The sequence below is a fragment of the Tachypleus tridentatus genome, chromosome 8 (genome assembly GCF_004210375.1).
Source record: "Tachypleus tridentatus isolate NWPU-2018 chromosome 8, ASM421037v1, whole genome shotgun sequence".
Classification (NCBI taxonomy): Eukaryota; Metazoa; Arthropoda; class Merostomata; order Xiphosura; family Limulidae; genus Tachypleus; species Tachypleus tridentatus.
This window is the reverse complement of record NC_134832.1, coordinates 88,037,093-88,181,271: the sequence shown is the minus strand read 5'-3', so window position 1 is coordinate 88,181,271 and position 144,179 is coordinate 88,037,093. Positions and strand designations below refer to the sequence as shown.

Genomic DNA, 144,179 nt, shown 5'->3' with positions numbered 1-144,179 from the left:
GTTCGAGAACACACTGGTGATGGCAAGAACTCTGTTAATCTAGATCCCATAAAAATTATTAAAACTGTTCAGGGAAAGAAAAAAACTACCACAACACATTTTGTAGAATCTGTTTCATTCTGTAAACTATAGAATTAAAATATGTGTAATTTAAAAATATTTTTACATGAAACAAATTGAGAGGAATTGTTACCGAGAGAGTTGTACAGGAAACATCGTGCTATATTCTTTCTATTCTCCGATAGATCATCACCACGGTGCTCAGCGGGTTTCAGTATCTTTTGTGACAAAAATCCGTAGCAAATGTTTTTTTAATTCAAGAAACCAGAAAAAACTCTATTATGTGACATCTATGGCCATTTTAGCTCATAAATTCATATATCTATATAAGGTATATCTCAAATGGTACTGTACTTTTCACAGTATATCACACTACACCGAAAGTGAAGAACCCTTCAACACTGACTGAAATTAAAAGCAGAATAGCCTCGACCTACTATGTCAGATAGAATGAAAAACCGTAAAATATTATTACATGAATATTTAGAAATTAAACAAAACCAGTAATAGTAAAATCAGGCTTATTTCCTGACACATTTAAAAGTTTCGACTGTTTAAAAGATTTGGATGATAGAAGAATGGATGATTGTTAACTAACAACCACATTGTCATGGATGACTGAAAAATGGCTGGTTGTTAAGTAACAATTACAGTACCGTGGATGATAGAAGAATGGCTGGTTTTTAACAAAATACTACAATGTCACGGATGATAGAAGAATGGTTGGTTGTTAACTAACAACCACAGTGTTACAAATAATAAAGAATGGCTGGTTGTTAACTTACAACCACAGTGTAATAGATGACTAAAGAATATCTGGTTGTTAAGTAACAATTACCCTGTCATGGATGATAGAAGAATGGCTGTTTGCTAATTTACAACCACAGTGTCATGGATGATAGAAGAATGGCTGGTTGTTAAGTAACAATTTCAGTTTGAAAAATGATAGAAGAATGGCTGGTTGTAAACTGACAATTACAGTGCCATGGATGATGGAAGAATGGCTGGATGTTAACTAACAACCAAAATGTCACAAATGATAGAAGAATGGCTGATTGTAAACTAAAAATTACAGTGTCATGGATGATAGAAAAATGGCTGGTTGGTAACGATGAACCACAGTGTCATGGATGATAGAAGAATGGGTGGTTGTTAACAAACAACCACAATGTCATGGATGATAGAGGAATGGTTGGTTGTTAACTAACAACCACAATGTCATGGATGAGAGAAGAATCGCTGGTTGTTCACAAAATACTACAATGTCACGAATGATAGAAGAATGGTTGGTTCTTAACGAAAAACCACAGTGTCATGGATGATAGAAGAATAGCTAGTTGTTAATTAACAACCGCAGTGTCATAGATGATAGAACGATGGATAGATGTTAACTAACAACCATAATGTCATGACTAAATGAAGAATGGCTGGTTGTTAACTTACAACCACAGTGTAATAGATGATAGAAGAATGGCTGGTTGTTAACTAACAACCACAATGTCATGGATGATAGAGGAATGGTTGGTTGTTAACTAACAACCACAGTGTTACAAATGATAAAGAATGGCTGGTTGTTAACTTACAACCACAGTGTAATAAATGACTGAAGAATGGCTGGTTGTTAAGTAACAACCTCAATGTCATGGATGATAGAGGAATGGTTGGTTGTTAACTAACAACCACAGAGTCATGGAAGATAGAAGAAAGGCTGGTTGTTAAGTAACAACCACAGTGTCATGGATGACTAAAGAAGGGCTGATTGTTAAGTAACAATTACAGTGTCATAAATGCTGGAAGAATGGCTGGTTGTTAACTAACAACCACAGTGTCATGTATGACTGAAGAATGCTTGGTTCTTAAGTAATAATCACAGTGTCATAGATAACTAAAAAGTGGCTCGTTGATAAGTAACAATTACAGTGACATGGATAATAAAAGAATGGCTGGTTGTTAATAAACAATCTCAGTGTCATGGATGAGAGATGGATGGATGGATGTTAACAAACAACCAAAATGTCATGAATGAATGAAGAATGGCTGGTTGTTAACTTACAACCTCAGTGTCAAGGATGATAGAAGAATGGCTGGTTTTAACTAACAACCGCAGTATCATGGATGATAGAAGAATAGCTGGATGTAAACTAACAACTAAAATGTCAGGGATGATAGAAGAATAGTTGGTTGTTAACTAACAACCATAACGTAATGGATGACTGAAGAATGGCTGGTTGTTAAGTCACAGTTACAGTGTCATGGATAACTGAATAATGGCTGGTTGTTAAGTAACAATTACCCTATCATGGATGATAGAAGAATGACTGTTTGTTAATTAACAACCACAGTGTCATGGATGATAGAAGAATGGCTCGTTGTTAAGTAACAATTACAGTTTCAAAAATGATAGAAGAATGGCTGGTTGTAAACTGACAATTACAGTGCCATGGATGATAGAAGAATGGCTGGTTGTTAACTAACAACCACAATGTTATTGATGATAGAGAAATGGTTGGTTGTTAAGTAACAACCACAGTGTCATGGATGATTGAAAGATGGATGGTGGTTAACTAACAACCACAGTGTCATGGATGATAAAGGAATGGTTGGTTGTTATCTAACGACCACAGTGTTATGGATAATAGAAGAATGGTTGGTTGTAAGGTAAAAATTAGAGTGTCATGGATGATAGAAGAATGGCTATTTATTAAATAACAACCACAGTGTCATCGATGATATAAGAATGGCTGGTTTTTAACTAACAACCCCAGTGTCATGGATGATAGAAGAATGGCTGGTTGTTAACTTACAACCACAATGTCATGGATGATAGAGGAATGGTTGGTTCTTAACAAACAACCACAGTGTTATGGATAATAGAAGAATGGTTGGTTGTAAGGTAACAATTACAGTGTCATGGATGATAGAAGAATGTCTTTTGTTAAATAACAACCACAGTGTCATCGATGATAGAAGAATGGCTGGTTGTTAACTAACCACCTCACTGTCCTGGATGATACAAGAATTGCTGGTTGATAACTAACAAACTCAGTGTCATGGATGATAAAAGAATGGCTTCTTGGTAACTTATACCAGCAGTGTCATGGATGATAGAAAAATGGCTGGTTGTTACCTAACAACCACTATGTTATTGATGATAGAGAAATCGTTGGTTGTTAAGTAACAACCACAGTGTCATGGATGATAGAAGGATGGATGGTGGTTAACTAACAACCACAATTTCATGAATGACTAAAGAATCGCTGGTTGTAAACTAACAACCTCAGTGTCATGGATGATAGAAGAATGGCTGGTTGTTAACTAACAACCACAATGTCATGTATGACTGAAGAATGCTTGGTTCTTAAGTAATAATCACAGTGTCATAGATAACTAAAGAGTGGCTCGTTGATAAGTAACAATTACAGTGTCATGGATAATAAAAGAATGGCTGGTTGTTAATAAACAATCTCAGTGTCATGGATGAGAGATGGATGGATGGATGCTAACAAACAACCAAAATGTCATGAATGAATGAAGAATGGCTGGTTGTTAACTTACAACCTCAGTGTCAAGGATGATAGAAGAATGGCTGGTTTTAACTAACAACCGAAGTATCATGGATGATAAAAGAATAGCTGGATGTAAACTAACAACCAAAATGTCAGGGATGATAGAAGAATAGTTGGTTGTTAACTAACAACCATAACGTAATGGATGACTGAAGAATGGCTGGTTGTTAAGTCACAGTTACAGTGTCATGGATAACTGAATAATGGCTGGTTGTTAAGTAACAATTACCCTATCATGGATGATAGAAGAATGACTGTTTGTTAATTAACAACCACAGTGTCATGGATGATAGAAGAATGGCTCGTTGTTAAGTAACAATTTCAGTTTCAAAAATGATAGAAGAATGGCTGGTTGTAAACTGACAATTACAGTGCCATGGATGATAGAAGAATGGCTGGTTGTTAACTAACAACCACAATGTTATTGATGATAGAGAAATGGTTGGTTGTTAAGTAACAACCACAGTGTCATGGATGATTGAAGGATGGATGGTGGTTAACTAACAACCACAGTGTCATGGATGATAGAGGAATGGTTGGTTAATATCTAACAACCACAGTGTTATGGATAATAGAAGAATGGTTGGTTGTAAGGTAACAATTACAGTGTCATGGATGATAGAAGAATGGCTTTTGTTAAATAACAACCACAGTGTCATCGATGATAGAAGAATGGCTGGTTGTTAACTAACCACCTCATTGTCCTGGATGATACAAGAATTGCTGGTTGATAACTAACAAACTCTGTGTCATGGATGATAAAAGAATGGCTTCTTGGTAACTTATACCAGCAGTGTCATGGATGATAGAAAAATGGCTGGTTGTTAACTAACAACCACTATGTTATTGATGATAGAGAAATCGTTGGTTGTTAAGTAACAACCACAGTGTCATGGATGATAGAAGGATGGATGGTGGTTAACTAACAACCACAATTTCATGAATGACTGAAGAATCGCTGGTTGTAAACTAACAACCTCAGTGTCATGGATGATAGAAGAATGGCTGGTTGTTAAGTAACAATTATAGTACCGTGGATGATAGAAGAATGGCTGGATTTTAACAAAATACTACAATGTCACGGATGATAGAAGAATGGTTGGTTGTTAACTAACAACCACAGTGTTACAAATGATAAATAATGGCTGGTTGTTAACTTACAACCACAGTGTAATAGATGACTGAAGAATATCTGGTTGTTAAGTAACAATTACCCTGTCATGGATGATAGAAGAATGGCTGTTTGCTAATTTACAACCACAGTGTCATGGATGATAGAAGAATGGCTGGTTGTTAACTAACAATTTCAGTTTGAAAAATGATAGAAGAATGGCTGGTTGTAAACTGACAATTACAGTGCCATGGATGATGGAAGAATGGCTGGATGTTAAATAACAACCAAAATGTCACAAATGATAGAAGAATGGCTGATTGTAAACTAAAAATTACAGTGTCATGGATGATAGAAAAATGGCTGGTTGGCAACGATGAACCACAGTGTATTGGATGATAGAAGAATGGGTGGTTGTTAACAAACAACCACAATGTCATGGATGATAGAGGAATGGTTGGTTGTTAACTAACAACCACAATGTCATGGATGAGAGAAGAATCGCTGGTTGTTCACAAAATACTACAATGTCACGAATGATAGAAGAATGGTTGGTTCTTAACGAAAAACCACAGTGTCATGGATGATAGAAGAATATCTAGTTGTTAATTAACAACCGCAGTGTCATAGATGATAGAACGATGGATAGATGTTAACTAACAACCATAATGTCATGACTAAATGAAGAATTGCTGGTTGTTAACTTACAACCACAGTGTAATAGATGATAGAAGAATGGCTGGTTGTTAACTAACAACCACAATGTCATGGATGATAGAGGAATGGTTGGTTGTTAACTAACAACCACAGTGTTACAAATGATAAAGAATGGCTGGTTCTTAACTTACAACCACAGTGTAATAAATGACTGAAGAATGGCTGGTTGTTAAGTAACAACCTCAATGTCATAGATGATAGAGGAATGGTTGGTTGTTAACTAACAACCACAGTGTCATGGATGATAGAAGAAAGGCTGGTTGTTAAGTAACAACCACAGTGTCATGGATGACTAAAGAAGGGCTGATTGTTAAGTAACAATTACAGTGTCATAAATGCTGGAAGAATGGCTGGTTGTTAACTAACAACCACAGTGTCATGGATGATAGAGGAATGGCTGGTTGTTAACTAACAACGACAGTATCATGGATGATAAAAGAATGTCTGGTTGTTAACTAACAATCTCAGTGTCATGGATGATAGAAAAATGGTTGGTTGTTAACTAACAACAGCAGTGTCATGGATGATAAAGGAATGGTTGGTTGTTAACTAACAACCACAGTGTTATGGATGATAGAAGAATGGCTGGTTGTTAACTAACAACCACAGTGTCATGTATGACTGAAGAATGCTTGGTTCTTAAGTAATAATCACAGTGTCATAGATAACTAAAGAGTGGCTCGTTGATAAGTAACAATTACAGTGTCATGAATAATAAAAGAATGGCTGGTTGTTAATAAACAATCTCAGTGTCATGGATGAGAGATGGATGGATGGATGTTAACAAACAACCAAAATGTCATGAATGAATGAAGAATGGCTGGTTGTTAACTTACAACCTCAGTGTCAAGGATGATAGAAGAATGGCTGGTTTTAACTAACAACCGCAGTATCATGGATGATAGAAGAATAGCTGGATGTAAACTAACAACCAAAATGTCAGGGATGATAGAAGAATAGTTGGTTGTTAACTAACAACCATAACGTAATGGATGACTGAAGAATGGCTGGTTGTTAAGTCACAGTTACAGTGTCATGGATAACTGAATAATGGCTGGTTGTTAAGTAACAATTACCCTATCATGGATGATAGAAGAATGACTGTTTGTTAATTAACAACCACAGTGTCATGGATGATAGAAGAATGGCTCGTTGTTAAGTAACAATTTCAGTTTCAAAAATGATAGAAGAATGGCTGGTTGTAAACTGACAATTACAGTGCCATGGATGATAGAAGAATGGCTGGTTGTTAACTAACAACCACAATGTTATTGATGATAGAGAAATGGTTGGTTGTTAAGTAACAACCACAGAGTCATGGATGATTGAAAGATGGATGGTGGTTAACTAACAACCACAGTGTCATGGATGATAGAGGAATGGTTGGTTGTTATCTAACAACCACAGTGTTATGGATAATAGAAGAATGGTTAGTTGTAAGGTAAAAATCAGAGTGTCATGGATGATAGAAGAATGGCTATTTATTAAATAACAACCACAGTGTCATCGATGATATAAGAATGGCTGGTTTTTAACTAACAACCTCAGTGTCATGGATGATAGAAGAATGGCTGGTTGTTAACTAACAACCACAATGTCATGGATGATAGAGGAATGGTTGGTTGTTAACAAACAACCACAGTGTTATGGATAATAGAAGAATGGTTGGTTGTAAGGTAACAATTACAGTGTCATGGATGATAGAAGAATGGCTTTTGTTAAATAACAACCCCAGTGTCATCGATGATAGAAGAATGGCTGGTTGTTAACTAACCACCTCACTGTACTGGATGATACAAGAATTGCTTGTTGATAACTAACAAACTCAGTGTCATGGATGATAAAAGAATGGCTTCTTGGTAACTTATACCAGCAGTGTCATGGATGATAGAAAAATATCTGGTTGTTAACTAACAATCACTATGTTATTGATGATAGAGAAATCGTTGGTTGTTAAGTAAAAACCACAGTGTCATGGATGATAAAAGGATGGATGGTGGTTAACCACAGTGTTATGGATTATAGAAGAATGACTGGTTGTTAAGTAACAATTACAGTGTTATGGATTATAGAAGAATGGCTGGTTGTTAACTAAAAACCACAGTGTCATAGATGATAGAAGAATGGCTGGTTGTTAACTAACCACCTCAGGGTCACGGATCATACAAGAATTGCTGGTTGTTAACTAACAAGCTCAGTGTCATGGATGATAAAAGAATGGCTTCTTGTTAACTTATAACCGCAGTGTCATGGATGATAGAAAAATGGCTGGTTGTTAACTAAAAACCACAATATTATTGGATAGAGAAATGGTTGGTTTTTAAGTAACAACCACAGTGTCATGGATGATAGAAGGATAGAAGGTGGTTAACTAACAACCACAGTGTCATGGATAATAGAAGAATGGATGGTGGTTAACTAACAACCACAATGTCATGAATGACTGAAGAATAGCTGATTCTAAACTAACAATTCCAGTGTCATGGGTGATGGAAGAATGGCTGGTTTTTACCTAACAACCACAATGTCATGGATGAAAGAGGAATGGTTGGTTGTTAACTAACAACCATAGTGTTATGGATAATAGAAGATTGGTTGGTTGAAAGGTAAGAATTACAGTGTCAAGAATGATAGAAGAATGGCTATTTGTTAAATAACAACCACAGTGTCTTCGATGATATAAAAATGGCTAGTTGTCAACTAAAAACCATATTGTCATCAATGACTGAAGAATGGCTGGTTGTTAACTAACAATTACAGTGTCATGGATGAAAGAAGAATATCTGGTTCTTAACTAACAACCACAATGTCATGGATGACTGAAGAATGGCTGGTTGTAACCTATCAATTACAGTGTCATGGATGATTTAAGAATGTCTGGTTATTAAGTAACAATTACAGTGTCATGGATGATAGAAATATGGTTGGTTGTTAATTAACATTCACAATGTCATAAATGACTAAAGAATGGGATATGGGACTAAAGAATGTTAAGTGATAATTACAGTGTCATGGATTAAATTATAATGGCTGGTTTGTAACTAACAACCACAGTGTCATGGAAGATAGAAGAATAACTGGTTGTAGTTAACAACCATAGTATCATGGATGACAGAAGAATGGCTGGATGTCAACTAACAACCACAGTGTCATGGATGATATAGGAATGGTTGGTTGTAAACTAACAATTACAGTGTCATGGGTGATGGAAGAATGGCTGGTTGTTAACTAACAACCTCAGTGTCATGGATGATAGAAGAATAACTGGTTGTTAACTAACAACCACAATGTTATTGATGATAGAGAAATGGTTGGTTCTTAAGTAACAACCACATTGTCATGGATGACAGATGGATGGATAGTAGTTAACTAACAACCACAATGTCATGAATAACTCAAGAATGGCTGGTTGTAAACTAAGAATTACAGTGTCATGGGTGATGGAAGAATGGTTTGTTTTAACTAACAACCTCAGTGTCATGGATGATAGAAGAATGGCTCGTTGTTAAGTAACAATTTCAGTTTCAAAAATGATACAAGAATGGCTGGTTGTTAACTAACCACCTCATTGTCCTGGATGATACAAGAATTGCTGGTTGATAACTAACAAACTCAGTGTCATGGATGATAAAAGAATGGCTTCTTGGTAACTTATACCAGCAGTGTCATGGATGATAGAAAAATGGCTGGTTGTTAACTAACGACCACTATGTTATTGATGATAGAGAAATCGTTGGTTGTTAAGTAACAACCATAGTGTCATGGATGATAGAAGGATAAATGGTTGTTAACTAACAATCACAATGTCATGAATGACTGAAGAATGGCTGGTTGTTAAGTAATAATTACAGTTTCATGGATTAGAATATAATGGATGGTTGTTAGTTAACAACCATAGTATCATGGATGACAGATGAATGGCTGGATGTCAACTAACAACCACAGTGTCATGGAGGATAGAAGGTTTGATGGTTGTTAACCAACAATCAAAATGTTATGAATGACTGAAGAATCTCTAATTTTTAATTAACAACCGAGTGTCATGGATAATAGAAGAATGGTTGGTTGTTAATTAACAACAACAATGTCATGGATGATAAAGGAATGGTTGGTTGTTAACTAACAACCACAGTGTCACCGATGATTGAAGAATGGTTGGTTGTTCGGTAACAATTACATTGTCATGGATGATAGAAGAATGGTAGTTGTTAAGTAATAACCACATTGTCATGGATGATAGAAAAATGGCTAGTTGTTAAGTAACAACGAGAGTGTCAGAGATGATAGAATGATGGATGGTTGTTAACTAACAAACACAGTGTAATAGATGATAGAAGAATGGCTTTTTGTTAACTTATAACAGTAGTGTCATGGATGATAGAAAAATTGCTGGTTGTTAACTAACAACCATAATGTTATTGATGATAGAGAAATGGTTGGTTGTTAAGTAACAACCACAGTGTCATGGATGATAGAAGGATGCATGGTTGTTAACTAACAACCACAATGTGATGAATGACTGATTAATGGCGGTTTGTAAACTAACAACAACAGTGTCATGGATCATAGTAGAATGGCTGGTTGTTAACTAAGAACCACAATGTCATGGATGATAGAGAAATGGTTGGTTGTTAATTAATAACCACAGTGTCATGAATGATTAAAGAATGGCTGGTTCTAAAGTAACAATTACAGTGTCATGGGTGATGGAGAATGGCACGTTGTTAACTAACAACCCCAATGTCATGGATGATAGAAGAATGGTTGGTTGTTAACTAACAACCACAATGTCTTGGATGATAGAGGAATGGTTTGTTCTTAACTAACAACTACAGAGTTATGGATAATAGAAGAATGCTAACTAACAACCACAATGTCTATGATGATAGAGGAACGGTTGGTTCTTAACTAGCAACCACAGTGATATGGATAATAGAAGAATGGTTGGTTGTTAGATAACGATTACAAAGTCATGGATGAGAGAAGAATGGCTGTTTGTTAAATAACAACCACAGTGTCATGGATGATAGAAGGATGCATGGTTGTTAACTAACAACCACAATGTGATGAATGACTGATTAATGGCTGTTTGCAAACTAACAACCTCAGTGTCATGGATGATAGAAGAATGGCTGGTTGTTAACTAACAACCACAATGTCATTAATGATTGAAGAATGGCTGGTTCTAAACTAACAATTACAGTGTCTTGGGTGATGTAAGAATGGCACGTTGTTAACTAACAACCCCAATGTCATGAATGATTGAAGAATGGCTGGTTGATAAGTAACAATTACAGTGTCATGGTTTATAGAAGAATTGCTGGTTGTTAACTAACAACCACAGTGTCATGGATGATAAAAGAATGGCTGATTGTTAACTAACAAACTCAGTGTCATGGATGACAGAAGAATGGCTTGTTGTTATCTAACAACCGCAATGTTATGGATCATAGAGAAATGGTTAGTTGTTAAGTAATAACCACAGTGTCATGGATAATAGATTGATGTATGTTTGTTAACTAAGAACCACAATGTCATGTATGACTGATTAATGGCTATTTGTAAACTAACAACCATAATATCATGGATTATAGAGAAATTGTTGGGTGTTAAGTAACAACCACAGTGTCATGGATGATAGAAGAATGGATGGTTGATAACTAATAACCACAATGTCATGAATGACTGAAGAATGGCTGGTTCTAAACTAACAATTACAGTGTCATGGATGATAGAGGAATGGTTGGTTTTTAAATACCCTCAGTGACATGGATGATAGAAGAATGGCTGGTTCTTAACTAACAACTGTAATGTCATGGATGATAGAAGAATGGTAGGTTTTTAACTAACAACCACAGTGTTATAGATGTTAGAAGAATGGCTGGATGTTAACTAACAACCACATTGTCATGGATGATAGAAGGATAAATGGTTGTTAACTAACAATCACAATGTCATGAATAACTGAAAAATGGCTGGTTGTTAAATAACAACCACAGTGTCATGGGTGATGGAACAATGGCTGGTTGTTAACTAACAACCTCAGTGTCATGGATGATAGAATAATGCCTGGTTTGTAACTAACAACAACAGTGTCATGGATGATAGAAGAATGGCTGGTTGTAAGTTAACAACCATAGTATCATGGATCATAGAAGAATGGTTGGATGTTAACTAACAACCACAATGTCATGAATGATAGAAGAATGGCTAGTTGTTAAGTAACAACCACAGTGTCATGGATGATAGAAAAATGAATGGTTGTTAACTAACAAAAAAAAGGAAATCAATGATTGAAGAATGGCTGGTTTTTTATTAACAACCACAATGTCATGGATGATAGAGGAATGGTTGGTTGTTAACTAAGAACCACAATGTCATGGATGTTAGAAGAATGGCTGGTTCTTAACTAACAACCACAGTGTCACGGATGATCGAAGAATGGTTGGTTGTTCGGTTACAGTGTCATGGATGATAGCAAAATGGCTGGTTGTTAACTAACAACCACATTGTCACGGATGATTGAAGAAGGTTGGTTGTTCGGTAACAATTACAGTGTCATGGATGATAGAAGAATAACTAGTTGTCAAATAACAACCACAGTGTCATGGATGATAGAAAAATCGCTGGTTGTTCAGTCACAACGAGAGTGTCATAGATCATAGAGGGATGGATGGTTGTTAACTAACAACCACAGTGTCAGAGATGATAGAAGAATGGCTGGTTGTAAACTAACAACCACAATGCCTTGGATGATAGAGGAATGGTTGGTTGTTAACTAACAACCACAGTGTTATGGACAATAGAAGAATGGTTGGTTGTTAGGTAACAATTACAGTGTCATGGATGATAAAAGAATGGCTGGTTGTCAAATAACAATCACAGTGTCATCGATGCTATAAGAATGGCTAGTTGTCAACTAAAAACCATATTGTCATGAATGACAGAAGAATGGCTGGTTCTTAAGTAACAATTACAGTGTCATGGATGAAAGAAGAATATCTGGTTCTTAACTAACAACCACAATGTCATGGATGACTGAAGAATGGCTTGTTGTAACCTAACAATTACAGTGTCATGGATGATTTAAGAATGGCTGGTTGTTAAGTAACAACTACAGTGTTATGGATGATAGAAAAATGGTTGGTTGTTAATTAACAATCACAATGTCATGAATGACTGAAAAATGGCTGGTTGTTAAGTGATAATGACAGTGTTATGGATTAGAGTATAATGGCTGGTTTGTAACTAGCAACCACAATGTCATGGATGATAGAAGAATGGCTGGTTGTTAGTTAACAACCATAGTACCATGGATGACAGAAGAATGGCTGGATGTCAACTAACCACCTCACTGTCGTGGATGATACAAGAATTGATGGTTGTTAACTAACAAACTGAGTGTCATTGATGATAAAAGAATGGCTTCTTGTTAACTTATAACCGCAGAGTAATGGATGATAGAAGAATTGCTAGTGTTTAAGTAACAACCACATTCTCATGGATGATAGAAGAATGGCTGGATGTCAACAGACAACCACAGTGTCATGGATGATAGAAGAATGGCTAGTTGTTAGGTACCAACCACAGTATCATGGATGATAGAAGGATGGATGGTTGTTAACTAACAACCAAAATGTCATAAATTACTAAAGAATGGCTTGTTTTTAATTACAACTTCAGTGTCATGGATAATAGAAGAATAGCTGGTTGTTAACTAATAACCAAAGTGTCACGGATGATTGAAGAATAGTTGGTTGTTCGGTAACAATTACAGTGCCATGGATGATAGAAGAATGGCTCGATGTTAACTAACAACCACAGTGTCATAGATGATAGAAAAATGACTATTTGTTAAGTAACAACCAGAGTGTCAGTGATGAATGAAAGAATGATGGTTGTTAACTAACAACCACAATGCCATGAATGACTAAAGAATGGCTGGTTGTTTAGTAACAATTACAGTGTCATAGATTATAGAAAAAAGGCTGGTTGTTAACTAACAACCACAGTGTCATGGATGACAGAAAAATGGCTGGTTGTTAACTAAACACCTCAATGTCATGGAGAATAGAAGGATGGATGTTTGTTAACTAACATCCACAATGTCATGGATGACTGAAGAATGGCTGGTTGTTAACTACAATCTATGTGTCATGGATTATAGAAGAATTTCTGGTTATTAACCAACCACCTCAGTGTTATGGATGATAGAAGAATTGCTGGTTGTTAACTAACAAACTTAGTGTCATGGATGATAAAAGAATTGCTTCTTGTTAACTTATAACAGCAGTGTCATAGATGATAGAAAAATGGCTGGTTTTTAACTAATAACCATAATGTTATTGATGATAGAGAAATGGTTGGTTGTTAAGTAACAACCACAGTGTCACGGATGATAGAAGGATGCATGGTTGTTAAATAACAAACCACAATGTGATAAATGACTGATTAATGGCGGTTTGTAAACTAACAACCTCAGTGTCATGGATGATAGAAGAATGGCTGGTTGTTAATTAATAACCACAATGTCATGAATGATTGAAAAATGTCTGGTTCTAAACTAACAATTACAGTGGCATGGGTGATGGAAGAATGGCACGTTGTTAACTAACAACCCCAATGTCATGGATGATAGAAGAATGGCTTGTTGTTAACTAACAACCACAATGTCTTGGATTATAGAGGAATGGTTTGTTCTTAAATAACAACTACAGTGTTATGGATAATAGAAGAATGGTTGGTTGTTATGTAACAATTACAGTGTCATGGATGATATAAGAATGGCTGGTTGTCTACTTAAAACCACACTGTCATGAATGACTGAAGAATGGCTGGTTGTTAAGTAACAATTACAGTGTCATGAATGAAAGAAGAATCGCTGGTTCTTAACTAACAACCACAATGTTCTGGATGATAAAAAAATGGTTAGTTGTTAATTAACAACCACAGTGTCATGGATGGCTTAAGAATGGCTGGTTGTTAAGTAACAATTAGAGTGTCATGGATGATAGAAGAATGGCTGGACGTCAACTAACAACCACAGTGTCAGAGATGATAGGAGAATGGCTAGTTGTTAAGTAACAACCACAGTGTCATGGATTATAAAAAGGATGGATGGTTGTAAACTAACAACCAAAATAAAACAAATGACTGAAGAATCGTTGGTTTTTAATTAACAACCACAGTGTCATGGATAATAGAAGAATGGCTTGTTGTTAACTAACAACCACAATGTTATGGATTATAGAAGGATGGATTGTTGTTAACTAACAACCAAAATGAAATAAATGACTGAAGATTCGCTAGTTTTTAATTAACAACTTCAGTGTCATGGATAATAGAAGAATGGCTGGTTGTTAAGTAACAACCACAATGTTATGGATGATAGAGGAATGGTTGGTTGTTAATTAACAATCACAATGTCATGAATGACTGAAGAATGGCTGGTTGTTAAGTGATAATTACAGTGTCATGGATTAGAGTATAATGGCTGGTTTGTAACTAACAACCACAGTGTCATGGATGATAGAAGAATGGCTCTTTCTTAACTAAAACCACATTGTCAGTGATGACTTAAAATGGCTGGTTGTTAAATAACAATTACAGTGTAATGGATGATAGAAGAATGGATGGTTGTTAGTTAACAACCATAGTACCATGGATGACAGAAGAATGGCTGGATGTCAACTAAACACCTCACTGTCGTGGATGATACAAGAATTGCTGGTTGTTAACTAACAAACTCAGTGTCATTGATGATAAAAGAATGGCTTCTTGTTAACTTATAACCGCAGAGTCACGGATGATAGAAGAATTGCTAGTGTTTAAGTAACAACCACATTCTCATGGATGATAGAAGAATGGATGGATATCAACAACAACCACAGTGTCATGGATGATAGAAGAATGGCTAGTTGTTAGGTACCAACCACAGTGTCATGGATGATAGAAGGATGGATGGTTGTTAACTAACAACCAAAATGTTATAAATTACTAAAGAATGGCTGGTTTTAATTACAACTTCAGTGTTACGGATGATTGAAGAATAGTTGGTTGTTCGGTAACAATTACAGTGCCATGGATGACAGAAGAATGGCTGGATGTCAACTAAACACCTCACTGTCGTGGATGATACAAGAATTGCTTATTGTTAACTAACAAACTCAGTGTCATTGATGATAAAAGAATGGCTTCTTGTTAACTTATAACCGCAGAGTCATGGATGATAGAAGAATTGCTAGTGTTTAAGTAACAACCACATTCTCATGGATGATAGAAGAATGGCTGGATGTCAAAAGACAACCACAGTGTCATGGATGATAGAAAAATGGCTAGTTGTTAAGTGACAACCAGAGTGTCAGTGATGAATGAAAGAATGATGGTTGTTAACTAACAACCACAATGCCATGAATGACTAAAGAATGGCTGGTTGTTTAGTAACAATTACAGTGTCATGGATTATAGAAAAAAGGCTGGTTATTAACCAACCACCTCAGTGTCATGGATGATAGAAGAATTGCTGGTTGTTAACTAACAAACTCAGTGCCATGGATGATAAAAGAATTGCTTCTTGTTAACTTATAACAGCAGTGTCATAGATGATAGAAAAATGGCTGGTTTTTAACTAACAACCATAATGTTATTGATGATAGAGAAATGGTTGGTTGATAAGTAACAACCACAGTGTCATGGATGATAGAAGGATGCATGGTTGTTAAATAACAATCCACAATGTGATGAATGACTGTATAATAGCGGTTTGTAAACTAACATCCTCAGTGTCATGGATGATAGAAGAATGGATGGTTGTTAACTAACAACCACAATGTCATGAATGATTGAAGAATGGCTTGTTCTAAACTAACAATTGCAGTGTCATGGGTGATGGAAGAATGGCACGTTGTTAACTAACAACCCCAATGTCATGGATGATAGAAGAATGGCTTGTTGTTAACTAACAACCACAATGTCTTGGATAATAGAGGAATAGTTTGTTCTTAAATAACAACTACAGTGTTATGAATAATAGAAGAATGGTTGGTTGTTAGGTAACAATTACAGTGTCATGGATGATACAAGAATGGCTGGTTGTTAAATAACAACCACAGTTTCATGAATGATATAAGAATGGCTGGTTGTCTACTTAAAACCACACTGTCATGAATGAATGAAAAATGGCTGGTTGTTAAGTAACAATTACAGTGTCATGGATGAAAGAAGAATCGCTGGTTCTTAACTCACAACCACAATGTTCTGGATGATAGAAAAATGGTTAGTTGTTAATTAACAACCACAGTGTCATGGATGGCTTAAGAATGGCTGGTTGTTAAGTAACAATTAGAGTGTCATGGATGATAGAACAATGGCTGGACGTCAACTAACAACCACAGTGTCAGAGATGATAGGAGAATGGGTAGTTGTTAAGTAACACCACAGTGTCATGGATGATAGAAGGTTGGATGGTTGTTGACTAACAAGCACAATGTCATGAATAACTGAAGAATGGCTAATTGTTAGTTATCAACCATAGTATCATGGATGATAGAAGAATGGCTGGATGTTAACTAAGAACCACAGTGTTATGGATGTTAGAAGAAACGCTGGTTGTTAACTAACAAACACAGTGTCACGGATGATTGAAGAATGGTGGGTTGTTCGGTTACAGTGTCATGGATGCTAGAAGAAAGGCTGGTTGTTAAATAACAACCACAATGTCAGGGATGATACAAGGTTGGATGATTTTTTACTAACAACCACACTGTCATGAATGACTGAAGAAAAGCTGTTTGTTAAGAAACAATTAAAGTGTCTTGGCTAACAGAAGGATGGATGGTTTTTAACTAACAACCAAAATGAAATAAATGAATAAAGAATGGCTTGTGTTTAACTAACAACCACAATGTCATGGATGATAAAGGAATGGTTGGTTTTCAACTAACAACCATAGTGTTATAGATGATAGAAGAATGGCTGGATGTCAACTAACAACCATAGTGTCATGAATTATAGAAGAATGGCTAGTGGTTAAGTAACAACCACAGTGTCATGGATGATAGAAGGATAAATGGTTGTTAACTAACAATCACAATGTCATGAATGAAAGAAGAATGGCTGGTTGTTAAGTAATAATTACAGTGTCAGAACTTAGAGTATAATGGCTAGTTTGTAACTAACAACAACAGTGTCATGGTTGATAGAAAAATGGCTGGTTGTTAGTTAACAACCATTGTATCATGGATGACAGATGAATGGCTTGATGTCAACTAACAACCACAGTGTCATAGACGATAGAGGAATGGCTAGTTGTTAACTAACAACCACAGTGTCATGGATGATAGAAGGATGGATGGTTGTTAACTAACAACCAAAATGTTATGAAAGACTGAAGAATCTCTAATTTTTAATTAACAACCTAGTGTCATGGATAATAGAAGAATGGCTGGTTATTAATTAACAACCACAATGTCATAGATGATAGAGGAATGGTTGGTTGTTAACTAACAACCACAGTGTTATGGAAGTCAGAAGAATGGCTGGTTGTTTGTTAACAACCACAGTGTTACGGATGATTGAAGAATGGTTGGTTGTTCGGTAATAATTACAATGTCATGTACGATAGAAGAATGGCTGGTTGTTAAATAAGAACCACAGTGTCATGGATGATAGAAGAATGGCTGGTTGTTAACTAACAACCACATTGTCATGGATGACTGAAAAGTTGCTGGTTGTTCAGTAACAATTACAGTGCCATGGATGATAGAAGAATGGATGGATGTTAACTAACAACCACAGAGTCATAGATGATAGAACAATGGCGAGTTGTTAAGTAACAACCAGAGTGTCAGAGATGAAAGAGGGATGGATAGTTGTTAACTAACAACCACAATATCCTGAATGACTGAAGAATGGCTGGATGATAAGTAACAATTACAGTGTCATGGTTTATAGAAGAGTGGTTGGTTGTTAACTAACAACCACAGTGTCATGGATGACAGAAGAATGGCTTGTTGTTATCTAACAATCGCAATGTTATGGATGATAGAGAAATTGTTGGTTGTCAAGTAATAACCACAGTGTCATGGATAATAGAATGATGTATGTTTGTTAACTAACAACAACAATGTCATGGATGATAGAGGAATGGTTGGTTGTTAACTAAGAACCACACTGCTATGGATGTTAGAAGAATGGCTGGTTGTTAACTAACAAACACAGTGTCACGGATGATTGAAGAATGGTTGATTGTTCAGTTACATTCTCATGGATGATAGAATAAAGGCTGGTTGTTAAATAACAACCACAGTGTCATGGATGATAGAAGAATGGCTGTTTCTTAACTAAAAACCACATTGTCAAGGATGAATGAAGAATGGCTGGTTGTAATCTAACAATTACAGTGTCATGGGTGACAGAAGAATGGATGGTTGTTATCTAACAACCTCAGTGTCATGAATGATAGAAGATTGTTCGGTTGTTAACAAACAAACATAATGTTATGGACGAAAGAAAAATGGTTGGTTGTTAACTAACAACCACAGTGTTATGGATAATATATATATGGTTGGTTGTAAGGTAACAATTACAGTTTCATGGATGATAGAATAATAGCATATTTGTTAAATTACAACCATAGTGTCATCGATGATATAAGAATGGCTGGTTGTCAATTAAAAACCATACTGTCATGAATGACTGAAGAATGGCTGTTTCTTAAGTAACAATTACAGTGTCATGGATGAAAGAAGAATATCTGGTTCTTAACTAACAACCACAATGTCATGGATGACTGAAGAATGGCTTGTTGTAACCTAACAATTACAGTGTCATGGATGATTTAAGAATGGCTGGTTGTTAAGTAACAATAACAGTGTTATGGATGATAGAAAAATGGTTGGTTGTTAATTAACAATCACAATGTCATGAATGACTGAAGAATGGCTGGTTGTTAAGTGATAATTACAGTGTTATGGATTAGAGTATAATGGCTTGTTTGTAACTAGCAACCACAGTGTCATGGATGATAGAAGAATGGCTGGTTGTTAGTTAACAACCATAGTATCATGGATGACAGAAGAATGGCTGGATGTCAACTAACCACCTCACTGTCGTCAATGATACAAGAATTGTTGGTTGTTAACTAACAAATTCAGTGTCATTGATGATAGAAGAATGGCTAGTTGTTAAGTACCAAACACAGTGTCATGGATGATAGAAGGATGGATGGTTGTTAACTAACAACCAAAATGTTATGAATTACTAAAGAATGGCTGGTTTTTAATTACAACCTCAGTGTCATGGTAATAGAGGAATGGCTGGTTGTTAACAAACAACCACAGTGTCACGGATGATTGAATAATAGTTGGTTGTTCGGTAACAATTACAGTGTCATGGATGATAGAAGAATGGCTGGTTGTTAACTAATAACCACATTGTCATAGATGACTGAAAAATGGTTGGTTTTAAGTAACAACCAGAGGGTCTGGGATGAATGAAAGATGGATGGTTGTTAACTAACAACCACAATGTCATGAATGACTAAAGAATGGCTGGTTGTTTAGTAACAATTACAGTGTCATGGATTATAAAAGAATGGCTGGTTGTTAACTAACAACCACAGTGTCATGGATGACAGAAGAATGGCTGGTTGTTAACTAAACACCTCAATGTCATGGATAATAGAAAGATGGATGGTTTTTAACTAACAACCACAGTGTCATGAATGACTAAAGAATGGCTGGTTATCTAGTAACAATTACGGTGTCATGGATGATAGAAGAATTGCTGGTTGTTAACTAACAAACTCAGTGTCATGGATGATAAAAGAATGGCTTCTAGTTAACTTATAACAGCAGTGTCATGGATGATAGAAAAATGACTGGTTGTTAAATAACAACGATAATGTGTTGGATGATAGAGGAATGGTTTGTTCTTAACTAACAACTACAGTGTCACGGATGATTGAGGAATGGTTGGTTGTTCGGTAACAATTACAGTGTCATGGTTTATAGAAGAGTGGTTGGTTGTTAACTAACAACCACAGTGTCATGGATGATAGAAGAATGGCTGATTGTTCAATAACAAACACAGTGTCATGGATGAAAGAAGAATGGCTTGTTGATATCTAACAATCGTAATGTTATGGATGATAGAGAAATTGTTGAATGTTAAGTAATAACCACAGTGTCATGGATAATAGAATGATGTATGTTTGTCAACTAACAACCACAATGTCATGGATGATAGAGGAATGGTTGGTTGTTAACTAAGAACCACAGTGCTATGGATGTTAGAAGAATGGCTGTTTGTTAACTAACAAACACAGTGTCACGGATGATTGAAGAATGGTTGATTGTTCAGTTACAGTGTCATGGATGATAGAATAAAGGCTGGTTGTCAAATAACAACCACAGTGTCATGGATGATAGAACAATGGCTGTTTTTTAACTAAAAACCACATTGTCAAGGATGAATGAAGAATGGCTGGTTGTTAAGTAAAATTACAGTGTCATGAATGATGGAAGAATGTTCGGTTGTTAACTAACAACCACAATGTTATGGACGACAGAAAAATGGTTGGTTGTTAACTAACAACCACAGTGTTATGGATAATATATATATGGTTGGTTGTAAGGTAACAATTACAGTGTCATGGATGATAGAAGAATGGCATATTTGTTAAATAACAACCATAATGTCATCGATGATATAAGAATGACTGGTTGTCAATTAAAAACCATATTGTCATGAAAGACTGAAGAATGGCTGGTTGTTATATAACAAATACGGTGTCATGGATGAAAGAAGAATAGCTTGTTCTTAACTAACAACCACAATGTCATGAATGACTGAAGAATGGCTGGTTGTTAAGTAACAAAGACAATGTCATGGATGATAGAAAAATGGTTGGTTGTTAATTAACAATCATAATGTCATGAATGACTGAAAAATGGCTGGTTGTAAAGTCATAATTACAGTGTCATGGATTAGAGTATAATGGCTGGTTTCTAACTAATAACCACAGTGTTATGGATCATAGAAGAATGGCTGGGTGTTAGTTAACAACCATAGTATCATGGATGACAGAAGAATGGCTGGATGTCAACTAACAACCACGGTGTCATGGATGATAGAAGAATGGCTTGTTGTTAAGTAACAACCACAGTGTCATGGATGATACAAGGATGGATGGTTGTTAACTAACAACCACAATGTCATGGATGATAGAGGAATGGTTGGTTTTTAACTAACAATAATAGTGTTATAGATGTTAGAAGAATGGCTGGTTGTTAACTAACAACCACAGTGTCACGGATGATTGAAGAATGGTTGTTTGTTCGGTAACAAATACAGTGTAATGGATGATAAATGAATGGCTAGTTGTTAACTAACAACCACAATGTCATGGATGATAGAAGGATGGATGGTTGTTAACTAACAATCAAAATGTTATGAATGACTGAAGAATCCCTAATTGTTTATTAACAACCTAGTGTCATGGATGATAGAGGAAAGGTTGGTTGTTAATTAACAACCACAGTTTCATGGATGGCTTAAGAATGGCTGGTTGTTAAGTAACAATTAGAGTGTCATGGATGATAGAAGAATGGCTGGACGTCAATTAACAACCACAGTCTCAGAGATGATAGAAGAATGGCTAGTTGTTAAGTAACAACCACAGTGTCAATGGATGATAGAAGGTTGGAAGGATGTTGACTAACAACCACAATGTCATGGATGTTAGATGAATGGTTGGTTGTTAACTAAGAACCACAATGTTATGGATGTTAGAAGAAACGCTGGATGTTAACTAACAACCACAGTGTCATGGATGATAGAAGAATGGCTGGTTGTTAACTAAACACCTCAATGTCATGGATAATAGAAAGATGGATGGTTTTTAACTAACAACCACAGTGTCATGAATGACTAAAGAATGGCTGGTTATCTAGTAACAATTACGGTGTCATGGATTATAAAAGAATGGCTGGTTTTTAATTAACAATCTAAGTGTCATGGATTATTAAAGAATGACTGGTTATTAACCAACCACCTCAGTGTCATGGATGATAGAAGAATTGCTGGTTGTTAACTAACAAACTCAGTGTCATGGATGATAAAAGAATGGCTTCTTGTTAACTTATAACAGCAGTGTCATGGATGAAAGAAAAATGACTGGTTGTTAAATAACAACGATAATGATATTGATGATAGAGAAATGGTTGGTTGTTAACTAACAACCACAATGTGTTGGATGATAGAGGAATGGTTTGTTCTTAACTAACAACTACAGTGTCACGGATGATTGAAGAATGGTTGGTTGTTAACTAACAACCACAATGTGTTGGATGATAGAAGAAAGGCTGGTTGTTAACTAACAACCACAATGTCTTGGATGATAGAGGAATGGTTTGTTCTAAACTAACACTTACAGTGTCATGGGTGATGGAAGTATGGCACGTTGTTAACTAACAACCACAATGTCATGGATGATAGAAGAAAGGCTGGTTGTTAACTAACAACCACAATGTGTTGGATGATAGAGGAATGGTTTGTTCTTAACTAACAACTACAGTGTCACGGATGATTGAGGAATGGTTGGTTGTTCGGTAACAATTACAGTGTCATGGTTTATAGAAGAGTGGTTGGTTGTTAACTAACAACCACAGTGTCATGGATGATAGAAGAATGGCTGATTGTTAAATAACAAACTCAGTGTCATGGATGAAAGAAGAATGGCTTGTTGATATCTAACCATCGTAATGTTATGGATGATAGAAAAATGGTTGGTTGTAAACTAAGAACCACAGTGCTATGGATGTTAGAAGAATGGCTGGTTGTTAACTAACAAACACAGTGTCACGGATGATTGAAGAATGGTTTGTTTTTTTTTCAGTTACAGTGTCATGGATATTAGAATAAAGGCTGGTTGTCAAATAACAACCACAGTGTCATGGATGATAGAACAATGGCTGTTTCTTAACTAAAAACCACATTGTCATGGATGAATGAAGAATGGCTGGTTGTTAAGTAAAATTACAGTGTCATGAATGATAGAAGAATGTTCGGTTGTTAACTAACAACCACAATGTTATGGACGAAAGAAAAATGGTTGGTTGTTAACTAACAACCACAGTGTTATGGATAATATATATATGGTTGGTTGTAAGGTAACAATTACAGTGTCATGGATGATAGAAGAATGGCATATTTGTTAAATAACAACCATTATGTCATCGATGATATAAGAATGACTGGTTGTCAATTAAAAACCATATTGTCATGAAAGACTGAAGAATGGCTGCTTGTTATATAACAAATACGGTGTCATGGATGAAAGAAGAATAGCTGGTTCTTAACTAACAACCACAATGTCATGAATGACTGAAGAATGGCTGGTTGTTAAGTAACAAAGACAATGTCATGGATGATAGAAAAATGGTTGGTTGTTAATTAACAATAATAATGTCATGAATGACTGGAAAATGGCTGGTTGTAAAGTCATAATTACAGTGTCATGGTTTAGAGTATAATGGCTGGTTTCTAACTAATAACCACAGTGTTATGGATCATAGAAGAATGGCTGGGTGTTAGTTAACAACCATAGTATCATGGATGACAGAAGAATGGCTGGATGTCAACTAACAACCACGGTGTCATGGATGATAGAAGAATGGCTTGTTGTTAAGTAACAACCACAGTGTCATGGATGATACAAGGATGGATGGTTGTTAACTAACAACCACAATGTCATGGATGATAGAGGAATGGTTGGTTTTTAACTAACAATCATAGTGTTATAGATGTTAGAAGAATGGCTGGATGTTAACTAACAACCACAGTGTCATGGATGATAGAGGAATGGCTAGTGGTTAAGTAACAACCACAGTGTCATAAATGACTGAAGAATGGCTGGTTCTTAAGTAATAATTACAGTGTCATGGATTAGAGTATAATGGCTGGTTTCTAACTAACAACCACAGTGTCATGGATGATAGAAGAATGGCTGGTTGTTAGTTAACAACCATAGTATCATGGATGACAGATGAATAGCTGAATGTCAACTAACAACCACAGTGTAATGGATGATAAAAGAATGGCTAGTTGTTAACTAACAACCAAATGTCATGGATGATAGAAGGATGGAGGGTTGTTAACTAACAATCAAAATGTTATGAATGACTGAAGAATCTCTAATTGTTTATTAACAACCTAGTGTCATGGATGATAGAGGAAAGGTTGGTTGTTAACTGACAACAACAGTGTTATGGATGTCAGAAGAATGGCTGGTTGTTAATTAAAATCATATTGTCATGAATGACTGAAGAATGGCTGGTTGTTATGTAACAAATACGGGGTCATGGATGAAAGAAGAATAGCTGGTTCTTAACTAACAACCACAATGTCATGAATGACTGAAAAATGGCTGGTTGTTAAGTAACAAATACAATGTCATGGATGATAAAAAAATGGTTGGTTGTTAATTAACAACCACGGTGTCATGGATGATAGAAGAATGGCTTGTTGTTAAGTAACAACCACAGTGTCATGGATGATACAAGGATAGATGGATGTTAACTAACAACCACAATATCATGGATGATAGAGGAATGGTTGGTTTTTAACTATCAACCATTGTGTTATAGATGTAAGAAGAATGGCTGGATGTTAACTAACAACCACAGTGTCATGGATGATAGAAGAATGGCTAGTGGTTAAGTAACAACCACAGTGTCATGGATGATAGAAGGATAAATGGTTGTTAACTAACAATCACAATGTCATAAATGACTGAAGAATGGCTGGTTCTTAAGTAATAATTACAGTGTCATGGATTAGAGTATAATGGCTGGTTTCTAACTAACAACTACAGTGTCATGGATGATAGAAGAATGGCTGGTTGTTAGTTAACAATCATAGTATCATGGATGACAAAAGAATAGTTGGATATCAACTAACAACCAAAGTGTCATGGATGATAGAAGAATGGCTAGTTGTTATATAATAACCACAGTGTCATGGATGATAGAAGAATGGCTGGATGTCATCTAACAACCACAGTGTCATGGATGATAGAAGAATGGCTAGTTGTTATATAATAACCACAGTGTCATGGATGACAGAAGAATGGCTAGTTGTTAAGTAACAACCACAGTGTCATGGATTATAGAAGGATGGATGGTTGTTAACTAACATTCACAATGTTATGGATGTTAGAAGAATGGCTGGTTGATAACTAATAACCACAGTGTCACGGATTTTTAAGAATGGCTGATTGTTCGGTAACAATTACAGTGTCATGGATGATAGAAGAAAGGCTGATTGTTAAATAACAACAACAGTGTCATGGATGATAGAAAAATGGCTGTTTGTTAACTAACAACCACAATGTCATGAATGACTGAAGAATGGCTTGTTGTTAATTAAAAATTACAGTGTCTTGGATTATAGAAGAATGGCTGGTTGTTAACTAACAAACTCAGTTTCATGGATGATAAAAGAATGGCTTCTTGTTAACTTATAACCGCAGTGTCATGGATGATAGAAAATGCTGGTTCTAAACTAACAATTACAGTGTCATGGGTGATGGAAGAATGGCTGTTTGTTATCTAACAACCTCAGGGTCATGGATGATAGAACAGTGGCTAGTTGTTAACTAACAACCACAATGCCATGAAGGACTGAAGAATGGCTAGTTGTTATTTAACAATTACAGTGTCATGTATTATAGAAGAATGGCTGGTTCTTAACTAACAACCACAATGTCATGGATCATAGAGGAATGGTTGGTTGTTAACTAACAACCACAGTGTTATGGAAGTCAGAAGAATGGCTGGTAGTTAACTAACAACCACAGTGTCACGGATGATTGAAGAATGGTTGGTTGTTCGGTAACAATTACAGTGTCATGGATGATAGAAGAATGGCTCTTTATTAACTAACCACCTCAGTGTCATGGATGATAGAAGAATGGCTGGTTGTTAACTAACAACCACATTATCATGCATGACTGAAAAATGGTTGGTTGTTCAGTAACAATTACAGTGCCATGGATGATAGAAGAATGGCTGGATGTTAACTAACAACCACAGTGTCATAGATGATAGAAGAATGGCTAGTTGTTAGGTAAAAGCAAGAGTGTCAGAGATGATAGAAAGATGGATGGTTGTTAATTAACAACTAGCTATTCTTCTATCATCTATGACACTGTGGTTGATAGTTAACATCCAGCCATTCTTCTATCATCTATGGCACTGTAATTGTTACTGAACAACCAGCCATTTTTCAGTCATCCATGACAATGTGGTTCTTAGTTAACAACCAGCCATTCACAATGTTATTTATGATAGAGAAATGGTTGGTTGTTAAGTTACAACCACAGTGTCAAGGATGATAGAAGGATGGATGGTTGTTAACTAACAACCAGAATGTGATGAATAACTGAGTAATGGCTGTTTGTAAACTGACAACCACAATGTCATGGATTATAGATAAATGGTTCGTTGTTAAGTTATAACAACAGTGTCATGGATGATAGAAGAATAGCTTGTTTTAAACTAATAATTACAGTGTCATGGGTGATGGAAGAATGGCTGGTTGTAAACTAACAACCTCAGTGTCATGGATGATAGAAGAATGGCTGGTTGTTAACTAACAACAACAATGTCATGGATGATAGATAAATGGTTGGATGTTATCTAACAACCACAGTCTTATGGATAATAGAAGAATGGTTGGTTGTTAAATAACAACCACAGTGTCATGGATGATATAAGAATGGAGGGTTGTCAACTAAAAACCACAATGTCATGGATGATAAAAAATGGTTGGTTGTTGATTAACAACCACAGTGTCATGGATGGTTTAAGAATGGCTGGTTTTAAGTAACAATTAGAGTGTCATGGATTATTGAAGAATGGCTGGTTGTTAACTAACAACCACAGTGTCATGGATGATAGAAGAATGGCTAGTTGTTAGTTAACAACCATAGTATCATGGATGACAGAAGAATGGCTGGACGTCAACTAACAACCACAGTGTCATGGATGATAGAAGAATGGCTAGTGTTTAAGTAACAACCACAGTGTCATGGATGATAGAAGGATGGATGGTTGTTAACTAACAACCACAGAGTCACGGATGACTGAAAAATGGCTGGTTGTTCAGTAACAATTACAGTGCCATGGATGATAGAAGAATGTCTGGTTGTTAACTAACAACCTCAATGTCATGGATGATATAAGTATGGCTGGTTGTCAACTGAAAGCCACATTGTCATGAATGACTGAATAATGGCTGGTTCTTAAGTAACAATGACAGTATCATGGATGAAAGAAGAATGGCTAATTGTTAAGTAACAACCACAGTGTCATGGATTATAGAAGGATGGATGGTTGTTAATTAACAAACAAAATGAAATGAATGACTGAAGAATGGCTGGTTTTTAATTAACATCCTCATTGTCATGGATAATTGAAGAATGGATGGTTCTTAACTAACATTCACAGTGTTATGGATGTTAGAAGAATGGCTGGTTGTTAACTAACAACCACAGTGTCACGGATTTTTAAGAATGGCTGGTTGTTCGGTAACAATTACAGTGTCATGGATGATAGAAGAAAGGCTGATTGTTGAATAACAACAACAGTGTCATGGATGATAGACGAATGGCTGTTTGTTAACTAAAATCCACATTGTCATGGATGACTGAAAAATGGCTGGTTGTTGAGTAACAATTACAGTATCATGGATGATAGAAGAATGGATGGATGTTAACTAACAACCACAATGTCATGAATGACTGAAGAATGGCTGGTTCTAAACTAACAATTACAGTGTCATGGGTGATTGAAGAATGGCTGTTTGTTATCTAACAACCTCATTGTCATGGATGATAGAACAGTGGCTAGTTGTTAACTATCAACCACAATGTCATGGATAATAGAAGAATGGTTGGTTGTTAGGTAACAATTACAGTGTCATGGATGATAGAAGAATGGCTGGTTGTTAAATAACAACCACAGTGTCATGGATGATGTAAGAATGGCTGGTTGTCAACTAAAAACCACATTGTCATGAATGATTGAAGAATGGCTGGTTGTTGAGTAACAATTACAGTATCACGGATGAAAGAAGAATGGCTGGTTCTTAACTAATAACAACAATGTCATATATGATAAAAAACGGTTGGTTGTTAATTAACAACCACAGTGTCATGGATGGCTTAAGAATGGCTGGTTGTTAAGTAACAATTAGAGTGTCATGGATGATAGAAGAAAGGCTGATTGTTGAATAACAACAACAGTGTCATGGATGATAGACGAATGGCTGTTTGTTAACTAAAATCCACATTGTCATGGATGACTGAAAAATGGCTGGTTGTTGAGTAACAATTACAGTATCATGGATGATAGAAGAATGGATGGATGTTAACTAACAACCACAATGTCATGAATGACTGAAGAATGGCTGGTTCTAAACTAACAATTACAGTGTCATGGGTGATTGAAGAATGGCTGTTTGTTATCTAACAACCTCATTGTCATGGATGATAGAACAGTGGCTAGTTGTTAACTATCAACCACAATGTCATGGATAATAGAAGAATGGTTGGTTGTTAGGTAACAATTACAGTGTCATGGATGATAGAAGAATGGCTGGTTGTTAAATAACAACCACAGTGTCATGGATGATGTAAGAATGGCTGGTTGTCAACTAAAAACCACATTGTCATGAATGATTGAAGAATGGCTGGTTGTTGAGTAACAATTACAGTATCACGGATGAAAGAAGAATGGCTGGTTCTTAACTAATAACAACAATGTCATATATGATAAAAAACGGTTGGTTGTTAATTAACAACCACAGTGTCATGGATGGCTTAAGAATGGCTGGTTGTTAAGTAACAATTAGAGTGTCATGGATGATAGAATAATGGCAGGACGTTAACTAACAATCACCGTGTCAGAGATGATAAAAGAATGGCTAGTTGTTAAGTAACAACCACAGTGTCATTGATGATAGAAGGTTGAATGGTTGCTAACTAACAACCACAATGTCATGAATGACTGAAGAATGGCTGGTTGTTAAGTAGCAATTACAGTGTCATGGATGACAGAAGAAAGGCTGGTTGTTAAATAACAACCACAGTGTCATGGATGATAGAAGACTGGCTGTTTGTTAACTAAAATCCACATTGTCATGGATGACTGAAGAATGGCTGGTTGTTAAGTAACAATTACAGTGTTATGGATGATAGAAGAATGGATGGATGTTAACTAACTACCAAAATGTCATGAATGACTGAAAAATGGCTGGTTCTAAACTAACAATTACAGTGTCATGGGTGATGGAAGAATGGCTGGTTGTTAACTAACATTCACAGTGTTATGGATGTTAGAAGAATGGTTGGTTGTTAACTTACAACCACAGTGTCACGGATGATTTAAGAATGGCTGGTTGTTCGGTAACAATTACAGTGTCATGGATGCTAGAAGAAAGGCTGGTTGTTTAATAACAACCACAGTGTCATGAATGATAGAAGAATGGCTAGTTGTTAAGTAACAACCACAGTGTCATGGATGATAGAAGAATGGATGGATGTTTACTAACTACCACAATGTCATGAATGACTGAAGAATGGCTGGTTCTAAACTAACAATTACAGTGTCATGGGTGATGGAAGAATGGCTGGTTGTTAACTAACAACCTCAGTGTCATGGATGATAGAGGAATGGTTGTTTGTTAACTAACAACCACAGTGTTTTGGATAATAGAAGAATGGTTGGTTGTTAGGTAACAATTACAGTGTCATGGATGATAGAAGAATGGCTGGTTGTCAACTAAAAACCACATTGTCATGAATGACTGAAGAATGGCTGGTTGTTAAGTAACAATTACAGTATCATGGATGAAAGAAGAATGGCTGGTTCTTAACTGACAACCACAATGTCATGGATGATAAAAAAATGGTTGGTTGTTAATTAACAACCACAGTATCATGGATGGCTTAAGAATGGCTGGTTGTTAAGTAACAACCACAGTGTCATTGATGATAGAAGGTTGGATGGTTGTTAACTAACAACCACAATGTCATGAATGACTGAAGAATGGCTGGTTGTTCGGTAACAATTACAGTGTCATGGATGATAGAAGAAAGGCTGGTTGTTAAATAACAACCACAGTGTCATGAATGATAGAAGAATGGCTGTTTGTTAACTAAATTCTACATTTTCATGGATGACTGAAGAATGGCTGGTTGTTAAGTAACAATTACAGTGTCATAGTTGATAGAAGAATCTCTGGTTGTTAAATAACAACCACAGTGTCTTGTATGATATAAGAATGGCTGGTTGTCATCTAAAAACCCCATTGTCATGAATGACTGAAGAATGGCTGGTTGTTAAGTAACAATTACAATATCATGGATGAAAGAAGAATGGCTGGTTCATAACTAACAACCACAATGTCAGTGATGATAGAAGAATGGCTAGTTGTTATGTAACAACCACAGTGTCATGGATGATAGAAGGTTGTATGGTTGTTAACTAACAACTACAATGTCATGGATGATAGAAGAATGACTGGTTGTTAACTAACAACCACAGTGTCATGGATGATAGAAGAATGGCTGGTTATTAACTAACCACCTCGGTGTCATGGATGATAGAAGAATTGCTGGTTGTTAACTAACAAACTCAGTTTCATGGATGATAAAAGAATGGCTTCTTGTTAACTTATAACCGCAGTGTCATGGATGATAGAAAATGCTGGTTGTTAACTAACAACCACAATGTCATGAATGACTGAAGAACGGCTGGTTGTTAAGTAACAATTACAGTGTCATGGATTATAGAAGAATGTCTGGTTGTTAACTAACCACCTCAATGTCATGGATGTTAGAAGAATGGCTAGTTGTTAAGTAACAACCACAGTGTCATGGGTGATAGAAGAATGGATGGTTGTTAACTAACAACCAAAATGAAATGAATGACTGAAGAATGGCTGGTTTTTAATTAACAATCTCAGTGTCATGGGTAATAGAAGAATGGTTGGTTGTTAACTAACATTCACAGTGTCATGAATGATAGAAGAATGGCTGGTTTTTTATTAACAACCTCAGTGTCATGGATAATAGAAGAATGGCTGGTTGTTTACTAACAACCTCACTGTCATGGATGATAGAAGAATGGCTGTTTGTTAACTAACAACCACAATGTCATGGATGATGGAGGAATGGTTGGTTGTTAACTAACAACCACAGTGTTATGGATAATAGAAGAATGGTTGGTTGTAAGGTAACAATTACAGTGTCATGGATGATAGAAGAATCTCTGGTTGTTAAATAACAACCACAGTGTCATGGATTATATAAGAATGGCTGGTTGTCAACTAAAAACCACATTGTCATGAATGACTGAAGAATGGCTGGTGGTTAAGTAACAATTACAGTGTCATGGATTATAGAAGAATGGCTGGTTGTTAACTAACAACCACAGTGTCATGGATGATAGAAGAATGGCTAGTTGTTAGTTAACAACCATAGTATCATGGAGAATAGAAGAATGGATGGTTGTTAACTAACAACCAAAATGAAATGAATGACTGAAGAATGGCTGGTTTTTAATTAACAACCTCAGTGTCATGGATAATAGAAGAATGGTTGGTTGTTAACTAACATTCACAGTGTTATGGATGTTAGAAGAATGGCTGGTTGTTAACTAACAACCACAGTGTCACGGATGATTTAAGAATAGCTGGTTGTTTGGTAACAATTACAGTGTCATGGATGACAGAAGAAAGGCTGGTTGTTAAATAACAACCACAGTGTCATGGATGATAGTAGAATGGCTGGTTGTTAACTAACTACCACAATGTCATGAATGACTGAAGAATGGCTGGTTCTAAACTAACAATTACAGTGTCATGGGTGATGGAAGAATGGCTGGTTGTTAACTTACAACCTCAGTGTCATGGATGATAGAGGAATGGTTGTTTGTTAACTAACAACCACAGTGTTATGGATAATAGAAGAATGGTTGGTTGTTAGGTAACAATTACAGTGTCATGGATGATAGAAGAATGGCTGGTTGTTAAATAATAACCACAGTGTCATGGATGATATAAGAATGGCTGGTTGTCAACTAAAAACCACAATGTCATGGATGATAAAAAAATGGTTGGTTGTTAATTAACAACCACAGTATCATGGATGGCTTAAGAATGGCTATTTTTTAAGTAACAATTAGAGTGTCATGGATTATAGAAGTGTGGCTGGACGTTAACTAACAACCACAATGTCATGAATGAATGAAGAATGGCTGGTTGTTAAGTAACAATTACAGTGTCATGGATGATAGAAGAATGGCTAGTTGTTAAGTAACAACCACAGTGTCATGGATGATAGAAGGATGGATGGTTGTTAACTAACAACCAAAATGAAATGAATGACTGAAGAATGGCTGGTTTTTAATTAACAACCTCAGTGTCATGGATAATAGAAGAATGGTTGGTTGTTAACTAACATTCACAGTGTTATGGATGTTAGAAGAATGGCTGGTTGTTAACTAACAACCACAGTGTCACGGATGATTTAAGAATGGCTGGTTGTTCGGTAACAATTACAGTGTCATGGATGATAGAAGAAAGGCTGGTTGTTAAATAACAACCACAGTGTCATGGATGATAGAAGAATGGCTGTTTGTTAACTAAAATCTATATTGTCATGGATGACTGAAGAATGGCTGGTTGTTAAGTAACAATTACAGTGTCATGGATGATAGAAGAATAGATCTATGTTAACTAACAACCACAGTGTCATGGATGAGGGAAGAATGGCTGGTTCTTAACTAACAACCACAATGTCATGGATGACTGAAGAATGGCTGGTTGTAAACTAATAATTACAGTGTCATAGATGATAGAAGAATGGCTGGTTGTTAACTAACACCCACAGTGCCATTCTCCTCGGAACCAGAGAGGATGAACAAAGCACAGAAACCGCAAAATCTCGTTTATTGTTCTAGAATCTCTGCTCAACCAGTTCTTTTCTTCTCTACTTACTGTATCATTCTGATCCAGACAACATTGCAGTAAATCTATGTGAGGTGTCATATAAATATTAATAATAGCTATTTAATAAAATATCTTTTTTTGAATAGTAGTAGAAAAGTACGGAAATGTTGTTAGACATATCAGTTAACTCTATGTAGCAATGATAGAAAGCAAAGTATTTCCATTTATCTCTCAGTTTATTTTAAATCATTATACCTTTGTACTTGTTATCACCGTTTTAAAAAATTCTCTGATTATTCTATTACTGCTGAGAAAATTAAATAAGAAGTCTACAATAGTCAACGAAAAAGAAGCTTAGTTAATATTCTTCTGTCACTGACGTTTCTGTCACACCACCTTGCGCGAAAGAATCAGAAATGTGAGGAGCAGTAGAAGGGGCGTTGAAAATTCGCATTAACTGCTCTTTCCCCAGCAAAACTCTGGTCCATTCTTTCTCATTATAGGTGGTTTGACACACTTTGCTCTTGAGCTACTCTTTTACCAACGAATAGTGGGATTGACAATCACAGTTGAAAGGGCGTGCATGGTTGGTGCGACGGGGATTCGAGCCCGTGACTTTCAGATTACGAGTCAAGTGCCTTAACCACCTAAATATGCCGGGCCCGAACATATACGTAAACTACGCAGTACGACTGTTAAACAATGTTCAGTCTGTCGTGATGTTCAAACCCTGTTTTATTCCTAAGTTTCATTAGGCCTGATTTTACCCACAAGCTATTAAACTGTATATGAACATTTCTCTCTAACTAAATATTGTGAAATATGTAACACTCTTATTATACTTTGACAAATGGTTTTCTAAATAAATGATTTACTACAGAACAAATCGAATCTTACATCTGAACTTTCTATATAAACTAGGGAAAAAGAAAATAGCGATACATACCATTTTATGCTTTGTCAAAAAGTAACATCTGATCGGAGTTTACATCTGTTTTGTTTTTTTTAAATCACTTTGAACTATAACGGACTTTACCAGAGTGCTTAAACATCTGGCCAGTATAGCTTTTGTGTTAAAGCCCCTCCAGTGGCTCAGCAGTATGTCTACAGACTTAGAACGTTATAAATCGAGTTTCGATACCCACGGTGGACAGAGTACAGGTAGCTCATTGTGTTACTTTGTTCTTCACTTCACCACAACAACAGCTTGTGTTAAAACACAGAGAATCATACCACAGATGTAAAATTTGCCAAGCTTCACAATTTTTCAGTGAAATACTTTTGATGTAATCTAACAAAAAATACGTACCAACCAAGATTCGGAATAGTACCTGTGGTACCGGGTTTCCGATGCCGATAGTGGTATTCAAGCATTTCCGTATATTCTCCCAGAAATTATTTTTTTATATCAAACCAAACTGTCAATTATTTAAGTTCACGTAGTACGAGGACTAGATAATGAATCAGATGAAGTCTGGGCTTTTTATTGGCTGTAAATTTATGAGAATTCGGAGTCAGAAAAATATATTAGTAATCCGCAAACCAGATCATGTCAAAGGTAGGCGTAAAACATGGAATCCGAATTTAATTAATTGCTCTTTAGCCCCATAATTTTGAATAATATAAAAATATTGCTTCAAAATATCGATAACGAAATTATGGAAAATATTTTACGTTATATATTATAGTTTTATAGGGAATAGATAAATAAATGCAATAGATAAAACAGCTCAAAGACAAATATCCAAATTCTAACACTAGAGGAACTTAGAATATGCATAATATTAACACTTCGTTTGTTAAGTATGGTTTGATGTGAAGGTTTTTTTTATTATATCACAATAATTAAGTAGTGTAATTAAAATTTGAATGTAACTCATCTAAACGTCGTGACATGTCCAGTTCGATCTGCCTGCATACTAAGGATTAATCACAAACATACCTACCTAGTGAGCAATCAGTCATGCAGGCGTTTGCGTTCTCTCCCAGAGCGTGGGAGCCAACAGTTTCCAATATTTCATGCTACTGGTGATTTTTACAATGAGATTCGCTTTTCGACTAAAGTGTGAACTTAAAACTACCACATTAAACATTTATAATTCTGTTAAAAGTGATGACGAGGTACCGGAGGAGACATTCGGTCAAAACTCCAACGAAGGAACATGCGGTAACAGTTTGTTTGCTTGTTTTTTGAATTTCGCGCATAGCTACACGAGGGCTATCTGCGCTAGCCCTCCCTAATTTTGCAGTGTAAAACTAGAGGAAAGCCAGCTAGTAATCACCACCCACTCCCAACTCTTGGGCTACTCTTTTACCAACGAATAGTGAGATTTACCGTCACATTATAACGTCCCCCCGATTGAAAGGACAAGCATATTTGATGCGACGGGGATTCGAACCCGCGACCCTCAGATGATGAGTAGAACGCTTTAACCCACCTGGCCATGCCTGGCCATTGTGGTAAAAGATATTATTCTCAATATATGATATACTATAAACGCCAGTACTAGATGCTTTATACCAGTACCGTCTGCAAACTCTAGTATCGAAAGAAGAACTACTTGTTATGAGTTTACAATTTACTAATAATTAAAGGTCATTTACATTGTCATGCAGGATGTATGACTGTATTTTAAATTTTATAGCATATTTCATGGACATCGGCTCATCAGATTAAGAAGTGTATTTTGTTTGGATTTTACACAAAACTACCCAACAGTTATATTCACTAACTGTCACAATTTCAAAAGTAATAGACTAAAGAGAAAGCAGCTGATCATCATCATCTCTGGTCCTAATATAACTAGATTGTGATAATGACTGAAAGGGCAGGCATAGTAAGTGACAAATTTGATCCTGAAACCAATATTTTACGAACTTAGTGCTCAAGGCCTAGGATGGCCATGTGGTTAATGCACTCGACTCACAATCTGATGGTTGCTGCTTCAAATCCCCGTTCCAACAAACACGTTCGTTCTTAAAACCATATTATTATGTTGCGGTCACCCCTACTATTCGTTGATAAAAGAGTAGCCCAAAAGGTGGTAGTGGGTAGTGATGACTAGCTGTCCTTTACTTCTAAGCCCCCAGTGGCACAGCGGTATGTGTCTGCAGATTCACGCTGCTATAAACAGGGTTTTGATACCCGTGGTGGGCAGAACACAGATAGCCCATTGTGTAGCTTTATGCTTAATCCTAAACAAATCAAAATCAAACCAAACTTTCACTTCTAAATTAGGGATGGCTATCACAGATAGTCCTCGTGTAGCTTTGCGCAAAATTCAAAACAAACCTGACCATGCCAGGCCTAAGAAAGATGCTTAAGTTCCTTCTAGTATGTTATATTTGTCGTAGACATTTTGCGTATAAACATATTCTACATAGTAATTCTGTATTAGTCTATACCGAGTGTATGGTTTAAAATATATGGATAACCATGTGTGCAAACTATGAATGACACTTTACAAATCGCAAAACTGTAATGCATTAATCATTAACTACTGATTTTATGTTATCAAATACTTTGTTTATTAGTGAATAAATGGGTATTGAAGTGAAACTACAAAGTAAAAGGTTGGCCAAAATGATAAACAGAATTAATGGGATGACTGAAAGTATGTGCAATCGAGTTCAAACAGAGTTAATTATGATGTAAATACAGAGTAAGATGCATTGACATCAGCCAGTTAAAATGCCGTAGGTGCACAGCCCTCCGGCCCAACAATGTAAAGCTATGATGTCACCACTAGCTTCAAAGGATGCTTCTTACCTTTCTCCAACATGGCCTCTCCACCAACAAAAGAATTATTCTAGATGACTGCACCCTCTGATGGTCGCCGTCTTGGTGGTGTGGTGTCAAGAGTCAAAACCTTCCATCTTGGTGGCTGTGATGTAGATGGTTGGCGACTGCCATTTGACAATGTGCTACACTAAAACGTTTATACCAAAAGACATGTTAGGAAAGAAATATATTCTAAAATATGTGATTATTGTGGATTAGGACAGTGGTATGTCTTTCGATACTCGTGGTGGGCAGAACACAGACGCTCCTTTGTGTAGCTTTGTGGTTAATAAAACAAACAACCATAATAAAACAATCTCTAAGATTTCTAACTGATGTTCACTAAATTATTGAAAAGTTCGATTTGAATAAGTTACGTTAAATGAATATACCTCATGAGACTACTTTTATATCATAGTTCGTGAAACTAATTGTATAGGCTATGTTCCTTAAAGTAACTTTGCTATTCAAAATGAAGTTTTGGGAGCAAATGAGAGAATACTACTAAAATGCTTGTATTTTTGAAAATAAAACAATTTAGTTTTAATCATATTGTTATTTAATACTGATATCTCCAGCCAGATTTTCTGAGGCAATGTCTTTTTTAGAAACACGTTATATGTTGAGGTAAGTGTCGAAATATAATGCGATATATCTCCTGATTTTTCACTCAGAATGTTTTAATTCTATAATTAAACGAGATCCAGAGGACCCACAAGTAAGTTTGTTTTTTTGGAATTTCGCACAAAGCTACTCGAGGGCTATCTGTGCTAGCCGCCCCTAATTTAGCAGTGTAAGACTAGAGGGAAGGCAGCTAGTCATCACCACCCACCGCCAACTCTTGGGCTACTCTTTTACCAACGAAAAGTGGGATTGACCGTCACATATATAACGCCTCCACGGCTGGGAGGGCGAGCATGTTTGGCGCGAGTCGGGCGCGAACCCGCGACCCTCAGATTACGAAGCGCACGCCTTAACGCGCTAGGCCATGCCAGGCCTACCACGAGTAAGACTTGTTTGTTTTAAATATTCGTTGAAATTACTAATTTTTGTTTTTGTTTAAGAGAGCAACGGTTGAATGTTGAATCCATTCATTTTAACGTATAGATAATACTCGATTTATTGGAGAGGAAAAATTAAATTGGTTTTGCAAAATTAATTCGTTCAATTTTTTTTAAATACAAAATGATCAAATAAAAGTTCTGAAATTAATATATGTAATTTTTTTATATATATTTAATGTACTAAACACAAAACAAACCTTTGAAAGGTAATCTTACATCATGAAATTACATTTTATATTGTAAATTGAATTAACTATTATCATTAAAAATTTTTACCTTCGTAGCTGTTACCTTGTACTCATCTATTACATCATGCATCAAATAAAAATACAGTGTAACAGTGTATCACTGTGCTCTTCCGGTTTGTGTTGTCAGTTTAAAGGTTTTTACGGGCACAAAAAATGTACTACAGCACTGTATCTGGTTCGTTTACTTTTATTATTTTACACATTTAATTTTAAACTTTAAAACTAATGTTGACTATAGGACAAGGAAAATAGGATATGGTATTTGAGAAATTATCATGTTTTTTTTACCTCTAGTTCGTTGAAAATATAAAAAATTAGTGTAGCATGAAATAACCAAAAAGCTGGGACTTACACAATTTTGAAGCATGTGTTAGCTTTCAAATGTAGGAAATTAGGTTCTTTTGAATCGTATGTCTCAAATAGACATCTTTTGAGATTTTTTTTCACGTAAAACATTGAACCAGTTGTGAGCATGTATCTGCAGTTTCAGTAACATTGCTGTGTATAAGTAAAGTCACTCTCACTTATCGGATGAACAGTGTTGTAAGTCATGCACGTGCTTTTGGGGGAGTTGATTCTTTTTTTTTAAATACAATGATTGTTTCTCTTTGTCTAGGTTAGAATATCTTTAGATTTTTCACCAGAATAAATAGAAAATTTACATATTGTTTTTCTTATTCTTATCCATAAGCACAGTGCATTGTTTCCTGAGTTAATCAGTTTGATTTTCTTGTATGATAAATAAATATTTATTTTACTCTGATTCCCATTGTATCCAACCCCAGAGAGACGATATTGTACACGTAGTCATTGTATTCTTTCAGTTTTATTTAGCCTTTCCGGAATAAAGAGCTCTTTCCATTAAGAGAACAGTGCTGTGTTGTGTTTAACAAAATCGGCAATACCAGTACTTCTGCATTAAATATTCATTTTCACTTTGTTTTACATTGTGTCTGGTATTTAAAATTAGAAATTCAGTCAAAGTTACAATCATATTCTCTGCCTTTCGGCCGTTTGTCTACCTATATCTATAAGAGCATCAGTAAACCCGAAGTTATTACACCTTTAAGAACAAGTTTATATGGACTGTTTCGTGTATCAAGGTGTTAACCTGTGCTTTTTTGCAAATAAACTATTTCTCTGGAGCTTTAAAAGTGGTTCAAAGTTACTGTAATTAAATATATTGAAATATAATATCCATTTTATTCAATACCTATATATAATGCATGTTAATATAAATAAATACAATAAATAAATAAATACAATAAATAACTAAGTACATTGTGAATTAAGACGTTGTGAAAATATAACACTAAAGTTAAGACTTCGTATTTTTACAATAAAGGGATACGAATGGGACAAGTTTCAAAGAAACATTTTGAAACTATTTTGGCTATTTAATAAAAATAACTGGTTAAACCAGATATCTGTAGATTTTCTCACAATTGATTATTTTGTCAATGTATGTTTATATAAAAAAAAAACATAATGTTTACTTCACGTTTAATTTGTAGTCCAGAAACTTGTTACACCAATCATAAACATCCTTTTTTCCATCGCAACACTGAATATATACTTTAGGGTTGTCAACAGTTTTGGCACACCGCTCACAGAAGTCGCGGTAGTCACTTCCTTTAGTACACGTACTTCCACGGTGATTGTAGGGTTTCGTAGCAGTGATTTCTTTATAAGTATAATCCATTGTATCTAAACTAGGCCGAGTTTCAGATATCGACAGAGTTAACATTAATATCAAAAGACACAGTAGACAAATTGTCGGGATCCTCATTTTGGGTATCTTTGAAATAGAATAAAATAATCTTACATACAATACACACAAGTAAGAACATGAACTATTTGTATTGATCACTTTATATGATTTTATGTTAAAAATAAATATACAACTGGTTAAAAATAATAACTAATTAAAAAAATGAAAACTGACGACTTCCAACTGATAATACAAATAAGCTATCGGTCACCAAGATATAGTGTTTGAACCAGACGCTAACACAATTATCAAACCTTGTAAAGTTTAGTTCATATATAATAATGTTGTAAAACTGACAATATTTAGTATGTATTTATATATAAATCTCTCTCTCTCTCTTTTTGTAAACAATAACATGGTGTTCTTTATTTCGGCTAAGTGAGTTCAGGTGACACTACGTGTCAGTTGGTGTTTTTTTGTTACTTGAGTCAACTCAGTTCTTGAACCTGAGCTATAATAATACTTTCTCTGAAAGAAAACAAGTATAATCTTTGGGTGTCTTATGCTTCTTTCTTTACCAACTCGGGTCTGGCATTATCTGGTGATTAGGAAGCTCGACTCGCAATTTGAGAATCACCGTAAGAGAGTTATGGTGTTTACGATCAATCTCATTATTCGTTTGTGAAAGAGTATCACTGTTAATTAGAGACGGACAGCGCAGATAGCCTGCGTATAGCTTCGAGTGAAGTACAAAACAAACTAAAATTGTCCAAATCTAGCACGAAGGAGGAAGAGTTGGAATATAAAACGTAAAACTGCCATAGCCCGATAAAGTGTGTGTTTTTCTTATAGCAAAGCCACATTGGGCTATCTGCTGAGCCCACCGAGGTGAAATGAACCCCTGATTTTAGCGTTGTAAATTCGTAGACATACCGCTGTACTAGTGTGGGCCCCCCGAGAAATTCTAGCGTAATTAGATATTGGTAAAGCAAAGGCGAATGAACGCAGGCGTGCTATGACAGCCCTATATACTTATAAACAACTTAATCAACCCAGATGAACATTTTAGAACTAGCTACTTCTTTCAGAGTATATAAATATTGATATAGGTTGTTTTTCAGTCCTATCTGCATGCTTTATTCGCGGGGAATTGAACTTCGGATTTTACTGTTGTAAGTCTGTTAACTTACCACTGACCCACCGGAAGACATAGATAGAGAAAGGAAGCTTAAACATGTCTGTTCCCTGCAAGTAAATTATTAATTAGACACTTCATTCTCGCAGGCTTACTGTTTCCCAACGTAAAACAGTACAGACAAAGAGTTTGTTTGTTTTTTGGAATTTCGCAAAAAGCTACTCGAGGGCTATCTGTGCTAGCCGTCCCTAATTTAGCAGTGTAAGACAAGAGGGAAGGCAGCTAGTCATCACCACCCACCGCCAACTCTTGGGCTACTCTTTTACCAGCGAATAGTGGGATTGACCGTCACATTATAACGCCCCCACGGCTGAAAGGCCAAACAGATTACGAGTCGCACGCCTTAACACACTTGGCCATGCCGGGCCTACAGACAAAGAGATATACACTTACTTGTTATCCATAACAGATTCAACCGTTTAAATGATACATATTTATATATGCTTTTGAAATTTCGAAGCTTGCCTTTTGCAAGTACTTAATAGTTAACTCTAAGTAGCTGGTGTTTTTCTCTTTAGAAAACACATACACTTATCAGGTTTTAACAACCAAGTGTTTGACATACACATAATTACCTAAGTTGTCTCACTAATTCCTTTGTCAGACATAGTCCGAATAATATGAAACTACAACTTACTTTGATTTCCGAGATGTTGCGATTCTGTGACGAAAGGAACAAAGATCAGTACTCTATCAAGCATACGATCTTTATATCCTAGTAACTATTTCTAGGTTCATTATACGGTCTCTATATCCTAACAACTGTTTCTAGGTTAATTATATGCTTTGTATAACCTAGCAACTGTTTCTAGGTCAAAATACCTAACCAAGGTTTCATGACTTTGTTGTCAACCGTTCAAGAGGAAATAAAAAAAAATCGTTTCTATGTTGTTTGTATTTTATCTCATCTTTACGCCAATTTTATTTTTGCACGGAATTTTTTTCATTTGTTGTAGACATATAAATATACTGGTATGGTAAAATACAAAGAAATAAAAACATGAAACAGTATTATGTGCAAAAAAATCGTAATATGTTTTAAGTAGTTATGAGATAAGTGCTAAATTTCCATTTCGAAAAACTTACGAAAAAACTATTATAGAAAAGATGTTTAAATATGATACTAACAAACATTGTTGCAAATAATATTAACATGTTTGTTCCTTAAGTGTTTCGAGCCGTTGGAATAAGAAATTATTTTGAAAGTAGACATGTATAGAGTAAATACTGAGAATAATTAATTCGCATTATGTTTTTCAGTTATTATTAAAACTTAAGTGCTTTCTACAAAAATGATGCTAGATATTCAACGTATATCCTGTGTTATTTAAAGGTTAGTTCAAACTTTGGCAACGCCTTACATGTAGGGCGGCTTCCAACTAGATTAATGTAGACGAAAATTCTGTCAGAAAATCACACGTTGTGATAAGAAAGGAAACATTATTATGGAGAAGAAACCTTCAAAACTCATAAATCTCATGAAGCACATAATGCGAACACAGATGAGAAACCATACATCGATGGAAACCTTAAACTAACGTATATGTCACGTACCTTGGTAATATCTGGTACTTTATCCTCACTTGGAATATGAACTACTAGATAAAGGCGTTACCAAATGAGTTAAATGAATAGCCTTATAGCGATTACTAGTAATTCATTTTTAAAAGATAAAATTAGCACAGAGATTTAAAAATACTAATACGTTTGTTTTTTATGCAGTTGTTTATTACGCCTCATATGTTCCACCCAGAAAAAATATATAGAACAGTTAGGTGTCACCTACTTTTCAATGTTATGCACAAATTTTACCAATCTCAGCTCTTTCTTCCTTAGAAACATTCCAGCATTACAGGAGTGAAGTAAAAGAAATAAACTGATAGGCACACATAAGTGGAAATTCTAATCCAATCCAGTCTTGGTTCTTACTTCTAACAAGATACATGTTTAAAATGTGCCTTAATGATTTAATAAATGAGAACTGATGTACCAGTTAATAGATGTACATTTGTCTGCTTTAAGCAGAATCGTGAATTTGAATTCTTTCTAGTTCTAATGTATTCTTTATTTATTTTGGTAGATATCACCAGATGCCCATTCAGAATATTGATGCAATACATTATGAGCTATTAGTTTATCCAATGAAACATTCTTAAACAGCAGACAGAGAGTTTGGATAGAGTTAATTCCTTAAGTTCTCACTAAAGACCTCCAGTTATAGAATTGTTCTTTATACTAACATTTATTTACTTCTTACATCCTACGCAACTTACAATTATCTGAGGGTTTTAAAAGGGTGGACTAATTCGTTTAAACTAACATTTATAAACTCTTTTTTAATTACTAAAATTAATTTATAATAATAATTAATAACTGACTTTATTAAAATATCAATTAACAACCTTTCATTCTCATAAAACGTTTCTAAAAAAATATTGGCAACCCTTTTTCAACAAATATTTAACATTTTAACTGACAGAACAAAGATGCTGAAAGTAATGAAATTCTTTCTTTTTAAATTATTTTTATTTTAGATTGGTTCACATAGTTTTGACGTTTAAGTTTTGTACAGACAATAATATTGTCCCACTATTACCAAATTAACTTTTTTTACTAACATTTTTTCATTTACACGGTAGTTTTTACGGACAAGGTATAGTTTTGTCGATATTTCTTCGAAGATTTGCTCTGTTTGGACGCATAAGTTTTGAATATAATTCACTCGTGTTCTTGTGTTTGAAGTTAAGTACAAAGCTACTCAATGGGCTATTTGTGCTCTACCTATCACGGGTATCGAAATCTGATTTGTAGCTATGTAAGTCCGCAGACAGCTGTGGCACTGGTAAGGCATTGTCTTTGTGAAAAGTAGCTCTAAATCAGTTAACTCCAACTTTATTTAACATCAAGACCCAGTGAAAAATATATCCATTAACGTTATTTTCGTAAGTATTACAACGTGTTCCAGTTTCTGTAACATCAGCACTATTAATATCTATATTATCTTTTAAATTAAGTATTTAGTTACAATTTATAATGATTTATTTAAAGAAACACTCACCACAGTAGATGTCCAGGAAACAGCTCAGAAGAGATTATTCACTTCCTTTTGATCTAGTAAAAACAGCAAAACTAATTAAGTATAAAACTTTTGAGAATGGTGTAAAAATGTGCTTCTGCTCAAGAATGCTTTCTAAAAGATTTATCGCATTTATATAGCAGTGGCTTCAAACATTACACGGAAATATTTCGTTATGTGGGTTACTTATACAATTTGTTCGACGAGAAGGTGTTAAAAGAGAAATTGGGATTTCCTCGAACTATATATAATTATACACTTGCTTCTCATATGACGTAATTTTGTAGGCGGGATGTAAAGCAACGCTTACTTTATAGATTGTAGCCTGAACACCATGATGGTGAACATTTACACCTAGTATCCCATGAATCATTAGCCATTCAAAATGGGATCCATGAGGGTAAAGTTCGAGTTTTCATGTCATATTTCTTTAAAACAATTGTTATTAGGCTGGATTAAATAAAAATCACTATTAATTTAGAAATGGCATTAAACTACTTACATTTATTTGTGTCAGTGTGTTTTTATAGGTGTTTTTTGTTGTTGATTTTGCAGATAGACTTCTCAGAGTGGGGAAATTTCCAAGATTGTTATTTGTTCGTGAATAGGTGCAGGCATAAGGATAAATATGTTGAGTTTGTTTTTCTGTTATAGCAAAATCACATTGCTGCATCAACCTGGGAAGTCGAATTTTACTATTACAAATCTATAGAGCTACTGCTGTTCCAATGGAGGACAAAATGTTGAGAACCGTCTAACATGTTGTGTGACTTGAACTAATCTTAGATGCGACCGAATTTTTTGTTTGTTTTCCTTATACTTTCTTTTACCGCCAAATCGTATTAGCATAATGTTTAGTGCATAACACGTGTCAATTTTAACGACAATATTTCTCATAGTGAACTGAGTATCTATTAATCTTCCTTACAACAAGTAACTCAACCTCTGAGCAAGCTTTCTTTTGTATTTATTTTATCTTTTAAATATATAATTATCAGTAATAAATATTTCTTTCTTGAAATGAGTCAGAAAAACACTTATAGTTTCTAGTTGTCACAAAAACGAGATTAAGGTAAAAAAAGTCTTGCTGAAGTGAGGAAGCAAACGATAACATGTTTTTCCTTTAAAGTTTTAGATGTTACTATAAATGGTTGGTAACCTTCAGCTTCATTTCTCTAGCCATAAATGCAGTTTACATATTTTATGACGAGGCTACTTTGTAGTAATTGTCCTATAAGGTTATGTTGTTAACATGGTTGGAAGTCTGCTGGTTCAAGACTTATTCGTGACGTGTAGTTGTCTCATTGAGTAAATTATTTTGCCCCAGTTGTTTCAATCAACACGCCTGTATAAGGGGTGTCAACTGGCATCTAGGGTTTAACCTACTATAAACTGATATCTCAGCTAGGAAGAATATGTCACTATTCTCATCCGCTTGTGCCATTAAAACAGAAGTAACTCTGTGTAGTCAAAGGATAGATTGACTTTATTTCATTTCAAGCAACTCTCTGTGCTTGTTTGTAGGACCGCTTGTACGACAGATTATTTTGCAGAACGATATTTATCTGCGCATATTTTGTTGTTTACCTTAATAACTTTTTTTTTGGCACTTACTCTGTTATTTAAATATCCGACAATCAATGGCATTTAATCTGGAGTTGTTTTCATGAGCGTTCTATTGATACATTTAATTTGGTGTTTCAATAAAATATGTGTAGAGAAGTTTTTTATGAAGGTTGATTGAGATATTTTAATAAAAAGCGAATGCAGAGAAGAAATAAAATACTGCAGTTATAAAGCAAAAGAAAAAAGTACGTTGATGAAAACCCATGCTATATACGAATAACACAAATATAGTGTATTAAGTATAATTCATCTATTTGATTATAGAAAATGTTATTAACAGACATTAAAATACATGTTTTCTAAAATCCATTTAATTACTTCCGTCATGGCAGGAGACTTGCGTCATCAATAAGCACGCGCCAAAACCTTTTCGGTGCAAGAAAAACCCACAGCCCAATTTTTTAACCGAAATTTAGGCTGGTTAAAATACCTCGAATTATTGGCGTAAGAACATTTCACACCTAACAGGAACAAACAATTATACCTAGTATAATACACATATAACCCTCGCAGTGTCAGTAACTTAATATCTTGAGGTTTCTCTAGATATAAATAATAGTTATAAGTACAGGTGACAGAAATACATTAATCATTATGAGGACTTTACTATAATGTAAAATGGAAATGATTCTTCACGCCTTTGTTAAAGTTGACAACTCCTATGATCTTGTTTTATATAACTCAGAAAAATAAATATGCACGATATTATAGCCTAATTACTAGTATATGTTGATGTTACACGCACGGTTTGTTTAACACATGTAGATTAACAGGCTTGTTTTTTCATCGCTTGTGTATAAACAACATTCACCATGTAATCATGAACAACAACGAATTTTAAATTTTTGAGCGTTGCTTATTTCAATATTGAAGACCTTTTCATTAGATTCTATAGTAAAACATCGAGAGAAAATATGTAAGTCGAATGTTTTTACATATTTCTAATTACAGAGTTAAAAGAAAACCACCAGCTGTACTTCAGTTCTTTCTTGGCAGCAGCCAGATTAAAAAAATCACATCTTATATAAAAAGTATTCAAAAATTTAAGTATTATAGACTTCTAGTTGGTATTATTTCAAAATCCTAGAACAGCATATACACAGAAAACCTGATTCCTGGCCTGCACTGAGATGGAGTAGTGTGCTGTTAGCTAGTATTGACTTTATGGTTATTGTCTAAAATGACCTAATATTAGCTATGGATCAGTGTCAAAAGGGTTAAACTACAGTAATTACTTTGTTAACGACTAATATTTATTACAACAAAACAACAACCAAATATCTTAAAATCGTTTGTTTAAATACGATGAATAGCTATTAAATTATTGTAAACTATAACATCTTAAGAGAACAAATCATTTCTTAAAGTCATTATAACTAAGAAAATTTTGTTTTCTGCTAATTAAACAATCTGTCACTTAGTTTGGTTAAGTTTTCAAACACACAGTAGTATTAATTAATGTTTAATCATATTTCTCTAGCAAATTCGAGATCATTAGAGATTTTTACATGGAATATTATAACTATTTCACTTGTAAAACCTCATCAGTTATCGAACTGTTTTATTGTCTAATTCTATCTTGTCATTTTAGAAAATTGGAGGTCTTTACGTTCTTATATTGAACGTGATAATTGTTGTACATGAATAACATAAAAATATTTGACGTAAAGGTAAGAAATATACTTGATATAAATATGAGTATAAATGAGAAGATATTAGTTAAGTTATGTGGTTTTTATCACTAGGACAAATATAATTTATTCAAAATAGTGTTAAATGTATATTTTACTCAAAAAATTTAATTAGCTAAATTATTTCTTTTAAAGCACTAAAACTGTAATTAAATTTAAGCCAAAATTGTGTTCTGAACCCAATCTAAGCAGAGTTAAACAGGTATCATATTTTAAAAGAACTGGTAACATGAGATAACTTAAAAATTAAGGTTTTAAAAATGTAAAATATCAGTTCAAGTTTTTAAATAAGCCTGGCGTATTACAATATGACGCCAACATTTGGAGTTCTATGGTTACAGAAAAGCTAAGCGAATATGCAAGTTTGTATTTAAAAACAAAGAAGTGTTAAAATAATATTTAGAATTCGTGATCAGATAAATAAAGTCATATAACTTTAAGTCAAACCAATAAATAATGAAAAAATACTGCAGCACGTGATAATATTACTCTACTGAGTAAACATCTTTTCACCCTTAGAAAGTTTAATTTAGAATTTTTTATTCTTTTATCTTTTTTAACTATATCAAAATATCTTGAAATATTCATGCCTAAAGGCTTCCCAGCAGCTCAACGGTAATTCTTAAATATTATAACGCTAAAAACCGGGCATCAAAAGCCATGGTGGGAACATCACAGATAGCCCACTCTGTAGTTCTATACTTAACTGCGTACAAACAAACAAGTTTATACAAAAGAAACACCTGTGCTGGCAGTTTTTCAAATAGGTGCATGACGCTCGTTGGTTGAACCTTTCAAGATGTCTCTCTGTTCTTCACACTAAAACTTCTTTTAAACTGTATCTAAATAGGAAGTAAGTTTAGGTTTAGGAATAGTTTGGATTGAAAGGATTTGCCACAATACAAACTCCAACTCAGATCTTTTATGTGTTTCATTTGGCAATCATAAGGATACTGCAGGTTGTTTTGTTGTTTTTATTCATTAATTCATTCAAGAAATAACGAGCTGCCCAAAGTATGGATCGACATCTATTTGGAGAAAAAGGGAGATACATGCAACCTATGTATGTATCTCTATAAACCTATGTATATCTTTGTAACTGTAACAAGTTTTGTGCCAGTTTCTATTTGTCAGTGTGTAAAAAAACAAGTGTTATAGGTGGTATGTCGCAAAACATGCTTAAAAGGGATTCATGATCATCGCTAGATGCTGTGCCAGGAGCAAAATAAAGAGAGGTAGTATGGATGCAAAGGTCAAGGAGAGCTCTTTTTATATTCAAACTAATGTTTCGGACACTTTGTACAGAAACAATACCAGTAGAGTATGGAGTTATATAATTTGCTCAACCATTAAGTACCTTAGTTAGTTATAACCATTAGATTCCATCTAGGAACATAGAGCCGCAATCGTTTGCGGATTCTTCAACAAGTATTTAAGTGAGAAGTTGTTAGCCCACTGCACCGAGCCGTCCCTAATTTAGCAGTGTAAGACTAGAGGGAAGGCAGCTAGTCATTACCACCCACCGCCAACTCTTGGGCTACTCTTTTACCAACGAATAGTGGGATTGACTGTCACATTATAACGCCACCACGGCTGGGAGGGCGAGCACGTTTGGCGCGACGCGGGCGCGAACCCGTGAATTACGAGTCGCACGCCTTACGCGCTAGGCCATGCCAGGCCCTAAGTACCTTAGGGAGCTAGAGAATTAAATTAATATTCATATTATTCCATACGACAACATACTAACCAAGCCGCTGAACAAAACGCCTATTGACTCCTGTGCAACTGAACTGTTAAAAACAGGTGCTGAGAAACCGTTGTTCTCATAGACTAGATGGACTATGGAAAAAATAGTGCGCCTATAACGATGAATCTTTTAGCAATAGAAACTACGTTGCAGGGCTAATGTCAAAATGCATATTAATAATATAAACTGCAGCAGAACATAACGAAATAGACTTTAGCAAAATAGTGAAGCCCCAAAATCATTTTAATATAACGTTCTCAACCCTCTCTTTAACCTTTGTTCTGAGAAGTAGGTATGCAACAGCATGAATAATCTTATATGTATATCATTCAGTTACAGTACAAAACTGTGACTGCTAATATTCAGTTGCTACAACAAAGCACTTATACAGTACAATTTAAGTTCTATTTTATTAGCTTTGGTCCTATTTTTTGGTCGCTTTTTTCTAATTATTTTATTATTTTGTTAGATTTAACTGGAATATGATTGTCTTTGTATGTCCGAAACAGTTTCTAAACGGTTCACTTGGCTTATATTCCCCAAAATATAACAGAGGTAGAGAAAAGAACAATAGCCCCCCCCCCCATTTTATTGATTTCGCTTTTTCATCGTTATGAATGAAATAATTATATTGTACAAAAGGATGAGTTTATGGCACTACTTGTTTGATTTTTCCATCTCTGACAAATATAAATACATCAAACAGTGTATTTTGAACGTGGTTTTTTATTCAATACAGTTATGTCCTTTCTTATTCAGCATATCTGCCATAGTTCCTAATTTTGAAATACCAAAGAAAATGTAACCGCCTGGTAATATCAACCACTAGGTATTGAGCAATTATTTCTCAAGATTAACTTACACATTATAACGCCCCAACGACTCTTAAGGCAATCACGTTCATAGCTGAATTTCGATCACATGACCCGTTGATAACCAGCTTTAACTATTCAACAAAATCACGTTTAAAATTTGTTTCGGTAACTAGTAAAAATAGAATTACATGCAAACTCTATGTATCACAATGATGATGGTGACCGAAATATAAAGTTACATTGACATGAATCACACTGTATTGGTTAAACAAAAAGCATGCCAACTTCATTAGTGAAGCTCAAAAGCAATTAGCTGTTTGGGAACACCCTAGTTTTTCGATGCCTTAGTTAGCGAATTATACATATCTATAGTAGAGCAGTGACTTTCAATCCTTTCTGGATCAGAACACATTTGTAAAAATTGATAACCAGTCGCGACAGAATAAATAGCTTTAGTGCAAAATACATTTGGTTTACTGAATAAAAATACACATACTTTTATTTTGAATTGTAACCTGTGGAAAATGCTGCACAAGATGACGCTCTCTTATGAATATTGACGTGCTAAAAGAGTTGAACATATTTTATGAAAGAAGAAAGCATGTCAAAATACCTTCAAATTGGTTGTTTGTTTTAGCACATAACAACGCAAAAGACTTACTATCTGCGAACCCCCTATTTAAGCCTTGAAAGTCCCTAAACTTACCGCTGATATTTTGGGCGATATTTTGAAATAATCCCTTACGTGCAAATATGGTTCACTGAAGGAAGAAATGGTTACCCAAAAATTAACTGTTAATTAAACAAAAAATATAGTAAACGATAAGAGACTTGGCAGTTTAAATCTGCCAGAAAGTGCTAAGGGACAAGAATGTATTGTTTTCTACTGGAAGTGAAATAAATGCGCGTAACACAAGAACCTCTTATTTAAGGAAAGGGTTCTATGTTCCTTGTGTAGAGGTAGTTTTTCAGCATAACAATACGTGTTTTTTCATCAAAGTAAAAATAAAGAACTTTGAAGAAAAGTATAAATGGTGCCTAGGAGGTTTTTACTAAGTTAAAAACGTGGTGTACATTCATTATTGTGAATAGATTATATTTTTCAGGTTGTTATAGTCGCTCAACTTGCTGCAACAATGAACACAGCTTCTCAAATACACTGAGATTTAGCATTACATGTCCTCATTGTTACTGTTGAATCAACAAGGGACTTTTCTTTAGAGTTTTAATCACATAAATAAACCTCGTTTATCTACCTACACCACCTATGTATATCCTTTAGAAATACTGAAATCACATTTTTGAAAAAAAAAAAGTATTTATATGCGACATTATATTAAAAATTAGTTATTACAAAAATCTTTCTTACCTATAAAACACCAAATATTTTCTGCGAACAACATCAACACGGCTTTCCGTACAGTAGTCTGTGTTCTTACTAAAACTATCGTTCGTTTTATAGTGTCGAATCACTGTACCAATACTACCATAAAAGCTAAGTTATCATGTATTTTGAACGTGAAAAGGAAGCATTTCATCAGCATGAGCACTTCCTTCTATTATCATTGTTGAAATAATTCAAGTGTTACAAATTCGTTGATGTACAGTATTATTACTTAGTCGATCAAAGGTTGTGATGTGTCACATTTTTATCGTCATGTGCTGTTGCGATTCTTGTATTATAGCTGTACACTTAATTGGACAACAGTTTTAGATTTATTTACTTAAATTGTAAGAGATAAGCCACAAGATGAGACTTTATTATTAGTATTTAGTAATTCTGGTTTTTAACAGAGTAGGTAAAATTATCTTACTATGCTTGTCCTATCTCCGCTTTATCTCACATACATTTACGTACGTTTACTCAAGAGCTGTGAAAACACACGTAACGTCACTACTTCCGTTTTGCTATTTATTTTCTCACTGAACATTTCGAGGGATCAAACAATTCATTTTAATGATAAAGGATGCTTTAGACAATTTTTTTATTTGAGAATGAATTTATTACGCAAATAAGTGAATTGGCACGCTAGTTTTCTTCCCTTCATGTTTCTTCTTGATAAATATATTTTGCAGTTGCGATAAGTAAAGACAATAAAATACATATTGGGTATACAAGGCTGTTTAATGTAAGAGTTATTATTTAGTGATTTAATATTTGACAATTATTTAATTTGCATAAAAAGAGTTGCGCGTAGTTACAACACGTTTCGTTTGGTAACTCGATAAGAGTCGTACGTTGTGTTGTGTACATAATTCAATTGTTGTACATTGACGTTAAATTACTCGAACCTTCTGAATTTCTTGTTGCCTAAAGTAAGCATTGTTAGAGCGTAGCGTTTCGTAGTTTGTATAAAATTCTAAGCCTCAGTTGAACATTATATAGATATATATATAAACATTAGCGATCAAGTGAGCGCTAGTAAGTTAAGTCAGAAAACGTTAAGCTAGTGAAAGTGAAGTTAGATTACGTAATTTTTAGTTTAGCCGTAACGGGTCAGTACTTAAAGTGAGTTTAACAGAGATAAGGATAATAATTTGTCTTATTAAAGAGTGTTCTAAAACACTTTGAGTTACCTGTGTGAGCTTGACAAAAGAGGGGACAATTAATTAAAGTTCTGGATTCAACTGTGATAACCGACAGGGTAACGTAAGTGAATCTTTTGTATATTGTGCAGTCTGAAACAGAGAAGAGAAAAATAATTATTGTCAGTTGGATTCTCGGGTAACTGAATTACATTGTGTGAACTTTCGACATAAAATAGAATTATTTAAAGTTCTGTATACAACCGTAGTAATCCATGGGGTAACGTATGTAAACTTACCACTAATTATATTGTGATAATAGAAGTAAGGAGAGAATTATTTAAATTTTTAGATACAACTGTGATATTCCTGTAGTGTAAAAATTTTTGTACGCATGTTTGACTTGTTTTGAATATATTATTTTTAAACAAGTGAATTGTGTGTTGTCCATTTATTGTTGGAATTTATCGCCATCAAGTCACAGACACCAACTATAAAATTATCCCGGGCTATATACACAAACCTTGACAATATATAAAGAACTCGCTATAAATATTGAATTCTAAAGAAAGGGCACTGAAAATCTCAACATAAATGAAAACAATCACCTTTCCTATTAGTTTACGGTAACTGTTTATAGTGAAGCGACTTTGATAACATTTTCATGTAATAAATACTAAAGTTTCGCATATTGGTTATATTGTTTTGTAAGGGACTCTACATTTCAACTACGTTTTATAGAAAACCATGAAACATAATGCATAAAAAACAACTTTATTTTACCCTTAATTCTCAATGCTCTCTATTAGTTAAAAACTTCTAAGAACAGAGCAATATTAATGCATGTCTTGGAACTTTACGATATACTTAGCAACTTGCTATTAACTAAGTATAAAAGACGTGTTTAAAATGTTTCGTCGGAAGACACTTAAGTTGTGTCTAAACGTGTAGCAGGTTTATAACCATCTCGTTTCAATGGTATTGTTTTTAACCTTTTGTGCTTTAAACAAAACTGAGTTTTTGTCTGAATAAAAAAATGTTTGAAAATAAGATGTTTCAAATTTCTTATGGCATTAAATGATTTATTAAATTCTGTTTGATTTTTCCTGAAAATATTGTTACCAAAAAATCCTATAAATTTTAATTGCATTTATGTGTCATTTTACGTTTTGCAACATATAAACAAAGGTATGTTTTAATTTTAAACACTGTGAAGATAACGCTTGGGATGAGTTCAGAAGTGTTTTTTAATTAGAATAAAATGGTAAGTGTATTTCTACCCGCAGTTTGATAGGTAGTTCTATCAACATAATTTGGTATTTAAAACAAACAAAGAATATAAAACAATCAGGTATGATCCTAAATATTTCTCCCAATTATTTGTTTTAAATGCTTTGTTAATAATAAAGCAATTCAACTGGTAATTCAATTTCATTATGTTAATTATATTATGCTAATATTTTCTTACCCAATCACTATTTTAGATCACAGACGTATAAATATGAAGTAAAATTCTAAGCCGATCAGTAAATAGTGAGAATTTTTATGTATTTTCAAAATTAAATTATTCTTATTTTATTCCCGTAGAAATTCATTAAAAATATTATTTAATTGTAGAATATGAAATTTATTCACTAAGCCTGCGAAACTTTTGCATATTTTATGTATATTTCTTTTTGTGTTTAAAGCGTTTTAATCGTATTGTTCTATAGTAAGAAAAATAAATAAAATGCAATGTCAATGCAACAACTATAAAACAATAACATTAGATAAGATAAGCGCAAATTGTATTTAAACTGAAACAATAACATAACCCTCCTAGGGTAACTCTGTCATAGAATTAGTTAGCAACTAGATTATCGATATTACATATCGTTACTATTTCATTGATCCATAGGCGAATTTTTAAGAACACTTACATACATATAACAATACCGATAGTTGTTTGTTACCACTATTTTCCCAAAATGGAGCAAAAGGCTACCTAAAGGGTTCACCTGTTTTGACCAGTTGCATTATTATGCAATAGAGATTCGTTTGATATTCAGTCATTATACACTAAAATGTCGTCACAAAGGGACGCTTGACGTTGCAATTTGTACTGTCGTGATGTCAGTAAAACTTCTGCATTGTCATAACTCACGTAAAAATTATGCATTCTGTAGCTACGACATAGTATGACATATGAATTTCAAAAGCAAGAAATAAAGTATTTGTTACAGAGTCCCAGCGGCACAGCAGGATGTCAGGGTTTCAATACCCGTGTTGAGTGGAGCACAGATAGCCTATTGTGTAGCTTTGTGCTAAATAACATCAATTTCAAATAGAACCGAAATTTCGGGGATCCTACAGAAGTCCAACTGGTACGTGAATGAAATGTTTTACCGACAAATTATAATTATACATAACACCCACCTAGTTTCTAAACGGTAATACTGATGACTCATAACGCTAAAAACCAATTTGTGATACATGTGGTGGGAAGAGCATAGATAGCGTATAGTATAACTATGCGATCAACAACAAATAACTAACAAACATAATAGTTTGAGGAATCCACCTAGTGATTGGAATAAAAGATAACTAATGGTTCACTCGAGTATACAATTTGACAACAAGTGTAAAGTCGAAGCTAATGTAATTTATGGTATTAAATAAAGAAACCTTCTTGTCATTTATTTTGGAAAACGTGCATTTCACAGATTTTAAAAATAACTCAAAAATTAGAACGATAAACTAAAACTAACATTGTAGTCATCATTATTTCAATATTAAAGCCAGAACTGGAATTCATCCAACAACAAATTTATTCAATGCTCAAGATGAAACACCTAGTGATGATTATACATAAAGAGAAAATATTTTAAAATTAAAACCAAAAGTTGCCTCAGGTTAAGTTCTGATAAAATTTCGTAACCGATACGTAATTTGATTGACTGTTTGTCCATCAATTTAAAAGACTAATGAAGTCTCCAAATATTTTATTCATAATATCAACAATATTGAGGATTTTTTGTCTTTTATTTTAGAACTGGGATGATGTACAGAGGGTGACTGATATTGGAAAAGATTGAGAAGCACTGATATAGATAAACTTCGAACCTCTGAAAGACTCTGAACAGCATACTTTACAGTTAGCTTCGTTTTCGACTGTTAAATAAAATCAACTACTACAGAAATATATTCTTTGTTTTGAAAAAGTTATTTTGCAATTAATTCATAGCTTATGAATACAATACTATAATACAAAAGGTTAGAACAGTATTAAAACTATTTTTCCATTCCTAAAGCTCAAACACATTTATATGTACTCCATTTACTCACACTCATGACTCCCCGGATGCAGGAAGTGGCGTCATTACTCTTATTTCTAACGTAATCACTATTACGTTTTCTATTACATATATAAAAGCAATACGCGTGTTCATACTTCTACAAAACATAATAACTTCAAAAACAGAGAGCTGCAAACCAAAGTTATTAAATTTCTCACTCATTACTAACAGAACGAGAAGTGCATCTAAAACAGTACTTCTCAACTGGGTAGACGGTTCACCCAAGTGTTAATAAAATCAAAATCAGGGTGAATGAGTATTATCAATTGTACAACATATCCAAGAGAATAAAATGGGGTGATGAGCTGTTATAGATAAACCTCGAACCACTGAAATATTCTTAGCATCATACTTTAACTTGTTGGGTTTCAGTAGTTCTATACAATGGTCATAATACCTTTTAAACACCTATATGTTGTATATCAAAAGCAAGAATTATATATGCTTTATTACAAACAATAGCTACTAAATTATATACTTTTTTTTGGAAGAGTGGATGGTTAGCTTAACATTGAAACATAAGCTGTATAATAAATAATGATAGTTGCAGAAACAGTTTATAGGTCTTCAGTCGCTAGATATGAAATACTTTACTGAAACTTTAATTGGCTCGCTTTTATAAAGACTTGGTTTATAAATAACATATGTATATATGTTTATTTAAATGTTTCTCTAAATCAAACAAAAATTCCACAAAGAGTTTTAACATGTAAATCTCGGGGAGTTTACAAGTTAAGTACATTCTATTAAAACGATTTTGGAGCCTCACTACGTCGTTACAGTCCATCTCTTTACGTCCAGTCATGTTCTGTCTGATAACTGTGTCTTGACAATAGCTCTGTATCGTAGTTTCATTTGCAAATAGCTTCGCCATAAGGCTATCAATGTCAAAGCACCTCACTTTGGGCTTTCCTTATTTCCTGTTGTACGAGAACTATGGTTTCCAAACGCCAGTTATAATATTCTGATCGTTAAGAAATATACAGTATGCCTTCGTGTAAAATAACATGAATATCTATATCATTCTCCAGCTGTTTTAATTATACTGTGATTTAAATGCTATCTTGTGCAAGATGCTTGTGTATTAAAAATTTGTATTGCTTCTGCACACGGACATCTAACTCGATTACGTTACGTCTTGTTGCTTGTATCCCGTGTACAGCCTTTATCGTAAATACGTTTGTGGATTCTCAACAGAAAGACGCCAAATCACCTCGAAAACGGTAATACTATACGTAACTAGAATAAAAACCTAAAACTTTAGTATAAACACCAAAGAAAACACCTAATTCTATACGAAGAGAAAGAAAATACAAATAGGACCTTAAAACATAAAGTAACAGATACAACGTACCAAAAGTATAAGAAAAACAATCCTAAGAACCACAGAAACGTGAAACTTTAGGATAGAAAGATTTCCAAAACCTGAAGAAAACGTGAAATTCGATATGAAGGGAACGAAAATGCTAATAATAATGTAAACCCAAAAGTAAGAGAAACAAACAACCATAACTACGTAGAAAGTAGAAGAACAATACATAAGAATCACATAAACCTAAAACAATATGAGGGTCTCCAAAATTGAAGAAAACGTATAATTCGATACAAAGAGAAAGAAAATACAAATAGCACAATAAAATAATAAGTAACATACAAAAAAAAAATAAATCAATGAAAAAGACAATAATTCACGTCGAAAACATCAAATCAATGCGTAACTACTAAAAAACTTTAAACTTTACTAAATGTTCGAAAACTCAAGAAACTTTGTAATTCGACATGAAGGGTAAACAATGGAAATAGTACCATAAACCCAAAAGTAACAGAGAAAAATTCAAAACTATAATAAAGAAGATGCCACATCACATCGAAAATGGTAAATCAAAAACTTAACACTTTATGAAGGACTCCAAAATCCAAAAAATTATGCGTATATTGGATACGAAGAGAAAAAAAATACAAATAACACCGTAAAAAAAAAGGTGAGAAAGACACCAAATCACCTCGAAAACGGCAATACAATGCGTAACTAGAATAAAAACCTAAAAGTTTAGGAAGGAATAAAATGAAACAGTAATAAAAGACTAGGGCTAGCATGGCCAGGTGGTTAAGGCATGCAACTCGTAATCTGAGGATCTCGGATTCGAATCCCTGTCACACCAAACATGCTTGCCCTTTCAGCCGTGGGGGCGTAATAATGTAACGGTCAGTCCCACTATTCGTTGGTAAAAGAGTAGCCCAAGAGTTGGCTGTGGGTGGTAATGACTAGTTGCTTTCCCTCTAGTCTTACACTGCTAAATTAGGGACGGCTAGCGCAGATAGCCTTCGTGTAGCTTTGAGTGAAATTCAAAAACAAACGAACATTACAAACAGTTCAACGTCAGCGAATTATTTCGAATTAAAAAAAACAAACAAGCAAACAAAGAAAAGACATTAAGAGGTGGATAACAGAAAATACTTTTACCGCCACAAAGTTTTCCGCTACCACGTTTTAAGTATGTATATATCAAATGCTTAAGACTTATACAAAACTTACATTCACATGTTTGAAATCCAGTGTAGTTTTGACTGTGTTGACCTCCACAAATACTTCAAAATCACATAAAGCTCGACTGAGAAAGTGAAACATCAACAAATCTTTTCTCACAGATAGCACAGTGTAATATGTAAGTACTACTATTCATTTCTTTGGTAACGTAAAAAATAAATGTAAATGTATTCAAATAAAAATTGAATTAAAGACACCAGAATCATAGAATATATAGATAAATCCCAATACTTCAACATAGTGGAAACTACAGGTCAAACCACAAGACCTCAGAATCGTAGTCTCTAAGTTAAATCAAAGACTTTGGCATCATGAAGTGTGGAGGTCGATTTACAAGACCTCAGAATCATAATATATTTTACGTCCTTATAATGTTTATTATTTGTAACTTTTTAGCAAAATATCTACAAATAAAACAAAAATGTATTGATATTATTATGTATACTTTTAACATTTTATTTTGTGTTTGCTACGAATATTTACGTAATAAAAATGGGAAGAGTCAACAGAAGAATGATAACGTAATGATTCACTCGCTCAGTCTATCCGTCAATGAAAGTGTGGAATAGATTATTCCTAAAGATTCTCAGTGTGCTATCTGAGATGTGTCAACACAAGGATCGAACAAAATTTTAATGTTATAAGCATTGAAGTATACTACGGTGGTGAAAGATAGAGAGAAATTTATATGTAACAAGACTGAAAACATCATTACTGATACATTACGGAAAAGTAATGCATTTTTTATACACAAAAAGGCTTTGTGCCACAGATCGCACACGTATTATGTCTATTACTCATTGGTGCATATAGATATCTAATTGTAATATACTATGGTATTAATGTTCACATATTTTAATAATTTCCTCCAAAATGCTGAGATTCTTTCAACTGTAAAGAAATTAAATAATATACATAAGCTGCATAAAAGTGAATTTTTGTTTTCAGTGATGCTTGAGAAAATACACAATGTTTGTTTTTTTAATGTTTTACCTGATTGAAATAACGTTACATTTATTACACTCAATTGGATTTGCAAGTGGCACGTCTTTCTTAGAGAAAAATATAAATAGAACTAGGTGGACAGTTCACGCTTCCAAATTCTCCAACCTAATAGAGACTAAACATTCTTGCACGGATATTTGGCGTTTATCAGTTACAATACCCCAGAAATAGTTATTTTAAAATGTCAGCTTGTCATCATTGTTTCATTTTAAACTTTCTGGTGTTGCACGGGTATTACCTGTTTAGCTATTCTTAAACAACAAGGAATGTGAGTGTTTTCTTGTAGCAAAGCCACAGCGCACTCTCTGCTGTGTCCACCGAGGGGAATCGAACTCCTAATTTTAACGTTGTAAATCGAAGACTTACCGCTGTTCTAGCAGGGGACAAAATTAAATAATGAAATTTATCTAACAATAAATGTCAAATGCCCAAAAGTACTAATTCTGAAGAGATAAAATATTTTTTCAAGTATTCCATGAACACGAAACTAGTATGAACAAATATTTGAATATAATAATTTCCACTGATAATATGAATTATAAGTCTTTTATATTATGCGTGTTTTTTAATTTATTGTTACAAAACTATTATTGTTTCATATTATTGACGGAAATGATAATATGAATTCTAACTCTTTTATGCGTGGATTATTTTCAAAAATATAAAACAAAAACGGTTTTATAACAACATTTAAAAACGAAAACACTTTTATGCTTGGTTCCTTTTTAAATACAATATAAAACAATAGCAGTTTTGTAACATCAGATTTTTAGAAAACGTTGTACATATTAAAACCTAAACTATTTTAGTTCTTTCTTTTTAAACTACTCAACTCACTTTGTAATTTAAGATTAAATATAATGTTTAGAAACTTACTCAAGCTCCGTATTTATGTGGTTTTGACGTAAAACAAAACCTTCAATTTTACAACGTATTATTTGAAACATGAAAAAACCTTTTAGTTTAGCATTTCTTTATTCTTTTCCAAACGTTCAATTAATTATAAAATTGTGCAGATTTCAATTAGGCAAAAAACTGTATTAAAAATAATATTTTTATTTTTCATTTAATCTACTTTTTGAGTTCTAAGATGCAAAAGAAACTTATAATAGTCAAACTAATAATAACATCTTACCTGTGTTATTTTCTGTCTCTAAACATGTGAATATTAGCAAGGCGCTTCCAATGATGAAGTTCATATATCTTGGTCGAGTTAACGTGACTGGACGAATCTTGAATACTGCCCTATAAATGATGCAATAAAACTTCGTGGATAATGATGAATTTGCGAGATTGAATATAAATGCTGACGATGTTGTGACGTACAGACTTCTTTAAGTAGTCAAGGAGGCTTTATGTACAGAACTTTGTTATAAATACAAATCTTACTGAATCAGAAATATTCGACAACCAAGTAATAGTGCATCAGTTTCATCGAACAAAATGTAAGTGTTTGTGGGTTTGTTAATACATTTGATGTTATATTTTCGGTTGCTTACCAAGATTTAACTATATACATGCACATATGTAAAAAGACGTGTATTTTTTATCTAATTGCATTAAGAATGTTCGTGCAAAATTGCACAAGAACTGTTTTGGTACAGCTGTCAGTAATTTTGAACTAATAGACTTGCGGGAATGCAGGAAGTCAACAACATATACCAACTATTCTAGGGACTTTTCTGTCCAAATAATAGGATTTGGCAGTTACTCCTATGCCACATTCACAGTGCTAAAATGCAGAACACGCGATGTAGGGACGTTAACCATAAATCCTTTGCTTTTAAACTGCGAGAAATTTAATAATTAGACAAATCACGGTCAAAATATGAATTTTACTTTGTTTGTCTTAACACCAAGTTGCACGTCAGACATTCTATTCTGTTTCCAAAACTGGAATCGAATTCAAAATTGTAACGATTGACGGACACTACTGAGGAGCCATCGAAGGACATGTAAATAGACAGAGAAATAAAAAAATGATTTAGTATAGAACTAGTATTTTTGATAATCATTTATGAATACAGAGAATTATACACACGTTAAATCTAGACGAATTTGAATATGCAAATCAGCTGATACAAAGTTGAGGTGAAACTGAATGTATTAGGACTATATTTTGGCATTATATAGCGTTTTGTTGGCAGTTTCATCTCAAAACGTTTGCTAATGCAAAATATTCATAAACTCAAATCATAAAGATGTATTCAAATCGAAAATTAAGAATTCTGAAATAGAAGATAGAAAACAAAGAAATATTTATCAACTGAGATATCTAGAACCATTCAGAAAAAAAAGTCCTGTAATAAGTCGCACCCATTTGTGGTAAGTAAGAGCTTACAAGCACAAAATTTAATAGCAAAAGTCGTCTACCTGCCCTTTCGTAACAAAACACAACATGATCAATAAGAATCCATGCCTGTAAAAGCGACACAAGTCGTGTACATGTATGTTACTCCCACCACATATACATTTAATCGTCGCATAAGTCAAGTACCTGTAGATTTAAATACGTATTCATGCAATTCTATATGAATACATACCATCGTGTCATAAGTCAACTCATCTACTAGTTTTAAGAAGTGTAATTCTAGTCTGTATCACTCATTACTCATCTACTAGTTTTAAGGAGTGTAATTCTAGTCTGTATCACTCATTACTCATCTACTAGTTTTAAGTAGTGTAATTCTAGTCTGTATCACTCACTACTCAGCTACTAGTTTTAAGAAGTGTATTCTAGTCTGTATCACTCACTACTCCTCTACTAGTTTTAAGAAGTGTAATTCTAGTCTGTATCACTCACTACTCATCTACTAGTTTTAAGAAGTGTAATTCTAGTCTGTATCACTCACTACTCAGCTACTAGTTTTAAGAAGTGTATTCTAGTCTGTATCACTCACTACTCATCTACTAGTTTTAAGGAGTGTAATTCTAGTCTGTATCACTCACTACTCAGCTACTAGTTTTAAGAAGTGTATTCTAGTCTGTATCACTCACTACTCATCTACTAGTTTTAAGGAGTGTAATTCTAGTCTGTATCACTCACTACTCATCTACTAGTTTTAAGAAGTGTAATTCTAGTCTGTATCACTCATTACTCATCTACTAGTTTTAAGAAGTGTAATTCTAGTCTGTATCACTCACTACTCAGCTACTAGTTTTAAGAAGTGTAATTCTAGTCTGTATCACTCATTACTCATCTACTAGTTTTAAGGAGTGTAATTCTAGTCTGTATCACTCATTACTCATCTACTAGTTTTAAGAAGTGTAATTCTAGTCTGTATCACTCACTACTCAGCTACTAGTTTTAAGAAGTGTAACTCTAGTCTGTATTACTCACTACTCATCTACTAGTTTTAAGAAGTGTAATTCTAGTCTGTATCACTCACTACTCAGCTACTAGTTTTAAGAAGTGTATTCTAGTCTGTATCACTCACTACTCATCTACTAGTTTTAAGGAGTGTAATTCTAGTCTGTATCACTCACTACTCATCTACTAGTTTTAAGAAGTGTAATTCTAGTCTGTATCACTCATTACTCATCTACTAGTTTTAAGAAGTGTAATTTTAGTCTGTATCACTCACTACTCATCTACTAGTTTTAAGAAGTGTAATTCTAGTCTGTATCACTCACTACTCAGCTACTAGTTTTAAGAAGTGTAACTCTAGTCTGTATTACTCACTACTCATCTACTAGTTTTAAGAAGTGTAATTCTAGTCTGTATCACTCACTACTCAGCTACTAGTTTTAAGAAGTGTATTCTAGTCTGTATCACTCACTACTCATCTACTAGTTTTAAGGAGTGTAATTCTAGTCTGTATCACTCACTACTCATCTACTAGTTTTAAGAAGTGTAATTCTAGTCTGTATCACTCATTACTCATCTACTAGTTTTAAGAAGTGTAATTTTAGTCTGTATCACTCACTACTCATCTACTAGTTTTAAGAAGTGTAATTCTAGTCTGTATCACTCACTACTCATCTACTAGTTTTAAGAAGTGTAATTCTAGTCTGTATCACTCACTACTCAGCTACTAGTTTTAAGAAGTGTAATTTTAGTCTGTATCACTACTCATCTACTTGTTTGAAGGAGTGTAATTCTAATTAAGAATATTGGGGAAAATGGATTGAGCCACTAAGAACTATAGAAGACAGGAATTTGTTTTGTTGTTGTTTTTTTGTTTTGGAATTTCGCACAAAGCTACTCGAGGGCTATCTGTGCTAGCCATCCCTAATTTAGCAGTGTAAGACTAGAGGGAAGGCAGCTAGTCATCACCACCCACAGCCAACTCTTGGGCTACTCTTTTACCAACGAATAGTGGGATTGACCGTAACATTATACGCCCCCACGGCTGGAAGGGCGAGCATGTTTAAACGCGACGCGGGCGCGAACCCGTGACCTTCGGATTACGAGTCGCACGCCTTACGCACTTAGCCATGCCGGGCCCCAAGACAGGAATATTAATAATAATGGCAGGACTTTAATGATGGACTTAAAAAGATTAACTGTACTCTTGGTTTCCGCTCACTGGAAAAAATACTTTCAGTCCTGATAAGGTCCGCTCAACAATAACACAAGATAACTCAACATTTTTGTCCTTCACGTTACGTCACATTTTGAGTGACAGTATAATTAGTTCCTAACAGTTTAGTGTAGAATATCCTGTTTGCGAAATACAATTTAACACCAACACTATTCATGCCTTCCTTCCGTCATTCATTTTTATCTGGAAAACACTGATTACTGATTTAAGAAGTGAAAAGCTGAAATAAAACACACCCAAAATTTGTTTTAGAAATAAGTATCTTGTTCTGAAGTTGTGGCGACAGAAATGTCAAGTAAGCCGAACGTGTTCGTTCACAGTGCGTCAGTGGTAAGTTTTCTCACTTACAAAGTTAAATTCCAAAGTTCGATTCCCTCGTAGACTAAGCGCAGATAGCGCATTATTTAGCTTTTCACAAAAAAGTAACAAAATATACCTACTATTGAAAAATATTTCAATCATATATCTAAATATGCCTGAGTGGAAGTAAAATAAAAATGTGCAAAATATGTTAACCACACTACATTTGCTGTATTTAGGGCTGACGATACCTTTCGTTCACTAGGACTATTCAGGCATATTCAGACATAATCTTGATTGGGATGAACAATGTAAAATTTCGTGTTGTTAATCGTCCCCAGGTGACGAAATAACAAGAAATTGAAATGTACTTGAAAGTATCATACAATGAATATCAAGGAGAATATTATTCCAGACAGTATAAATAATTTTTATCATTTATTTTTCCTTGGTTTTACACACAAATACAAGATATATATAAAATTACTCTACGCTTTTTTCTGTGCATTTGAAGTTAAGCACAAGGCTACACAATGGACTATCTGTACTTTACACACCAAGGGTATTGAAATATGGTTTCTAGTGTCGTAAATCCGTAGATGTGCCACTGGAGGGCTACTATATTGATCAAATCCACCGTTAGTACAGCGGTAAGTCTATGGATTTACAATGCAAAAATCAGGGGTTTGATTCCCCTCGGTGGGTTCAGCAGATAGCCCGATGTGGCTTTGCTATAAGAAAAACACACGCACAAATTATTGATCATTGAACAGCAGAATACCATTTTTATCAAACCCTTAAGAGTTGATGACCAAGGCTTCTTGTAGAATATGGTGTTTTATTAAGTTATGCAGTTAATGTAGGAAAAGTAAACATAAAAACTGTTTATATGAATTTTTAGGACCTGCTCTTAATGACCTGAATTGTTATTAACTGTAAATTAGTTCAAATAACGAAGTTAGATAAAGTTTAAGTCTGTGCGTGTGTGTTTTACTTAGAGCAAAGCCACATCGACCTATCTGAATGTGTCCGCCGAAGGGAATCGAACCACTGATTTTAGCTGTGTAAATTCGTAGACTTATCACTGTCCCAGCAGGGCACAAGTCTAATTCTGCACTGCAATTCTGAAAACAGATTATGAGATCATTTATTGATAAAACTTTATCTAACTGAAAATGCTCTATATTACGTATTGTATCTTCAAATATTAGGAACAGAAATGTTTACACGAAACTATACCTGAATTCGCAGATAGTCGTAGCTATAATCTAGTAGAAAATCCCACGCATGTGATTTACGTGCCTTTAGTCTCTCCTTCAGTGGCATATTTTACTTCCAAACACAAACTAAGAACGGTTTGTTTATTGTAAACTGCATTTCACTGAAACTGATTAAAGCTGTACCCATTTAAGAGTTTGATTTATGTTAAAATATTTTTGTTTTAGTACACCATGAATCTGTTCCTAGTGATAGTAGCAGATTGTGAAACTGTTCACATAGACGTAGTGAAGTAAAGAATTCAGCTTAAACACGCCTAAATATTTAGTTTATCTTGATTTTAACTTCATTATCGTTTTAAAACAACTATTGTTGATTTACTTAGTATATATCATAATTTGCAGTCCCCACATATTCTGTAAACTTTCGGAAACTAAAATGTACAAGAAGTTTAATATAAAATGAAAGGTATAGGCAAGTCAGTAAATGATTCAAGTCCATCCACTGTTACACAAATATCTAAGGTGACTTTTGTCGTTTATGGTTACTTCAATAATAATAATAGATGTATCACTCCGATGTACAAACTTTAGCTGTACACGACAATAAGTATGTTTTATCTTGTTTCTTTATATCACACCCATGAAGAATATATTTAGACTCTAGTGTAACTAATAACATGGTTCTTGGAGTAAACCAACAATGTCTGTTTTCTAGTATAACATTAAAATTAAGGATTGTTCCCTTCGGACGGCACACTGCAAATACTGCATTATTTAGCTTTGTACTAAAAGCATAAAACAAGCAAACTGACTGTTGTTTTTTTTTAATTTCGCACAAAGCTACGTGAGGGCTATCTGTGCTAACCGTACCTAATTGAGCAGTGTAAGACTAGAGGGAACGCAGCTAGTCATCATCACCCACTGCCAATTCTCGGGCTACTCTTTAACCAACGAATAGTAGGATTGACTGTCATATTATAACGTCCCCACGGCTGAAAAGGCAAGCATATTTGGTGCGATGGGGATTCGAACCAACAACCTTCAGATTACGAGTCGAGTGCCTTAACCACTTGGCCATGCCGGGCCAACAAACAAAGTCATGGAATTAGTGCGCATGTGTGAGCACTTTACAATCGAATCTAGTCATTCTGTTTACATTTTATTTAATTCTTCTATCAAACAGGGTATGTATTTTTTAATTCTCATGTTTTCCATAGTTAGGAGAAAACGGTTTAATGTCGTAAAACCCTTTTTCGTAATGGAAAGTTTGAACTTAACAGAAACCATCAAGTAATTACTTCTGATGCCTGCTAAATTGTTTGAAGTTTTAGTAGATACTTTCATTCTTTTAATATTGTTTAACCTTTTTAACAACACGAGGAAATCTCACTCTGCTTAGTATAATGTTCACAGACAAAATTCACTTAAGGGTTTATTATTGTAAATCATCTTGTCCTATCTACAATAATGGACTTCAGAACCTTTAGGCTTTGCATTTTGGCCACTTATTTGTTGTTTCTAAGCCCTGACAACGTTGACAAGATTCTGGATTATGTAAGGACCTTTAAGGACGAAACATCATACCACTAAGCTTTCTATTTCATAATTTCACATTTATAAGTTGTTGTTTTTTGTCGAGGTATGTTTTCTTCTTTTTTTAACAATTTGGTCATGTGGTAAAGTGTGAAATATTTATCTATCTTTCAGATAACGCTGGAAAAGTTGTGAATATTAGTCATGCTTCACCATACATGAAGTGTAGAGGGTTACGTTCTTGTCCTTGTAATGCAGTGTGGAAGGCTGTCACTATACGCATCCGTATTTACAACTGTTGTTTAACATATTAATTATTTACCCTTTTTTACGAAATAAAGCCACATCCTATTTGTACTTCACGAAGAAGGCGCAGCTAAGATGGCTGTAATAAGGTTGCTACAAAACAAAAACGGCCCGCCATGGCCAGGTGGGTTAAAGCGTTCGACTCGTAATCTGAAGATCGCGGGTTTAAATCCCCGACGCACCAAACATGTTTGCTCTTTCAGCCGTGGGGGCGTTATAATGTGACGATTAATTCCACTATTCGTTGGTAAAAGAGTAGTGCAAGAGTTGGCGGTGGGTGGTGATAACTAGCTGCCTTCCATCTAGTCTTACACTGCTAAATTAAGGACGGCTAGCACAGATCGCCCTCTTGTAGCTTTGCGCGAAATTTAAAAACACTGTTGTTGTTTTGAATTAAGCACAAAGCTATACAATGGGCTATCTGTGCTCTGCCCACCACGGGTATCGAAACCCGGTTTTTAACGTTGTAAGTCCGCAGACATACCGCTGAGCCACTGGGGGCGTTTAAAAACAACACAAAATTATAAATAGTTTAGAACACGCGCCTGCATTACGTTCGTTATTATGTTGGTTGTTATTATTTAGTTTTTGTAATTACTTTGGCATATTGTTTAGGGGCCCTGTAAAATTAGTCCTGTAATACCAGGTGTGTCTTTGTGTCCACATGTACGAGCTAAGAGATGGTAGATAAAATACTTGTATTCCTCTTGTCTCCATGGATGATTTAATACGTGTACAGCTGCACATCGTCACGTTCTTCGTACAGTAGATTAGTGTGTTCCTTGTCCCTATTTACGAAGCAAAGAGATGTACAGGAAAAAAGTATATCATTTGTTTGTGCAGATGGAACATATTACTCTTCCTATTTGCATGAAGTACAAGATTTAGAAAATTAAAGATTTATGCACTTTTATACTGTGTATTGTTTGTGCCATATTTTGTGTATGAAACAAAAAGAGCTATGTAAGAAGATAAACCGTGTGTGATCCAAAACCGTCTATAGGTGGTGTAATCAGAATTTAAAGACTAGTAAACAAAAGAGACTAAAGAACCAATTCAACGTCTTATATTAGACAAAAATTGCAAAACATATGGTCTTAAACTTTCATCATACTTCACAAGAAAAGAAAACAAGTTTAATTTGATAATTTAAAGTTCGCATTTTTAATTCCTTTCATTTCTGTTTCAGATAACAACCACAACTCTTTATAAAAAAACAAAGCATTTATACTCGGACACTTGTGGAAGAAAACCTGAAAATATGCCTCAAATATTTATTTGTTTTGAAATTCGCGCAAAGCTACACGAGGGCTACCTGCGCTAGTCGTCCATAATTTAGCAGTATAAGACTAGAGGAAAAGTAACTAGTCATCATCACCCACCACCAACTCTTGGGCAACTTTTTTACTAACAAATAGTGGGATTGACCGTCACGTTATAACATTCCCACGGCCGAAAGAGCGAGCATGTTGAGTATAACAAGGATTCGAACCCGCCACCCTCTGATTACGAGTCGAGTGCCTTAACCACCTGACCATGTTGGGCCATTATGGAAGTAAGAATAAAAGTCGATAAAAAAGATGGGAGTTATATTTAAATATTTTATGTTCACGGTTTATTTAATAAACAACTTATCTAATCATATTAGATTCCCAGAGAGCAAGTATAAGTTTATACGTAACACCTTTTTACAGCATTTCCTTTTAAATTAAGTATTTGTTTAATAGTTCAATTTCATAATTTAAAGTTAAATAATTTATTCAATCAAAAATAAATATCAAATTTTCTTGTCAAAAATGGTTTACACTTGTTTAATATAATTTCAAAATTGTTTTGTGATTTTGAAAACTATTGGCTCAGTTGCTTGAGAAAAACGTGTAAGATAATGTTGTAAAATGAAAGATTGTTTAGGTTACGTGTTATTATAGTCATATGTTCAATGAAAAGATTTAAGTTTCATTGAAGATTAAATTTAGTTTCAAAAACAATCATTAGTAGGTTGAGCATGGTCCAATAAAAATAGCATGTTAGGTTGCGGATCAAAGCACCTACAGTTCAAGAGTTGAAGATGCTAACACACTTTTACTTGTGGGCGTTTTGTAAAAAAAAAGTCATCCTACTATTTTGTACAACGAGCTAGATAAAGCCCGTGTGGCAACGACCTGTAATTCAAAATTAGGAATGGATATACCAGAATCCTAGGGTTACCTGCCCTGGCCGGTTATCTCCTGTTCAATGTTATTCAGATTCAGATTCTATTTATTTTAACCTAACAACACAACGGTATCGATAAAACATAAACTACCAGCATTTTGAAACTACCAATCGTTATTGTCTTTTACTGTAGGTCCACTATACCTTATCATAAAGATGGAGTGGATTAATCTGTTGCTTGTTTGCAACGTTGGTTTCAACAAGTGTCGAAAATTATATATAATTATCAATTAATTTCATATAGCTGCCGAACTTCAAAGCCAAAGGCAATTCAACCTCTCCAATGGGTACAGAGTAACAAATATGTTATGATAATTTTCTTCTTCATAGCTCTATTGGTTTTAAAATACTTCTTTTTTTTTTTTGCTCCATAAGACATCTCCACCTAGTTTTAGGCTCTTAAGGTTGTTTTGCTTACAAAAAAATCGAGGCTTTACCTCATCAGTTCATAGCTAAAGAAGTCATAAAACTTTCCTTTGTAACAATTTCTTAAGATCGTGTAATAACGAATACTTCGTTAAAAAGAAACACAGAGTGACGACATCGCAATTTTGTGACAAACAAATCACAATCTTGCATACAGTATACGAGAGGTAACATCTGGGAGAATTAACTGTTACGTTAACAATTCTTCAAATATTTCCATTTTCTAAGATCCCTTTTTTAGCTTAACAGTTTTACCATATTCATGCGAAAGACTTTGCATTTATAACTTAACTTATCCATATCGATCACTTTTTTTTGCAATTGTCTTCGAACAGTGTTACTGCTCATTCTAAATCCACTGTAGCTATATTTTTATCTCTGCAGCTGTTTGTATTACGATTATTTGACATTTTTCGATTGTAATTCGACTTGAAAGCTCAAATTTTATTAAAATGCTGTTAATTAAAAAGAGTTTTTTGAAATGTAGTAAAAAGATACTACATATTTCATTATTTAATGATATACACATATCTTATCTAATATCATCTGAGTTTTTTTTAACGCTATAATTTGAAACTTGCTAACTCTGGTCTAGGTTGTATGTTCAATTAAGCCTGTACCTTTGTCCACAGGGAGAACAGTATATTGGCTCTGTCCAACTTTCATATACTGGTGCACATTAGAAGATGACAAAAGTTTCATTAATTTTAAAGCAGTAGATACGTCTACCAATGTGATATCAAGGACATTTTACTTTTCATATATTTTTCCTCCTAAGTTTACCCTGTGATGAAACCAGGACCTGTGATTCATCACGGGTAGATACTTGAGCCATTTGATTTTCTGAGTTTCAAGTTAAATAATGGTCCTGCTAAACGCTATTATCATTATTATTATTACCAACGATTGTTTTTTATTTTCGGGAAAACAGAAAATATTGTGTAACAGATTTACTGTTGTGCATTTATTTTAATACCTACGTCTGTTTCAATATGATACACGTGACGTATATTGTTGGATGTGTATTGCACAAGTCCCGCTTGTTTGCTAAATTTGTAGAAAATCCTCGAAAGCAAGAATAAACAATATGTGGCTTACGAAAATATTAGCGTGTATTCGAACATTGTTGAGCGTTCGAGTATCTCGCGTGATTGGTATAAAAGCTAGCCGAGAGACAGTTTTATATTGTTTAGTCGCTGCAATCAATGTACTGTAAGGTTCGGAAGCTGTAATTATGACTAACACTTATTAATTGGAAGACTATAGAATTTCACCAGGAACCTTACAGATTTAAAACATCCTAAACTTTAAATAACTTTAAATTAACTTTGGGAGTTTAAATTTGTACAAGGCCATTAAATACCATCGTCTTAAAAGGCAGTTTATAAGCGGCGTGAGGCCAACCAAGCTAGCTAGCTTGAGGGAGGTGTAACAATATCAATTCAAAATTAATTTGTTCGTCGGGAACTTGGATCGTCGATATCATATTTAGTTCTAAACCAAATAGAACACTCAGTATAATTTATAAAACTATTGTATATAAACCAATATTTCAATAACTATTTGAATTTGTGTGTGGATCGAGGGAGGGTGTTTTTCTTATAGCAAAGCTAAATCAGGCTATCTACTGGTCCACCAAGGGAAATTGAACCCCCCTAATTTTAGCATAGTAAAAATAAAGGCTTAGCGTTGTCCCAGCGGGGAACAATAACTAGTTGAAATAACAGTTATTATGAATTGTATTGTTGTGTTTATATTAAAATATACTTGTGTTAAGAAAGAAAATTGTGTATATCAATCTTGGTGGCAAGTATTGTTAAAACTTAGCAACATCTATATAACTTCTAATTTCAAACTGAAATTCCCGGTTATTTCAAATTGCAATACGTAACGTACGTTGCATAATAAATCGGAGATTCTTCAGGGATAAATTATAATACGTAACAACTGTGTGAAACATGTGCTTGTAAGAGACAGATTTCTCTTAAACATATTAATTTTAGTATTGAACATGTATCTCAGAACGGCTGGTATGGGTATTAACACTTTTACGAATAAAGCAGAAAACAACGTTTCGACCTTGTTTGGCAATCTCCAAGTTAACAAAGAGAAAGTTTGTAATTGACTGTTGCCAGGCGCACGTCTTAGGGACTAAAATGTAAACGGATATGGGATTGTAGAGGGCGTTGCAGTTAAATGTTAGGTTAGTAATTAGTACAGGTATAAAGGTGTTCCTTTATATTGGTTAAATTTTGGTTTTAAATGTTGTATAAGTAGGGTTTCTTTGATTTTGCATTTGTTTATATATGTTTTCTTACAGAGTATTTTGGTGTTTTCTATGGTTATGTTGTGTTTTGTTTTTATTTGCAGAGCTCAAAATTGTGTTAAGGTGTTTTTTGTTGTTGTTTGTTTGTTCCTTGAACCTGGTTTCCATTTTCTGCTTGTTTGTGTTATATTTGTCAGTATAATTTTAACATAGTATGGACTTTAGTTTTGTACCTGGTTTTTGAATAAATTTGGTGTTTACTAGAATGTTATGTTTTGTTATACGTTTTTTCCAAATGTTGGTTATTTTTTCGCTGGTGTCGGGAACATATGGTATGCAGCAGTATAAGGTTTTGTAGTTTGTTGTATCCTGGGATTTATTTCGTTTGTTTGTTGTTGGTCTAGGTGTGTGCTTGTAATTTTTTCTACGGTTTTTTGAGGGAATTTATTGATGTTGATGAGATGTTGTTTTATTTTGTTGATTTCATCGATAATTTTATCAGGTAAACATAGTTTTGTGGCTGTGTTTATTTGGTTTCTTAATATGTTGAGTTTTTGTTTTGTTTCGTGTGCTGAGTCCCAGGGAATGTATAATCGAGTATGGTTGTTTTTTCTGTGGATTTCTATCTTGAAATGTGTATTGGTTCCTGTGATCTTAAGGTTGAGAAATGCTATTCGGTTAGTGTTTTTCCTGTTTACAGGTGAACTTACTGTTGGGTTTTATAGAGATAACGTGGTTGAAAAAACTAAGTGTGTGTTCTGTAGATGTGAATCCAGCAATTGTATCGTCAGCATGCCTGTACCAGCACAGTTGTGGGTGTAAAGCTGAACTGATCGCTTGAGATTCAATCTGTGTCACAACAATGTTGGCTAGAATTAGTGACACGGGATTGCCTATAATAAATCTAAAATTTTAGTGGGGAGTTCACTAGAACTCGTTTCAAATTTCCTGAGAAGAATGAGTTATTAATGAGGCCATCAGAAATTCTTTTTTAAAAATGGCAAGAAATAGATTATGATATTCGTCTTTTAGTGCATGTTGTTTATGTATTAACATTTCTGAAATTTTGAAACATCTAACAAACTGAATAAAAACTGAAGTTTGTTGAGAGCACCAGTCAGCTTCATCAGTCACCGTGGAGAATTAAAGTACGCAGTCAATCAGTCATCTATAGCTCGGACCTCCAAGAAAGGTCCTCTATGATATGGAACAGATACAAGGATCAGCTTTTGCATATACAATATTTAAATATTTTGTTGTTGTACAATAAGGTTTTTGTACAATAAGATAGGATTGATATTCTCTTGAAGAATTTGGAGAGCATAGAATCAAAAGTGCTCCTTTAATAAATTTTATGTGATTTATTGTTAAATCAAGAGTTTGTCTCGATTCCATCTACTTCATATAACTTTCCTCTGGTTGGTGATATGTCTACAAATAACACTTGACTGAACTGCTGATAGTTAAGTTAATATAATAAATACTTGTTTACCTGATATGACCAAACGATTTAGTGCACTTCCTCTAGCTTTTAATATACATAAATTAACCAAAAATTTGAGATATTTTAGTCTCAAGTAGAGATAAGAGTATAACAGAATATATAAGAACCAAATATTTATAACCTATATTAAAGCAGAAGATGAAATATGACCAAAATCAAATATAGTGGTAAATATTGGTTTGGAGGAGGCTTCAGTAATTGTGATTGGGCCAGCAGGATAATGCGTTATTACACACATGATGAATGCTATCCCATTGTTTTACGGTACATTAAAGGAAGATATTGAATATTTTTTAGACTAAATTGGAGCAGCAGCACTTGTTTCAGGAGTATAGGCAAAACACAGACAATAATAACCAGAGAAACACACGATTATAACATGAGATCATGTGGATCCATAACCGATTAGCCATAGGTCTGGGACCTGATTATTAGGAAACGAAGACAGATACAATACGATCCATTTCTTTCGTACAAATACTCAAGAAGATAAAACACAGAAAGTACAAATACAGGCACAAGTAATGTAGTAGTCAAAAATATTAGTATTACTTGTTGTCTGTTATATGTCTACGCAAGGTGTCGATAATGTAGTTTTATGTAAGAAACAAGTGAGTGTATTTACAGATATACAAGAAGAAGAATGCTATTTTTTACACTTATGATGCAGACAACATTTGTTTGTTGTAAGAAGATAAAATGCTAAGCATAATTCTTGTGAAAATAGAGCAAGTATAATATTAATCAAACAAGGGATTTTATTATGGAATAAATGGATAATTGTTTAATACATTCTGTTCCAACAATATGTTTGGTTACTAATACGATTACAAAAATAGTTTTATACTTTTCAGAAAATCTTTAATTGTAAATTCAGTGTAACTCTTAAACTTAGAGATAGAGATTAATCACTTTCGTTATTAATGGAATAGCTATAATGTAAGGTTTAAAAGTTATTAAAAATAATACAAAGAAAATTAATAGAAAATTATAAACAATTAACTTTATAGTTACACAATTAAGCGTGTAATGTATTAAAATGGTTAACCAATGTTAAAGACAAATCTATATATTTCAGATAAAAGAAGGCAAACCTGAAGGTTTAATAATGCATTAAGAAGCATTCTAAAATTATTATTCTATATTGTAACTACAGATAATATAAAGAAGTTAAATAAAAATGTATATCACTAGAGGCAATTGTAAAAATAACTGATATTCTTAACAAATAAACAAGTTATTATAATGAACTAATTGAACCAAACATTAGAAGTTCATGATTAGGAAATTAAATGAGTGTTCAATTCATTATTAAATATCACTTATGAGTTAATACATGTCAGAAAATATCACAAACTATCACATAAATTCATAAGGCAGAAGCTAAGATGTTAGTTTTTAACTTAATTATTTTGAATAATTTACAATAATTACACTAAAATATAGCATTAATTAGACAAGTTAATATGAACAGTAAAGGTAGCAGTTGATAGGAAACTAAATTCATATTTTTTATCTTTTAACAACTTATAGAGAGAGTGTTACGTCAAGTAGAAAGAAGGCTTCCATTAAACCTAAAAATTTGACCACTGTTTATACATGGACACTATGGTAGAGACTGTTAAGGATAAGAACACCTTAAGAATGCTCATAAAGATATTTTTTAAAGCAACAGACAGATTGTTTAAATTAAAATAGCCATTTCAAATGACTAACACACTTATCTATAAATGATTGCAAACAATATTAAAAAATATATATAATAGTACCAACAAGAGTATGTAATCCAGATCCAAGAATCTAATTAGTACCAAAAGGATCACACAATCAGATATTTTCAGGAATTCAGAATACGAAGTCAGAGTTATATGAAAATGAAGTCATTACCCCAAGACCATTTTACTTGTACAAAAGTCACACTTTGGTACATGGTTAACTAATATCAAAGGTCTGGCATGGCCAGGTAGGGTAAGGCGTTCGACTCGTAATCTGAGGGTCGCAGGTTCAAATCCCCGTCGCACAAAACATGCTCGCCCTGTCAGCCATGGGAGCGTTATAATGTGACGGTCAATCCTACTATTCGTTGGTAAAAGAGTAGCCCAAAAGTTGGCGGTGGGTGATGATGACTAGCTGCCTTTCCTCTAGCCTTACACTGCTATATTAGGGACGGCTAGTGCAGATAGCCCTCGTGTAGCTTTGCGCGAAATTAAAAATCAAACTATTGTCAAAGATTAGAAAACATTATTCATAATATGTCAATAGCCACATGAACACTATGATGATAAAATTATATGTTGTGATTATTTAGATTTAATGAGAAATTGTTCAGTGCATAGGTAAGATGTAAGTTTATCCTTTACTTTGAAGTTAAGCACAAAGCTACACAATAGGCTATCTGTGCTCTGCCTACCACGGGTGTTGAAACGAGATTTCTAGCATTGTAAGTCCGCAGACATACTGCTGTGCCTCTGGGGCGTTGAACAATTGAAATACAACATACAAATTCGCCAAAAACTAATGAAGTATGAAAAGGTAAGATTATTTAAAGAACTAAAATCTAGCACATAACAACCCTTTGATTTTGCTTATTAAGTTTTGTTGTTTACATTTTCTAATCGACTACATTGTTCGATTCGTCATTATTAACAGTCTATGCAATTTCTCTGTGTCCTAATTAAAATTCGATGACTCACAATCATTGAATTCGACTATTTTAATACACTGAAAATATGACAAATTATTATTATCTCTTTCTGATTTTGTTTTATTTTTGAAGTTTAATAATCCATCTAGTTTTAGTATCTTAATCAGAGTCAGTTTATCTCGTGCCGTATGAAACAATATGCTTATTAGGAATGCCACTAAACATAGTATTACTGACACAGTATTAGATAACTTCCGCTAATCTGACCTATTTTTTTGCTGCTGAAGTTCACAAGTGTTCTGTATGCTGCTGAAATTCCTTAATAGTTAATCCTGACTGTTTCGGGGACAAATGCTTAGTTTCATCCAATATGATTTTCACCTCTCTAATCTCTTTAATAAATTGTAATTCCACGTCTGTTAATAACTCTTGTATATAAAGTACTTTTATGTTTAGCTGTAGAACTACATACCTAACTTTGCTTCTACAACTGGAAAGTAAGGTTATTCCTTTAACATGTACTGTACAATTACTAGTTAACTTGAAATATTCATTTTCTCTCAATTTAATCGTCTTAGTCTGATGATTGAATTATTGTACATTGGACATGCTACTGATGAAACTAGTTCACTTTTAATGTTGAGTAAATACGTTCCTAGAGTTCTAGTTTTAAATAAATAAAATCGTTTAGAAATGATGTCTCTGTTCTTACTTCAACTGTCTTCACATCAGCTCATGTGTAATACACGTAAATCTGTTCACTGTGTATGAGAATCACAAGCTGCAGTCTTCATTCATTTTAATTTAATACTTTCTACAATTTTCTAGGAAGTAAGAACATGACCTAAACTCCCTATCTGCTCCTACATACAGTGTTTGCACTAATTTAGCCAACTCTGTTCTGCTGCTTCTTACTGTAAAAGTTAATTGTTGTAAATGATTTTGAATTTTTGCATTCTGTTTGTTTTTGTTTTAATTTCTTTTGCATTCTAACCTAACATATCAGCTCCTGTTTTATATATTTCAGCTTGTTCTGTTCTAACATGTAGCAACTTGTTAGTGATGTTATCAATGCTTAGAATAGTTTTCTTGTATACTGATCATGAAACTCAAATGTTTGATTCAATTAATTCATTATTATATAGTTTATATTCATCTGTTAAATGGATCATTTCTTTAGAAATTTGACAATTTACGTTTTTATTTAACTTTCCTGAATCGTCTATCGTTGCTTTTTTTAATAAGCGCTAATTAAACTGTTTCTGTTGATTTTCGTTGAAAATAGAAACGCTCTTATATCATTTAACTCAATTAACAAATCGCTTATCTTTTCATGATGAATTTCTTATAATTTTGTATCAATCCCGTTAATATTACTATTAATACATTCATGACAACTACTCCTCGATATATAAATCTCGTTACTTCATCATCTACTATTAACACATTCATGAACTCCCCGATTCATAAATCTCATTACTTCATCATCTCTTCCTATTTGAAATTTTATGATAGTTTCTGAGTTAAGCAATTTCTTTATTACTAATCATTCATTGTGCAATCGCGTTAACAATCTAACATGTCGTAGAAGCAGTTTATTATTTAGAATAAATCACAAAGCTACACAGTGGGCTATCTGTGTTCTGCCCACCACGGGTATCGAAACCCGGTTTTTAGCGGTGTGAGTCCGCAAACATACCGCTGTGCCACTGGGGGGCCGCGGAAACACTATATCTTTTACAATTAACAATTGCTCTCCTGATAAAATGATTTTTTCCTTCCTCAATAAATACCTTATTTTTACTGGAACAATACTCACACTTGCATACAAATCCTATTGTCAGCATTTAAAGGATTCTGATGAGCCAGAAAACATGTTTACTACTAATTTGTACTGTTATATCTTCATAATTGGTATATGTATATACTGTGTACAATACTATTCGATTTTAAATTAATTAATTATCAAATGCTTCTACCACAGTATTTTGTATGTTACCTGGGTTACTATTGATCACTCACAGATTACTTCTAGGAGTACGTGTTCTAACCTGAGGGCAACATTTTACTTGTCTTATCCTAGATGTAGATATTATATGTGTCTGGTCTTTCACTAAGCCGCGTCATCGTATGTAGTGGTGTATCATATATAGTTCCGACATTCTGGTTTAAAATAACGTTACGTTATTCTAATAAAAGTTTCACAATCTATAATATCTCTTCGTCATAAAACATTACTTGAATCTCTTCTGACTTCCGTTCTCTTTTTGGTTTTTTTTTTTGGTAAATTCTTACCTTGACTCTTCTTATCGATTTTGTTAGCTAATCGTTCATACTGATAAGGCTCCAAATCCTTTACTTATTTTATTTATTAACATACACGAACGGCTTACTTTTACCATATATTTCTTAAATTGTAAAGTTCACTGAACTTATTTGCTTAACCCTTTTGCACCAGGTACCCCTTTAAATACCTTTCTCCCTATTTAGTTTTAAAAACCTTTATTTTCAATGTATGTACATGAAATGAACATTATAATGTATGTTATGATTATGTTATCTAAGTTATAAGTCATTTATTTAAGATAACCTATAAAAATACTTAAAACTTCAGATATATTGTTACGTGAACTACGAGCTATGAAAATTTTGTATGTGCGTCTTCAATAACACACAGATACATTTAAAATGTATCTAGGTCTTATTTTTATATTTTAGTCAATTATGTATTGGTTCTATTTATAATTGTATAACAGAAAGGTTTAAACATTTTCAAATATGCATTACTTTGCGTTAATTTTCAAGGCTTACAGTGTTCCGTGGTGCACGAAAATGTTTCCTAAAAGTGTGCATATCTTCTTGAGGACACCATTGATTTGTGTTGAGATAAATAATAAATGGTAAAGGAAAAGAAAGGGAAATAAAACATTAAAACTTAACAATATGTGAAAAAGTAAAATACTTAAATGTACGAATATAATCAAAAGAAGGTTTTTAAATGTACTTTACAAAAGTAAAATGTATATTCTTTACCTATTTACCTATTTACCTATTTTCCTCATTTTAATCATTTCACTGCATTGTATGTTGATGATAATAGACAACAATAAGTCAATTTTGTCAACACTCCTTCCATTCTGACCCAAGTTATTCAGGTACAGGAATCAAGAGCAACAGTTATTACTCCTTGGTAATCAAACCCACCAAGGTTCCAGAAGTTGTTAAGTCTGAGTACAAATCTGAACACACTAAGAATAGTCCACCTGAAAAGTGTTTTAGTTGAGGTAGTAATTCAAAACCAATGACTCGTTCAAAACCTATACCGATTAAACCACTTATCTTACTTTTCTGGTACCTTTCAGACAATAGAAGATGGAAATATAAAATGCTGTCTAAAATGCATCACATTGTTAGTAGTTTGTGTTATGCTGCAGCTGTCTGATATTGTGTCAACGTCGGTTATCACGGATACAGAAGAGGACGAGACCAGAAACAGGAAACTCATAGTGTAATGAGAACAATATGGAAACAGACTTGTGAAGTCACTGTCGGTGGCAAGCCTGAAAACTTTATATCCAGAAAGATTTCAAGCCCACTAGGGCAATAACAGCGAAAAAACTAGTTACGATGAAAACACAATAATGAAAATCAAAAAATTATGTTCTCTTTACTACCCGCCATTGTAATTTTATAATTTTAATTTTCATTTATTAAAATACAAAATATACTGACGACTGCATTATTATTGACTCACGTCTAAGTCTATGCTGGTCTCGACAATGAAGTCGTGTATATTCAAGAGCCCACAGCAATATGACGTAATAACACCTAGGCACGTGTCTTTCTTTGGTGCTTGTTGGTATTGTTTGTATATAAAAAGATTCTATTAGGTTAATAATTTTGTATTTTTCATTGAAATTATCGTTGATAATGCATGGCACGGTAACTTAGAAATTATTATTTTCATTCAAGTACATTGTCAGACTATAAAGAAGTAACAATAATAACTTTAGGAGAGCCTACGTGGCAAAGGATTTTTATACGCTGAAGAAAGGCCATCTTCAGACAACAAGCCTGGATCAAATTAGCAGTCTTGTTTCTAGACCAAAAAATACTTCTTATACGCATGTTGTTTTGTTCGTCTCATTTCTCAAGAAGCATTATGCGACATATGAACATAAAATTCCTCTTTTAATGGCATGGCCAGGTGGTTAAGGAACTCGACTCGTAATCTGAAGGTCACGGTTTCGAATCCCCGTCACATCAAACATGCTCGCCTATTCGACCAATCCCACCATTCGTTGGTCAAACAGTAGCCCAAGAGTTGGTGGTGGGTGGTGATAACTAGCTGCCTTCTCTCTAGTCTTACACTGTTAAGATATGTATGGCTAGCGCTGATAGCCTTCATGTAGCTATGCGCAAAATTATAAACAAACAAACAAACTTAAGAGTAAAGTAACAATAGTTTTTGTCATTAGGGTTAAACACAGCTGAACAGTGAAACAACGTACAGATACATAATTATTGGTTAGGCCAAGCAAACTAGATTAGCAGTTCATAGATCAAGTTTTCTAAAGAATCATACGGGTGGGCGGATTGTTCTTTACTAACTTTTGGGCAGAAATTTGCTAACATTTATGAACTTGTCCAAATAGAGTTAATTTCGGCTTCTACTGTTACAATATGTATGTAATTGTATTTTCCTATACCAATATCAGGCTATCTGCTGTGTCCATCGAGCCGATAGAACCTCTGTTTCTTGAGTTGTAAATTTGAAGACTTATCGCTGTTGCGTAGAGGGAATACAATTGAAGTTAGAATGCTAGCATCTGAAGGTAAAAGGCGAGATTGTTTTGATTGACCCCAGTGATAGGATCTTATTTTCGTGTTTGTTTGTTTTTTTATTTTACGTTGCTTTGGAGAGATCACCTTCCCACAACTGTCTGCAGGTAGTGAAGGGCGATATAGATGTGGAACATTGTGGGTTTGAGCACCCACATGTCGCTCTCCTTACATATTCCTATTTTCTTTGTTCTTCTTTCTTTAATATGTGAAACTAGCGGACGCAGATTGAGACTGGTAGTCGGAGTTTCCCCACCTTATGTGAGTCTTACTTCCACAGTCACCTCCAAAGCTAAGGGTACATATTATATCTGTAACGATCTTTTTAACGTATGCAGTGTTTTTGTCGTAGCTTTTGTTTTGTTTTGATAGTTAAAACGTTGTTTTTATATCACAAGTTTAGGTTTACTCATTTTAACACAGTCCTTCCTCTTGATGTGAATCATTATTTCACTGTCGCTATATGTTTTGCACATGTAGTTATACGTATATATAATTATTTTAGAAACAAAAATCTGTTAATTATACAGAGCTTAAGAAGAAGATTCTTATGGATAGTTCTATAAATCCACTTTGAAGTTAAGTGTAAGCTAAATGGTGTTGGTGTTAGTTCAAAATCATACCTCTTTTAGACAGTTAGAGTTATACAAATGTTTATTATATGAATTAGTTTTGTCTTTAAAGTGTAATCTAATACGTGTCAGAAATGATGCCATACTTACTATGTGAACTAATAGCAAAAAAAAAAAAAAAAATGTTGTAAGGTTTCAGTTGCAGAAAATAATACCACAAAAGACCAGTCAGTTATTTTCAACTTTTGTTTCACGTAAGTTTATAAATTTCATTTGCTATAGATTTTACATGAAACACGCGTTACAGTTTAATCATAATCGATGTCTAATATCAGTCCTTATCAAATAAGTATTCTCGCCTGCTTGATGTTTTATTTCATATTAACTACTTTTAAACCTAAATATAGAGCAATAACAATTGTAGTCTTAAGTAGGATGTTTTCTAAAAGGAGGGTGAACAATTAACAACAATAAAAGTGACGTCATCAATAATGCTAACTTGTCTCTTCTAAATATTTTCAAAGCTATGTTTAAAACGTTTATATCAAAATTGTTGTTTTTACATTTGTAAGATTGAGAATTCTAAAATCTTTCAAGTCACGTTTATCAGAGGTTAATAAACGTGATAATGAATCTTCTCCTGTGACACTTGCGTTTGATAGATAATTTTGTTTGTCTTAACTCTTTAAAGCTTTCTTTATTTAGAATAACTAAGTACCTAATTGCAATCGTTGTCGAATATTTGCCTGAATGTTGTATATTAATATCAGTCGGGGTTCCGAAAATAATGCTTTTTAATTGTTTTTGTTAATATGTAGTCTTTTAAGACATAAACATAAATTTTCTTAAACAATTTTCATTAATAATTTCCTGTCTAACTAACATTTTTATTTTTCATAATTTTATATAGATTTTTTCACAACACTAAAATATTTTGATTAAACTTTGAAATTGTTCACAAAATACTCCTTGTGAAAACTTATTTTAGCTTTGCAAAAAACTCTATTTTTTATTATTTTTTTGTATATGTAGCAATGAGGCATCTAATATTGATAACGCCACCCTGTGTCTGTCTAATCTTAAGACACTTAAGTATTATTACACGTTAAAGTAAGCTTGTGTGATAAAATCTGTTACATTTGATTTCTATATCTGACTTCGTTCATAGTTATCGTTGTATTTTACTGTCCAATGATTGACTGCTTCAGGCGATAGAGTGGAACTAGACGATGACGTCATAGTGTACGCGCCATAAACGATTAAGTCATAGTTTCATGATGTGGTACTAGAGAATGTTACTGTTTTAGAAATAGATAACATAATAGTCAGTTGGAAATGTAGCGTCTAAGTTTAAACACTTCCACAAATGATGTAAAGTGAATAACTGATAGTTTTGGACCAAGACTTTGATACATTTGCATCTGAACCAATAGGCAAGAGTAACAAATGATGACGAGAAACCCACTTGAAGTAAAAACGTATATTCATATTAGCCATTTGAGAATACAATGGGCAAATGGTCTCATTGGTAGTGGCATGCGTAACAAAGTGTATACAGTCCAGATGCCGTTACGTTTCTCTTTATTAAATAATAATTAAATAATCAGTAGATAAATCAGCGTTATTACCGTTTTCGGATTTCTCAGTAATTCAAACGTCGTACATTTAGTGCAGACTGAACAAACGTTTTTGTTAACTCTTTATACCATACAAGAGAATCTGCAATTATCACAGCACTTTCTATATTTTATGGAACCTTGACCACATACACTGTCAGTCTTGATATGAGGTCTTGATGCTGTCACCAAACATTGGTTTCTGTTTACTTTTCTTTTCGCCAATGCAATAGATACTGCAACAGCTAGAAGCTACACATTGTACACTTATGTATCGTCAAAAATGTCTTCTATCAATGATCGCAAAACTATCTCAGAACTTGATAACATTCTCTCAACTATACTTGACAGTATTGGCTTTTTAATAAAAGAACACAGTGAGAACCATGTGATAACATGTTATGACCATCTTATTTCTTTTACTGAACTTTACTAATTTTTGTAAACCTTATAACAATTTAGCTGACGTTTAACATGTAGAATCTAAAACTATTATATTGTAGTAGAGATAATTTCTGACATAATTTTTATGTGAATTTAAATGAACGCTCTTTATAAACTGATTTAATCTGAAAGGATTGATATATTTTCCTATACACCATACATTTTGTCATCAGACCATTAAAAATACAAACATACTACCATATTGAAAAAGTCCACGATGTTATTCACGGGGTTTATTGTTCCAAAGATATTGACGTAACATTACAGTATTTACCACAATTATCTAACAAGTTTCCTATGTATATGAAAAGAATCTAATTTTATTTACACTTAATGTTCTGTTAGATATATGCGAAGAAATATGTTAATTCTTGTATTAATTATGTTTAAATATTGCACAATAATAAAACAGGTTCACTTTCAACCGTCAGTGGGAAAGTAGCTGAGTAGAAAGTATACAATAACTGTATGCTGGCTGAACTGTATTACACATTTACGAAAGTTGATTTAATCTTGATAGTTCAGTATTTTGTTATTAATACATGTTTCAGTTTTTGTTATTCATAAATATAAAAGCTGTCAGAACTTTCCCTATGAACAAATTTTAAGAACAAACCTAAAGTGTAAGATATGCAAGTTACATCTTGGAAAATATAACTATGCATAGGTCTTGCTAAGTTATACTTGTAAACAATAGTAGTTTTAAAATATAAATATGTGAGTTCTAGATCATGACTTCCCAAGCTACTCTCAGATAGTTAGGATGTCATGAATGTACACTTAGTTATGTAAAATAGAAGAATAGATAATTTTCTTTTTTCTTTATGTTCACTGACATACAGGTTATTTCAAATGTGAAATATATTCAGTAATGATAAACAATAAATGTGACATATTTATAAAATATGAAAATATCATCTTTTCGTGTAAACCATATACTTTTATTGAAAGAAACAACAAATTTACAATATATTGTCCTTAAATGCTTCAAAATTAGAACTTATACAGATTATTTATAAAACATCCAAGATAAAGTTGTATTTTTCTAATAAATCTTTCAGTAAGTGCAATTCTTGACAAGTCTGTGATTTTACTTAGTCTAATATGCTATATATACATATATGGTGAAACACATCAGTTCTAAGTAATATGGGTGAGGGTCAAGATCTAATGTTCAACACAACGAGGGACAATCAATTTAGTTACAGATTCAATGCATGATATGTTTTATAGAGTTTCTAAGATGAATAAACTTTGATGTTAGCTCAAATCACTTTGGAGATTGTCCCTTTAGTTTCTTTTATGGCAATTTATTCTATTTCCCTAAACACGTTAGAAGAAGTATATATCACAGGTATTATTATTACATTGGGATGTAGGTCAATATTTTGTAAAGTAAGATGTTTTCATACATAATATTTAAAATGTCTTAGATTTTAATGTTTCAGTATGTTTGTTAAATGTGTTGTTTTACGTACATACGTTAATGCTATTATATGATGAAACACACGTTTTTTTATATGAAATATAAATGGAGACTTGTATTGATAATTCAAAAATACTGGTTTAAAAACTAATAATATTCATATATAAATGACTAATATAGACACATAATTCATCTGAACAGAGTAGGATTAAACTGTTAGTAGATATCAATATAATACTTGATGACGAGAAACCCACTTTAAATAAAAATATATCTCAGAATGGTTGGTAAGTGTTAATACCCATACAAGCCATTCTCAGATAGAAGTAAGTTATATTTTCAGACTGACTCCGTCTGAACTTTTGGTGTATATTAAACACAGTTTAATCTTATTAAGTATTGAGTGTCAAACGTTTTCGTTGAAAAATATGACAAACTTAGTGAAATAAGTAATATTTTCGTTTGTAAATTATATTAAAAATCTTAAATACTGAAATGAATGAGAAGTAATATGGACATGACATGCAAAGATTATATAAAAGATAATCAAGTATTTATAAAATGTTTATTTAAATACATAAGTGTATCTTAAAAGTTTTGTTTATAAATATTTCATCGTGAGATACGTGTTAAGTCTATTATCTTACTTCAATATATTAATGTATACTTAAAACACATTGGGCCACAATGAAACATGAGTTTTATCTCAGAAAATCACAGAACACTGATTTACAACTGATGATTAATACATTTATATATTATCTATAAAGTGAAGTGAAAATAATGCACCACATATTACTGAAATATTGTTTGAAAATCTATGAAGAAAATAACTTTTTTTTAATATCAGTAAACTAGGTTTTCAGACCCCATAAACTGAAACTTTACATGTTTCATTTGCATTATATCCTTTATTTGTGTATTTACCTAACTTTAGTACGGTGCCTTATGATACATTCAGTGTTTGTTTTCATATAATAGTGCACAAATGAAAAATGTAATGTGTAACTGAAATAGTAGTATGAATACAATGTATAAAGTTTGTAGGAAAGCTAATCCAGTATTTTATAAGCTAAGTAAAACATAGTAGTTATCTTGAACTATTATTATTAATAGATATTTCATTAAACTTGTGAAGTGTATGGTAATAAATCTTCCTGTAAAGTATATTTTATAACGATAAACAGTAAATGTGTTGGATTTATAAAATGTTAAAAAATAATCACTTAATCATAAACTTACATTTAATTATAAATCATGATTGTCAACTCTTATTTGTTTTAGTTATAAACTACTTATTTGAGAATAATGTAATCAGTGTTTTCAACTAAAGTTTAAATGTTAATGAATGTAAACAGAAATTTTGAAAAAACGGTAAAAAGGTATCTGGTATCCCAGTTTTATGGAAATGAAAGCATTACTTGTTTTTGTCTTAATGTTACACAAGGGCTCAAGTTGTCATCAGCTAGGATGCATCTGCAATAGAACGAAAAATAAACAATCTGTAGCATATTTTGTGTTTTAAAATGGTAAGAATATTAGTTACTAAACCTACATGCAGAGCATTTTTCAGTAAGCAAGAAACAAGTTCTAGACAATTTGTGAAACAAAGTACAGAAAGTTAAGAATAGTGGTAGTTAAACAATTATTTACATGAAACTTTAAACGTTAGTGAAAGAAATACATATATTTACTTATAAAGTTAAACATAAAGATTTAAATAAATGTCCTTTTCAGGACTAATAGATGTTACAAAATATAAAAAATTATAGAAATGAATAACAACAAGTATTTTATCTATAAAATGGTGATTGTAAACGTGTGTAAGGTAAATTATTGGCTATATTTACCATGCTTAAATAATGTAAAAACCGAAACATTAAATGCAATAAAACTAAATATGTAATAAATTGTGTTGTAATAGATGTCTCAGTAAAATAAGAGTTTTATTTGTAACTTTTAAGACATATTATTAAATATAGACTAGAATGTTAATGACAAATTGTGACACCCTACAATGAGCTCACTTAACCTATTTAACTACCCACTTATAAAAACACTCTCAGCCATAGCAACACTAACCTAAGTAACAACTTGCAAACTTATACCACCTACCTCAGAAAAGCATTCACAACTAAATATATAAAAAAACAATAAATCTGATAAGATTCAAATGGTAGATTTACTTAAAAAGCAAAACTGTAATTCTGATAACTTTTAAATGCTGACAGTTGTAAACACAACGTTATATAAATCAGATTAAATTAATAATTTTAAAACTTTGATTGTTATTATATAAAGTTAATGTCATGCTGATCTACATTACTCTATAGTGTTTCATTTGTGAACAATCTGAGTGATCATCATCAAAGTGCCACTTTGTAAAACTATCATCCAAGCAACACGCTCTCTGGTGTCACTTCATAAAACTATGACATAATCTTCTCTGGTACTTCGCAATACGAAATCATTGATTAGCTCCACCCCACCGCCCGAAACAGGCAATCAGTATGAAGTGGCATCGTTTAGATGCTGAAGTACAGGGTTAATTATTTTCATTATTATAGTTCTTATAGGTGTTACAATATTATTTGTTAAATGAAATATCTTATGCCTCCATAGTGTCTATTTTAGCCAACTCAACTGCAAAGTTCAAGTTATTTTTATTCTTTTTCTAATCCTTGATTTCTCCAACGTAATAATCCAAGCTCAAACTAATAAAATATTATGAGAATAATATTTGTCAGGCAGCTGTTTATCACAAGATCTCAGTATATTTAAAAGTAAACTTAGATAGAGCTTGTTTTAAGCATAGTAAACCTATATAGGAACTTTCCTCAAATAATTGAATACTTGTAAAGTTTCAACTACTAATAGTAATTTGGATGATATTTTAAGTTGAACTCTCTTTTTGTGGTTACAACTAAGCAGTTATATAATGGTGATGCGGGCGATTTCTTGAAGTATTGTGAATGAACTAATGGACTGCTGGCATTAATTTTCATTTACATATGTTAAAGAAATCGTAAAACAACATAGGAAATCATATCTACATATATATGTCCATTACACTCAGATATTAATACTTCAACAACTTTATAAACTACAAAGTAAAAAACTCACTTTGTCATTTCAGGTGAGACTCCCAACTGAACAAAGCAAATCAACAGTCAATTAATCGATGAATCACAGAGCTCAAACTTTCTGTTCGTAAAACGGCTTCTATAGGAGGTATGGCAATCACTGACACACCAGTTAAAGGAACGGGGATTTCTTTTGGTTTTTTGATGGTTTCATCTTCCAGCATCAACAGTTCAGTTTTAGAAACTGACCCCCATTCTTTACTGCTCATACCTCCAATCACGTAGATTAATGTTTCTGTAAAAAGCACCAATAACAACTTTATTAGTTGGGGTACAAAAGTAATGATTTATTATTTTATTTTCTGTATGTATATTAAACAATTATCAGTAGATACAAAAATTCCACATACAAAATACAAATTTTATGTAGACTAATTTCAAATAAGTATTTAAATATTACAATACTAACAAAGAGTTATAACTGAATATCTTCTAGACTGTCAGCAACTGTCTTGATAAGCTAATTATTTATTGACAGTATGCACGTAACGTACACTGTAACTATTTATCTGAAATATTTCTCACTGGTAGCCTAAATACAGCCTATTTTATTGCTATTTATCGGATATTTCATACCGGCTCGATGATACGGTGGATTTTCTAATCTTAACATTCAACCAAATTATGCATCATAACATGAAAGTTGTTTACATATTAAATTTAATTGTTACTTATTTTTCATTTTCTACTTTAAGGATATACAAATTTAATTAGATAAGTTGTGACTTATATTTAATGGATTATTTGGTAAGATTGTTTGTTTCAAAGAGAAACAATTCCATACAATGGTTGTTTGGTGTTTATTGACACAAAACAAAATGACTGACCTGTTCTTCAACTACTAAAGTATCTTGTTACTAACAACTATGGTAAAAACTTATTAAACTATTTTTGTATTTAAGTCCGTTTAATATTTCATACCTATGTAAAGTTTGTTTGTTTTGGAATTTCGCGCAAAGCTACTCGAGAGCTATCTGCGCTAGCCGTCCCTAATTTAGCAGTGTAAGACTAGAGGTAAGGCAGCTAGTCATCACTACTCACCGCCAACTCTTGGGCTACTCTTTTACCAACAAATAGTGGGATTGACTGTCACATTATAACGCCCCCACGGCTGAAAGGGCGAGATTATATGGTGCGACCAGGATGCGAACCCGCGACCCTTGGATTACGAGTCGCATGCCTTAACTAACCTGGCCATGCCGGGCCGTCCTATGTAAGGAGTAAAAATTAAAGAAATATTTTATGGAATTATTTAATTCTAAGACCATTTAATTATTCAACATGTTTGTAAAACTGACTGAACATTACTCTATTAATTGTTGTACAGTAATTAATATATTATAAATACAATACTTTATAAAGAAAGTATTCACCAAAAGCAACAACTCCAGCAGAATGTCTCGGTACTTGTAATTCGGCTCTCTTTTCCCACTCATTATAGTCCGTATTATATATATCCAAAAACCCTATGCTTTCTAGATGATTTTTATTGGACCTTGAAACACAACAACCACCAACAACCCACAGTGTATTTTGTGCAACTACGGCTGAACAGTAAGCCCTAGCCATTCGCAGCGGAGGACGAGATGTCCATCTAGGTTCAGAAAAATTGTATTTAGTCAAATACGATATAGAAATTTCAGTATTATGTGAAATCATTTTGTTACATGATACTTATATGATTAATAAAATTTATAATGAGAACAGAAAAATTAATATTTTTATATAATTTGGTGATTTTCGAGCTCCTCAAAAACAACAAAATCATAAGAATTGGCTTAATTTTAAACAGTACTGATAAAAATATTTAACTATGAAATATATTCGTTAATAGTATATGAAATCTTTCAATCTATAAATATATAAAGTTTTGTGAAAGAACAAAATCCCACCTAAAATGAACACATCAAACTGGATTGTGTAACATTTTCTGTCCTCTATCTATCCGAACTGAGGAAAACTAAAACGTCTTGAAACTGGAGTTCTTACGTCACTAAAAAGAGGTGCGTCATACTTGTTGCGTCACGATAGTTGACTAAAGCTTTAACCATCTCAAAACTACACGTTCAAACACGTACAATACTCACACGTGATGAAAACAGACACCTATACTGTAATGTGTCAGAAAACTGACATCATACAATATAGAATGAATCATCACTTTATTACTGAAAAGTCCCGGTATTATTTGTCACCATTGGATACAGTAGATTTAACATCATTATCTTTATACACTCTTATTTACATTCACTTGAAAGTTGTTTTTTATCATTCTTACACAAATTCTGGTTTTAGTACTAATTGTTCCAAAATAACTTACATTTTAGTTACTGGATCGTAGCACAACACGCTGTCTAGAACTGGTGGATCAGAATCAGACCTTTCTGGAAACGACGTCAACCCTCCAAGCACCCAGATACATCCAAGGTAAGTCACTGCACCCAAACCCATGCGTGATATGGGCATTGGTCTCTCCATTTCCCAGGTGTCTGTTTCCGGTGTGTATACTTCCATAGAAGAAACCACTCTATTATTAAAGAAAATTTTGTTTAATAAATATTTCATATAATATGGAAATAAATATAATATAATATAATATAAATAAATATAATATAATATAATATAATATAATATAATATAATATAATATAATATAATATAATATAATATAATATAATATAATATAATATAATATAATATAATATAACATAATATACAAATAAATAAACTTATGTTAAAAATAATATTTCAATCAACCTTTTTCGAATTTTCTTTTCATTTTGTACATAAAACAAATCAAGTTTTTACTTTCTGATATTCATAAAACCATTGATATAAAACCAAAATCTGGTGTAATAAATATACATGATATTGTAAGTTATTTACACAACCAGTTAAAACTTTATGATGTTTGTCTTTACTACAGTTCTTTCAGGATTAACAAAAAGTAAAGAACAACATTTTCCACCAACAGTTTACTCATCGTATATGTATTTTTTTACAATACATATGATTAAAAAATAAAAGTCATCTTCATGTATGTGTTACTTACCTTCCCATGCTATCACGACCACCCATAACATAAATACGCCCACCAATAGTTACAACACCATGGTGTGCTCGGGCACAGATCATGTTCCGTTTCTTTTCCCATTGTTTTGTGGTGACATCAAGTACATAAGTTGTTCCTGTCGGTACCATTTCACCACTTTTTCTTTCATCTGGATCATATCCACCTGGATTAAGAAAACGTTCAGTGTTATAAATTAGTTGCGTACTACTGTCGTAGCAGCCACAGCATAGTTACGGGGCCCGAGAACCAAAAAAGTGCGAGGACAGAAGAAAGATAGTGGAGAAAAAAAATTCTTACCCTGAGCAAACACAAATAATCCACGGTCGGAAGTATATGAAACATTGATAGGACTGTTGAGTTCGGTTGCTAAGGGACTTTACTTATACCACAGACTAAGTTATACAGACTAAACTCTCATTGAAAAGCTCTATTTACTACAAGTATCTGATGTATGGAGTGGAGTTTCTAGTGCAGGCATATATAAACAAAACATCATTCTCTGTGTCTGGCAAACTCCACACGTTATATTCTGTGGTCTTTCATGATATCTACATATTCTGAACCTATTTTTACATTACAAAGTTAAGTTAAAGTACAAAGAAAACATAATACAAGTGCTTTATGCTGGTAAACAAAATATTTCACTATAAAAAACATGACAATAACCACTGACGTCAAAGCATACAGATATATAAGTTCTATCAATTACTGTTTTATCACATCCATTTGCTTTACTATGAGATATGATGTTTATCATGCCTGTAACAATTTTTACCTTAACAATACAAATTATGAGATAAAAGATAAATATTATACATGAAATAATAAAACATATCAAATGGTAAATTGTTCTGTCAGTCAAATTTCAGTTCACAACAACTTACTTTTAATAATGTCTTCTTTCATTTTATACTAAATTCAATAATATGACAAATAAACTGAAAAAAATGACACTTGACTTGTCATTATCCTTTATATCAATTATTCTGCACATAAAACTAACAAATATATATAAATGAGGATTTTCTATTAATCTTACATTTAAAGCAATCCTACTTTAAGAGTTATTGTTATATTATCATATTTTTCACTTCATATATATATATATATATATATATATATGTCAAAATATATCTTCAAATACTTCAGTAGGAAGCGCTGTTGACATTGAATCATATTCTGATAGAACTAATTAATTAGCAATCACTTTTCCTTGTCCTCTGTAAATTGAAGAACTTTGTGATATGTTATTCTTCTTTATAATATGGCTCTTTAGAATTGTACGTTTGGCTTGGTATAGAGATTAAACAGCTAAGTACTTTTAATCTTTAACTGACTAGTCATTAAATACTTTTGCATTGGGGAACCACTGTACATGATAATATGTAGATAGTATGGTTATAGATTATCATTAATTGAAAATTTGAAGAAAAAAAAAGGAGGCCAAAAAGTTAAACAGCAATTTAATAATTCAAGGATCAAAGACTAACAGATGTCCAGCAGAAGAGCATAATTTCAAAATTACAAGGTAATCTTCTTGTTTGGACATTGTAATGCAGAAGCTCATAAACAAGTCCATGGCTGACTCAAGAACTGGTTCAGGAGGATAGATATTTATGCGGTCAGCAAACTTCAATTTATACATTTTGTTTGCTAGTTTTGCTGACATTCAACCTTCTTCACGAAAAACAATCTTATATTTGATCATTAGAGTTTTGAATAAAAACAAATTCATTAAAAATGTTTACATTATTTGCGTTTCATCAAAATATGACATTATAGGTAGGGGTAATACACTACATGGTCAAAATTATGTTGACGCTCGACCTATACGTACATGTTGAACATCTCATTCCAAAACCATGGATATTAAAACGGAGTTAGTGCCCCCTTTGCTGCTAGAACAACCTCCACTATTCTGGGAAATCTTTTCACTACATTTTGGAACATGGCTATGGGGATTCGCTCCTATTCAGCCACAAGAGCATTAGTGAGGTCAGGTGAGAAGGCCTGGCTCACAATCGGCGTTCCAATTCATCCAAAAGTGTTCGATGGGGTTGAGATCAGGGCTCTGTGCAGGCCAGTCATGTTTCTTCACACCAACCTCGGTAAGCCGTGTCTTTATGGGCCTCTCTTTGTGCACGTGGGCACTGTCAAGCTGAAACAAAAAAGGTCCTTCCCCAAACTGTTGTCACAAAGTTGGAAGCACACAATTCTCTAGAATGTCATCGTATGCTGTAGCTTTAAGACTTCCCTTCACATGAACTACAGAGTTTAGCCCAAACCATGAAAAACATCTCCAGACCTTTATTTCTCCTTCACAAAACTTTAGAGTTGGCACTATGCATTCAGGCAGGTAGCGTTCTCCTGGCATCTGCCAAACCCTGATTCGTCCGTCAGACTGCCAGATAGTGAATCGTGATTCATTACTCCTGAGAACACGTTTCCACTGCTCCAGAGTCCAATGGTGGTGTGCTTTACACCACTCCAGCTGACGCTTGGTATTGTACATGGTGACCTTAGGCTTGTGTGCGGTTGCTCGGCCATGGAAACACATTTCATGAAGCTCCTGACAAACAGTTATTGTGCAGATGTTACTTCCAGAGGCAGTTTGGAACTCAGTAGTAAGTGCTGCAACTGTGGACAGATGATTTTTACGCGATACGCGCTTCAGCGCTCGGCGGCCCCGTTCTGTGAGTGTGTGTGGCTTACAGCTTCGTAGTTGAGCTTTCTCCTAGACATTTCCACTTTACAATAACATCACTTACAGTTGACCAGCTCTAGCAGGGCAGAAATTTGACAAACTGACTTGCTGGAAAGGTGACATCCTATGACAGTGCCACGTTGAAAGTCACTAAGTTCTTCAATACGACCCATTCTACTGTCAATGTTTGTCTATGGAGATTGCATGGCTGTATGCTTGACTTTATGCACCTGCTAGCAATGGGTGTGGCTGGAATAGTCAAACCCACTAATTAGAAGCACTATCCACATACTTTTGGCCATGTTGTGTATTTTGCAAGGCACTGAACTCGTAAATAGTATAATACATTATTAACTTGTTGTACCAGTTTGTTTTCTCAGCAAAATTTAGCCTTCACCAGTGAATATCCGAGATTAATTCTAAACACAAAAAAGGATTGTGATTTTAATTCCACATATTACCAGCCAGAATTTCCATCTTGTTCTATATTAATATATTAAAAAACAAATAAAATACAAATGCCAATTAAATATATTAGAATTTTACTACAAACGTTCTTTATTTATCAAAGAAACTGAACTATTAATTATTTAAAACTTCACAGTTAAAGTATATAATTTGGCTAAATGTAAATATCTCAACATATCCTTTATTAACACGTATATATACTTACTTTTCCTAAAATTTCTTTATTAGTTTCGTCTACTGATTCAATGAATTTCAATACTAATAAAACGTCCCCAGAGTAAACGTTAAGGAAACAGGTTTTGAAATAACATTTCAACAGTTTTTAGTCCTATGATATATCAAATTATTACAGAATATTTACACAGTACAACAAGCTGTCAATGATCAACTTACTCAATTTTGTATATGAACACATAGAGCCAAATAACTGAAATGCTGCAAATAAGTAAACTGTACCTATTACGTAGATAGAACTGTTCAAAAAGACAGATGCATGATGGTTCCTAGGTTCTGGCATCTGATCAAAATACTCCCATTGATCTTTCAGAATGTGGTACCTTATGGTTGACATACCTGCAGATATTAGAGAATTTTATATAATGAACACAGTATCATAGCAGAGACATACCCTCTTAAACTACAAATATGGTTTACATACCTTAAGATATAAAGGGTATGACTCCACACCACTATATAAAAGTTGAGTCTAAGTAAAGTATCATGATTTTGCTCCCATGACTCCAAAGCTTCAATTACTTCGTTTACATTACTTAGAAATGTATTATAAACTAGTAGTGTTATACAAATGCTCCAAACAAATTGTAGTTATAAAAATATATACATTTGTAATGTTATCAATCTTTATTTTTCCAGTCACCTAAATATCACTAGAAAATATAATTCGAATTTTGAACAAATCAAAAATATCCTGTTCAATGTATGATAGACTAACATAAAGATTGATAGCCATATTATTTAGAGGTAAGAACGATATTGTCACTGACTGTTTTAATAGGACGAATAAGAACCAATTGGGTGGTTGTTTAAGTCAGGGACCACTGTACCTCCTTTCATGGTACTGTTCTTCCTAAAGCATTCTAGAATAGTGATGTCACACTGAAGCAAGATGACACCAGGGAGGGAGGCAAAACCATACTAGATGCACTAACTTCGTGTACAATACATTTAGGCTGTTTATGGCAAATATTAGAAGTGAGAAACATTTCCACCAAAAAGAGGTGAAATCTACAATCATAGCCTTCTTAGGATGTGATAATTTTGAAACGAACCTATAAATTACAAAACTCTTGTGAAAGTGTTTTTACAAAAATGAAAATAGTGGATTAAATTTTAAGGAAATTGACAGTTTTTCTAAAAGTATATAAATAGCATCAGAAAAATAAAATATTTAATTTTTTAATATTTTAAAAAAGTTAATTATTTAATGTAGTTATTTGTACTCCAACTCTGAACAAATTACCTGCTGGGATTTTTTAACTGAATATAAAAATATTATTTATTATCTCACTGTTTTAACATTTCATTTAGATATTCTCATGACCTGCCAATATCACTGTAGAAAGTTTTTAAGGTAAATGTTTATATTTTATTTTCTATTTTCTCTACCATATCAATGTATAAAACATTGAAATGTTTAAAATTAGGATGGAAATATGTGTTTACCTTCATAGAATAGTCTTAAAATATCTTATTTGGATCATACACATAATTTCATGTCTTTATCATTTCTTTATAGTTTATTTTCAATGTTTTATTTTATTTTCCAATTCTTTGTCTTTTACCATTTATATTGATATGTTAACTGGTGCCCATGAGCCATTATAAAGTTATGATCAGTAGACTTCAAACATAGATTCATTTTCCACATGCAAAATGGTGCTTTCATATGCCTATTTTTACAAGCTTTCACAAGCGAGTTGACAACAGGTAAAAATGAAACTTATTAAATGATTCAAATATGAATAATACATATCAGAAAATATAGCCTAATTCTAAGGATACTACTCTAAACAATGGAGTAACCTCCATTTTTACTTCACATGTACAAACCCATATAATGTGAATGTTTCTTGGCCTATTTTCAACAAATAACCTGAAATCTACTCTTTCTATCGGTTATAAGCACGTTGTTCAACTTAAACCTGTCACTTAGCAACACAACTTCTAATTTGAAAGTAGGCATAGTTTTTCTTCAACTTTGACATTTTTGGAAGTTTTTGTTGAACAATTTTGTTATTGGAATGCACTGACGTTACTTCTGAAGAACCAAAAGGTTGAGCTTTGACTCTAAAGGAAGGCAGTTTACACTCTCACACTTGTTTCTCCTATATCAGCTCTAAAAGTGAATACTTTTAATTGTAGGTGCAATACCTAACGAAGTTTTAATTATCATTTTAGATGTTTCTTTTTAAATATAGGAATAAAAGCTTACATTGCCTTGCAAAACATATTCATCCCTATCAATAATGACATATTTTAAGGAAATACAAATAATGTAAACAATTTTTATTTTTCTATTCAAAATCCTGATGATCAAAACTGAACGCTGTTATGTGAAGAAGGTTGAATGTTAGCAAAATCAAGAAATAAAATACATAAACTGAAATTTGCTGATTGCATAAGTATTCAGCTCTCTAAATCAGTACCTGGTGAAAACATCTTTGGCAGAAATTACTGCTGTGAGTCTTTTTGGATAAGTTTTTACCAGTTTTTCACAATTGCACAGTGTAAATTTTGCCCATTCTTTATGGCAAAATTGCTACAATTCTAAGAAGTTTATTGGGGATCATTTATAGATTGCAGTCTTCAAGTCGTGCCACAAATTATACATTGGATTCAAGTCAGAGCTTTGACTGAGCCACTCCAGAACATTCACTTTCTTCTTTGAAACCACTCAAATGTGGCTTTAACCTTGTATTTCAGGTCATTGTCTTGCTGAAATCTGACTTTTTAACCCAGCTTTAGATTCTTGACTATTTCAAGCAAGCAGGTTTTCCTATAAGATTTGCTTGTACCTTGTTCCAGCCATTTTCCCCTAAATCCTGACAAGCTTCTGAGTTCCTACTGATGAGAATCATCCTCATAACATGATGCTACCACCACCATGCTTGACAGTTGACAAAACCTTTTGCCAAATGTCTGAAGCATCATTTATTTGCTTTATTGCAAAATCCATATGCGATTTAAGATTATTTATTTCAATGATGGCTTCTTTCTTCATTTTCTTTAGACGAATATCCCTCGTCTTATCCATCATTTAGACAATCCTAATTTGAAAAATATGATGCTGATTTCTCAGTATACATAAAGCTCAATGTAATAATATCTGTGATATCTTCAAATCTTTTAGCATGTTATTAGTCAAATAGACATTCCCCAAAGTGATTTGATCTAATACAATCATAGAATGTTTCTTAATTTAGAAACTATAAAACATATCATGCACTTGAAATCTGTAACTAAATCGACTATTCACATCATGCTGAATATTAGATCCTTTGACCCTCTTAATATCCCTCCCTCTTTTGTTACTTAAAACAGACAAACAAAAAGATCAATAAATATGATCTCTAGAAAATAAAAAGGGTCATTTATGATGGCGAGAAACTCATTTGAAGTAAAAATGGAATGTAAAGATGGCTTGTATGGGTATTAAAAACTTTAATTAAAATAAAGTACGAGAGCAACGTTTAGACATTCTTAGGTCATCTCCAAACTAACAAAACACTTTGAAATTGTCCATATGTTGTGAGGACGAGAGTGTAAACAAATACAAGATTGTAGAATGTGCAGCAATTAGATATAATTAATATAGATATAAAAGTGTTCCTTTATATTGGTTTTGATTTGAGTTTTTGTATACGTAGGGCTTCTTTGATTTTACGTTTGTTGGTCTTTGCTTCTATACTTCATATGTTGGTGTGGTAATTTGGAGGTGTTAAATAACATTGAATAGAGTAAGACAGACAAACCCAAATTATATTTTATGATCTTTCATTGAAAATGTTTAGCTCACCAGATCGTGAAGTTTGCATATTATATTATATTATACAGTGATTCGAACTCAATGTTTAGAAAATGTTTCCATGGTCACTCAAAGTGTTGTTAAAAGTGTTCTTCAATAACACTTGAAGTTGTTTTGCTTTTCCATACCTAAGTGCATTTGTAGTTATTTTCAGCACACAACGTGTGGAATCTTTACAGTATCTGATGGTATACACTCGCATGTTACTGAAAGTGTTTTGCATTATAGGTTTTGGTACAGTAAAAGGTTAACTTCAACTATTCTAGTGAACACACTCATGCGAGCCAGGCGTAGCTGTAACTTCGTGTGATGTACTATGGATTCGAAGGTCTATGGTTTCTGATTCGTTATCACACAAACACACACTAAAAAGAAAATTGTTCTGCACACTTTTGACTTATGAGTACGTTATAAATGTGATGGTTAAATTAAACTAATCGGTTAAAATAGCCTAAGAATTGGTGGTTGGTGCCCTTTAGTACCTGCCTTTCCTTTAGCCTCTCGGTTCACAATTAAGGTTGTCAGAAAGTATATCACCAATAAATAACGTAAAACATTAAATCATCAGTCTACAATATGCAGCTACACCTGTTGTAATGTATTACGTTCTGAAAGTTTGTTTAGAATTTGTGCCAAGTTACACGAGCGCCATCCGCACTAGCCGTCCCTACTTCAGCAGTGAAAGACTATATTGAAGCAGTTAATCACCAAAATAGATGGACTTTTAAAAACACGCATTAGATATGACAGTTAATACATTATAAAAATGTATGGATGCACAGCATATTTTAATTTTCACGTCCAAAAAATTAAAATTGTCAAAAATATTATAATTTAAGAAGAATTTGAGACAATTTTTTAAAGTATACAAATACTTACTGGTTTGGTTAACACAATTTTTTAAAACTTATCATACAAAAAAAAAACACACCCACCAACTGGGTAGTTTAGCGGGTCACGTGGATTTAATCCCCCAATCATGACTATAGTAGGTGAGGTGCTGTCAAGTATTTCACTGCATGGTCTCATCTTTTCGGCGTAAACAGGAAAGTTATTGACAGATCTTAAACCGCAAGCTTTTCTAAAATGTAAATATATTTCGTTTTAAGTTACATAAACAAATTAACCTACAATAATACGTGTTGTAACTGGCTAACATTTTTTTAAAAAATAGGTCAAAAGAGATTCAACCAAGAGTGAGGTTCCAAAAACCGCAGATGTAGCATTATTAAATCTGAAATTAAGAAACGATAAAATTCACAGATAACAAAACAATGGTAAACTTTTTGTCCAAATTAATTTTTCTTTTAATTTTCCTTACAATAATTTTGATCACATTTGTACAATTCTACATTTATAGTGTTTAATTTTATTTTAAAAAAGAAAAAAAATTAAACATGAAAATGTGAGGAAATATTTAGTCACATTTCTATTAATCTTAATTTTCAAACTGATTTCATTTGTTATTATTGGTATAACAATATGTAACTATTCGACCAATATTGTTAAATTTATCTAAGTACTGCTTTGTATAGCTTACGTCATGAAAATGTGACGACAGTTTCGTAACTTGTGGTTTAATACTGTTTGAAGTGAGATCACACTTCACTGGGATAACAAAATTATCTTTAATGAAAGTATCACAGCTATCAATCACCCTAATAGTATTTTAAATAATTCTGGTTTTTGAAAACATGAGATTAGTAGTGGAGATATTAAACACCTCTTAACCTTAGAAGTATGTTGTGGTCTAATATAATATCTGATTCATATATTACTGTCAGAATATCGATTCCTTACTTGGTTTTCTTACAGCGTTCATCTAGTGGTACTAATAAACCCATGTTGGAGTCTAAATGAGGCGGAAGAACTACGAAGTGAGGATTTCGATTGTTGAAACTTTTCTTAGAAATAAATGTTGATGCAGAACTGTAAACAGAACTTGAACCATCACTTTCAGAATTAGGAGGCCACGCCTGAAAATATCAATAGAACAATTAAAATATTATTATTAGCTTATGACTGATTTACTGAGTGGTTAACATTTGTAATAAAAACTTGTCCCAAATCATATTATACAGGATACTGCCTCCAAGACATCAACTAGTGCATAAAGACCTTATATGTTAGATAACTGAATGAACTTTTGTAGTTATAAAGTTGTGTAAGTCTCAAATATGTTGAACAATAAAAATATGTTAAAATATCTACATAGGTAAATTGAAATGTAACGGTGTTAATAGCAGTTAAACAATAAATGGTGTTCATGTTATTAAACACTAAGTTTGTGTTCAAGCTAGAATATTAAACAGAAAGTTTCCTAACTGTTAAACTCGACTACTCTTCCAACTTACAGGGATGTGCACTGGTGCTAATCTCTTCCATCGATCATCTCTTAGCCTGCTTAGTGAGCTTCGTGAAGCTCTTCCAACTGATTCTCTCTCATCACGATTACTGTAACCCCGTCTACTCAATAACTAGGAGATAAACCCAATAAGTATATTGCATGTTTATCTGATACCAAAAACTCAAATAACAATAAATGTTCATAAATGTGTATCAGGATAAACCTTTAATATCTTAATTATATTAACAATAGTCCCCGAATAAAAGTAAACAAGAAAATCGGTATATTTATTATAGTCTGATGACAGCAAACATTGAATTATTATAAATTCTTAGTTCATACAAAATACAATCATAACACGTATTTGAAATAAATTATATAGAATATTATCTTAAAAAGTGGAATAAAACATTTGAAAATGGAAAACAGCCAAGGTATTTATTAAGAATTCGTTTATCATTAGCGTTTTTGACTTAGCTTTTGTAGAACAAATCGTTCATAGTTTAGCTATCTAATAATTTCATCTGATCTGATGATGATTAAAAATTATAAGTCATTTACAGCAAACTCTTAATGATAAAACATACTTCAAATTTTCAAGTTAAATTATTTACTCTATTCAATATTTAATTTGGGATGGAAGGGGTAAAAGACATCGGTTTTATCTTTATCACACCGTATTATCTCTTAATCTCATGTTTCCTATCTATTCCTGTTAATTTAATTTTATATAATGTGTTTTCTTCCGTCTCATTTTCCCATTCTATTAATAAAAATATGGTTTCGTATCTGAGACACCGCTAGGGGTCGCCATACACATATCACATTCCAGGAGGTAATGATGCTATCAAATACGATGATGTCACAGTTCCATTAGGGTTGAAATTGTAGTTTGATACCAGACAGACTGCTACGACGTAATAGTTCTACAAAAACAGAAAGCACCATGACAGGTGACCATGACATTATATATAATGACGTACACGGCATATGTCTCAGTACGATTATATTTAATCGGTTTAAATCAATATTTTATTAGTTAATTAAATCATCGTAAAAAGGATGCATAACACTAATTAATAAATTAAACTATCAATAATTAAATCGTTGTAAAATGCTTAACACTAATCTATTAGTTAATTTAATTAGTTATCAAAAATCATCGTAAAAATTATGCTTAGCACTAATTCATTAAATAATTAAATTTCCTGATCATTTTCATGTAAATAATCCTTAAAACGATGATATCATACATTAGTTAAAATTTACACTTACAATAAATTTAATTATCTACTAATGTCTCGTAATTATTTTAAGCATGTAGCATTCAAAAAATATTTAAAGCAGTGTCACTATATATTAGACATAGATTTCTAATATTGTTTGGTGATATAGACAAAGGACAGTATTGATTTATCAAGCAGCAGCAACAGGTTTATTTTATGATACTTTTTAATCAAAGATAAGAGAAACGTTTTGTATTTCAGAACAGTTGGTATGGATTTTAACACTTTTATTGACAAGGAGAGAACAACGTTTCGACCTTCCTAGGTCATCTTCAGGTTAACAAAAAAAAATAAAAATAAAAGTGTTAATACCCATACCAGCTGTTCTGAGATACACTTTCATTTCAAGTAGGTTTCTCGTTATCAGAAAGACAAAGGTTTTGTTTGAATAGACATTTTCATAAGGATTTATTACACTGACAATCAATATCATAACAATTAAACACAGAACATACTAATTGTTAATGGGGAATAACAATCAACATGTTGGTATTTCCCTTTAAAACAAACAACAAAATTTACCATGTATTATCATATGTAATCATAAAATAACCTTTAGTTATAAATACAAGTAATTTATTATTTGACTATTTCAAAAATTATATTTCTTTAAACGAATTTTCAAACTGTTATGAAACATGAATTATCTTTCGTTTATAGGCCCGACATGGCCAAGCGTGTTAAGGCGTGCGACTCGTAATCTGAGGGTCACGGGTTCGCATCCCGTCGCGCCAAACATGCTCGCCATTTCGGCCGTGAGGGCGTTATAATGTGACGGTCAATCTAACTATTCGTTGGTAAAAGAGTAGCCCAAGAGTTGAGGGTGGGTGGTGATGACTAGCTGCCTTCCCTCTTGTCTTACACTGCTAAATTAGGGACGGCTAGCACAGATAGCCCTCGAGCTTTGTGAGAAATTCAAAAACAGACAAACAAACAAATCTTTCGTTTACACTTTATAGATAGATAATAAAACGCATAGAAATCATCAGTTACGACCATGATTGTTAACTCTAACTTGTAAAAGCCCTCCTATGGCGTAAAGTAAACAAATGAGACAGCCAAGGTTTCACAATTTGAAGATGCAATTAAGGGATTTTGGTCTATATATCCCACATTAGTTAAATATATAGATATACTTTTGATTGGATCCCAATCCATAGCCACAGAGTGACATGTTCCAAGCCACTAGCATCACAATGAGAAATCAAGCAACACTGAAACAAACTTTCTCCATGGCTCAGAATGACAGGGTCACGTATGTCCTACTCAAACAAAGGAAATGAACTCAATAGGTACGAAATTATGGACAGGACGTAGAACACTGTACTCAATCAAGGATCTAGGATGGGACCTCTACGCAATCGGAATTACGAGGAAATAGTGGACCTCATTCCATAAACAATATACTAAATTAGCATTGATAAAAAAGGTCATACATACCCCAATCAGATAGCTTAGCATCAAATCTAAACTGCTATTATGAATAGGCTACCAGGGACCTAGGGAGGTGGGCCCCCAACTTCGCACGCTTCTCCAAAAGTGGAGAAATTTCCTTGAACACTCTGGAAGAAATACTTCTGTCAACCATGCCATTCACTAGAAACTGAGTATGATAAGGACTTCCTATCTTTTCTAGTAGAATCCAGGAGTAACAGCGATCTGGAAACAGTAGAATAAGTAAACTATGTTCTCTAAATTTTTAAAAGCAAACCAATGCTAATTTATTTATTCCAATGATTGGCAGGAATGGACAGGATCCCCTTTAACTTTACTTATGATATGGTAGATTGGTAGACCAGAGGAAGAGGCAAATAAGGACCCTCTTGTAGGTACTCCAGAAGAGGAAACCATAGTTATGCCAGCCATCTGGTCTGCCATCAGCTCTCAAGTAGTGGATCGAATGATAATTAGAACTTAAAACAGACAAAATGTGGGAAAGACCTATGCATTTCCATCCAATCTTAACCATCTGTTATCAAGACCTATATATAAGGTACTAGGGACAAAAATACCAGTAGTCGAGAGTTTCAATGAGTGGCGAATAAATCAATCATCAGAGTCACATACTCTGAGCAAATCCACCGGAAAACCTCACGATGGACCATCCTTTCAGTCAAGAGAATTCAAATGGGCCGAGAAAAGTGATCGGCTATTACATTCGCAACCTGTGGAACACAGCAAGCCAGAAGGTTTATATGATGGGAAAGAACCCAGTAGAGAATATCCAAAGTTTAACAAAAGGTCCCAAGAATGCATGCACCATTGAATGAATTATGACAATTTTTCCCTGCAATAGATTTAGACCATTGAACCATTGACCTTGAACCATTGCCTGTTGGTCAGTAAAAAGTTCTAAATTACTGATTTATAAGAAAGATTTGTTTTCCATCAATAAACCCCGGAAGTCCCAACCCTCAATACATGCAGCCCATCCCTGAAGTGAAGCACACAAGAAGAGATAAAACTAGGGACTAGGGAGCAGTATAGGAACATCAATGGTAGTAATGATATGATTCAACCCTTACTCAAGAACTAAGATGTTGCTTCTGATTAAGGAAACTGGATGATCCAATGGATTGAAATTAATGATCCACTGTCGTGTAGTGACCACTGAAGGGACCACATGTGTACTTATTCCAAAGGAATAAGATACTTGAGGGATGTCTAAAAGAGATAAAGCCATCCCACTTGAGTAAGAGCTTGACTGCCTGTTCAATAGCTTGGAGATAGATAAGTTGGCTAAGTCTAGCGTAAAACAGTAAACATCACCAATAACGGACAATGTATTAAGTTAGGTAAGCAAGAGGATTTCTCAGCGCAGATAAGAAAGCCAATCTTAGCGGCTTCTAAAAGGAGAATTTAAACGTGTTGTTCTGCCAATTGACGAGATGGTGTCAGAAATAACTAGTTATCCAGTGTGCAAAGGTCTGCAAAGTATGAAACTTATAAGAAAAACTCGTATGGATCAGCAGAAGACACGTGTTGCAGATGTTATCCAAAAGGTAGATCTCTGACCTACAGAAGCTGATTCCTATGCATGAAACGTAGATATTGGCAGGAAGAGTTTGCTATGAGAATATGGAGGTATGCATTAGCGCCATCAAACTTGGTTATCCACAGACCTGGTGAAGAATGCCAGTGCAAGTTGAGAAAGGACTATGTTATGAACCTTGGAGAATCTAAGAATTGGTTGAGACAAGAGAGATCAACGATTGACCACCAATCTCTCATCTTTTTGGGCACAACAAATAAATGGGAATAAAATTCTGGAAAAATCTATTGATTTTCTCTATCATCCCATATGACCATAAACTCACTGGTAGTCTGGAAATGGAATTCACTCTCTACTGATCAGTTAAAGGTGGGAATACTATAGGTTAAGATAATAATGGAAGTGAAAAAATGAACATAAGAACCGACCCTGATGTCTGAACTTGAAATACCCATGGCTCTACTGTGAAGGAATAGCAGGTGTCCATCAATTGTAATACTGTCACTTCTACGTACCCAACCACTAAGTGTGGATACTCACGTCCTTGACAAAAGTCGCTCTGAGTGGAGGAGCTTTGAAACTAAGAACAGAATATATTCTGAATATCTATAATGCAAGGAACAGATGCTAGGAGTTAGGACACATGAGACATAGTCATACCCTGACTACCAGAGGAAGTATAAGAAAGTTTAGAGGCCAAGCAAAAAGGCAAATGAGTGAATCAATTTTCTAAACCCAATGCTTCTGGGATGCCCACAACTATCGAGGGATGAAGAAAAGGAGCCTGATGCAATTCACGAATGGATACAGAAGGTAAAAGAAATTTCTACAAAAAAGTATCTACTCAGTAACTTCCAACAACATACAAATTGTTTTGTTTTTGTTTTTCTGGGGGGAGGGAAGTTTTCTGAAAGAAAGAGTGAAGATGAAACTGTTATCTATTCAAAGTGATCACAGGGTCCAGTATGGATCTCCACAAATACAAAAGCAGGTGTAGTCTATGGAATAAAAATATAAATCTAGCTGGCAACAGTAAGCCAAAGCATGCACACAGAAAAATTAGGGTACAAGGTATATCTATCCCATTATATAATAAAACAGTAAATCGCCTACCTTGAACCAACAATATCAGATGTAGGAGGGAAACTAAGTAGACGTCTCCCTCCACCTTTTCACCATCACGTAAGGAGTAGACTCAAAAGCAACCAAGGAAAGCCCTAAATACTCTCAAACACGAGTGGCTAATTGAAGAAAAGGAGCATGAAGTGGTTGATTCAAATTGTCCACGTAATAAACTGACTTAGTAAAGAAAAGTGTTAAAAAAACAAATTTCCTAAAATATACTGAATCATCAAGAAAAGCAGTCACAGATTTCTAAGGAGAAAAACTACTGGGGTGAATATATGTCTCCATCTCACAACAAATCAAATTATAAACAGCCTCAACTGAGAATGATCCCCTTAACCCATAAAGATATATTAAATAACAAAGGAGGAATACGGTAAATCTGATGAGCCTCCACACTACAAAAGTAACATGAGAATTCATGTCTGAAAATAGCACGTCAATTTTGTTAATGATAATTGTGCACAAATACACAAGGTAACACCAAAATTGCAACCCAAAATGTAACGAAGCACAGCGCTTCAGAAAAAAGTGTTACCAAATCTTTGTCGAGAAAAAACGGTTAAGTATCTGGGTGAGGTACTTTTATGTAACATCAGGATAGAAGACTCATTAACGTAGATCGAGAGTGTCAGAAGGTAAAAAAAAATTTCCAAGGGTATTTAAGCCGGAGATAAAAGGTTAGAACAGGCTAGAATAATGCTTAGATGGGCATAGCGAAGATTACGGAATAGCTATAAGTGTCAGCATATGGTAAGTATGTTTTGAAATAAACCTATTGCCCATGCTAGATTAATCAAAACTGTCCTGTTTTAGTGATATCAACATACAGTATTTGAAATCTTCACCTAATGTACAGTAACTCTCTTCAACATTTTCGAAACATGATACATTTAAAATAATGATTAGACATTAGTGCATAATTACACTTCATATATTTCACACGTGAAAAGTTATTATAAGCCAACACACTAAATATGCCTTGTTTGTTTTGTTTTGGAATTTCGCACAAAGCTACTCGAGGGCTATCTGTGCTAGCCGTCCCAAATTTAGCAGTGTAAGACTAGTGGAAAGGCAGCTAATCATCACCACCCACCGCCAACTCTTGGGCTACTCTTTTACCAACGAATAGTGGGATTAAGCGTCACATTATAACGCCCCCACGGGTGGGAGGGCGAGCATGTTTGGCGCGACTTGGGCGCGAACCCGCGACCCTCAGATTACGAAGCGCACGCCTTAACGCGCTAGGCCATGCCAGGCCCACTAAATATGCAGAACTTAGTTTTATACTCCCAACTCTGACGTAAATCATAGCTAACGCCATTTCAGTTGAACATCTAAATAGTATTGTGTTTTGGAATATTTATCTACTGTAGAAAAACTTCAAACCTAAAATATTTATGAAAATAAAAGTCAAGTGTTATTTATTATTCTACAGTATTGATAATACTTATTATGTAGCAAAATGTAAATTTTGATCTAATTCACATAATGGATAACAGCAGATTTTTTAATTCTATGGACAGCTATCAAATAATGGTAATTAAATTTAGACATAGAACATATGTAGAAGTATAGTGTCCACCCTTGTAAAACTCGTGTAAGATATAGCTATATAATAACATCTTTCTGCAATTATTTAATTATTGATAATTAATAAATTCATATTACGCTTCCTTTTAGGACGATTTAATTAACCAATAAAACAGTAATTTAAACCGATAAAATATAATCACATCCAGGCCTAATTATGTAATTCGATTGGTAAGAAGACGAGAATCACAAGAACAAACACACACTTTGTAGGCCTGTGATGCAATAAAACAATTCAACAGACTAAACTCTAGGGGGGGATGATTGTATGCATCATACCCCTCACCTAAAATGAAGGAGGGATGTATACCCTCTATCCCCCCCCCCCCCGGATCTACGCCGCTGATGCTGAGACATATATCTTGTGCGTTTATATATATAACGTCATGGCCACCTGTCATGGCTGCATATTAACGTGGCTCTAATGAAGCACGTTCTGCTGACAAATCATGGAATTTTGATCTTATCCTTTTTAATGGCATAATTTCCCTCCCCACGTCCGACACCCACATAGCGTTCTCTAGCGGCGTCTCTGTCACATGTCTTCCTAAATATTCACGATTTAATAATGTTCAAAAGTTTTATTTGTGCATGAACCACACGTACAGGTTACCTACAGCTGCAGAAAACCAGATAGATCTGGTTATTGAGAAATATTTTGTGGTTGTCAAATACAGTAAGCATATATACGTTTATATTATCATCACTATGTCAAATATCACACACACACATACATATAATGTAAGTATTCGTATATTCTGTCTAGTTACTTGTTTTCTAAAACGGTGCCCTCGAAAAATGGCCTGTATCTTTACTGCTGCCTGGTTCTTGACTACGTCATCTGGTTCCTGCGTTACCTAAATTATAGAAAATGTACCATGAAATATGAAAAAATAACACAAAAAAATTTATTTTATAATATGTAGAATCTTTACTTTAAATACTGTAATCAGCATAATATTGAAAATACTAGCATTTTGTTTTCTTAGTCACAATACAAACATCTGTCTGGATGACCTAACACTGAGAAAGCTATAATATATCACATCTCACGTGTCATCATTAGAGGACACTCTGTAAATGGTCATATATTCTCTTTTGTTTAATTTTAAGTGTCAATAATATATTTCATCACAAGCTATGTAGCACTGTTAATCTTTGTTAAGACTTGAAATCCATGTTAATATCGAATAAGAATTAGCACATCCTAACCCATTTATTCCCAGTTTTAGCAAAATAATTCACTGGTATGCCAACTGCAGCAGCCCCTGCTATGGCTAATGGTAATGGAGAACCATCTAATAACAGGTTCCTTTCACGGTCGTAAATATCATTCTCTGATACAACTTCCTCTTCTTTACTGTTTATTCCACCAAGGACAGAAATGTAGGACCCTGAGAGATAAAAGAATCAAGTCAGTGATTAATGTAAACTTCCATGTGAGTTACATTGTTTCGTATTTCTAAAAAAAAACAGAAAATGTGCAATTCTTCATAAAAGTGAAACAACAGGAATTCACAATCTATAAATAATATTCTTAATTTGGAACAAGTTTTGTAAGAAAAGCAAAACTGAATATAAAATAAGTTTTATTGATTTCCTCACAATAAAATGTAATTTAGATTTTTTTATAATTTGAAATAAAGGTCCAGAAACAGTTCTAATGTACTTTTGACAATGCATGTTTATTTCTTATTTGTTTTCTAACATACTCTGGAATCAATCCGAAACACTACAATTATACTACCTGTTTTAGCTATTGCTACAGCATGTTTAGGTGTTGGCAATGAAAACTTAATCTCCCAGAGACACTTTCTTGGACTGTAAACTTCCACGGTATCAATACTGTGTAGCAGCCCAGATTCCTGAAGACCTGACAAACCTCCACAGATCCATATTTCTCTCTTCACAGTTATAGCGGCACAGAAAGCACGGCGCTGTAGTAATGGTGGTTTTTTATACCAGCTATGACACATGAATCAGTAAATGTAAATTAAATGTATATGAAATAAAACTCGCATATAAAAATAACGTCAAATTTTACCTAAAAATAATACTTACTCAATCAATATGCCAGTAAACTCACCATACTCTGTAAGCTGCCAATAGTCTCTAACAAATGTGTTTAAACGTGTATGTCACAGATTTAGACTATTAAACAATTTATGGATTTACCTATTTTGTTCAGGATCGTAACACAATACATGATCAACTATTGATAAATTCCTATTAGTTTTCGAATTAGTCACTCCTCCAGCAACATAAACAAGACCTTCTAGGTAGGTAGCACCACAGCCCATTAGTGGTTCAGGCATTGGCTTGACCATTGTCCACTGATCAAAATCTGGTTCATATACCTCTATACTGGAAAGTATTCTGAAATGTAAACATAAATATAAGATGTAAAGGTTTGAAGACAATGAAAATATGTCAAAGGTATGTTAGTACTAAAAGCTCACAGTTGTTATTACACTAAAAGAAAAATAGAAAAAAGTATGTTTTCGGTTTTGAAAAAATATATATTTCATTTCTATAAACTAAACATATTTACAGCTTTACTTGTCTAGCATCCTTGGCGTTTACTTTTACATTCAACGCTCTAACACTACGTAACTGTAGCTACTTGTGAAGTTACATTTCAAATTCACGAAATATTAAAAAAGTTGTACTTGTTTTACCACCAAAGCACAGTATGGCAAATGTCTAATAATCATCATAAGAAATAAATTATTAACTATTATTATAACAATATAAAACTAAGTTATAGCTGTGTGCTGATGTGATATTTGTTTCTGGTCCTTTGCAAGAAATTTATTTGGTTTAACCAATAAATACTATTTTATTGTAGTATAGATATAGACGTACTCTCGACTTTCATTTTTCCCACCAACAATAATAATTCTTCCCTCTACCAGAACAGCTGCGTGACATGCTCTCGCGTGAAACATATCTGCCCTTCTTCTCCATCTTTTAGAACGTATCGTCAATTGGAAAACAGTTGCTGTTGGTTGCATTTCTCCATTTATAACCTCAAAAGGATTGTAACCACCTGCATATATTATTATAAAATTACATATCAGTTATAGCCAGATTATTGTTATGACATTAAACTCTATTCTCGAACAAAAATATATTTAAAAGTCAAATTACAAGAGATGTGAAAATATAAATATATTTGTATAAGAAATATGAACACATAAAGAACCTCAGTAACATAATCCCTCTATTAACATTATCCACCTTTGTAAAACACATGGTATATATATATATATATATAAAAGAAAATTATAAACAATATATAGAGTATAGTAAAATATAATAATATCATCTTCCCGTACAAATACCATCTACCTTCATTAAGCACATGTAAGGGAATTAAATATATAAATCAAAAGTACAAAAATCAGCTAACTGAAATCTGTATGTCATGTTACGTAAGTATAGTAACATTATCTTCCTATAGAAATAAGTCACACAGAATATGCCTAGTAAAACCATTCATCCATAAAGCCATAGTAACACCATCCACGCACTAGAACCTTATTAACCATCCACTTATAGAACATTTGTAACATCGTTACTTATATAACCACGATAGCACTGTTTACGTACAGTAATATACGCTCTGGTGTTTAACTACTATATCACTTTCGTATAAAACAGCCGCGCCTTCTGGTGTCACTTCGTGAACATCATCGCTCTCTGAAGCTTATAACATAACAATTATGTAACCCTTTGTTTATTACGTATCAACTGTGTAATCCCGTTGAAGCGCCATCCTTTGGAAGGTGAACAAAGGTGGTAACTACTAACAAGATGGATTATATATCTCAATTTAATATACTTGCAAGAAGTAGAAATAAACTAGAAACATAATCTATGACCAAGCTTTCAATAAATAAATCTAAATATGAAATTTCGGCTTAAAAATGCTAATAAAACTAATGCTAGTGATTCATGAGAATTATAGTTGTTTTTGTTTTTTTGTCTTTAGTGGTGTGTTGACTTGTGCAGCCATCTATTGATAACACAAGTAAATAATTCAACTGACATGATTTAATGACAATGTCAGCATATTTGGTTTTTGGCCTTAGTGGTGTGTTGACATGTGCAGCCATCTATTGACAACACAAGGAAATAATTCAACTGACATGATTTAATAACATTTTAAGCATTTTTTTCTCCCTCGAAGGAACCGGTCAGAATTGTAATAATAAATGAACACACATTTCTGACTATTTGACAAATACTGCAAACGCTTATGAAGCTGTTTTTTGACTTGGCTTATAGTATTTCATTTATGAAGAGAAAATAAAACTTTGCTTTGATGTAATACGAAATTCCAATCATCAGTCTTTACATATGAAGCTTAGCACAAACTTTTAGCAATATTTAAAATCTCAAAATTTCCATTAAAATGACCCCATTTTCCTCACAACACAAAACCTGATAGCCCTATGGGAAAACTTTCAATACCCACAGATTTCATATTTAACACTGTTTGAAAGAGACATTTTCTCTGGAAAATTACTGTTGTTGGAATATAATTTATATCACAGTATATAACATCTAAAATTAATTTGTTAATGTTTGTGTTGTAAAAACACAATAATGTAAATCACTGTATCATTTCACCCATTGGTCCAGTGATAACACTGAAACCTAGGATTCTAGCCCTATGGTGGAACAGCGCAAATAGCCTATTGTGCAAACTAACAACAAACAACAATAAACAAACGAAATCCTTGTTAACTTACCAAAAATATATACACGTCCATGTAAGTATGCTATAGCATGGTAGTTACGGGGTTCTGTCATTGTACCAAAATATGTCCATTTATCTTTCATTATTTCGTAAAAAAACATTGTTCCACCTTTAAGAACGAAATGTACAAAAACTACGTTACTTTTATAATTCAACTGTTTACATAGAAGTTTTATAATAAGGACAAGTATGGTTACTCATTCTTGGCAAACTATAGAATTTCTTATTAATACGATAATAAAAAACAAATTATACAACTCTCAAATAAAATTGTAAAATAACTTACAGGTAATTAAACATTACAATGTTTATGCTTTTGAGCAGTTTAATGAGCTCACTATTATATAAGAACATTTTGTTCATTTCAGATGTTATATCACTGTAATATAAAATATATTAGTGGTTACATCAATTGTTTTATGTGTCACTACAACTGTTGTATAGACCAGCCCTAACAGTAACTGATATGGAAGAAAAGTGATAAATCGATTGAAATTCGAATTTTTAAAAACTGTTTAATAACAATGTTGAACAAATATAGGAAGAGATTTCTTTTAGTTTGAATACGTTAAATCAGATATTCTACATGAAGATACACAGTTAATGAATGTAAAACACTGAGTACTACATAAATAAAGGTTTTGCTAGAAGACTATTAACGTGATTGTTACAAATTATTTTGTAACAATGTTTATCAAACGTATTTTGCAAATAACTGGTTGAAAGTTTTTTTTTTTTTTTAGGATTTAGAGGTCACCAAAACTTAACACTCAAGACTATAATACAGAACGACTTACCTGTTAAATAATCTTTGGGCTTCAAAGGATTAATTCCACCAGCACATAAGACCACGGGACTCTGATCATTACTTAGTTGAGTCATTACAGGCATGTCAGGTGAAAAGTGTGTACATGACTTCCACTGTCGAATTAGGCTAAGTCTGAATCAAATTTGTGAGAAAATACAAGTTACCGGTCCAATTTATATTAAATTCTACATGAACTAGTTACATCTAGTTTGTTTTGTTTGTTTTATCAAAAGTAAACCATGAAAGAGTTAAGCCATATTTAACGCTCTCTTTTTGTTTTCATAAATCAAAACAATAAGAACATTCAAGTAAATGAAAAGAAATCAATTCCTTATAAAACTGCATCTCTCTTGTTTATCAAACATATGCAGTCACACAGATACACATACAAAAACAAATGTATACCAATGTAACAAATACCCTTTCTAAACAACATCATAAATGATGTAAAGATGAAGCAATAAATTATATAGCAATAAATTATCACCCTTTGTTGTTTTTTTGTACGTCAAGACAGTGCACATATGTAACCCCCCCTCACATTTCACAGGAGGAAGCGACGTTACACCGTGGCATGTGAAGACAGAAGTTGAGAAGAGGGTGATGCCATTAAAGATGACTTTTCCTCATCATATATCACATCTTTAGGGGCACGTTAATAGGCTGCCATGACAGACGGCTATTAGTTCACACTTCAACAAGTGTCACCAGAGAAAGGAACTAACTTATGGTGGCTGAAATTATAGTTTAATACTTTACAGGCGGTCATAATGGATGATTACATAATAGTACCACAAAGTAATGACCGTATTTCTACACTGCCATCATTCATATAAAACAATTATCATCATGTCGATAATTAATCATTAATTAATTAAATCATCCTTAAAAAGACCCCCGCTAGTACAGCGGTAAGTCTATGGATTTACAACGCTAAAATCAGGGGTTGGATTCCCCTCGGTGAGCTCAGCAGAGAGCCCCAGTGTGGTTTTGCTACAAGAACACACACACACATCCATAAAGAACGTTTAAGACTAATTCATTGAATAAATTATAATTAATTCATTAAATCATTTATAAGTAAACCACCCTGGAAAGGACGCTTAACACTAATTAATCAAATCATTTGTAATTAGCTAATTAAAACATATATAATCAAAGTGTCATAAAAAGACAAGTAAGACTAATTAATTTATCCTAAAAAGTACAATACAATAATTCAAACTTGTTATTTAAAACGTTTCAGTACTAAATGTTTAGCTAATACAGCTATAACTAATTCGTTCTTAAAAGGATGCTTAACGATAATTTATTAATAATTCGTCCTAAAAAGGACGCTTAACACTAATTCATCAGTTAAATTTCCTGCCCTAAAAGGACGACATGTTAACTAAAATTTATTTTTCTAATAATCAATCAGGTGTTTCTCAATTACATGGTATTTAACGTAACATGATCACAATTATATACATTTTTACCACGCATACAATATATGACTATAGGTTTAAAACTCCCTAGTTTGTGACAAAATAATTTACACGTTACTTTATCTCCTGTTTTACAGTAGGCGAAGTCCTAAAAAAGCATATTAAACTTCCATATAATTTATATGTCCTGCAAAGACAACAAAATACTTAAAATTTAGTCAATCAATTAATTAAATATTTTCAGTACTAAAGTGTTACATTTCCTGTCCTAAAATTTAGGAACTGAGTGTTTTACAATCCCCGATGTCTCAGGATAAGTAGAAATAACACTTCGTTATATAGTTACTTTTAGGTTAGACATTTCCAGCCGGTTGGAAATGTATCAAAGTATCTGTTAAATTACTATAGCCTTTATATGTGACATTTCCAACCGACCCACAGAATTAGAGTATTGTCATTAGGTCCTCCATTACAATAAACCTTTTTTATCGGACATAAGTCATAGTATATTTAGATCAACTATACGTTTTTCCTATGTCTCTACAAGGGGAAAATCCGATTATCTCATTATCTTCCTGTTACTTCTAATTAGCCTGAGACCTTGAGAACGTCTTCAACCATTCAGTCTCTACAGTTTTTTTCTTTTCACCAACAAAAATAACACTGTAGTGACAACCTACACCAATCAAATAACGTTAACGATTACATAACTAATGTAAGAGTGTCTCCCTTTTCTACTAGTCATCTTTCATTTCTTAATATTAAAACTAATTTCAGTTGTGTTACTTGTAAATACTATATTACTATACAGTCAGAGGATTTTACCGTCAGATAGAAATCGATCAAATTGTAAGACTGCGATACTGATATTTCTATACGTGCCTAAATGATTAAACCTTCTAGAAGTTAAACTATCTCTATAACTGTGTGTTGTATTTAAACGACAAATATGTGAGTTCTAGGCAAAAACAAACAAACAGAAAGTATTAACCTAGAAATATAAAATAATTTCCTATTGAGCCATCAAGTATTGTGATTATACATTTAGCTTTCAGTAATAATATATAAAGTGGAAGAATATATAAATTGACTTTGATACAAAACAACTGTCAGAGTTAATGTATAATGGACATATAGTTTTAGTTTCATACGTTATTGTGTAACGGTAAACAGTAAACCTATACATCTGTGATACTTTACAAGCCTTTTTTACATATGTTTTAAATAAGTATACATAAGTAGATAATACTAATGTGTTGTAATTAACTTTTATTTTAAAAAAGGTTCCCATAAATATAAATGTCGCACATTTAAGTACAATAAAACTTTCATTTTATTCTATTGGACTGAAACACTGATAGTTTTTCGGACACAACGTGGGTTTTATATGTTGTCACAGAATAATGTTTTGTATTTTATCTGTAAATGTAATAAAAGAATTATAATACCAGTAATGTCCTTTTAAATATTTCAAAGACATCTAAATTTAAATGTACATAAAGTTTTGAAAGTTGTAGAAAAGAACATGTAATGTTCTTTTTAATGTGAGTAATAAGCAAAGATAATCGACCGATTAAGTTAAAATATCTCACAGTCCTACACTATATATGTGATTATCTGACACCCTCCAAACAATTTTGTTAGGACGAATAATTATAAATGAATTAGAGTTAAGCGTCCTTTGAAGGATGAATTAATGATAATTGGATTAATTAACTAATAATTTACTACTGAAAATATTTAAACAATAAGTATTAAGGATCATTAATTAATCTTAAGTCCTTTTTAATGACGATTTAATTATAAATGATTTAATTAACTATCGAGTTAGTGATTAATTATATTCTTATTGAGATATGTGTTGTGTGAGTCATTGCTGCTTAGAAACATGTTCCCTAGTTTCTGGTACGATGAGTTAATTATTAATCAATTAACTAATGAAATAGCGTTCACTGTCCATTTAGGTTAATTAGGTGCAATGATGTTAAGCGTCCTTTTAAGGGTGATTTAACTAATTAACTAATGATTAAGTATCGACATGAGACACATATTGTATGAATCTTGGCGTTCTACCAACGCGCACCTAACGATTGGCCCTCTGTTGACAAAACTTGGAATTATGCCCTCGTCATCTTCAATCACATCCCATCCCCAATTTCCGTCCTTAGGAATGTATCATGGCGTAACGTCACTTCAGTGTCTAAAGTGGAGAGGAGGATAACTGTTTTAAATTATCCTGTTTTTGAACAAACGATTAAAATAAGTAACATAATGAATTTTAAGAACTATAAAGTAACTAGTGCTAAGTTAAGTACGACATTAGTATTGTGTTAGTATTTTAAATATGAAGTTTGAAACATCGTATACAACAAAATCAATGTTATATTATACAACTAAAAATACTTCAGTGTTACTTTAAACTAATACAAATTTAAAACAAGGCTGTACTTGCTTTAGAATACAGTTCTGATTTTTGAATTCTACATACATTGGTCACTCGATTTTAACGTCTTGAACATCTCTCCTCGAGAGGCTAGGAGCAGTTCAACTGCAAATTATTGGGTCATTCCACCATTCCCTGGCTCGACATGACTAAATGGTTAGGGCGCTCGACTTATAATGTGAGGGTCGCGGGTTCGAATCCCTGTTACGCCAAACATGCTCGCCCTTTTAGTCTTGGGGGCGTTATAACGTAATGGTCACTCCCACTATTCGTTGGTAAAAGAGTAGCCCAAGAGTTAGCGTTAGCTGGTGATAACTAGTTGTTTACCCTCTAGTCTGCTAAATTAAGGATGGCTAGCACAGACAGCCCTCGTGTAGTTTTGTGCAAAATTAAAAAACCAAACCACCAACTAAATAATGTCCAAAGTCAAATACGATACTGGAATAGAATTAAAAAGACTGACGACCCATAAAAAAAAAACACTATTAAGTTGCACACTGTCACCATCGTTAATGCCACTGTCCAATATTATGGATAAGCCCGTAAAAAAGACGTCTGAAATGGTGCTACTGCTGATGGTCGTAATGACGGCACGACAGTAAAACGTCGGCTATTGTAACTTGAGTGTCACAAAGCTACAAACTGGTGGGTGAGACCTAGATAAAAAAAATACTGTGACCTGTGACCAATATATACCTTACTCAGAAAAACTTCCTCCTTTTGATCCTTATGGAAGGAAATACTATATAAAACATGTCGATATTTTATGCACATAGTGAAGAACTACTTGAAAAACGCAATAAGTTACTGCTTCCATACTGTCTTGATAGATGATAGACTAATGACAGCAGGATCAACTTCAAAGAAGAAGGTGAAATAGATCTAGTCAGCCTGGTACAGATTTCATCAAAACACTCGGGTCGGATTGCATCAACCACAGCCTCTCTCAAAACTGTAGGAAAATGATCATTACCCAGTGGGATACTATAAACCGTCCAAGAAAATCAAGAGAAAAGTGAAAGAAAACAAACAGATAGGTCAATACCAATAGAATATTGACTAGGTGCATGCAAATGTGTAAAACTGAACAGAAACAGGTCGTGATCTGAGAGAACACACTTCACAGAATGAATCCTCCCATCAGTATCAGCACCACCCTAGAGGGAATTGTGTTCACTAAACTTTCTCAAGATGAAGAAGTAATATGACAACTGTTGTACGACAGCATCAAGGTCTGACTGATCATAAACCTCTCCAGAAGACAGGTAAGGAAAAAAAACAGTGATAGTACAACCTAAGGAGATATGGATGGATATGGCCTCTTGAGGTATATCGAGTAGGGCAGACAATGTGGTCACATACAGGTTGACCAGCAGTGTAACCCCACCATGAATACGACCATCACATAACCTGCCACTCTGCGATAAAGAAAACTGTCAAAAAGTGACAATATTTGCAGATTTTAGGAAAGTTTCCAGTAAGGCAAAACACACAAGATGATAGGAATCAACCAAGACCTTAGAGTTATCTAAATTAGAACAAAAACCTTAACAGTTCCACTGTATCAAAGTGGCCATTTTTATTTACGTGGAGAAGATCTGGGCATATAATCCTTCCTCTTTAGCACCACGCCATTCTTTTGTTTTACTAGAAGAAGGTTTGTTGATACCCATTGTCCCTGCCCTGGGTTGAGTGAGTTGATCTCCATTAACTGAAGTACATTCCAGTGACTGCGGGTGTTAATGAATAACATTTCTGGTCCTTGAAATGGACCCAAGCAATTACCTGAAGCACGACCCAAAAGAAATGGATCTGGAACGTTACTGTAAACAACAGTAGGGACAGAGACAGAAGTTGATAAAATATTCTTCACGTACTGTTAAAGACTCTGACAGAGGCACAGAAAGATCCACCTGCACATCTACTGTAGCAGTGGAGTATAGTGCAGCAGCATATTTCCGAGATGCAAGCTTCAAGGTACAAAACGTTATTGACAGTTTTCATGCCCTGCACCTCTTTCTCCTCCACACACTTAGGACAAGAACAAAAGTAAGAGAGATGAGAACCATTAAAGTTAACAGAGTGAGGGAGGGTTCAGTTGACACTCAGAGGCGTCATAGTCTTTGCCACCACAATGAGCACACATCACAGAACTATAGCAAGATGCCTTTGAATGACCAAATTGTTGACACTGAAACCTCCAGAAATAGTAAGGAATATGTGGTCATTCCTTACAGTGAGGATAACGTGCTTTAACAGAGGAAGATGAACAGGGAGATTTAAATGTCAAAACAAGAACATTGTTAAGCAGCATAATTCCATCTTTACTGAAAGAAATATGTTGTACCACAGAAGCTCCTTCGTAGCAGTAAATTGCGAGGATCTCTGACTCAGGGATGTTTCTCAATTCCTTTTCAACAGTAGCTGTTCAAGAGAAATTCAGAGTAGCATGGGGAGTAACCTCAAAAGGTATATTCCCCACGACCTTTGAATTCAGGAGGAGTTTAGTGTGTCTTGATGTAGATATTTCCACCAAAAAATTCCCAGGATATAGCTTCTTGAATTACTTTGGAGAGCTAGCAAGCTATTCTAACCCTTTCTGAATAACTTAGTTGCTTATCAATTTTATTACTTTTATTTTTTTGGGGGTAGTGGGATCCATAATAAAAGGAGGTTGATTCAGAGCCCACTGACCCCATCCAACCCAATGGAGGAAACACACTTCAGTGACAAACAAAGACATTACAACAACGCCAGGGCTTTATGAACAATATAACCAAATATCGGCATCAGGTACAATGTTCACAACACCCGTTGAGAATGCCTATTAGTTAACCCTACCCTAACAATACACTTTGAGGGGAACCCCGAGGCCACTCGTATACAGGAATTCAAGACCAAAGAGGTGTGTTGCAATGCCCTAGACACTACTCAAATATCAAGATCCTCTCCTCGCCTTCACGGATAGCTATACATGACAAACATCTGGGTGGATGTACAGATTCCAAGGGAGGTAACTTAAAAATACAAAACCTTCCTTGGGAGTTTCTCTCATTACATACAAGAATCCTCCTTGAGGGGTGAGATGATAGGTATTTGATCTAAAGCTACACATTATTTTCAAACTAACCTAAAAATAAAATTTTAAGAAACTAAGGCTACTCTAAACATAACAATAATAATACAACACAATTTAGTATTAATTTTCGTATAAAGAGAAAGAGTCGCGGGAGCATAACATCAAGGCCTATTTCATTAAACTTTGAAAGTGAAAAATCACTTTAGCTTTAAAACATATCTGGCAAATGATATTATCAATTCACTCCTTTTACCACTGATATACAGATATTGGTGCAAAAACGTTTATAAGCCCCTATAAAGAATTGTTTTAAGACCAGAGGTATCTGCTTCGTGATAAGTAAAAATGTAAAGGGAAATAAAAAATATAGATCTTTAAATATTAAGCAATGCTAAATGAGGACTATCTGCGCTTAGCCATCCCTAAATTTGCAGGGGTATATGAAAGAAAAGGCAGTTAGTGAACACTAACCACCGCCAAATGTTGGGCTATTCTTCCATCGTTGAATATTGTGGTAGACAGTCAATTATAATACCCTCACTGCTGGAAGAGCGAGTATGTTTGGTGGGAAATAGATTTGAATATGCGACCCTCAAATTACGAGTCAAGCGCCCTTAACAATCTGGCCATGCCGGGTCTAGGCATAGAGAACTTGAAGAAATAATTTCCTTCAGGTTATACATAATTATTAGAAAGATGACTACTGAAGGTTAAACTTTGAGAAAGAGCTACAATTTTACAAACTAGATAAAAATGCAAAAACTAAAATTATATAATATTTAAATTGTGTGCAAAACTACACACTGAGCTGTCTTTACTCTGCCTACCACAGGTATCAAAACCAGGTTTATAGTATTGTAAGTTCACAAACATACCGTTGTCTACTGGGAGAGGATGTAAATAACATGTATTTAAATAACCAGTTTTTGCATTAAGTAGTACAACCAACCATTATAAATTCGCGTATATGCAAAGTCTATCCTTATTCATGATATTTAAAATGATACATCGAGGACCAAGATAATTACAATAATATAGAGACAAAGTATCAGACATACATAAACGCTAGTGTATTTTACCTAGTGACACAGCGGTATATCTGCGGACTTACAACGCAAAATACCTGGTTTCTATACCCATGGTGGGGAGTGCACAGATAACCCATTGTATAACTTTGTGATTAATTTCAAAACAAAGATTTTTTATTCGTAATGACGAGAAACTCAGTTGAAGTAAAAATGTATTCCCAAGACGGCCAGTATGGGTATTAGCACTTTAATTAAAATAAAGTACAGATACCCATACCAGCCGTGTTGAGAATACAAATATTTTTGATGGACTATGCACTCGTACTGAAATAAGATGCAGACAATGGCATGTGTGCCACTTGTCAAACTACACTACTAGAAATTTAGTTTCAGCAATATCTTCGAACATTTATTACTTACTCACTTTAAACTGTAAATACTAGTATTTAAAAGGGAACTTATAATTTGTAATTTATTCTATGAGAACTAATCACGAACTACGTTGATTATTATAACAATAAAAATAAATTCAATATCAAACTGATACATAAGATTGTATTCATTGGGCAAATCATGACGAATATAATGTCAAAATCTTATAAACATTTCAAGATACTAAAATTAAATATTTATTTTGATATCAATGTTGACCGTCGTTGAAGTTCTTGAGTTAAAGGGTGTAAAGAAGTACAACTGTTGTAGTTAAAATATGTGTACATGTATAATCGAAAACGAAACAAAACTATCAGATGATATTGATAACAATCAAGGAATTAATTTGTATAGCGTAGTGAATGCATATATATGTGTGTGTTTTGGTTGTACCTAAAGACTAACTTATGCAAACACGTCCCGGCCAAGTATGACCAGGTGGTTAGGGCACTTGACTTGTAATATGCAGTTTCAGCTGTCGACTTCGTTTGCCAACTATTTTAATAATATACGGATGTGAAACATCACTGATATACATACCACCTCTGTAAATTAGCAAAGACATGTGTAGAAATTAATACGATTGCCAGTAAATAATGCCAGCAGGCTAATAAGAATAGATATTTTGTATTGGACTCGTTACACAAATCATAAACGTAAGCTTTTATTACAATGCATATTATATTAAGAAATTAAAAGAGTAATTGAATTAAAATGGTGAACTCCTTTACATGCATCATGCCGTGTTCCTAATTATCTGTTGTTGTTGTTTTTTTATAAACAAATCCCCATCTATTGACCACAGATTTAGCTTTGTAATTTTTCAGTCATTTAAACCTAAAACTATCACAATTTAAATGTTATCTATACAGTTAAAGAGATACTCTTGTTACGTAATCCCACTTTCAAAGATCTTTCTTGTATAAAAATGAGTTGATTTGTGACTGAAACATTTCAAGTCTACCCTACCCTAATTCCCACGTTATGAAAACTAAATATGGCAGGAGCAACTTTATGTATTCTATATATTCCTCGCTAAAGGAAACCTGAAGAAAAGGAAAACACGTTCACCAAATTTCATGTTCAGTTATTTTTACTGGAGAATGCAATTTACCCTTACCCTTTCAGTTATAAATAATGACGAATATCGTGACTGTTGTGTTTAACGATATAACAAAATGACTTAATTAGAGTCTACACTGGATATGGGCGTAAAGGAGATCACCTGCTTAAAAAATAACTAATTTTATTATAAACTTCAAATTAACGTACCCAAAATATCCCCTGATATCCTGTGTTTGGGGTATGACCATCTCAAATTATATACTTCCTTGATTGATTTTAGACCCTAGTCGTTTTATTTACTCAATAATTTGAATTACTGTCTTGAAAATAAACAATGTAAAGGAGAATACAGGATTACAGTAAGATGTTATTTTGTATATTTTTATATGCGAAAAAATAATGGGACAATCAGTTAATAATTTTTCAAACTATAAAAGTTTAGCAATTAATCACAATAAAGACTTGAGTCATACTTACAATTTTTGTGTTTCTGTTATTAGCATCGTCTATCACTTTAAAATTACTATATGTTTCTGTAAGGTATGTACTCAGATAAATTTGCTCTTATACACCGGTGACATCATATTAGCCAATTGAGGTAGCCTGGCCAATTTGAAACTTTGCCGCCCGTAAACAGACATAAGACAAATAAAGCGCCTTCTAGCTTCAGGAAACCAAAGCATATCATCAGCAATATCTCTTTTCACCTAAAGAGTGTCTTTTCCCAGTATTTTGCGTTGACACAGAATTCATTGATTACAGTTATTTCACGTAACAATATATTTCAAATGCATAAAAACACTAACACTGAAGCCCCCCAGTGTCACAACGATATGTGTGTGAACTCCCACCGCTAGAAACCAGGTTTCGATTCTCGTAGTGCGCAGAGAATTGTGTAGCCTTGCGTTGAATTCCAAATAGTCAATAAAAAAACTAACAGTGAAGAAGACGCACTGTTTACAAGCATTCTATAAGTATTAAATTAGTGTGTGTTTGTGTGTATTTGCTCATAGCAAGGCCACATTGGGCTATTTGCTGTGTCCAACGAGTGGAATCGAACCCCTGATCTTAGAATTGTAAATCCGTAGACTTACCGCTGTTTCAGCAGGGGATATGAAATTAGTACGAACAGATATTTAAATATGGCTATTTCCGTCAATAATACGAATTGTAACACCTTAATACGTGTTTTCTTTTTCTTTTCTAAACAGGTTACAAAACTGTTATTATTTTATACTATTGATGGAGAAGATAACACGAATTCTAACAGTTTTGTAACATCAAGCTTTCATAAAATATTGCGCAGAATAAAACCTAAACTCTTCTTCAGCTCTCTATTTAATTAGTATAATCAGTTACTCTCTCATCTTACTTTGTAATTTAAATCAAAAATAGTATTTAGAAACTTAAGCATAGTCTCTATGTGGTTTCGATGTAAAATTAAACCTTTTATTATTCAGTATATTATTTGTAATATGAAACATTCCTTTGTTTTTTTCCTCTACAAAATACCTATACTTGTAACTTTCTTATGCTTATTACATCGAAGTAATTGATTTATATTTTATATTAACTGGAATACCTGTCCTTTGGATGGAAGTTATGTAAATTCATGACTGATGATACGTTATCTTAGGACATAAAAGGTTGCTTCCTTTATATGTAATTGTAAAAAACACGCAAAATCGCCCATAAAAATTGCAAGCACAAAATGTGAAATCGCAAATGTGCATGTATCTCCGCTTACGTTTATCTTGATTCTTGATTATGATGTATCTGAATGACTACTGTTCATACGATTTCTACGAGTTCTGAAAATGGAATGTCTAGTTCAAAGGATAACCTAGCTACAAGATCGCACAAATCTACGTCCTGGCATATCTTCTCTCTGTGTTATTGTACTTACTTCAACCTAGGTCTACATAATAGTTCTCATCAGCCTATCATTTAAGGCAAATAAATCAAATATTATCGTTTAGATTTTAAAAAAGAATTCAAAATTCACTAACACACAAAATTATTTCAACTGATCATAATGACGTTTTGCTTTCTTATGAATTTAACTAAAATACTATAAATAAAAATGAAATCTAATCGATCCTTCAAGTCATTAACTGTCACTGCGTTCAACCACTTCTCGTAAATCAACAAAAAAGAGAGCGAGAGAAACTAAGCTTCTTAAAACCAAAACTTGTATAACACAGTAACAAGTGGTGAATCTACTGGGAAACTGGGCATCATATGTGTTTATTGCAAGAATCCTAAATAGTCTGTATGTTGTGTACGTTAACAGAACAATTTCATATCGTCAATACCACACGTTTATCTTATATATATATACTAAACATAAAACTATATAAAATAATAGCCAGATAGCCGTCTTTCTCTTATGCTCTATAACGGTTGATCATATAAAAATTATATACTAAAATATTTATTTTCAGGTGTATGTTACCCGAAAAAGTATTCATTTTTTGCAATTCCTAAAAGTTAATACCGATATCAACATCGATCCCTCAGTTTTGATATATAATGAGCAGCCTATATGAGGAAAATATGTCAATTTTTTTGTGAGAGGGAATTTCATAACAAAACGCGGTACTTGATTATTTTATTGTATAATATCGAATGAATTTGTTTTATCTCACTTTCGACATTTTTTATAGAAATGACAGATGTCAGAAAGCGCTCACTTCGATAGTAGAAACAGTAACATCAAGCGGAAAAAATCCCCACAATTACTTAGCAAAACCAAGCGCTCTATTGTGCTGGATGGTGCTCGAAAATCAAACACAACAAATTGCAGTTTTATTAAATTAATTACTGAATCAGTTATTTCTTAAATTACAACAAATTCCAAACAGTAAACATGATTTATGAATAATTGAACGTAACGAACCGATCTTAAATATATTAGACAATTTACATAAAAAACAATCAGAAGATACAAACTTAGGATCTTATTATTTTAAAACTTAACAATTTGTTAATGGCGTTTAATTCATCAATGGATCAATTTATAAATCTACCAATAAAGATAGAAAATCAAACTTTTACTGTTAACAATTTCAAAAATATGTTCAGTTTTTGCATATACATGTATTATTACTATATTCGTTTTGATAAGCATGCATATAAATAATCGGTATACCAGTGGGTACCAATTATTAAAACACTATTTCTAATTTGTATTTTTACTATTATGAAAATAAATTTATAAATAACTTTTTGAATCCGGAATTTTTTTCATTAACTTAGAAATATTGATGCTTTTACTAGCATCATTAATCCATTAATAATTAATCATATCAGTAATGTTTATTCTGTAGTTCTATAAATCGAAAATACTTCTATATCAAACACTGAATTACATTATTTAGATTTGTATATTAAAATAATTAACACTTAGGATAAAAAAATCACTTTACAGTTTCAATTTTTGGACTTTGCTCACGATAATGTAACAAATAATGACATACAGAGCATCATATATTCAAAATTACTCAATTATTGTAGAATTTGCAACAATGAACAGTTCTCAATTTCTAACATTAATGTACTAGTGAATAAACTGATTTTAAATACATTTAATAAAGATAACTCTACATGTTTTAAGTTACTCTGTGATAAGTAAGCAAAATATATATGTAAATTTAAAAATATTAGTATAAATGAAATCATAATTAACACAATAACTAAGAATTTCTAATTTTTGCAAGAGAAATTATTGGAATTACTTATTTGTACCGTATTTTGTACAGGTGTATTAATGTAGATGTATCACTTTATCTATATAGCATTTGCTACTATGTAAATTTTCAACAATCTTTGAAGATCTTGAAATTAGTAAGGATGGATGCTATACTAACAGTTTAGGTTGTTCTTAATATAATATTATAATAATGCCTTAACATCGTGCTATTTATGTCCAAACATCATTATCGGGGCTGGAATGCCAAGTTCAAAGATGGTCTTAATTTCTCCCTCATTGATGTATTGCGCTGATTTTTTTGTTTTTTTTTGGGTTTTTTTGAGCAGCCACCTTACCACATCTGGCTGAATGCAGCGAAAGGTGGTAAAGATGTAGGACGTTGTGGGCTAAAGCACTCACATCTGCTCTTTTATTTATTTTTTGGCATCTTTTAATAAACTGAAGCCTGTAAAACTGGAAGTTACTTCCACCAGTACCTCAAAGACCAAGACACATGGCATAACTACCCTCCTTTTTAAGTGTGCCAGGGTGGTACATGTCTGTTTTGCGGCTGTGTTCTCTCTTTCTTTTTCTTCTTGTTTTTCTACGTGATATTACAACTAAGTGATTATATACATAAATACAGTACTGCGCAAAACTGCTAGGACAAAGTCAAAAAATATAATTCCGGCTACTTTCAAAGTGCAATGGAAAGTAAATCACAGGTGAAATATCAACATTTTACTAACCTTCATATTTCATACAATAGAAACTTAGTGGAAGTGCTTCAATTTAAGAAACAGTTAATACTTTGTGTGTCCCCTTTTACTTTAATAACTGCAGACGGTCTCTCAATCATTCTTGCAACATATTTAATTAAAGTAGAATTTCATTTTCATTTCAGATATCACTAATACACTCGTACAAATTTTTTATGGAAGTAACTTTTGATTTGTAAATTTTTGATCTATTAATTCCCAGATCTGCTGAACTGTGTTGAGAGTGGGGCTTTGTAAGGGCCACTGGATCATCTGAATGTCTCCAATAGCTTCTTCCTTAGCTAAGTAATTTCTCATTGGCTGAGTGAGTGTTTGGGGTCTTTACCTTCTTGGTAGCAAAATTTCTTACAATAACAAGCAAACTACTGGGTATACCATGACGAATCAGTATCTAATGGTACTTGCGCTGGTTCATAATTCCATATGAACCATATCTAGATCCATATCCTTATCTAGATCGTAATTGACAGTGTTTGGAAAGCATTTCAAGTCTGCAGCAATTTGTCATGGAGTCCAATCACACCACGCAAAGCTCTTATAAGAACCCTCTGCTTTATTGACAATGTTCTACGCTTTATCACCGTAGAATAGCAATAAAAATTAACATATTGTGTTAAACACTATTTTTATCAAAGTTTATGTGTAGAGTGTTATTAAATTGATTTCTTCTCGCATATGCTGGCTTCTTTCTATATTGTTAAGACACTGCACAGATATTTCAGACTCTAAGTAAGTATTCTCACCCTGGTTCATTCAAATGTCAACAGGTATCAGTAAAACATATCATAGTCTTGAGATTTACATTCTGTAATGGCAAAGAAGAATTAGCCCCATAAAATGAAAAGAATGAAAAAATATTCTCTAATCTTAACACTTTTGTACAGTACTGCCAAGTCTTACTTTTCCTGTGCTTCTAGGTATGGCATTGATTCAATAAGCCCAAGGTAAGGATCATCTAATTTGTGCAATTTTGACATCTCCTCAGTATTCTGAAATATCTGAAAAGAAAAACGACAATAAAACTAGTTTGTGGTTCGTCATTGTTACTAATATACTTCTAAAGTGCAAATGATTATAAAGCTAATTTAAAGCCACATCATCATTACTAGTCCATAAACCATTTAAAAGATACCATAACAATTGTAACGGATTTACTGTTATACATTTATTTTAATATCTACATTTAATTACAGTTTAATAAAGTTATATTGTTAAATGTGCATTACAGAAGTCCCGCCTGTCCTCTAAATATGTAGAATATGCTTGAGTGTAAGAATCAACAATATATGATTTGCAAAATCACTAGCGTACCTTCGAATATTGTTGAACTTTCGAGAATATCGCCTAATGAGTATAAAAGTAAGCCGAAAGACAGTAATAAAATATTGTTGATCAGCTACAGTTAATGTACTATAAGCCTCAGAAGCTATAATCGTGATTAACGCTTATTATTAGGAAAACCACAAATATATCACAAGGAACGTTTATAGATTTCGAACATAACGAATTGTTCAACTTTAGACAACTAATTTTACGCGTTAGTACTGCTATGAAACCATCACATAACTTGAGCAGAAAAACTCATGAGTGGATAATAAAGTTAGTAAGCATTCTCGTCAAGTGAAGTGTATCTGTGTATAGACCCCTCGAGGTGAATTCCTGAAGGTTCTGTTTATCTTCTCTGGAATCTAAACATTCACCCAAGTGTTTTCCGTGCGTGGTGACCCGTAAAAGGGAAAAGGGGATCGTGATTGGTCTTGAATTCCTGTAGATACACGGCCTTGGAGTAAACCCCCAGAGTCAATTTTATAATCTGCTTTGGCTAGGATCAACTGAATACCAGTGTTGAACATTATCAACAAGTGTTGTGGACATTATGTCTGATACTGGCGTTTGGACATAGTGCTCACAAAAACCCTGGTGTTGTTGCAGTCTCCTTGTTTGGTATTGCAGTGCATCCCCTCATAGGGGTTCATGGTGGATGGGGACAGTGAACACTGAAGTGTATTTTCTTTATTATGGATACTCCAATTCAAGAAAAAAATGAAAAAGATAACTGGTTAGCGAGACCACATATGAACGGTTCTGTTACACAGTCACTATCACAGTCGAACTCAACACCTCGATTTCTCATTACGCATTCATTGTCTGAGAAATCATTAGAGCAGATACCTCCCCTCTTCATTCAAAAGGGATTAGAGGGGCTTGCTGTCTCCCAAGTCAGTAAGGTACTTACACTCTGGACACATTTTGGTGGAAACATCTTCACCACAAAACATTAAACTCTTCCTGAATTCGAAAAGTATTGGAGATATCGAGATTACTCCCCATGCTACTTTGAATTCCTCAAGAGGAATTATTATTGAGTGATTGTAAGAACATTCCAGAGTCGGATATCCTCGCTGGTTTCTTCATAATTTTTTTCTGCATTGAGGCAAAGACGGAATTATGCTGCCTACTAATGTTCTAATTTTGACATTTACATCGTCCTCTCCTCCTTTCATTGTCAAAGCAAGTGACTTAAACTGTAAGATATGGCCATATATTCCTAACTCTCTCCAATGTATTCAGTGTCAGCAGTTCGTTTATTTGAAAACGTCTTACCGTGGTTCTTTGGTTGCAAAGACTACACTGCTTATAAATGTGAATTCAAACCACAGTGTTAACTGTAATGGTTCACACTCCTTTTACTTTCGTTCTTGCCCTAAGTGGGTGGAGGAGAAAGAGGTACAACGTTTGAAAACTTTGAACAATATTTCCTACTCGGGGGCTCGGAAGTTACTATCCCCCACTCCATCTTGAACATATGCTGCTATACTACATTCTACTGCTAGTGAGAGTGCAAACAGATCTATATGTGCCTCCAACAGTCATTCTCAAACCACATGAGGTCTTTTGCCCTCCATGTTTAAGAGAGTAGACGAGTCAAAGTTTCCTTATATCTCTGTACCAATCACTTCTTCCAGGAACTCCGGAATCCTCTTCCTTTCGTTCCAGTTTCTGGTGTTTCCTTGGGTCCTTCTTTTTCTTCTTCAGCCCTGACATGTAGAACCATTATTTGTTCACGCCCTCAGCCACTAGAATATCCATTCACCGACAGAGACCAGCCCACTCGATCCAGGACAGAATTCATGGAGGTTGATACATCTCCTTCTAATAAAGAAAAATGATGTGGTCGAAAATAGAAGGGTTCTCTGCTCAATTCTCCTCTACCTAAGTAAAAATGGCCACATGGATACAGTGGAACTGTCGAGGTTTTCGTTATAATATGGATGACATTAAGAAATTGTTTCATTCTTATCAGCTTGTGTATCTCTCCTTACAGAAAACGTTTTTAAAACCTGCTGATACAGTCATTTTAGGCAGTTTTCTTTATACTGAAATGGCAGGTTGTGTCAGTCGTCGAGCATCAGGTTTATTGAGCTCCAGCTTCAGACTGCTTTCAATTGTTTACTGAAGTGGACCCCAGCACAGCAGTTTTACCTTTTCTCTCTCTAAAACAGTTTGCATGCAATTTTGCAACCAATGGAGTATCTATCCCGATCCTGAGCTCTCTCTTGGTAATGTTGCTCTTCTCGTGATTCCTGAGGCAAAGTTCTTGGGGTTTATTTTTTACCATAAGGAGACCTTTATTCCACACAACAAGCAGCTACAAAGCAAATGTACAAAGGCACTGAACATCCTCCTTGCCCTCTCTTTCACCTCTTGAGGAGCAGATTGATGTTCTATACTAAAGCTTCATTGTGCCTCATTCGATCGAAACTGGACTATGGGTGTCTGGTCTATGGCTCTACCAAAACCTCAGCCTTGAAGATGTTGGTCCCCATTCACCATCTGGGGCTTTGGCTCTGCACGGGAGTTTTCTGCACTTCTCAATTCCAGTTTGTACACTGAATCTCATGAACATCCTCTACACTTCTGCCATTTGCAACTGTCTTTACTGTATACTTCAAAACGTTGATCCTTACTACAGCATCCCACATGGGGTTGTACCTTCTTTCTTCATTAGACCATGCTTTTTTTTCAGAATAGATAGTCTGCCATGGTTTATTTTGGCCTTTGTATTCAGATGCAGCTGGCTGAATTGGGTCTTTCCTTGGATGACGTCTCTGTCTCTACTGGTTGGCCCATCCCACTATGGCTTATTACCATCTCCACCTGTAATCTTTCTTTGAGTTATCCGAGAAAGGCATATACTCCCGATTGGAAGTACTATCTTCCACTTGCCAAACATCTTTCAAACCATCCTTCCATTCCATTTAAACAGATGGTTTAAAATCAGGTGACTCTGTGGGCTCTACCATGGTTTGTTGTGGTTAGGTTGTTGCACACAGGATCACCTCCACAATTTCTTTCTTTACTGCCAACCTGTACACTATTTCTCTTGCCTTAGATCACATAGAAGCTATGCAGTACATAAATTGTACTATTTATACCGACTCTCTTAGCTCTCTACTGGCTCTAGAATCACTCCACGTTAGCTCTCACCTTGTTCTCTTTAATATTCGAAACCAACTGACCCATTTCCCTATATCTTCCATTTCTAGCTAGATTTTACGAATACTAATTAGCGGAAACGAGCTCGCTGACACCGCAGCTAAGTCTGTCTGTTCTGGTCCTATCACTGCCGTGCCTGTCCCATACATGAACTACGGACCTGTATTAAAGGCTTGACTCCGCACCAGTTATCAGTCGACTTGGAGTGAGCAACGTGATAACAAGCTTTTCCATATTATACCCTCTGTTTTATTACCATAAGGATCGGAAAGAGAAAGTTGTGCTCGCAGCTACGCACTTGTCATAGTTTTTAAATCATTGTTTTCTTTTATCTGAAAATGATGCACAAGTGTGTGGCCTTTGTGACACTCAAGTCACAGCAGTCCACATTTTTACTGTCGTGCCGTCGTTGACTGAACGACAGCACCATTTTAGACATGTTTATACCATGGTTTTACTTCTGTCACTGGAAAGCGCCACCAGAGATAGTGACTCTGTCCACCTTACTAATGTTGTTTTTTTTTTAATTTTAACGGTTATTGGTCTTTAAAATCCTATTTAAGAATTTTATCCGAAATTTGTCCATTGTGTTATTTTAACTTGGTTCCGTTTTATATTTTTTATAATTTTACTTTTATGTTCTACCAGTTGTTTGGTGCAGATAGCCTAATTGCTTCATGCTAAAAAAATGCCAACCAGCAAACCAACTTGTGTATCGACATAACAGTAATTTACGCTTTGTAGACCTGACCGTCGATAAAATATTCAGTTCCAGATCACACAGACCTCTTAATATTATTTGTAATAACTATATGTAGTAAATGTTGTACATAATAAATCGGAGAGTTGTTCAAGTTAAATTATAATACGTAAAACAATTAATTTGATATTTCGAAATTTTTATCCATTAAAATTTTTATTATTTCATTGCAGCATACTGTATATTGGACATAAACGTATTACACATAATACTTACTCTAAGTGTAGTAAAATAGTACATTTCTGTAAATTCAAATTTTGCTAGTCAATTCGATCTCTCGCTAAAAAGCTGTTTTACGAGACTAAAACAAAGGATGCTTATTACACCAGAGAAACACAATCATCATAGTGTATTCAAAAGTAACATAATTAAACTACCTTACTGCTCATAATAGCAAAATCTGTACTTGATTTTATACTTAAAAATGTGTCAAACAAATTGTTTATAGATTAAAGTTTAAATCAGTTTTTTATTGCTCAGACGTTTACTTAAAATTTAAAAATGGCATTTAATAAATTATTTTGAAAAGAACGAAAAATTGATACATTTGCTGGGAGTCAATTCAGCCACGAAGATAAAAACGAGAGTGAAGGTAATTTATTTGAAATATTTCGAAGCACACCTTTTAGGCGAAAACAGTTTAGTTGCAAGTATAAAACAAGATATTAAAACTCGAAAATAAAGTGAATTAATATCTAAGCGCATATACAGTCATGTGAAAAAGTTAGGACACCCTATAAAAGCCTGTGTATTTTTGTAACATATTTGGATATATTCGTAGATATTTAATCTCAATTTTAACAATACTGAGAGATTATAGGAATATAACTAAACAATTAAAAGTAAAGAAAATACTTTTCAAGATCTTCTGTATATGTAATTCTACAAAAATGCATATTCTAACTGAGGAAAAAGTTAGGACACTCTACCTCCTAATAGCTAGTGTTACCCCCTTTGGCTGAAATAACTGCAGTGAGACGCTTCTTGTAGCCATCTACCAGTCTCTGACGTCGGTCTGAAGAAAGTTTGCCCCACTCATTAATGCAGAATTCTTTCAGCTGTGAGATGTTTGAGGGGTTTCTTGCATGTACAGCCCGTTTCAAGTCACCCCACAGCATCTCAATGGGATTAAGATCTGGGCTTTGACTCGGCCACTCTTCATTTCTTAGTTTTCAGCGAGTCCTTGGTGGATTTACTGGTATATTTTGTTCATTGTCGTGTTACAGGGTCCAGTTCCGCTTCAGCTTTAATTTTCGTACAGATGGTCTCACATGATCCTCAAGCACCCTCTGATACACAATAGAATTCATGGTGGATTCTATAATTGTGAGCTTTCCAGGTCCTGCTGCAGCAAAGCAGCCCCAAACCATGACACTTCCAACTCCATGCTTCACAGTTGGCATGAGGTTCTTTCCCTGGAATGCTGTATTTGGTTTACGCCAAACATGTTCTCTGTTTTGATGTCCAAATAATTCAATTTTGGACTCATCTGTCCAAAGAACATTATTCCAGAAGTCCTGGTCGTTGTCTACTTTCTCTCCGGCAAACTTCGGTCTGGTGTTGATGTTTCTCTTAGAGAGCAAAGGTTTCCTCCTTGCACACCTCCCATGCAAGTTAAACTTGTGCAGTCTCTTTCTGATTGTTGAGGCATGCACTTTCACATCAACAGTAGCCTGCTATAGGTCCCGTGATGACATGTTAGGGTGTTTGGAGACCTCTTTTAGCATCTTGCGGTCTGCTCTCGGGATGGATTTGCTTGGACGACCAGAATTAAGCATGTTGGCAGTTGTTTTGAAAGCCCTCCACTTGTTCACTATTTTCCGGACAGTGGAATGGCTGATTTCAAAATCTTTTGGGATCTTTCTAAATACCTTACCAGACTCATAAGCTGCTACAATTTTCTTTCTGAAGGCCTCAGACCGCTCCTTTGCTCTCACCATGGTGCTCACTTTCACTTCAACAGGCAGGAGCACACCAAACTACATATCTGAGGTTTAAATAGGGCAAGCCTCATTCAAAATGCTAATCATGTGCACCTGGTGTGATACACCTGTGTGTGAGTTGAACCATTTTAAGTGGGAATAAATGTAGGGGTGTCCTAACTTTTTCCTCAGTCAAAATATGCATTTTTGTAGAATTACATTTACAGAAGATCTTGAAAAGTCTTTTCTTCAGTTTTAATTGTTTAGTTATATTCCTATAATCTCTCAGTATTGTTAAAAATGAGATTAAATATCTATATATTCAAATATGTTATAAAACTACACAGGCTTTCATAGGGTGTCCTAACTTTTTCACATGACTGTACAATGTGACAGAAACAAACGAGGGCAATATTAAGAATTAAATGACGTGACATTCAACAAATTGCAAGGTTTAAGTTAAATATTAACCTACTATTCCTCAAAATAACAGTTATTTTCTGTTCAGCTTCTTAATTAAGGTAAAAAACAGTAACAGACACGCTTTCAACAAGCTAAAAAGTAAAACCTGTTTTCATTCAGATATTTTGAATTAGTAGTTAAAATCAGGCTAGGGACTTGTTAACAAGTTTAAATATTTTATAACTGAATTTTAAAAATGATATGTTATTGGCTCCACAAGCAGTTTTATTGTTCGTCTATACAGTACTCGGTAATTCTAGCATAGCCTAGTATAGGTTGGCCTTCTACAACGTCAAAATATAACAAACCGGAAAATATAGTACATCTAACATAATCTCCACCTTCTTTCCAAATCTTAGGCTTAATTTTTCAAATGCTAGTTATGTATTATTTACGCTTAACATTAAACTATTAATAACAACTAGTTTCTTGATGTTACCACAAACTAGCAAATTTTCAAAGGTTTGAGTGTAATATTACTAATGAATCAAGGAGAAGAAACTCGACATTAAAAACGTAAATTTCCTATTAAAGTATTCTGATCATAAATAGACATTTGCTTCACACACGATGAGGCCTTACGAACGTATTTGAAAGCTGAATAACTTAAATTTATAAACAAAGCCTAATCAAACTAAGGACATCCTATTAGCAATAATGTTAGCCCAGAACGTTGAAAATGTCTTCAATTTCATAACCTATGTTTAATATTTATAACACTTGTTTTACAACTTGCCTTGATCTTCTTAATGAAATTATATTTCCGACTTTTTAAAATACGTAATATTTAAAGTTACGCCTAAGCTAAAGTTTGAAATAACTCGAATTCAATATTAAAAACGGCTCAGTACGTCTGTTAGAATCTTTACAACCTGGTGGATTGCTAAAGAATGTGTTAATAATAAATGTATTAACGATTAAAAGAACACAAAATTAAAGTTTCATTACAAAGCCGCAAAAAATAAATGAATACTGTTACATATTATTGTTTAACTCGGATGAATTTCCCAAGAATTATATTACACACGTCAGGTATTTCTATTTCAAGTAGCCGGAAATTTTAATTTTAATTTAAGCCTCGGCATGGCCAGGTAGTTAAGGCACTCGACTCGTAATCTAAGGATCGCGGGTTCGAATCCCTGTCACACCAAACATGCTCACCCTTTCAGTCATGGGGACGTTTTAAAGTGACGGTTAATCCCACTATTCGTTGATAAAAGTAGCCCAAGAGTTGACGGAGGCTGGTGATGACTAGCTGTCTTCCCTCTAGTCTCACATTGCTAGATTAGAAACGGCTAGCGCAGATAGTCCTCGTGTAGCTTTGCGCAAAATTGAAAACAAACCAAGCCAATTCTAATTTGGAAGTTAAATAAACTTCGATATGTATTAAATTTACGATTTTTGCCAACACGATTTATACACACAATTTTCGTTCTTGATATTAATATACTTTAATATACAAAAAAAGCAATACAGTTTATAATAACGGTTAATACAAATAGTTATCACAAATAATTATTTATATACAAAAATTTTACAAGCTCAAAAACAATATTCAGTCTTCATTCTGGTATGGAACTGAATATTTTTTTCTTTGGTCCAGGTACAAGAGTTGCAGATTATTTGCATGTTAATAAAACTTTACTTGACGAGAGTGCTACCTACAGGGGCGTAGATTTTTTACATCCGATGGGGGAGATGATTTTTGCCACCGCTTATGTGGACTGTTCAATTTGCAAATTAGTAATCTCTGATTACATGAATCTGAAAGCTGTAAACATGCAGTCACAGAATAATCTTGTTGCCACGATACTTCAAGGTTTCCATGTATGTTTGTAAAAGTGAGGTGTTATGAACAGTTTTCAAAATGTTAATAGAATAAAGACAAAAGTGTCACAAATTAACTGCCACATGAAATTATTCCTGCACACTGCACAGTATAAAAGATGGCCATTATACTTGACAAGGTTACTAATAACTTTCATTGCATGAATTACATTTTCAAATATTAATAAAATTAGTAATTACCCTTGATAAGTTTATATCTACTAAAAACTGATCATGTTGTTTGATAAAAATAATTAAAATGTCTTTGCAAACTCTTGAAAATTACACATCAATACAATGTAGCACATAATTATTCATACTTTTCATTGAAGTAAGGCGTGCGACTCGTAATCCGAGGGTCGCGGATTCGCGCCCGCGTCGCGCTAAACATGCTCGCCCTCCCAGCCGTGGGGGTGTATAATGTGACGGTCAATCCCACTATTCGTTGGTAAAAGAGAACCCCAAGAGTTGGCGGTGGGTGGTGATGACTAGCTGCCTTCCCTCTAGTCTTACACTACTAAATTAGGGACGGCTAGCACAGATAGCCCTCGAGTAGCTTTGTGCGAAATTCCAAAAAAACAAACAAACATTGAAGTAAGATTCATTTAGCCCTCCAGTCTATATGTTCCCAAACGTAGACCTCCTTTGTGATAATCTGTTTATTAATTCTTTCATAAGCTCTTCTATATTTATCTTGTCGACCTCATCTTTGTGAGTGTGACAAACTGCCACATGGTTGAGGCGGCACTGAGACATAGTTGACCTTAACCACGTCTTCAACCGTCTTAATGCAGAAAAGCTGCGTTCACATTCGCAGCTGGATACTGGACATACAAGCAAAATTTTCATGAGAAGAAACACTTCACTAAACATCTGCTGGCTTGTTTCATGCATTTTACAGTAAGCATCCTCAGCACCTTTCAGAGATACTGCTTTTGTTGTTCCTTTGAACATGGGCAACTGAAACTCGAGCCGTTGTGCAGAGATTTCTGGATAGAAGTTTATAACCGAGTTGTCAATCTTGCCAGATGTGATCATGTTCTCAAGTGCCAGATATTTCCTCAAGTCATTATTGTCTGCATTTAATCTAGTGGTCAGATGTTCTATGACTGTGTCCTCATATTCAAGGCCCAGCATGGCCAAGCGTGTTAAGGCGTGCGACTCGTAATCTGAGGGTTGCGGGTTCGCATCCCCATCGCACCAAACATGCTCGCCCTTTCAGCCGTGGGAGCGTTATAATGTGACGGTTAATCCCACTTTTCGTTGGTAAAAGAGTAGCCCAAGAGTTGGCGGTGGGTGGTGATGACTAGCTGCCTTCCCTCTAGTCTTACACTGCTAAATTAGGGACGGCCAGCACAGATAGCCCTCGAGTAGCTTTGTGCGAAATTCCAAAAACAAACAAACCACAAATTCAAAATATTGGCTTCTGTAGTAATCTTTAGCTGTTGCAGAATGATGTGCTGAGCCATCACCTGTGATCCTTCTGGGGGGTCTGTGAATGCGTGGTAGTTCAATAGGCACCAGATCTAGGAAAGTTACCTTTTTCTCAGCTTCATCAAATATCTTGTTGTAATTTTGCTCTGTTCGCAATACCCGCAATCGCTCAACTGTCATTGCATATGCTTCAATCATGCCAGATCCTGTCACTGATTTTGCTTGGAATGCACGGTTTAGTTCCTCTCATGCAGCTAATAGATGCTGAGCCATCAACAATTCTAAAACTGTCTTTCCTTTGTCAAATCTATCCAGCAATCCTCGTGCTTTCACTGCTACGTCTGATTTTTCATTTGCTAATTCAGACAAAGAATCAACAATGTCACTGTAGTGATCATTAGCACATGTAATTGCAGATAGGCGGCACAACCAGCGTGTTAGACATAGTGGGCGGATGTATTTAACTGGACCATTATGCTGTCTGACGATACAATATTTTCAAAGATTGTCTTGTATTTGCCTGACTTCTGAAGCAAGACACCAACTTCATGTACCCACTGGACAGACTCTCGAACTCATTCACAAGCTTCAACTGCATGTGGCTTTATTAAATTAGCCTTGTGTGCTCCGCAATGAAAAACCAAAACTGACGGTTGCTTTTCTTTTATTTCTGCCTGGCATCCACTGTACACACCACTCATGTCAGCGGCTCCATCATAAGTTTGTGCTCTTAATCCTGACAGTGGTAAATTGAGTCTAGTCAGTACATCAAGTATAGTCGAGGATATCGTTTCACCAGTTGTATTGGAAACACTGTACAAACCAAGAAATGTCTCATGGACGTCAAGGTTCTCATCTACGTATCGTACAGATATTGCTTCCTGTTCGGCACCTGTAACATCTTGAGTTCCATCAACCATTAATGCAAAGATTTTACTTTGCTGCACTTCGTGTGCTATGTTTTTCAGTATTTGATGGCTGAACATCTCCATTATTTCATTTTGAGCCTGGGGTGATGTGAATGTGGTTTTCTTTAACAAGTAGGCCGTCAACTTAGGATCTTCTTCTTCCAGGAGCTTCATTAACTACAGGAAGTTCCCTTCCGTATCAGTATGTTCACGTAATGTTAAACCTTGACGCAGTAAAAAACGTAAACTTCTGAATATTTTGGCTAGACTTCTTTTGCATTCTTCCTGCTGCTTCTTTTATCCATCATGTAGCTGGGCAGTCACTGGAGTTACATCAAATGAGCCTTCTGGAGATATAGCGAATCTGTGCTGAGAGGAGGATTGATGTTCGTTGAATTTCTGTTTTGCCTTTTTCCAGTTGCAAAACCCGGTGATTATGAAGGTATACTCCACTGACCTCTCCAATTTCCCTGTAAAAAGGCCTCTATTTTCCGCTTTGGCACAATGAAATCATATGATTTTTGAGTCTGATTGTCAAAGTGCAGCCATGGGAACTCATCAAACCACGTGCACTGGAAGTTGATATTTTGAGATTTTGCTTTCTGTCGTGGTATTAGTTGTGTGTCTGGATGATATGGCTTTCCACACTGTGTCTGTGAAGTGTCAGATTTTTCATCACTGCAAAAAACTTGTTTCACAACTATCTGGTGGTTCATGATGTGCAATAGTTGCACAAGCATTTAAGACTCATCCTCTGATGAACATGGTATTTCCTCTGTATGGCAAGTTTCTATTCCTTTGCTTGAGGTTGTTGGATTATCTGCAGCTGCACTGTCACTTGTAGTACTAGTAACTGGCTTGCAGAACTGTCTAATATCGGAAAGTTACAGACGCTTGCTTGTGATAATTGGAATCTGTTTTCCAGATGACTCAACAGGCTAAAATACAGTCTTTATTGAAAAACTCTAACGTACAACGAACAAAGATAGAACAGAATGGAAGTAGGACTGAACTGTACAATGTATTTAAGTCAAACGCGCGAACCTCACAGTGACTACCGAGCCGACTGACCGCCTGGGCATCGCTGGGACAATAATGTGTGCTAGTTACAACACAAGTAATTGCAAGTTTCTCGAAAAATACTTTAAAAAATCACAAATATATTATATTCCTGTTAAAGCTCATCAAAAGGCAAATACGTTGTGATATAATGTCTATAAGCACGTCTATTAAATAAAAACACCTTAACAAAAACTAGCAATACAATTTGAGTAAAGAGTTCAGGACGTTGAAATCGCTCCTTTTGTGTTCTAATTGTACAAGAAAATACAATATTTTTATTATCTATGATAAGAGAATATATTGTTCTTTTTACCATAAAGCACCAACACTTTATTAGAAGGCGGTGATAATCTGAAATTTCATGGATTAATGAGGGCCACAAACACAGGTCTAATGAGCCCTGTTGTAAAATTGAGGCTCAGACTAAAGGGAGCGGAGGAGGGGGGGTGATGTAGGGCGCGTCATGATTCGAGTGGCCCGACCTTTCGTTATCTGTACACTAAACGTACACTATGGTCAGCGTTTTCTGCAGCTGAGGAGAGTAAGGCGTTCGACAATAAAACCGGCTAGACATGTATAAGAACAAATGGCGTCGGAAAACTACACAATATACGCATAAGATTGATGCAGCTACAAGCTACAAATGGCCTACCAGATTTAGATTACAGGAGTTTACGCTTGGGAGTAATATTTTCGAATCTCATGCTCTGTTCAATCTGTTGTGATGAAAATTTTACTTAATCTTACACCACGTACAAGACGTAGGTAGATTCTGTGATAGTGCTTGCAAGCCTTGCATGTATACTCGCCCGGCATGGCCGAGCGCGTAAGGCGTGCGACTCGTAATCCGAGGGTCGCGGGTTCGCGCCCGCGTCGCGCTAAACATGCTCGCCCTCCCAGCCGTGGGGGTGTATAATGTGACGGTCAATCCCACTATTCGTTGGTAAAAGAGTAGCCCAAGAGTTGGCGGTGGGTGGTGATGACTAGCTGCCTTCCCTCTAGTCTTACACTGCTAAATTAGGGACGGCTAGCACAGATAGCCCTCGAGTAGCTTTGTGCGAAATTCCAAAACAAACAAACAAACAAGCATGTATTCTTAGGCCTACTGACTGATACTTAGGAAATATCGCTTAGATCGAAAAGCCTAGAAGCACCCCTATATTAAAGATATACATTTCGGCTACTGAAAAAGCCTACATCTAGGCCTAACTATGTTTCTGGACTAGTTAGTGTTGGTTACTCGGTTTGTAGAACATCGGTAACAGAACGAAAATGAAAGTTGAAGGCCCTGAGTTTTAAAGCCATGCTCAATATAAATACTACTGGAGGAAACTGTCATTGATTAATTATGAAAAGTAAAATTTCAATAGATGTTATATCTACATTATTCTTTAATACGAAGTTGTTTTATTACTTATTTTCTGAAAGACTAAAAAACTTAATTTTGTTACCAAATTATTCACTTGTTCTACTGTCTGAACTCTAATAGCGAACTTTTGTGTTACATTTTAGTAATCTCTCTCACCTTATGTTAAAAATAAAATAAATTTTGAAGTGAATTTTTTTCCACAATTTCGATCATCTTTTGCTATTTTTTTTTACTTAAATGCTGACGCTGTTATAACAGTGAATGAATTTAATTTAGCCTATATTTATACACGTGCAGGAAAACAGATCTCGTTCCAACAGCGTGAAAAGCATTCAAACCTTTGTTTTAATGATCGTTCGATTAATATAATCACAGAATATTTGGGTGAGTAGCCTAAAGACTGGTTGCACATTTAAATTAAATGTTTAACTGTGAGATCTTAGGAGTCTGGTCATTTACTGATTTCTAATACCAGAAATACTTTTGAATATAATTAAAGGGTGCAGTAAAATTTGTTTCTATACTGTGTTAAATAAAGGTAAATTGCTTGTTGATAAATCAAATACCAGTTGTTCTTATCCGCTTTTAAAATACCAGTTGTTTTGCTAAAGCACAATGCGTAAATTAGCATATATAAAAAGTTTTAAAATATTAACTATAACTTATAGTAACATGCAATAATATATATGAAAATAGTCAGTAACTATATTATAACATTGTGTTATTAATGTTTGTTAATTTAAAAAGAATCGCCATTAAGCCTATTTCTTTACTTCATTTAGGCTTAGTCTATTGTATGTAACTTTGTCTTAGGGTTTACATTGTGAATTTAAGCTAATCAAATTCGTGTTTAAACCAAAAAGTGTTAAGTTGATTATTGGACTTAACGTAAGGCATAATAATATCCATAGTTATTTTATATTATATCATTACATGGTTTTTATTGTAACACTGAGATTGAAAAAGTGAGTCTTTGCTTAACGCAGCGGTTGGAGGTAAGCGGAATATGACGATTTAATATTCCGTTTAGATAAATACCAAAAGACGTAATATAAGGTCTTACTTAAGCTAACATCAAGAATACTTGGTTGTAAACTTCGTTTATTTCTATTATTGAGTCATTGCTTAGTAACTTAATAAATTTTTCATTTGTAGATTATGTTTTCTCCCTGTCACACAGCCACAGGTTATTGTATTTATAATTTTATGCGAAATTTAGCATAGCCGAATTTATAAAGTTAAACCTATTTGCACATTAGCGGTACAAGCGTATTGAATATTACATAAAATATCTATTATGTACATACGCGAGATTGCTGCTAAATGAGATTCAAAGCCTATCTCAGAAGTTAAATGATTTTTACATTATTATATTTATTAAAATTTGTTTTTATTTAATTTAGTAATTGATAATGTTATGGAGTAATGCATTAATACATAAAAGTTCAATCGTTACTATTTTTCTTTGTTTTTAACATTAGTTCGGTTTATAATAATATCTTTTTACTCTTTTAATTACTTTTGTAAGTTTTGTTTTAAAACCTTTTGTATTTAAGTTTAATCCAAGAACAAGATCAACAGTGCAGTTGAAATTACTATAAAATTAGTTATTATTTAACTCTATTAATTAAAACCAAAAGCAGAAGACTGAGTTAGGAAATCGCTTGATTTTTGCGAAAGGCTTTGCACCTCATTCCTAGCAGTTTTGAATAATAGACATTTTCTTGTCAGATTTTAAATCTTTGTTGAGAAGGTACTGACAATGGTAACTTATTTCTGTGTTGCAAGAATTTTTTTAAAAGTGACGTTATTTATTAGTTTTCTAATGTCTAAATGCATTCAGCGCACAAACACTCAAATAGCATCAGTGCATTGCAGGCGAAATAGTAAGATGAAAATCGTACATTTTCGTCCTTCCGTATCCTGTCAATAAGTCAATGAAAGTCTTTCTTG

The 144,179-nt window shown here is 33.8% G+C and overlaps 1 protein-coding gene and 3 long non-coding RNA genes across 8 annotated transcripts; 2 read left to right on the top strand and 2 right to left on the bottom strand.

The window, feature by feature from the left end:
* Nucleotides 1-39,371: 39,371 nt before the first annotated feature.
* Nucleotides 39,372-51,980, bottom strand: LOC143222877 (uncharacterized). Its single transcript, XR_013012552.1, has 3 exons — nucleotides 51,792-51,980; nucleotides 44,526-44,578; nucleotides 39,372-40,359 (listed from the first exon to the last, which is right to left on the bottom strand). It is a non-coding gene; the product is annotated as an uncharacterized LOC143222877 (long non-coding RNA).
* Nucleotides 51,981-52,619: 639 nt separating this feature from the next.
* Nucleotides 52,620-56,131, top strand: LOC143224213 (uncharacterized). Its single transcript, XR_013013274.1, has 2 exons — nucleotides 52,620-53,072; nucleotides 55,978-56,131. It is a non-coding gene; the product is annotated as an uncharacterized LOC143224213 (long non-coding RNA).
* Nucleotides 56,132-61,029: 4,898 nt separating this feature from the next.
* On the top strand, nucleotides 61,030-101,402 carry LOC143222878 (uncharacterized). Its single transcript, XR_013012553.1, has 3 exons — nucleotides 61,030-61,281; nucleotides 91,164-91,263; nucleotides 100,941-101,402. It is a non-coding gene; the product is annotated as an uncharacterized LOC143222878 (long non-coding RNA).
* LOC143222875 (alpha-scruin-like) lies at nucleotides 85,187-112,185 on the bottom strand. 5 transcript variants are annotated; one of them, XM_076449997.1, is made up of 15 exons: nucleotides 112,081-112,185; nucleotides 111,334-111,517; nucleotides 110,644-110,844; nucleotides 110,216-110,433; nucleotides 109,681-109,862; nucleotides 109,239-109,325; nucleotides 101,480-101,602; nucleotides 100,926-101,101; nucleotides 100,061-100,206; nucleotides 95,537-95,653; nucleotides 91,888-92,071; nucleotides 91,157-91,363; nucleotides 90,210-90,430; nucleotides 88,817-89,071; nucleotides 85,187-87,169 (listed from the first exon to the last, which is right to left on the bottom strand). In XM_076449997.1, exons 2-14 carry the CDS (start codon nucleotides 111,480-111,482, stop codon nucleotides 88,857-88,859), a joined length of 2,226 nt encoding a protein of 741 aa, XP_076306112.1. In that variant the 5' UTR covers nucleotides 111,483-111,517; nucleotides 112,081-112,185; the 3' UTR covers nucleotides 85,187-87,169; nucleotides 88,817-88,856. The 5 variants fall into 5 exon arrangements, 2 of the variants coding, with proteins under 2 accessions (XP_076306112.1, XP_076306113.1); XM_076449998.1 differs by lacking the exon at nucleotides 112,081-112,185 and adding an exon at nucleotides 111,881-112,010; XR_013012549.1 differs by lacking the exon at nucleotides 90,210-90,430.
* Nucleotides 112,186-144,179: the final 31,994 nt, after the last annotated feature.

Coding starts and splice junctions, on each gene's coding strand:
- LOC143222875 (XM_076449997.1), bottom strand. CDS start 111,482: ATGCAACCAACAGCAACTGTTTTCCAATTGACGATACGTTCTAAAAGA. Junction 109,326..109,680: donor CTAAAACTGGGAATAAATGG/GTTAGGATGTGC, acceptor TCTATAATTTAG/GTAACGCAGGAACCAGATGA. Junction 89,072..90,209: donor TGCTGGAGTTGTTGCTTTTG/GTGAATACTTTC, acceptor TGCTTTTTACAG/AAACATTAATCTACGTGATT.